Source organism: Callorhinus ursinus, unplaced genomic scaffold (genome assembly GCF_003265705.2).
Source record: "Callorhinus ursinus isolate GAN/ISIS: 27379988/994484 unplaced genomic scaffold, GSC_fseal_2.0 scaffold9, whole genome shotgun sequence".
In the NCBI taxonomy this organism is placed as follows: domain Eukaryota; kingdom Metazoa; phylum Chordata; class Mammalia; order Carnivora; family Otariidae; genus Callorhinus; species Callorhinus ursinus.
This window is the reverse complement of record NW_027397071.1, coordinates 34,921,308-35,065,486: the sequence shown is the minus strand read 5'-3', so window position 1 is coordinate 35,065,486 and position 144,179 is coordinate 34,921,308. Positions and strand designations below refer to the sequence as shown.

The window sequence follows — 144,179 nt, the reverse complement described above, 5'->3', positions numbered from 1 at the left end:
GAACTACCCCCAAAAAAGACAGATGTAAGTTAATTTCAACCTCTTTTCTTTTATATCTAATTCATTTTATGGTTAATGAATAAGAGCTCCTAAGAATGAAATAAACTAAAATTTAAAATGGGATTAAAAAAAAACACACATACACATCAAATCAGAAAATCAAAGTACAATATGTCTTAAATTAAAAACAATGTATCTAATGTTCCCACTAAGTATTATAATAACAATGCCATATTTTAATAAGTATAAAACTAGCAATAAGATGCCAACAGGTATCTTATGTCTTAAAACTGTAATCATGAAGGGTGCCCGGGTGGCTAGTTGGTTAGGCGACTGCCTTCGGCTCAGGTCATGATCCCAGAGTCCTGGGATCGAGTCCCGCATCGGGCTCCCTGCTCAGCGGGGAGTCTGCTTCTCCCTCCGACCTTCCCCCCTCTCCTGCTCTCTCTCTCTTTCTCATTCTCTCTCACAAATAAATAAATAAAATCTTTAAAAAAAACTGTAATCATGAAATGATCTTATATAAATATTTTTTGCTGGGTTTCTATCCTGATAGACAAGTATACGTATGAAGTATAAACATCTAGATTTTGCTTAATTAAGGACAGTCTGTCTTACTTGTACAATTAATGACTTAGTGGATGATATTTATGTGATTCAGATAAAACAGTAGGAAATAAACAATAGTACAAGGGGTGGATTTGTGACACAAATTTATATAGTATCATTCGCTGTTGAATGACCATATTCAAAAAACATACCACATAATGTAATTTACGTCATTGGATAAACTTGGATGGAGATTTCCAGAATCATACCACTGGGCAATGCTCAGTCTATACAACAAGCATTAAGATGAAGACACTGGTTGAAACACTGACCATATTGGTATATAGGCTGAAAGGAATGACTGAGTAAGCTGAATGACAAAATCCAAATTTTGAAGGATTCATTCGGACAGGCATGAAAAATGAGCCAAATTTAACAACATGAAATCTGGAAAACAATGTCAATATATTGACATTCTCCATATATTTTTGGTAGGTATATAATCATATGATCTTCGTAAAACTGAGGTTTTAAAGAAAAGACCAAGAAGAATCCTTTCAGGTATAGTGTCCCCAACATCCCTGGCTCCAAATGCACCTTCTTCCAAGTATCCTTGCTTTTTCTGCCATTACCTTTATAGGTAGGTGGGTAATGCAGTACTCCTGATGTTCTCACTGAAATGAGTATAAATTTCCATTCTCTGAATCCTCTGGAAACAAGTGACCCTTGAAGATTTACAAATAAACTTTATTTAACATTGAGCAAGAGCCATAAAATTAAAATATAAAACGAAGACACAAAATTCAAGTTTCAATCTCTCTGATAGCCAATATTACAGGGAAATTTATTTCCTCCTCACATTTCTAGCCCTCACCTCTGACCACAGGAGCCACTTTACTTTCTGCCGAAAGAGTATCCTGGAAGTCACTGACGCCCACACCACACCTAAGGCTCGCTTTCTCTCCTTCTCCCCCCCACCCCCATCTTTGTGCCCTGTCCTGTATCTCCTCACCCCCCTTTCCCTCGACTACTTGTTTGTTTTTCCATGGTGCATCAACTGCCAGAGAAGTAAAACTCTGCCCAAGTGATCGAATGGCAAGACAGAATGCTTTTTAGGAAGGGAGCTTTCAGGGATGACGTAAGTTAGTCTGCTCCAAGTAGCAAAGTCTAAGGAGTTCAGTCTAGAGTAGCTACCAAGGATATGGGACCATGTGCCGGGTGCGGTAGGAAGCCATCCATTCTTAGTGATGCCCGCCTTCGATGATGTGGAGAACTAACGGGTATACATTTGTAAAATGATAAACTTTGTAAACTTTTTCACAAAATCTCTTAGTAAGGCTACATCATGGTCATTTGAATTCGCCAGCAGTCTTTTCTGCTGTATGATTGAACCTAGCTATACTACTAAATGAATTTAAAATGTAGTTCACTTAACTCACAGATTATTGCTACCAAACTTGAATAAAAATATTCTTTAAATATTTTACCAAGACAATTATGTAAAGAACGTGTATCTCAATTTATCCAAAGGATAATAAAAATGATAGTACATATTTTGCTTGATCCCAAAAATCTTTGCATTACTCTCTGATGTTTTGAAAATTACCATATTTCAGTAAAGTAAAAGTGGTATGCTAAAAATTAATAAGTTTAAGACAAAATCCTCTATGTTAAAAAATAGCAAAGATCTTTAGAATAAGAACATCAAATTGATTTAATCATGAATGCAATTGAACTTTCTAATGGATATATTTAGAAGATTATTAAATTGGAATTGATTTTTAAGTTGGAAATCATTAGTAAAAGATTCTCTTTAAGGCTAAAAAGAAGGCATTTTCATCTGCATTCAAAAATTAACAGAGAAATATATGCAGGGCAATATGGCACTAACTGAAATTTTAAAAAACACAATATGTGTTTTTAACTGAAACTCTGATTTCTTTCATTTAAGAGAAAGAAACTCAATTTGTGTTCTATGGAGAAATCAGTCATTAAAAACTTGTGCTCAGTCTCAACCATCAGAGCAGAACTTCTTACCAGGTAAATAGAGAAATAATTATTTGCTCATTAGACTTAGGGAGTTCTTTACCCAAACTGTGATCCTTTGTCTCCTACTCTGGGGCAGATAGAGATGAAATAACTGGGTATTATTATTTTGGAGTAAATGCTGAGGGATAGCTTTAATTTTTTTTACATTTCATTCAAGCATTTGACTACCTCCTCCCTGATAGAATGTAAGATTTTTAAGGGAATGCATTTAAATGTTGTGCACCTAGACTCTCGAACAGTCCTTGAATAGTAGATGCTCAAAATTTTTCACTGGATAAAGAAATAAATATATGAAGGATAGCTTGCAAAAATATAGAAACAAACTAAAAAAATATGGATTAAATTATATAAGGGTTTTGGAGAAATGAAAGGGGAACCCTCATACTGTTGGGTGGGAATGCAAGTTGGTACTGCCACTTTGGGAAACGGTGTGGAGGTTCCTCAAAAAATTAAAAATAGAGCCACCCTATGATCCAGCAATTACACTCCTGGGTATCCACCCCAAAGACACAGATGTAGTGAAAAGAAGGGCCATATGCACCCCAATGTTCATAGCAGCAATGTCCACAATAGCCAAACTATGGAAAGAGCCGAGATGCCCTTCAACAGATGAATGGATAAAGAAGATGTGGTCCATATATACAATGGAATATTACTCAGCCATCAGAAAGGAGGAATACCCAACTTCTGCACCAACATGGATGGGACTGGAGGAGATTATGCTAAGTGAAATAAGTCAAGCAGAGAAAGTCATTTATCATCTGGTTTCACTTATTTGTGGAACATAAGGAATAACATGGAGGACACTAGGAGAAGGAAGGAAAAAATGAAGGGGGGGAAATCGGAGGGAGAGACAAACCATGAAAGATGATGGACTCCGAGAAACAAACTGAGGGTTCTAGAGGGAAGAGGGGTGAGGGGATGGGTTAGCCCGGTGATGGGTATCAAGGAGGGCACGTACTGCATGGAGACTGGATGTTATACAAAAACAATGAATCATGGATCACTACATCAAAAACTAATGATGTACTGTATGGTGACTAACATAACATAATAAAATAAAATTAAAAAAAAAAACACTAAAAAAGAAAAAAGAAAGTTGTTAGATCCTGGAACTTCTATCTAGGGTTTTGGGAATCTTCATTGTTGTAGAACTTCAAGATAATACAATTACATAACTTGGAAGAAAGAAGTCTGACTCTAGAAAATATAAAATAACAATATTTTACTTTGGAGGACCCAGAATTTCTGCCTTTTTCATACATGTAAACTTTATCCACTTCACAATCTTCCAAACTCAAATCCCACATTAATCTTTGCCCGTGGGTTTCCATTATTCTTCACTCAATTAAATAATATTATGGATAAAAACATACAATATAATCTAGAACTATAACCAAATGCTAAAGACTTCCAAATCTGAACCTCTAGCTCCAACTCCTGAAGGACTACAAACCAAGATTGCCAACTCTCTAGTAAATATAATCACACTGATGACTCCCAAGGAACAAAAATAAACCCAGTAATTATCTATCTTCTTCTCTCCTCCTTATACAGGCTTACTGCCCCTTATTTTTTCTGTAAAACAGATAATAACATCACCAACAGATCATTTGCCCAAGCTAGGAACTTCTGAGGTTTACATGGTTTCTCTCTCTTTTCATCTCTGGAGTCACTCGGAAACTGTGTCAAGTCTAACTCCTCTCCATAGCCATTGTCACAACATTCACTCTCTTTCCATCACTCCACAAAAGAATTACATGACTTCCTAATAGAAGTCCCATCCTCCCATTGTTCCTCACCAAATTATTGCTCACATTGCTTCTTGAGTGATCTTTCCATAACACAAATCTGATTTGTTCCACGCGGGGCGGGTGAGGGGGTGAATATATATATTTATTTACCTACCTACCTACATATGGGAAAAATGTCTAACCTTCAACAAGTCATACACTAGCCTTTAAATATTAGGCATCACCAACCCTTCTTGTCTATCTCATATCACCCACTACTATGAACATCTTTATGCTTTACAAATAACAGGAAAAAAATAATACAAGAATCTCCAAACATGCCATACCCTTTTATTATACCAAGGAAATCTATGTTTTTCTTTTTCTTTCATGACCATTTCCCCAATATTCACCTCTTGCTCTGTTATTATTTATCCTCATAATCTAGGTGAAGTGTATAAATGAGTATTAATAGTAGCAAAGTTAAACATATACCCAGATGTTTCTGCACTAAGCCTTCCTATACTAGTGTATGCACATTTATAAAACTGGTTTCAGATACCATATATAGTCCTGTAAATTCATGACAACCATCATCATTTAACAAGCATTTGCAATGTCACTGATTGAATATTCATTAATATGATTTCAGTAACACATAATAACATATGGTATATTTATTTCTTAAATTTTTAATAATTTTCTTAGTCTGTGACCAATAGCTCATTTCAATTGTAATTAATAATTAGGGAATAAGAAAAAAAATCTCTTCTGTTTTCCATTTATGCACAGAACCATTCTCAATACTTCACTTTTGCTACTTCTGGTCACCAAATATATGGCCTCCCCCCGCCCACCCTGCAACCACCCCAGAGAATTCTGTACAACAACTTGCTGGATGTCTTACAATTCAATTCAGTTCTGACACTACCTACCTAGAGTTGGCTTCAGATCCACAGATTAAGGGCTCAATCCCAAGACTGCCCCTTCTCCCCATTTCAAATGTCAACTACAAGTCCAGGTTGTTATCTGTGCTTCTGAATGACCAGCTATAAATCAGAAATTTCTACTATTCTTTCCTTGAGTCAGCTAAAAATTTGAGGTTCCCACAATTCTTACCTTAGGTCCAATTAATTTGCTAGAACTGCTCACAGAACTCAGGAAAACAGTTTACTTATTAGATTATGGATTTATTACAAAGGATATGAAAAGATACAAATGAACAGCCAGATGAAGAGATATATAAGGTGAGGTCCAGAAGAGTCCTGAGCACAGGAGCTTCTGTCCCCACAGAGTTTGTCATGTGCCATTGTCCAGGCACATGGATGTATTCAGATTCAACCAACCCCAAAGCTCTCCAACCCTCATCCTTTTGGATTTTTATGGAGGCTGTATTACATAGGTATGGTTGATTAAAACACTGGACATTTCGTGATTAATTCAATCATTATTCCCTCTTTCCTCCCTAGAGGTTGAGTGGTAGGGTTGAAAATTCCAACCCTCTAATCCCATGGTTAATTCCCCTAGCAAACCAACCCTATCCTTATCGGCTTTCCAAAACTTACCTTATTAATATGGTTAATATGGTTGAAAGGGGCTTGTTATGAATAATGAAAGACATCTCTATTGCTCTTATCACTTAGGAAATTCCAAGTGTTTTAGGAGTTTTGTCCTAGAAATAAGTATGAAAACAACATATATTTCTTATTATAAATCACAATATCACAATTATATAATAGGTCAATGAATAAAAATATGTGTTGTTACTCAGTATTTTAGTAGGACAAATTTCTAGAAATGCAATGACCAGATTTAAAGATATTAATATATTTCAACCTTTTGATCTATTGTTAAAAGAAATTTTCCACATTTATTAAAAGAAATCTTCCCACAATTTACTGATCTAGCAAGCTTCTATTCAGTGATTCATGAATCTGGCAACATCCAATCTAGTGGATAGTAAGAAACTCCAAAGAGCTATACAAGGTAAGAGATTGTTATACAAGATAGTGAGTAGGAACAGGAAGATAATAATTTCCTTATATGGAACATATTTCCTTAAATGTGGATGGAAGTCTTAGAGCAAAGTTAGGCAATTTGTGCTGATGAGACAGCACTGATTAGCTGACCTAACCTTTCCTTTCTGGGAGAGTCAAACACAGAAATTTAGTCAAGTTTTGGTTTGCTGAGATGGGGCTTAGCATGAGCAACTCCCTTTGGGCTTAATCTGGTTACTTAACAATTTACTATGATATTTCCTTCAGAAAAATTGTACAGATCTACCTTATAAACAAACAATGTGTGTCTTTGCTCCCCAAATCTATTCATATATATTTTTAATCAGAGCATTTTGATTAGCAAAAAATATTTGGATATTTCAATATGCAGTTTTATTACTGTTATTTGTGCATGTTTTCTTATGTGCATGGCTGTTTATATTTCTTGTTTTATAAAATGTTTATTCATGCCTCGGCCCATATGTTTTATTGATCTTTATGTACTTAGGTTATCACTATGTGGTATTTATGTTACAAATATTTCTATAGTTTGTTGTTTGCTTTTCAGATTCAATGGTTTTTGTCTTTTGTCCTTGGATTTTGAGGTCCTTCTTGTTAATGTTTTTGAAACATGAAAAAATAATAAACATATTATTACTTTTCAGAATGAGCAAGTGTGATTAGCAGTATCTAGCCAAAACTTTCCTAGTGTAGTCAGTAAGAAATAACAAAGAGTAAGCATATTGAAAGGCAGAATAATGCACTTCTGGCCATTTTTTAATGTTGGATTCTGAAACACTCGGAGAAAAAAATACTTTCATTCATCCAACAAATATTTATTAAACTTATATTGAATTCTAGTACAGCCAATTCCTTCTTTGTTGAAAGTCATCTAGGGCTTGCCCCTCTTTGAAAATAAATTTATTTGAGAAACACAATGTGCTCATATAGGATAACCAGAAAACAAAAGCAAGTACACAATAATTTAGTTTGAAACGATATATGAACTGAGACTAGTTTCAATATAGGATGGAACTGTTGAAATCCACATTGATGAATGTAAAAGAAACCTACAAATTGCAAGAACGTTAAAAAAAAGAAAAATGATAAAAACCTCACCTTGCTGTTACAGACTTTCAAAATGCCTATAAAGCACTTGGGAATTATAATGAGAATGGTACAAGTATAAAGAACATCCTCAATTCTATAATATGCCTTGTACGTGCAAGACTTGGCAAACCAATATTAAGCCCCCACCTTGTATGTTTGTTGCTAGGTATATAAAACTAAATAAGACAAAACTCCTTTCTCAAAGATAGAACCTAATGGGTCAGAGAGGTGCATAATCAAATATCTACCCAGCATTATTATAAATTTAAAAGATGAGTTGGCTTTATGGTGATAAGAAAGCATAGAAAAGAAAGCCTTTAGTTCTGCCTGGAAGGACAAGCGAAGAGAGAAGAGTTAAATGAAGACCTCTTTCAGGAGGCTGTAGATTAGCAAATCATTAAAATATGAATAGGAGATGATATGCAGGGCCTGGAAGACACTGAAACCTGACGGAGGTGTGTTGTATTCTGGAATTGCAGGTACTAATGGTAATTAAAATGGAAGACAAGACACAGTGTGGATCAAGTCTCTTATAACAGACTAAAGAATTAAAGTTATACTAAAATGTTAGAAATCATTAGAGGGTATTAAATAATCAAGTTTATATTTTAGAAAGCGTATTAACAGAAATGTGGACGAATGAAGTGCCAATAGGTAACCTCAAAGTTCGGAAACTCAAGCTGCTATCCAGGTGGTGGTGATGAGGGCAAGGACCCCCTACAGTGGGAGAGGGAAGCAGGGCAGCTGACCCAATTCAGAAGGGAGCCAGAGGGCCGCTATATTTCTCATCCGCTTGAATGGTAGTGCCATTCTCTAAGAACAGTCTATGGAAGGTCTATGGAAGACCAATGGAGGGAGAATATATACATACCTCATTGTATCATGCCTCACTTTATTGCACTTCCCAGATATTGTGGTGCTTTTTGTTTTTGGTTTTGTTTTTTACCAACTGAAATTTTGCAGAAACCCTGCATGGAGCAAGTCTATCAGTGACATTTTTTTCAACAGCATTTGATCCCTTTGTGTCTCTGTGTTATATTTTGATAATTCTTGTTCTATTTCAAAATTTTTTCAATATTATTAGATTTGGGTGATCTGTGCTCAGTGATCTTTGATGTTACTATTGTAATTGTTTTGGGGACACCATGAACCATGCCAATATAAAATGGGTAATTTACTTGATAAATGTGGTATGTATTCTGACTGTTCTACCAACCCGCTGTTCCCCCATCTCTCTCCCTCCCCTCAGGCGTCCCTACTCTCTGAGTCACAACAATATTGAAATTAGGCCATTTAATAACACTACAATGGCCTCCAAGGGTTCAAGTGAAAGAAGAGTTGCATGTATCTCACTTTAAATCAAAAGCTAGAAATGATTAAGCTTAGTGAGGAAGGCAAGCAAAAAGTCAAGATAGGCTGAAAGGTAGGGCTCTTGTGCTTAATAATATATTGTTAGCCAAGATATAAAAGCAAAAAGTTCTTGAAGGAAATCAGAAGTGCTATTCCTGTGAACACATGAATGATAAGAAAGCAAACAGCCGGGGTGGTAAAAGATGGCGGAGTAGGAGACCTGGATTTCATCTGGTCTCAGGAATTCAGCTGAATAGGGATCAAACCATTCTGAACACCTACGAACTCAACAGGAGATCGAAGAGAAAAAAGCAGCAACTCTCTGAACAGAAAAGCGACCACTTACTGGAAGGTAGGACGTGCAGAGAAGTGAATCCGAGGCGATATTCCGGAGGATAGATGGTGGGGGAGGGGGCCTCCGTCGGTCACTTCTGGCAAGTGATAGAGCCGCGGAGCACAAAATCAGGACTTTTAGAAGTCGGCTCTGATGAGGGATGTTGCTCCGGTGGCTAAGCTGGAGGTGGAACCCTCACAGGACAGTGTGGTCTCAGGACCCTCAGGGTCACAGAAAGACCGGGGGGGCCTGAGTGCAGCAGAGCTCCCGGGTATCAGAGCGGGGAAGCCGGCTGCAGAGACGGAGCTGAGGTGTGGGCTCTCAGCTCGGGGTTGCCATAAACTGTGATCCGCGGCCCAGTCGGGCCACTGCTCCTCCAGCAGGGACCCAACAAGCGGCAGATCCGGGGAGACTCCCCTCCCTCCCCGGGGAGGAGCGGCTCAGGAGCGCACTGCAGGGATCTGCTGGGTTTGGAGACTCCACACGGGGTCAGGTGCCAGAGATAGAAACGCTCGGTCACAGGCCGGGTGAGCACGGAGTGTGGCCGGAGACCGGGGACACGGGAATGAATGACTGTTTTTCTCTGGGGGCGCACTGAGGAGTGGGGCCCCGAGTTCTCAGCTCCTCTGGGCGGAGATTGGGAGGCCACCATTTTCACTCTGGTCCTCCAAAGCTGTACCGAGAGCTTGCAGGGAACAAAAGCTCCTGAGAGCAAACCCGAGCAGATTGCTTAGGCCGGACCGACAAGGGCGGGGCAATTCCACCTCCGGCAAAGACATTTGGGAACCATGGCAACAGGCCCCTCGCCCAGAAGATCAGCACGAACAGCCAGCAAGCCAAGACCAAGTTTACCGATCAAGGAGAACGGGAGAACTCCAGCGCTAGGGGAATACTGCACATAGAATTCATGGCTTTTTCACCATGATTCATTAGTTTTTCAAAGTTAATTTTTTAACTTTTTTTTTGAATTTTTCCCTTTTCAACCAACATCTTATCAATCCCTTTTTTAAAAAAACATTTTTTATTTTTCATTTTTAGAGTCATATTTTATCCCTTCATAGTAGTTACCCTTATTTTTGGCATATATATATAAGTTGTTCTCTCTTTAAAATTTTGAGATACAGTTTCTTCTAACAGATCAAAATATACCCTAAATCACTAGTGTATGGCTTTGTTCTAGTCTCCTGCCTGATCACATTCGCTCCCTTTTTTTTTTCTTTTTTTCTTTTTTTATAATCTTCCTCTTTCTTTATTCAAACAACTTTTTATCAATTCCTTTTATAAAATCTTTTATAATTTTCATCTGTAGAGTCATCTTCCGTCCCTTCATTGTATCAACCCTTATTTTGTACATATATAAGTCTTTCTTCCCTTAAAATTTTAGGAGGCACTTTCTTCTAACAGGCCAAAATACACCCAAAATCTAGTGTGTGGCATTGATCTATGCACTAGCCTGATCATATTTAATCATATTCTGTTTTTGTTTTGTTTTGTTCTGTTTTTGTTTGTTTTTATCTTTATCTTTTTCTTTTTTTCTCTTTCTTTTTTCTTTCTTTCCTTTTCTTTTCCCCTGGTTTCAGGTCTTTTCTGTTTTGTATAGAGTATATTTGCTGGGGATGTTGTTAACCTGTTAGCATTCTGTTCTCTCATTCAACTATTCTCCTCTGGAGAAAATGACAAGATGAAAAAAAATCACCTCAGCAAAAAGAGCAAGAGGTAGTATCGTCTGCCAGGGACCTACTCAATATGGACATTAGTACGATGTCGGACCTAGAGTTCAGTATCACGACTTTAAAGATACTAGCTGGGCCTGAAAAAAGCCTGGAAGTTATTAGAGAAACTCTTTCTGGAGAAATAAAAGAACTAAAATCTAACCAAGTCGAAATCAAAAAGGCTATTAATGAGGTGCAATCAAAAATGGGGCACTAACTGCTAGGATAAATGAGACAGAAGAGAGAATCAGTGATATAGAAGACCAAATGATGGAAAATACAGAGCTGAGAAAAAGAGAGATAAACAACTACAGGATCATGAGGGCAGAATTCGAGAGATAAGCGATTCGATAAGATGAAACAACATTAGAATAATTGGGATCCTAGAAGAAGAAGAAAGAGAGAGAGGGGCAGAAGGTATATTGGAGCAAATTATAGCAGAGAACTTCCCTAATGTGAGGAAGGAAAAAGGCATCAAAATCCAGGAGGCACAGAGAACCCCTCTCAAAATCAATAAAAATAGGTCAACACCCCGACATCTACTAGTAAAACTTACGAGTCTCAGAGACAAAGAGAAAATCCTGAAAGCAGCTCGGGAGAAGAGATATGTAACCTATAATGGTAGAAACATTAGATTGGCAACAGACCTATCCACAGAGACCTGGCAGGCCAGAAAGGACTGGCATGATAGATTCAGAGCACTAAATGAGAAAAATATGCAGCCAAGAATACTATATCCAGCTAGGCTGTCATTGAAAATAGAAGGAGAGATAAAAAGCTTCCAGGACAAACAAAAACTAAAGGAATTTGCAAACAGGAACCAGCCCTCCAAGAAATATTGAAAGGGGTCCTCTAAAAAAGAGAGAGCCTAAAAGCAACATAGATCAGAAAGGAACACAGACAATATACAGTCACAGTCACCTTATAGGCAATACAATGGCACTAAATTCATACCTTTCAATAGTTACCCTGAATGTAAATGGGCTAAATGCCCCAATCAAAAGACACAGGCTATCAGATTGGATTAAAAAACAAGACCCATCCATATGCTGTCTGGAAGAAACTCATTTTAGACCCCAAAACACCCCACATTGAAAGTGAGGGGGTGGAAAACCATTTGCCATGCTAATGGACACCAAAAGAAAGATGGGGTGGCAATCCTTATATCAGACAAATTAGATTTTAAAACAAAGACTGTAATAAGAGATGAAGAAGGACACTATATCCTACTTAAAGGGTCTATCCAACAAGAAGATCTAACAATTTTAAATATCTATGCCCCTAACATGGGAGCAGCCAATTATATAAGGCAATTAATAACAAAAGCAAAGACACATTGACAAAAATACAATAATAGTGGGGGACTTTAACACCCCCCTGACTGAAATGGACAGATCATCTAAGCAAAAGATCAACAAGGAAATAAAGACTTTAAATGAAATCCTGGACCAAATGGACTTCACGGATATTCAGAACATTCCATCCCAAAGCAACGGAATACACATTCTTCTCTAGTGCCCAGGGAACATTCTCCAGAACTGATCACATCCTAGGTCGCAAATCAGGTCTCAACCGGTACCAAAAGATTGGGATTATTCCCTGCATATTTTCAGACCACAATGCTTTGAAACTAGAACTCAATCACAAGAGGAAAGTTGGAAAGAACTCAAATACATGGAGGGTAAAGATCATCCTACTAAAGAATGAATGGGTCAACCAGGAAATTAAAGAAGAATTAAAAGAATTCATGGAAACCAATGAAAATGAAAACACAACTGTCCAAAATCTTTGGGATACAGCAAAGGCAGTCCTAAGAGGAAAGTATTTAGCAATACAAGCCTTTCTCAAGAAATAAGGAAGGTCTCAAGTACACTACCTAACCCTACACCTAAAGGAGCTAAAAAAAAACAGCAAATAAAGCCTAAACCCAGCAGGAGAAGAGAAATAATAAAGATCAGAGCAGAAATCAATGAAATAGAAACCAAAAGAAGAGTAGAACAGATCAATGAAACTAGGAGCTGGTTCTTTGAAAGAATAACAAGATTGATAAACCCCTGGCCAGACTTATCAAAAAGAAAAGAGAAATGACCCAAATCAACAAAATCATGAATGAAAGAGGAGAGATCACAACCAACACCAAAGAAATACAAACAATTCTAAGAACATATTATGAGCAACTCTGTGCCAGCAAATAGGATAACCTGGAAGAAATGGGTGCATTCCTAGAGATGTATCAACTACCAAAATTGAACTAGGAAGAAACAGAAAACCTGAACAGACCTATAACCCCTAAGGAAATTGAAGCAGTCTTCAAAAATCTCCCAACAAACAAAAGCCCAGGGCCAGATGGCTTCCCAGGGGAATTCTACCAAACATTTCAAGAAGAATTAATTCTCCTATTCTCCTGAAACTGTTCCAAAAAATAGAAATGGAAAGAAAACTTCCAAACTCATTTTATGAGGCCACCATTACCTTGATCCCAAAACCAGACAAAGACCCCATCAAAAAGGAGAATTACAGACCAATATCCTTAATGAACACGGATGCAAAAATTCTCACCAAAGTACTAGCCAATAGGATCCAACAGTACATTCAAAGGATTATTCAACACGACCAAGTGGGATTTATCCCTGGGCTGCAAGGTTGGTTCGACATCCACAAATCAATCAACGTGATACAATACATTAACAAAAGAAAGAACAAGAGTCATATGGTCCTCTCCACAGATGCAGAAAAAGCATTTAACAAAGTACAGCATCCTTTCTTGATCAAAACTCTTCAGAGTATAGGGATAGAGGGTACATACCTCAATATCATAAAAGCCATCTACGAAAAACCTACAGCAAATATCATTCTCAATGGGGAAAAGCTGAGAGCTTTCCCCCTAAGGTCAGGAACGCGGCAGGGATGTCCACTACCCTCACTGCTATTCAACATAGTATTAGAAGTCCTAGCCACAGCAATCAGACAACAAAAAGAAATCAAAGGCATCCAAATAGGCAAAGAAGAAGTCAAACTCTCACTCTTTGCAGATGATATGATACTGTATGTGGAAAACCCAAAAGACTCCACCCCAAAACTGCTAGAACTCATACAGGAATTCAGTCAAGTAGCAGGCTATAAAATCAATGCACAGAAATCAGTGGCATTCCTATACAGCAACAACAAGACAGAAGAGAGACAAATCAAGGAGTCGATCCCATTTACAATTGCACCCAAAACCATAAGATTACCTAGGAATAAATTTAACCGAAGAGGCAAAGGATCTGTACTCAGAAAACTATAAAATACTCATGAAAGAAACTGTAGAAGACACAAAGAAATGGAAAAACGTTCCATGCTCATGGATTGGAAGAACAAACATTGTGAAGATGTCAATGCTACCTAGAGCAATCTACACATTCAATACAACCCCCATCAAAATACCATGCACTTTTTTCAAAGAAGTGGAACAAATCATCCTAAAATTTGTATGGAACCAGAAGAGACCCTGAATAGCCAGAGGAATGTTTAAAAAGAAAAGCAAAGCTGGCAGCATCACAATTCTGGACTTCAAGCTCTATTACAAAGCTGTCATCATCAAGACAGTATGGTACTGGCACAAAAACAGACACATAGATCAATGGAACAGAATTGAGAGCCCAGAAATGGACCCTCAACTCTATGGTCAACTCATCTTTGACAAAGCAGGAAAGAATGTCCAATGGAAAAAAGAGAGTCTCTTCAACAAATGGTGTTGGGAAAATTGGACAGCCACATGCAGAAGAATCAAACTGGACCATTTCCTTACACCACACACAAAAATAGACTCCAAATGGTTGAAAGACCTCAATGTGAGACAGGAGTCCATCAAAATCCTAAAGGAGAACACAGGTAGCAACTTCTTCGACCTCAGCCGCAGCAACTTCTTTCTAGAAATATCTCCAAAGGCAAGGGAAGCCAGGGCAAAAATGAACTATGGGATTTCATCAAGATAAAAAGCTTTTGCACAGCAAAAGAAACCATCCACAAAACCAAAAGGCAACCGACAGAATGGCAAAAGATATTTGCAAATGACATATCAAACAAAGGGCTAGTATCCAAAATCTATAAGGAACTTATCAAACTCAACACCCAAAGAACAAATAATCCAATCAAGAAATGGGCAGAAGACATGAACAGATTTTTTTCCAAAGAAGACATCCAAATGGCCAACAGACACATGAAAAACTGCTCAACCTCGCTTGGCATCAGGGAAATCCAAATCAAAACCTCAATGAGATACCACCTCACACCAGTCAGAATGGCTAAAATTAACAAGTCAGGAAACGACAGATGTTGTTGGGGATGCAGAGAAAGGGGAACCCTCCTACACTGTTGGTGGGAATGCAAGCTCGTGCAACCACTCTGGAGAACAGTATGGAGGTTCCTCAAACAGTTGAAATTACAGCTACCATACGATCCAGCAATTGCACTACTGGGTATTTACCCCAAAGATACAAATGCAGGGACCCGAAGGGGTACGTGTACCCCAATGTTTATAGCAGCAATGTCTACAATAGCCAAAGTGTGGAAAGAGCCAAGATGTGCATCGACAGATGAATGGATAAAGAAGAAGTGGTATATATACACAATGGAATATTATGCAGCCATCAAAAGGAATGAGATCTTGCCATTTGCAACGACGTGGATGGAACTGGAGGGTGTTATGCTGAGTGAAATAAGTCAATCAGAGAAAGACATGTATCATATGACCTCACTGATATGTGGAATTCTTAATCTCAGGAAACAAACTGAGGGTTCCTGGCGTGGTGGAGGGTGGGATGGACGGGGTGGCTGGGTGATAGACATTGGGGAGGGTATGTGCTATGTTGAGCGCTGTGAATTGTGCAAGACTGTTGAATCACAGATCTGTACTTCTGAAACAAATAATGCAATGTATGTCAAGAGAAAAACCAAGGAGAAGATAGCAGGAGGGGAAGAATGAAGGGAAGTAAATCAGAGGGGGAGACGAACCATGAGACGATGGGCTCTGAAAAACAAACTGAGGGTTCTAGAGGGGAGGGGGTGAGGGGATGGGTTAGCCTGGTGATGGGTATTAAAGAGGGCACATTCTGCATGGAGCACTGGTGTTATGCACAAACAATGAATCATGGAACACTGCATCAAAAACTAATGATGTATGGTGATTAACATAACAATAAGAAAATTAAAAAAAAAAAAAGAAAGCAAACAGCCTTATTGGTGATGTGGAGAAAGTCTTAGTGCTCTGGATAGAAGATCGAACCAGCCACAGCATTCCCTTAAGCCAAAGCCTACTCCAGAGCAAGGCCAGAGCAAGGCCCTAACTCTCTTCAATTATATGAAGGCTGGAAGAAGTGAGAAAAACTGCAGAAGAAAAGTTTGAAGCTAGCAGACACTGGTTCATGAGATTTAAGGAAAGAGCCAATCTCCATAACATAAAAGTGCAAGGTGAAATGCTCATGTAGAAGATGTAGGAAGTTATCCACACGATCTAGCTATAATAAATGAAGGTGGCTACACTAAACAACAGATTCTCAATGTAGATGGAACAGCCTTCTATTGGAAAAAATGTCATCTAGGACTTTCATAGCTAGAGAGAAGTCAATGCTTGGCTTCAAGGCTTTATAGGACAGGCTGACTTTCTTGTTAGGGCTAATATAGATGGTGACTTTAAGTTGAAGCCAATGCTCATTTACCATTCCAAAAATCCTAGGGCTCTTAAGAACTATATATATGGAGTGGTTTATGGTTTAAAAATTGATAAGAACCCAAAAAAGAGTAATGTGGCAGAAACCAACCAGGCAAATAAACACACAGAAAAAACAAAACACCAGATTTCAAGAAAGAAAGTGTTCACTGTTGTCTAACTCTGAAAATAAAGATGAAAATGTAGGCTTTGTATTAGACTATCTACACATACATCTCAAGCTAATGTCTCAGTCATCTGTTTCCAGAACTTTTTTTTTCAATTCATTTGGAGCTTTGAACCCAGATTAGTTCAATAAAGCACAAAAGACAAAATGAGAAATGATTACAAAGAAAAAGCAGTGTAGTGTTTCTTTATTGTTTTCATATTTAATATTGATCTATGATGTTCCAATAACAGATTTCCCTGGCCCAGGGAGCTCAGTATTGTTTAAGCATTAGGATTGATGTCAACAAACCTTCCCTACTATTATAATAATTTCTTTTATGTATCATCAGAAACATAGATTAATGACATTCCAGGCTTATCAGTGTCATATGTTTATAAATATGGAACACTTTGACATCAGTCAATCATTCATCTTTATTCCCTGCATTCTCCTTACAGTTAAGTAGAAAGATATTGGAAGCAATTTTAATACTGCAAAACCTCTGTAAACATTTTCCTATGACAATCAAGTTGCATATTCTAGTAAATCAAATTTCCCTGCATTAGGTAAGAGTTTAAATGCTGGTTTTATAAAGGGCCATTAAGGACACACATCAGGTATGCATGATTGTGGTATAAAATTGATTTATTAAAAAAAAACTTTGAATTTTAAACAAAAAGAAAAACATAACTTTATATAAATGTTCTTATGATACAAGTCTATTGTACTACAGAAATGCAAATAATAATAACAGATTTTATGAGTTGTCATGAAATATTTATTGTACATATTCCTTATGCATCATAATAAAATGTTTATTTCAAATACAATATGTAAAATTCACACAGTATGAGTCAGGTTACTTATATGCCTCCTATGTTTAACTTTTTAAACATTTCATTAAATTCTTTATTTGTAAGTACCTTCATAAACTAGAATACTTTTTTGGGTACTTAAAAAGTGATAAGATTAACAAGTTTTTGTGATAATATGTATATGCTTGGATTAGTTTGCTGAAGACTGATGATATGCTGCATAAGAAAAATTTTTTAAAATCTATATATTCAAAATATCATTGGAAAGTTTATCACTCTCAAACAATATTCTCTTTTAAGCCTTAGATAAAACAAATGCTATGTTCATTAAACTGTGTAATTTCTTATCAACTACACTGGCACTCCAATATATTACATAGATGTGGATTGAAAAGAAATCATTAAAAGTCATTCATGCTGCCCCTCCTTTGTCCCTTCCTGTTCATTCAAGAATAACAGCTGCAAGGAGCAGACCCATGGTTATGCTAAGGAGTTGTGTTGTCTCTATAACTGTATTTAATTGTTATGTCAAGTAAGAACCATAGAATTGAGATAATAAAAACAAATTTCCATAGCAGCTGCATTTGGGAATTAACTGCACTATATTAACTATTTTGATGTGTGCTCACCAGAGAGTAAATTTCCCATATTGTTTTCAGTATGGTAGAATCAATAGCCAAGTTTAAAAATCATCATATCAAATTTTAGTTGAAATCAATTAAAAGTTCAAATTAAGAAAGTCTGGAAATACAGTCCAAATTTTACATGGAAGTAACAAGGTAGAATTGAATTAAACCACCATTTCTGTTGGAATAAGTTTCTCTAAAGCTCTCTCGCCAAACCGAGCTTCAATCTCAAGCATAAAAACAGATATACAACTTCCTATCAAAACCCCTATTTATGCAGAAGTATGTCTAAAACCTCTTTTATTCTTTCATAACTCAGCTTAAGTTTTATTGAATCCTCTAAAATCTTCTCTAGAACCCAAGCTAATAAGTAAGCATGGGATTAAAAGACAATAATAACTACTCTTTATAACATGCCTACCATCTTTCAGGCACTTTCTCTAAATTATTTAATGTAATGCTTCCAAAGCCTTAAGAAGAAATTATTATCACCTAAATTTTCCATATGAGGAAATGCATGATCAGATAAATTAAATAATTTGGTCCTTTTGTATGGCTTACAAATCATGGGGCTTTACTAGAATCCCAAGAAATCCATTCATCCAACAAATGATGAGTGTTTTGTGTCTGACTCTATCCCAGGTACAAGGTTACAAAGATTCTTAAGACAGTTCCTTGCAACCAACAAGTTGAAAGTATGCTTGATTGTAGAGATCCTGCCCTTTACCTGAGGTCATATCACCAACAGGAGGAATATTTGACCTGACTCTTTTTTTTTTTTTTTATAGATTTTATTTATTTATTTGAGAGAGAGAGAGAGAGAGAGAAACAGCATGAGAGGGGAGAAGGTCAGAGGGAGAAGCAGGCTCCCTGCTGAGCCGGGAGCCCGATGCGGGACTCGATCCCGGGACTCCGGGATCATGACCTGAGCCGAAGGCAGTCGCTTAACCAACTGAGCCACCCAGGCGCCCCCTTGACTCTTTGATACATAATTTGATAAGCCCTTATTCCATTCCAAAAAAATTAATTATTATTCAATAATTTTAAATGCAGCTCAGGAGGTTATATGTGTGCATCACACTACTTACAAAATAAGTCCTTTTATTCATTTCTGTTTACAAAAATGAGCATAACATGAAGAGAACTAAAAGACATATCTCTTTCTATCTATTTAAGAAATTTCACTTGCATAGCATCAGTGCTAAACACAAATACATGAAGAATAAAAGAATGATAAAATCTAAAATTTTAAATGTAAAATCTTAAGTTTTAAATATTCATTCCCATGTATCAAAGAAGACAAAATACAATCTAGAAACATTTTTATAGTCAACTTGACAATCAAAAGTTTAAAATCTTTAGTATATAAAGGAATAACTTTTGGTCTTGTTTGTTCAACAGAATCATTCATTGTAATTTCATATATAGAGAGAGGGGAAAAGAGAAATTAATGAAGATTTCCAGAGATTGGAGCAGAGGTAGAGGCAAGCCATCTCTAAGTTTAAAAGCTGATCTACAACTTGGGTAGAATATTGATATGAGGGATATTTATGTTATCAGGAAGAAAATAAAAGCTTGATACAAACATGGACAAAGCATGTAACCTCGCACTACAAAAGGTTAAACATATTTGTGACTAGAAAGCCTTAAAAGATGCTTAGCTTCATTAGTAAATGAACATCAGGACACACTACTGTGGCTAAAAAAAAAAGTTTCCCCTGATTATATTAGCCTTGAGTCCCAATTCAGATAGCTAGCTAAATCTCTAGACAAATATCCGAATATTACAAAGGTCTTACTCTTTAACTTACATTCTGTAATTGTTCTTATTACCTAATTATTTATATATTATGGGTCAAATTAGAGAAAACTATAGAAGCATTTATTCATTCATATAACCAATCATTCCACCAATATTTATTGAGATCCTAACATATGCCAGGCATTGTATGTGGTGCTGGGGGTAAAATGATACACCACCTGCTTTCAAAAGATTTCAGTCTAATGAGGCACACAAACATTTACTCAATTGTTTCGTAAGTATTCATTTAATACCTTTTATAAGCAAGAATTCTTGTAGGTAAGTTAATAGAGGGAAAATGAGAATATCATATCCAGGAATAGCATGTGAAAATGCCCTGAGGTAGACAGAGTTTGCTGCATTCAAGAAACAAAAGGAAGCTAATGTGTCTGGAATTGAGTGAGGATGGCAAAGATGCAACTTGAAAGAGAGGCAGGGGGCAGGCCATGTAGGGCTCTGGGAGGCTTGCTAATAACTGTAAATTTTATCCTAAATAAAATGGAGAGTCACTGATGGATTTTGAAGTGAGGATCAGTATGATTTGACATGTAATGATAGTAATAAGAATTCTAATAACATTCAAAATCATAATCATAATAATATGTTACCAAAGACTTACAAATGTGCCAGGCATCACGCTCTGTGCTTTTGTACACATTTTTGTCCATTTAATGCTCGCAGGAAAACTATGACGTAGATATGAATATCTCCATTTTACAGCTGAAGAAATTAGATTCAGTGAAGATGTATAATCTGTTCAAGATCACATGGATAGTACAGGAGGGTCTGAATTCAAACAAAGTCTGGCTGATTCTAGACCCTAACCAATGCTTTCCTACTCCAAATTAGAACTCTTTCAAGAATGTTATTGACAGATTATTAAAAGGCCAAGTAAGAAGGAGCTAATTTGCTTTCTTTCAAAACCCCAGGCTCTGGTTCTAGTGAGTGGAGGAAGATTTAAGATGGAGTTTACCCTTCAAACTTCTTACCTGCAGGGACTTTTTCTTAAGGAGGCTCCAATTCTCACCTCATTTGTGCAAGATTCAGGGCATTATAATCTTAATTACACCACCATACGGGAGTCCTTTCTAAGTTAGGAATCAACCTAGGGAAGAAGGGCACTGGAGGACAAAGAAAGCCTTCCAGAGAAGAATCACCAAATTCCCATGAATGACTAAGGATTTGTCACTCATCTGCAAGTAGCAAGGATAATAGGGTTGGGAGAGGCCCATCCTAGGTCCTTGAAAATAAGTGAGCTTTAATGAGCAAACTCTGTGACGCAGGTTAAAACCTCCAGGAACCCAACTAGGGAATGCGCTTCGGATTTAAACCTGTGCAAGGGAGGGAAAGAAGCAGGATCAGGCAGAGAGAGACATCAAGCTGCAATGCATGCCAGACAGGCTCAACAGTCACAGTTCTGGAACTGGGGTGGGAAATCATGGGGGCCATTTTAGGATTCTGCCTACCACACAGGACATAGGGTTTCTGTCACAACTGTTCAAATCTGCAAGCTGTAGTGTGAAAGCAGCCAGCGGAGATACATAAATGAATGGAAATGGCTGTTTTCCAATAAAACTTTATTTATAAAAACAAGTGTTGAGGTTGATTTAGCCCATGGACCACAGTTTGCCAATCTCTGGTCTAGTCAAACAGGAAAAGCAGAGCTGTTGGGAAAAGACTCACCTTAAATGCCTACTGAATGGAATCCAGCTGAACAAACCCCATGTATGAGAATTCCAGGCATAATATGGACCACTATGTTAAATATCTACAATGTCACAAATGATACACTTGAGAGGGAATACTAGAAAATGTGATTGTTTCTGTAATCAGCAAGATGCCCTTCAACGATGAAATGCTAGAATAAGTTTCAGCTCTTTCTAGACAGTAACTTTTACAAAATGTGATACCCAGAGGACATTTATAAGTGCTACCCACAGGTTTCAGACAACTAATGGCCAACAAGAGCCTTTGAAAATTAAAGAGATTCCATAGGATAATATGAAAAGTTAGATTTTAGTTAAGCAACTAGAGAATGAAAAAAGTACAAATAAAGTCCCTGATCCATCAAGAATTACATTTGTATAGTCAAGTGTTAAATAATATGAAAATACTAGTAAATACTACAGACATTTAGTTATTGTTCTGTCATATATTAATGCAAATAGTATATCTACCTACAATTACTAAAAATATCCTGTGGTCTAATTCATGTTTATATTATTTATTAAAATGTAAGTTCCTTTAGGGCAAAGATTGTGCCATCCCCATAAGTTTTGACTTAATAAACTGAATAAAAATAAGAGAAGCAATTAATTAAGAGAAATATAAGATTTTATAGAATTAAAGATTTGTAGATTATACCTTACTTAAAATGAGAAACCATATTTTTAATTTTCATTTTCCCCAAGGTACTTAGAATAATTTCTGGCTATAGCAGGTGCTCAATCAATATGTTTTGAATTGTTCTCTGTTAAGTTATAACAACATCAACAACAACAGAATCCAGATAATTTTATTTGACTTTCATGTTGGTTGTTAGGGATCCCAGATATTCCCAGGCCATCAGTGGGTATTTATATACACAGATCATATGCAAACATTTTTAAAATTGCCAAAGAGATTGTACTATTTAATTGAACTTACCCTATTTTCCTAGTGCAGAGATCACAAACTGTAAGAAAAATAAATAGTGATTTGGTATCATATCTCTGTCCCTCACCTCTCCTTTAACAGTGGAGTTTCTCAATAAGGAGAAGCCAAAAACAAACTGTTCCTCCACTCCTCTAATTTAGAGCTATCTTTTTATTATACGCTGTGAATTTTCTATGGAATGATCAGGATAACTATGCCATTGGCCTAAATTCCCTTATTATGAAAAGCATACATTGTCTGAGTAGCAAGTGGTTCTCTATAGCAAAAATGTCATTAATGTAAACATATCGCAACCAACGTATTGTATATTAGATCTTTCAACAGTTCTGATACAAAGACTCTCCAAGCACTAGTGTTATGGAATTTTTTTGTCTAAGTATATTGTTTATTCACTACATTTACTCAATTTTTCAATATAAAATATAATTTTCCAATCTCATTTTACTTCTTGTGAACTGACTATAACCCCAAATGAATACTTGTTCAAAATGTTCATACTTTACCTGCATTCTGACAGAACATCCTGTACAAAATAAATAATCCTTATTTCATTTTCTTAGTGCTTGAACTTTGAAATAACAACCATATATAGAGAGAGAACGCAGGTTTGTTTGTTTTTTTTTCACAGCCATCTGGCAGAAGCCTCTGTCTCAGGTCACTGTTCTTTGGCAATATATCAGTCGGGTTCAACCAGGAAACAAACAAGCAGGATGACATGTAAAAAATGCACTCCAAGGAACGGTTTATGCAGCTATGGGAGCTGGCTGAACAAATCCAAAATGCACTCCAAGGAACGGTTTATGCAGCTATGGGAGCTGGCTGAACAAATCCAAAGGCCGTCAGGGAGGGAAGATCCTGATTAGACTGAAACCCCAGCGACATGATCTGAACTCTTTTGTCTACAGGCAGCCAGGAAAGAAGATCCAGGCGAGAAAGGAGAATTGCTGACTCACTTGCTCTTGGGAATCTCTGATCTCAGAGAAGGGCTGACTCACTTGGGAATCTCTTTTAAAAGCCTTCCTGCTGATTAATCAGGATCACCCAGGAAAATCTCCCTTTTGATTAACTTAAAGTCAACTGATTAGAGACTCTAATTACTTCTGCAAAATCCCTTCACTGCCGCATCTAGATTAGTGTTTGACTGAGTAACTGTGAGAAGGTGTGTGCCTGATTAAAAATGGCCACTGCCTTCTTCCCTGACCCACTCTCGCAAGAGATTATCTCTTGTAGCACATCATAACACCCTAGAATCATCCCAGAAATATTCTCAAAAGGGAGTTCTGGGGATGATAGTTCAGCCTCACCACATCTACGTATCAAAACACCATCACAGAAATTATTTGCTTTTGGCCTTACAAGACTCTGAATAATTAGCATTTGACCAATGTCCAAGCAAAAACTTAAAACTATCTATTCGGTAGAACCAGAACCACCTCTTACATGGATTTCCTCAGTTTACCTAGGTATCTTAACTTTCTCATTTGAAGACTGGCACAAAAGCACTTAAGACATAAAAATGAGAAGAATATTAAGGTTTGAATAGTTAGATTTCAACAAAAATGGCCTATGTAACAATATATAAATTCTTACAGAAAGATATTTTAAAGGGAAATAGTTTAAATAATGAAATGCTTAAAGAAATATCTGGCTCAATGCTCCGCATTTTTTTAAAGGTTTTGAAAGGTAGGTTAAGCACATTTTCCTGAAATACCATCAACTCGGTCTACTTTGCAGTAGTAGTCAAATTGAAGGACCCCATCAAGTCCTGAAATTAGCTAGTCTACATTAGCAAGTCACTCCATATGAAAATCATAGTTTGGTTGAACTTATGGCAGAGTATTTTTGAGCAATTATGCCAGGCAACCAGAGACAAACGTTTGTCCTAACATGACAGACCTATAATCACCATTTATTTATACACACATTCATTTCAAAGAGTATTCTTTTTTTTTTGAGAGAGAGAACATGAGCGGGTGGGGGGTAGGGGGTAGGGAGGGGTAGAGAAAGAGAGAGAGAATCCTAAGCAGGCTCCATACCCAGCACAGAGTCTGACACAGGGCTCAATCTCATGACCCTAAGATCACGACCTCAGGCAAAATCAAGAGGCAGACACTTAACCGACTGAGCCACCCAGGAACCCCACAAAGTGTATTCTTGATCTAATTCTGCGCAAAGCGCTATTTCTGCTGTTTCATATATTTATATGAAATACAAGACGACAAGAAATGCTGGAAGGACAAAGTGAAGGAGAGAGATAGGGAGGGCAGGAATGAAGGAAGGAGAGTGGACAGGGAAGGGAAGAGAAGGTGGAAGAGAGGAACATTTAAGTCAGCTGTTCTTTCTTCCTCAGCTAGTGGCCTACTGCCCATCACAGAAAAGCATAGCTTCAGAGATCTGCTCAGAATAAGGTGGTGTTCCATGCAAGTAGCAATCTCCAGGCAAGGGCCAGAGCTTCAGATGCCTCTGCAGAAGTTGTCCAGTTGCTTTCCTGCATTTTAGAAAAGGATTAGGTAGCTGAGGTTCCATTATCTCTGTGCACATTTCCATGAGATCGTTTTGAGCCATATATGATGTTACAGGTTAACGATTTCACTCACTGAGGAAATGGTTTCCCTGATAATCATACCCTAATTTTTAGAGGAACTTGGCTTAATGAGGATATTATAAAAACACCAAAGTAACCTGAAAAGTCAAGGTGTAAAGTAGTATTTACTACTGGAGCTATTCTGTACTGTGCTGTATTTCTCTACTTTGGAGGGCAAAGATGAGACCCACTCAGTGGTCGTCTGGAGCTGTTTGCAACTGCTAGTGAGAGTCAACGGTGCTCACCCAGTAATTAGTAAAAGGGAAAACTCCTCACCCGCACCAAAATTATCATCCAAAATTTTCTTTATGTAGGAGATATTCCTGTTAATTTGTTTTGGTATTATCTTTCCTACATTCATCCCCAAAACTAAAGCTCGAAGAGATACTATTTATAAGTTATATTTTTCAAGAATGAAGGATAAGAAGTAACTGGTTTCATAGGAATTCCAGAGCAAAGACTTTATTTGACTAAGTATTTGACTAAGTCTCAAATTTCTTATGAACTTACAGAAATCAAACGAGTGAACTTCATCCTGTGGTAATACTCCCATTCCTTCATTCTCTGGATTGATTTTCTTAAGAGAAGAAGGACGCTGCGGAACGTTTACTTCTATGTGAGGCATTTCTGCTTCTGTACATACCTGAATGAATGGTATGAATGGGCTCTTCGTGTGTGGGGGGAAGTGTGAATGAATGTGAGTAGGGTGATAAATGGTAAAGAGATACTATCTAGAAAATTTGGAATAAAATGATGATTTGGATATGGTCCTTGACTTAAATTCTAATGTCATTTTACCACTGAGGGATAGGTGTAGAAAACTGAATGAGAATTCAAAACTGCCATTTGAATTAATGGCCATAGCATTTTCCACTCAATGACACTGTATATTGAGGGTATTTGTATATGTTTTACATATGTTTTGTATATTAGATATATTGTAAATGTGCAAACGTCTCACAATTTCCCATCACAAGTTCAAAGACCTGAATTCCAAAATAAGGAAGGATGTGGAAAAGACATTTCTTTGTCAATAGTCCTTTGTCTACATAAAAATTATCTGGGGCATTTCTGAAAAATGTAGATTGCTAGGGCTTTACTCTACAGACCTTTCTTTCTTACACCTATGAAACCTGCATACATTAAACAGGCGGGTAAGGGTAAAATTCTAACACAGATATTTCCATTCACATTGTGAAATACACTGATGAGAGAGATTATCAGGACTTCCTGTTAGATGAAATCAAAACCCAAACACCTTGCTAACCACTGAGGGCAAAGTGCCTCTCCTCCATTCAGGACCATGGCTGTCTTTCATTTGTGAACATCTCTTAGCACTGGGTCTTTAGAAAAATGGTTACACAATCAATAGAAGTATTCTCTCTCTCTCTCTCTCTCTCTCTCTCTCTCTCTTTTTTCCCTTAGTCTGGAGTAGAAGTGGAGTGGCAGAAAGGGGTAATCATGCCTGGATATAACTTGGTTCTAGACAGGAATCTTGGTATCAGTCCAGTATGGGATTTTCAATATACCTGAATCCCCCTTTTTCTTATCACTTCTCAGATTCACAGAAGCACATCACTTCTCTGTAAAAAGGCATCTTCTCACTAAAAACCCATATTCTGGGAATCACTGTCATGAATAAATATCATGGCCAAAGTTCAAATAAGATGTAGAAAGGATTTATTTGGTCTCATGACAAAAAGCAAGAGGTCAAATACCAATAGGCATTTATCTTCTCTAAAATATTCCAATAATAGGTCTTCACTCTCACACCTAACACAAACTAATCAATAATCACAACACTTTAAAATCGCAATAAAAACATTTAATCCTTAAAAATTTATTTCTAATCTCTTAATTGAAAAGATTTGACAGTAAAGAGGAACAAATAAATTATAAATTTAAACATCATCATAAAATGAAGTGGGTGGACAAAGAGAGGAAAAGTTCCTGTCTCCCTACTGCAGTTTCTCCTGTAAAGAATATGTTAGTTGTGATTTGTTGCAAAACATTACACGTACACCATCTTCTCAACAAATTTGCTGTGTAAAATAATTAGAGTATAATGGCTATTATACCAGTTAAAGAAAAATATAGTTTCCCATTATTTGCATTTTTTATTTGCCACCAAATAAAATTGTTCTCTGTGGAAGTATGCATGTATAAATCTTGTCGGTATAGCATTTGATAAACCATACACAGAAAAAGAATCTTAAATATTTACTTACTCTTTTCTACAGAAGATGAGGTACAAACTATTGAGAAAGAATGGGTCCAGAATTTTTGTTCTGGTGATTTGTGTGACAAAACTAATGGTGAAAGATAAAAATCCCCTTGCCGGCAGAAAAAGAGACAAACTTTGTGGTGTTTTCTGGGATATACCAGGAGATCTGCACGTGCACACAGTGGAGGGTGATACCCAAACAGCCTCAATTTTCTCATGAATAATTACCGTCTTGGCTACTGACAAATATGTCAGGCATCACCTGATGCTACAGGGAGTTCCCTGAAGCACACGCTTGGGGGGGGGGCAACTACAAGTCAGTTTTGTGATTTCAAAATTATGATAGAAGATATCAAAATATCTGCTACGGAAAGTAAATATCAGTTTATTTTTAACATATGAATAAACTGCTTGAATCATAATTTTTAAAAAATCCACTGGGGTGGCAGCATGAAATACATTTTATAAGTTTAAAGGTTAAATATTCAATCCTGGTAGTTGTGCTTTTGGAGACAGGAGCTCACATATGGCCACAAACCTCAGAACTTCAGGGAGAAAATTTAGAGTGTCTTAGATATTATAAAATTATGGATACACTTAGATAAAATTTCACATGTAGGATTTTACCCTAAGGTAAGAGTCAGCAATCTTTTCTGTAAAGGGCCAGCAAGTAATATTTTAGGCTTTGGGGGCCATATGGTTTCTGTCGCAATTGTTCGACTCTGCTGTTGTAACATGCAGGCTGCCACAGACCAAATATAAACAGATGAGCGTGCCTGGGTTCTGATAAAATGTTATTTACAAAAACAGGAAGCAAGTGATAGTTTGCCAACCTCTGTCCCAAGGAATTAAGCAAAGTTAGCAAGATTTATTATACAGATATTCTGAAAACATGCTATTTATAAAAACCAAGGATTAGACACAACCGAAATGCCTAGTATAATGGAAATTAATAAAGTAATTATTGCAAATCCACGTAATAGTATAATATCTGTTCGCTTAAACTTTGTAACATTAGGTGATTTGAGTAGAATATAAAATCACACATGTAATTGTGATCCCAATGTTATCCTATATAGGAATATTCAATATGAGAATTGTTAAGGAAATATATAAAACATTGATAATATTTTCTGCTTTACCATTTTCCCTTTTATCCAAAATTTCTATAATTAGTCAATATTACCTCTGTGGTCAGAAACATATTCTTAATTAAAGGCAAATCTAGTACAATTTAAATTTAATCAAAATGTAACTAATTAAAATATTCACTTAGCTGATTACTCTATTTCACTAAAAATGAGGGGGGGAACCAAGTGGTGATGTAGATTTAATTGAAATATATGACAGCAAACTTGAGTAAATAGGAAAAACAAATTAATGTATAGAAAGTCCTAATGTGATAAGGTTGTCACCTTTCCAAAACTTAATCTTTAAATTCAGTGTAATACCAGTAAAAGTTATAAGTGGTTTTCTTGCAACTGGACAAAGAAACAAGAAGAACCAAGATGATTTTACAAAGGAAGAACAAGACCATCTTTCCACCTTGTGAGGCATTAGAAATTACCTTGAAGTTATCATAATGAAGAAGGATGATACTGACACATGGCTAGACTAATTGGTAACACAGGCCTATAGAAAATTTGCTACAGGGGCTTTGATCACGAGTGCCAATGTTGCATTTTATCTGAGCCTTGTGCTACCAGAAAGCAGGGATGGTTAACAATTCTCCCATCGGAACTTTTTGTGGAATTCCTCCCACACTTTTGAGTTCTAGCAAATGGCAAACTTTAAAATATGCCCTTCCATATCTTTAAATAAGTCCCTTCTGTGTCCTTCCTCATGATTCCCCAAGACTTGCAGATGACTTGTGTAGCCACCTCGATGATACCCCAAGTGCAACTTCCCTTACTGTGAGATGCTCCTCATTAACTTTCTTCCAACTGCTATATATAGCTTTATAGAATAAAATTATTTCCTTATTTTTTCAGTACATTTTGTCTTTCACAAAAATCAAATGGGAAAATATGTACCATTCAACATAGGAGCTTAGAAAATTGGTTACCCTTTGTAAATTTAAAAAAAAAGTATCTCTTCTTCACAACATAGGCATAAATAAATTTCTAGAGGCATACATTTATAATGTAAAAACTAAACTTTAAAATCTTTAGGAAAAAATATAGGAGGGTATCTTTACTGCTTCGGGGTAGGAAAATATTTCCCTAAACAAAAATGCACACTGAAAAGGAAAAGAGTAATAAATTTGAATATATCAAAACTAAAAACATGTAGTTCAAAAGAGAATTTAAAAAATGAAAAGCAGTGAATAAAATAGAACAGGAAATGCACAACAGAGTTTACTACATGGTTTTCTATAGTTATTTTATGTCAGAATTATTTCACAATAAAAAAATTAAGTTTGAGATTTAATCTTGGGCAATCTTCAGCTCTGGAGTGGAATATTTCAAGCCATTTAGAACTCTTCATCAATTAGTCATCAGCCCTGTCCTAGATCAAACAGTGTCCAGGCTGAAATTACAATCTGTGTGTTTTAGTAGCCTGACTTTAAATCTTTTTTTTACATAATCCTGAGGGAGAGACAATAGTCTGAATTATCATCCCCTTGTACTGGTGATAGGAGGTATTTTCTCAGCCCAGCCCCAACTCCCAGAGCCCCTGGTGTTTTTCCTGGGTCTCGTCCAACCCCTGCCAGTGCAGAGCCGGGACAATTACCCTGGTCATCTCGCCACATGGAGAGTCTGTAACAGCAGGACTCCTTCTCTCTCGGTGGGTAGCCTAGTATTCTCTCCAGAGTACAGCGACAGCTCCAATATCCAGGTTCTTTTAAAGTTTGCTGTTGGCGATAATGACATAATATATGTGAAAGGGGTATAAAAAAGATAAGCTCTGCTTTGGGAAAGAATGTAGAAAAAAGAGGCTGATAGGGAAGGCTTCCCACTGAGAAAATGAATTCAGTGGTGTGGAAAAGAGAATAATAAAACTGCCCTGGATTTGTATATCACTGTTTCTCCCTCAGAACTCTGGGGGATTTCTCATTCTATTACTTCATTTTACCCTTGTAAACAGGTGCCCAGTGGAGACTGGCGCTTAAGATTTTTGAAGTTAGAAATCTGTCAAGTGGGAGGTTATAAACAGTTCCTGCCTTATGGGCTGGAAATTGTTATTTGTTTTGGGGGCAGACCTTTCTCTATTCTGGGAGGGACAGCTTGGATAATCTATTCTTTAACTGATACAGATGTTAGGCAAATAGGTGAGTACTTAAAATTATTCTTGGGGAATCCTGACTCAATGGCATAATCCAAATTAAGATGTTTATGTGATAAATGTGAAGAGGGGTGTTTACTAGTCTGACTTGGGTGTATCTGTCTATAAGGCAGAAGCTTTTTCTGGATACAGATGCTGAGTGTGCGGTTGAATTTCATCCCCCTCCAAAAAAGATTCGGTGAAGTCCCAGCCGCTGTACCTGTGAATGGGACCTTATTCGAAAATAGGGTCTTTTCAGATGTAGTCAAATTAAGATGAGGTCATACTCAATTAGGGTGGGCCTAATCCTTGCTGTATGACTGGTGTCCTCACAAAAACAGGGAAATCTGGACACAAAGGCACACAGGAAAGAACAGAATATTGCCACTGAATGCAGAGATTGGAGCTATGTGACTACAAATCAGGGAACTCCAAGGATTACTGGCAACCACCAGTGGCCGCAAGAGAGACATGAAACACATTCTCCCTCAGAGCTTACCAAAAGAACCAACCTCATGGATACCTCAAGTTCAGACTTCAGAATTTTGGCCTCCAGAATTTTGAGAGAATAAATTCCTGCTGTTTTAAGCCACCTAGTATGTAGTACTTGGCTACAGCCGCCTCAGGAAACTAATAAAAGTCAAATTTAGTGCAGCTTAGTTTAGTTCAGTTTTCCCTGAATCTGGATTTAGAATATTTTATGCTTGAAATTTATATATTCTTTATGATGCGTGAGAGTGAGAGAGAGAGAGAGAGAGAGAGAGACAAAGACCAAGGGGAAAGAGGGAGCAAGTTTTGGTTTAAGCAATTGCTTTTTTTTTAATTAGCAGCCTAGACCAGACTTAGAATAGGTAATCAGATTTGATTTTCCCTTCAATCCCACTAGTTGGAAAGAAATCAAAGGACCTGAAATGAGTTGTCTCACAGAGGTGTTATTTAATACAACATGTCTGACTTGGGGAATGCATGCCAGTTAATGAAGTTGCTACATGCCGTTGGTGTGACCCAGACCACAACATATTCATGTAAGTGGGCATTACACTCCCAAGTAATGGATGTTCTCACTGCCAATCATTCTGAAAATAAGTTAAGTAGCAAGAAATTAACTGTAAATTGGACTCTCAGAGAGTCAGTGGTTTAGGTCTTTGTCTTATCTCTGGGGATGGAATAAAGTTGGGCTCAGTCTTCCATTCATGGAGATAATGTGTATTTCCTGTGATGTGAGGTAAACTGGAAGCCAGAATGTAAAGACCTGTGTATAGGTAAGCAATGGTTTGAGTTTTATTCTGTGGGATCTAAGATTAGCCCCTGCTAGTAGTGGTTTCAAGCTACTTTTGGGGTCACACTTACCTTAACATCGAGCCTTTATGAATTCCTGATCAACGTTATTTCTTGGTATGAGTTGTGTTATGAAAAACGTGGTAAAACGTGAATTATCCATAACTATGGCCAGGGAAGAAAACCATACCTGTAGCAGGTAACCTGGTATAGATGCAGGGGTCTGATGGCAAAATGAGAAGACAGAAACATGGGGCAGATTGTTCTGGGGCATCTATGAAGCTTTCCAGGGGAACCACCAAATACACACACAGGATTGTTAAGAAGTCCAAATTTTCGACATACAGGATGATTAGGTACTCTAATAATTTGGATATTCAAACCATATCATTTTTTGTCATCTTTACCTGGTGAGGCTCACAATTCATTCTCGCATTCATACATTCTCACATTATCCAGTTGCGTCTGGCCCATGGTAGGTGCGCAATAGATAAGCCCCAACGAAGCATTCTCTCTATTTTAAGGGTACAACAAATGAGGAATGGGACAGAGGCAAGGTGACAGAGTTGGTATGAGAGAGGTTGAAACTTTAGTACATGAGTCTGCGGTAGTCTCCAAAGGTGGCCCCCAAATTCCTTCCCTCTCTATGCACAGATGTCCCTCCTCACTTCAAGAAATGTAACTTATTTCTCCTCCCCTTGGATCTGGGCTGGCATATGGCTTTGACCAGGAGAATGTAGTTAAAGTGACAGCCTGGGAATTAACGGATACCAGGACTTAAGAGTATTGGCAGCTTTTGCCTCTTTCCTCTTTCAGGGCTCACTCTTCCATCTCTCTCTCTTGAGACCCAGCCCCCATACTCTGGGATGCCTAAGCCACACAGAGACACAATGTGGAAGAAACAGAAGTGCTTTGATCAACAACTCCAGAACAGACCCCACCCAGGAGCGGCACTGACTGCCAAGCCATGTGAGTGAGCTCGTTTGGACATTCCCGACCAAGACCCCAGATGACTGCAGCCTCATGAAACATAAAATGGAGCACAAGAACCGCTCATTTGGGTTCAGTATTCCACAGAATCATAAAAAAATAATGATTTTTTAAGCCACTCAGTTGGGAAGAAGGGAGGAGGTGTGATTTGTTACACAATGAATGAATAAAACAAACCCTAGTAGTCTTGGAATTAAGCTGCTAAAGCCATCCAATGCAAAAAAAAAAAAGAGTCTTTTCTTCCATGTTAAATGTAAACTGATGTGCTTTTTTCACCTTTTTGCCATTTCACAGATACAAAGAAAATCATCAAATTACACTCTGAACTTGATGGAATGCTGATGATCAGATGATGAAAATGCTTCTGAGTATCAGCCAGACCAAGACACTTCAGACAAAAACTCACTTGTCGACATTCTTTATATACGCACGGGAATTGAGAGGCATAATGATGCCAAAGAAAGTCATCTGTACATTTCTCCTTCTAATATGTTTATAAGACGCTAGTTTTTCATTGTTTAAACTGCAATTGACTTTAAAATCCATGCAATCCAGTGCAATAAAGAATCCAGAAAATGAGAGCCCTGGCCTCATTATTTACATGACATTAATATGAACCCAGGAAAAGTGAGCCGGACACTATTTATTACTTTTACTTTATTTGTCCCTGCTTCAAACCCCCAGCCCTCTGTCTTTGATTAGGGCTGGGAGTTGTTGGGAGTTTGTTGTCTATAAAATGCTTGGGAAAACAAAGGTCAGATACATTACAGCAGGGGTGGGAGAGAAGCATTATGTGAACATTGTAACTTCGTATGCAAACGTGAGTGTCATTCTTCATAGCCAAGTTATTCTCAAAGTGGCAAATTTTCTTCTGCTTATATGAAAAATATAGACTGGCAATCACTTAATTGTAACAACTGGATGATTTTTCAGAGACTTCAGCTATGATTACTTCTCCCTCAAAAATTTACTTTGAATGAAAATGACACCATAATGCCTGAAAGTATAATAAGTAATAGACTCAAGACAAATTATGACTCTCTTGAGACTATTAAAAATCTATAAACATTTTTGTACAGCAAATGAACCATTTTAAAATCAGCTTTTATAAAACATTTTCATGAGATCTTCTAAATCTTCATATGATTTAAATTAAACTGCCTTGGTAAAAATCAGGGATTATCTCTGGCACATTTTTTTTTTTTTTTTTTGGTATGATGTAAAAGTAGAAGATCCTCTGATTTCTAGTGTGATGCTCAGCAAGGTTGATTAAATCTAGTGATAATCCTTGATTAAACCATTTAACTCTTCTCTCTTTACTCACAAAGAGAAAGCCAAAATAGCTAAGTGAAACATGAAATGATCAATGGTCAGATACAGTAGCATGAAACAAATGCAATAAAAAAAAAAGTCTCATTTGAAAGTCTTTCCTCTACTTATTCTGAACTATTTTTTTTGGAAGTATAGTTCATCTTTCAATCTTCAGAGACTAAAATCTATTATGTAGCCTTTCACATGACTGAGGAAAGAGTAAGACACGCTTACACATTGTTATTTGCCTTAATTTGAAAAAAATTTGTTTCCTATTTCTTATACTGATGAGACAAATCACATTAGTGAGCTAAATTAAAGTAGCTGGGGTATTTGTTTTTATGGTTAAATATAACATTTCCACCTTTTAAAAAATAGTTTTTGCTTTAATACTAAAAATTCATGACCTCTGAATGCCATTTATCATGCCACTTAAAATTGGGTAACAGAAAATCAATATGTAAGAAAATCTAACTTTAAATTATGCAATTATGTTTCTTAATTTAATGCTATCTACATGAATGTCTATTTCATTATTTTTATTCTAATGTTACTTATATATTTTATTTGATATGTTATTATATATGACATATTTTAGAAATATGAATTATGTTTTATTTAAACAAAATAAAATTATTTAGTTCTCTTCTATATGTATTACAATCTTGTAAGACTAGATATACTTTGACTCTTAACATTAAGAGATACACTATTTTGCACACATATTACACAAGATATGTTTTCATTAAATTTTAGGTTTATTTATTTATTTATTTATTTATTTATTTTAAAGATTTTATTTATTTATTTGCTAGAGAGAGACACAGCGAGAGAGGGAACACAAGCAGGGGGAGTAGGAGAGGGAGAAGCAGGCTTCCCCGCTGAGCAGAGAGCCTGATCTGAGGCTCGATCCCAGGACCCTGGGATCATGACCTGAGCCAAAGGCAGACACTTAATGACTGAGCCACCCAGCCACCTCTCAAATTTTAGTTTTTTTTAAAGTAGAGGTTTCAGAACATCCATAATCAACTACTACAGCCAGTGTGCCTCTACTGCACGGATTTCTGGGGTGTACATAAAACTCTTACAACCATTGAGGTACTGTGCTGGTTACTTACTGCTTCATAACAAACCAAAACACAACTTAATAGCTTAAAATAGCACTCTTGCTCTGTTATTTGGGTCCAGCATTTAGGCAGGACTCACTGGGCTCAGCTCATCTCTGCTCCATAGCTGTATTACCAGGGCTGACCTCGGCTAAGCCTGGATGATGCAAGAAGACTTCACCCATGTGTCTGACAGCTGAGCTGTGTTGTCCCAAAATGTCTGGGACTGGCTATCATAGCTAGGGTGCTCCTTTCCTTGGTGTTGCCTGGGCTCATATGTCTAGAACTTTTGTTTTCCTTCACAGGACCTCCCTTTCTACTTGGTTTCTTATTCCACAAGACCTCTCTTTCCACCTGGCTTGTCTCTACAGCATGATAGCCTGGACTTTTGTACATGGTGACTGTAATTCTTCTCAGTTAAGAGCAGAAGCAAAAAGCCTCTTAAATTTCGGTCCCCGAAGTCCCAGAACATCACTCCTTGCACTGTGTCAGTCGAAAAAAGTCATGAGGCTGGCATAAATCAAAAATAGGGGAAAATACACTCTACCTCCTGATGGCAGGAGCCGCAGAGCCTTAGCAAAGGGCCACAGTCACAGGCGGGCACAATATATGGGGGGACCATTTTTAACAATCTACCAACAGGTACACAGAACTTTTCCTTTTTTCTTTTTAATTGGAGTAAACTATGTTTCTCTTTGGGAGAGTGTTGTATGAATTAGCTAAATGTGTGCTATTTTGCTGTTTTTGTGATCTGCTTTTAGACTGTAAATTTGGTAGAGAAGTTTTCCTTGCATTACCATTTTTAAGCTCCTACTTAAAGCCTGTGGAACAAAAGTAAATGTTTTTGTTTTTGTTTTTGTTTTTTTAATTAAAATGGAACTGTTAAAATGTTATTGGAATCTACTTTTTAAATATACAGTTGAAAATTCTGAAACATTCAGAAACACTTTCTGATTTCATTTTTCTTTCTCTCTCCTGTTCCTAGTGAGTAGCAAGTTTCGATTTAGGGGATTTTTCCCTGTAACCTTACTATAACCTCCACACATTTCCTTCTCAACTTTAGTCAAAGCATCTCTTTTCTTAGGCTTCTTCCTTTTTAGTTTGACTATGATAATTATTCTAAGATTGTATTAGAACTCAAAGAGCAAAAAGGATACAGAAATTATTTATTCGTTATTCATTTCATTTAAAAAATTGCTCATATGCTATGTATCAGGTACTGGAATTAATTTAATAAGGCACACTCCTTTACCCCAAAGGGCTTCCACTGGAAAAAGCAAACAAGTGAACATTTAATTATGATGCAACTTGATAACTGCAAACATTATTGTTAAAACAAGTGTACTGTACAAAAAAGTGAAGGGACTCTGGTACAAAAGATTGGGCAAACACCAGCGTCATCACTTGATACAGATGGGACCTCTCAGTGGGACAGTCCAAGATTTACCTCTGAACTGACTGTGCTGTTGCTAAACCATGAAGAACATGTGTAAGTCAGCACTGAGGAAGCTCCAGGGGCTATGGGTCTGGTGAGATATGCCGGCAACAACTTGATTTGGATTGAAGTAATAAATAAAAGAAAATTGATATGTAATAGATGTTCATAAAACTTGTTTAATATATATTATTTATATTTATATATATATATAAAAATTCTTAAATATTATTTATATTTTAACTAACCCTTTAGGTTGGTAATATAGACTGACTCTTCTCTTTTTACCCCCAGGTTTGGGGTTGGTTTTGGCAACCTGGGGTAGTTGGAGTTGGGGTTTACATAAAACCAAGTCATTAAGGGCAAAGGATAGGTTTAAGGGCCTCACTGGCCAAGAAGTACATTTTCTTCCTGTGCCTTATTTTCTTCCAGGTTCAGCTGTGGATATCCTCCCCTATGCCTTCTTTGAGCTGCCAAAGCTACTCTATGCTGGACTCAGATGGAGGTGGGGGTAAGGAGTGATGGTCTCCAGTGTTCCTGCACTTACCTTCACTGAAATTTGTTGATATAGTCTCTATATTCTGCCACAGCACAATCCAATCAGACAGCAGCGGGCTACTCTCGTGACACTGAAAGGCTTCCTAGGCAGTGCTCTCTTTTAGCTAATTCCGTGATGTTCTCAGAAAAGTAGGAAATTCTGCATGTTCACCTAGGCTCTTGTCTATATAGGCTTGCCATGACTGCCCCTTCTATTGTACTCTTTGACCACCAAGATGGTCTGGGGCAAACTTCAAAGGTTGGTGGCACCCTAGTTCAACAAGCTAAAGATGCAGGAGGTCACTGTGCTGTTGGCTCCCCAAATCCCTCCGGGGTATAGCACCCTATGAGGATTTGACTCCAGAAGGAGTATTTGAATGCACTTTCAAAGACATGACAGTGGTGAATGTTATTGCTCTTCTTTCTGCTCTTTCTCCTCCTGTCTCTATGTTAAATAACTTTTATAGTTACAAATAATCACCATTCATCTGTACCAATTGCTTAGGTCGGGACCTGCAAGGCACTTGATGCTCCAGAGAACAGGTGTTTTACATCCTGGTATTATCACTTCCACCTATGATTTGAAACCTTAAAGCTAGACATTGACTACTTAATTCCTGAAATTTCTATAGTAATAGCCCTACCTTAAAGGTAATAAAGATAGAATTTCTTTGCTTCCTAACAGAGACAGGAGAAGATTCCTGTTAAGACTGAAAAGAACTGAGGCTAAGGTGGTAAAAGAATGGCAGAAATTATGTGGAAAACCTTTTACAACATCAGTCTGACCCATAGAGATTGAAGGGAAGAATGAGTCTGTTCAACAGTATTTGTCTGTGTTGGATGAAAGAATAAGAAAGAAAACCTGACCCCAGGTAGCTTGGTGGTGCCATTCATCAAAATGGACAGCAGAAACAAAAGCAGGTTTGGGGAAAGAGGATGAGCTAGATCAGATCTCAAAGTGTAATGTTTAAGAATAATAACTCAGTCTGGGCTTGAGATTGTTGTCATTTAGTATATTACTGACCCCCAAAACAAGGAGTGCAAAGGTCATGTATGAGAAGAAAATGTAAATCAATCCATATGGTTCCATGGGCTCCAATAGTACGTGTTACTTGTGGTATAGTTTTTGCTACTTCTGAGGCAAAATCTGATCACATAGCAAAGAATCCCCAGAAATCTTGGTAGATATTAGAAACAGTAGCAAGTTCCCTAGTCTCTGTGCATGGAAGATACTACTAGGAAGAAATGAGTTTTAAGTCAATTTTTAAAAATAAGCATAAAAAACGTTTTCATTTTCTAAATAACTACCAACTGTGGCAGAGACTACAAGTAATCCTTCAATATCTACTCTTCCCTTCTTCCACTGTCATATTTAGGAAACTGCCTATTTCTAGCTGACTACCGTGAAGAACAAATACCTTTCCTAACAGCCCAACACCCTGGGTTAGGCGACTAACTTCTAGCCAATGAGATGTAAAGGAAGGTATTTTGTGTTTCCCCTGCTTACTTTCCTTAAGATAATGCTGCAATTTATACTTTATTCCTTCTTCAACATCTCTTCCTTCTTCTTATTAGCATGACAGTTTTTTGGAATTAGGAATTGACTTTGGGAATGAAGGATGAACATGACAGAATAAGATAGAGGGACCCTGATGTGTATTCTAAAGACACTATGGAACGAAGTTGTCATATCAGGGCTAGAAAATCTACTCTGGACTTCCGTGTGAGAGAGAAATAACATTTTTTTCCTTGATTAAGCTGCTGCTTTTTGGGTCTGTTTCTCACAGCCAAAACTAATTCTTTAGAGGGGGGAGGGTTGGAAGGAGAAGCAGACTCCCTGCTGAGCAGGGAGCCTGATGCAGGACTAATCCCAGGACTCCAGGATCATGACCTGAGCCGAAGGCATTCGCTTAGCCAACTGAGCCACATAGGCCCCCCGCCAAGACTAATTCTAAGTGATATATGAATTAGTTATCTTTACTAAAGATAAGTTGAGCTTTGTATGGAAAAACTAACCTGAAAAGCAGGTAAAAATGAGTTAAGCATTAGCAAAAGCTCTGACAACTGCATTTCCATTTCTTTCTGGAGACAGATTCTTAGTTCTTACATTAAGTCAACTTCTTTGGCAAATTATTTTAATCCTCTTTTGTTCATTTTGTAGAGTCACGTTCTCATACCACGATACCTTTCTCTTTGTTGCTGATATAATATAGATCAGAACTTGGATCTTCAGACCTTCCTATGTTTTGATGCCTTTGCTTACCCATCTCAAACCAAATCATATTCATTATTTAGCTACTTCAGTGCTTGACCCTTTAATATTTCCCTCAAGCTGTGAAATTTTTGCCATCAAAGATTTCCACCTTCCATACATGAAATTATGTGAAACAATTACTGCTATAGAAGTTTAGTTGTGTCCTTAAATCTTATGGGCAATACGGGGCGGGGTAGGCTCTGAGGTCTTACTACCTTAGTTTCACCACTTACTGGCTAATGACCTTAGGCAAATTACTTATCAACTCTAAACCTTCCTTTATTTTTTTCTTAAATCTAACATGGAGTATTAATGAAAGTAAAATTAAATAATCCACATAAAGCAATTAACTGAGGCGCTGTTAGAATAAGTGTACTCTATATACTAATTGAAAGTAGTAATGGATTTTATTTCCACTTTGCAGTCTTAAAAAAAAAATCTGTTATTTTCCTTTTTAAGATGGTACTGTGTACATTAATTCATTTATTCAACAACTATTTCTGATTTGTTTTAATGCCAGGTGTTGAAAATACTGTGTAACAGAAAAACCTGACCCCCTACCATCACATGACTTCTTATTTGCTTATTTGCATATAAAATTTAGTAGCCAAACAATTGATGTGCCTTACTGGGTTGATACACTTTCAGGAATTTTATACTTTTCTTATGTCTCTTTTTATATTTTTACATTGTCTCTTGGCAATTTTCTAGGTAAATGATGCATCACAATTTAATTTGTTTTAATTTATTTTTCTAGGTATGGGTATGTGACTACATAGTGCCTCAAAGATATTTCTCTAATTAAAGATCATTAATTATTTGGGCGATAACACATAAAAGAGAGGAAAAGAAAGTTGGAATAATAGTCTGAAAATAGCATTTTTTTAAAGATTTTATTTATTTATTTGAGTGAGAGAGAGAGAGAGAGAGAATGAGAGAGATCACAAGCAGGGGGGAAGAGTAGAGGGAGAAGCAGGCTCCCCGCTGAGCAGGGAGCCTGATGTGGGACTCAATCCCAGGACCCCGGGATCATGACCTGAGCTGAAGGCAGATGCTTAAATGACTGCCCCAGAAAATAGTATTTTTTATATTTATTTTTCAAAAAGTCCAGTTCCAGTGAAATACTAGATTGACTATTTATGTTTCTTCTTCAAATTAAAAAACTAGACTTTGAAAGTTTATATTTTTTCTTAAAAACACAGTTTGGATATTATAGATGAAAGGTATTCAGAAATCCCTTAGCAGCTTCTTTCTGTGATTCAGCATAAGAAGGGACTATGGACTATGGCCCATTGGGTAAAGGACTCAGTGGTACACACTCAGTACATATGGTGTTCAGATCAGACCTCTCTGACATGGCAATGCTTCTGTTTTCTTTTTCCCTTACACAGGTTCTCATACCCTTTCTTACAGTTCCCCCAACCATCAAAAAATTGATCATTTCTCATCGTCAAATTGTTGCTCCTGACCTAAATAAACTTTAATTCCCTTGAGTGATGCAAAAAAAATGAAAACGAAACATTCTTTCTGCTACAACTTCATTTTTGTCATATCTGCTTGCTTTCTCACCCAATGGAAGAAGTAAATAGAATATGAAAAATCTCTGTCAGAAACTTGAAAATGGTATTAGTGTAGAGCTACTAAAGAATCCCAAAGGGCATCACCAGATTTGCACCCCAACAATCTTTCCTGGTTGAGATGAAAAAGCAAGCCCATTTATTAAAAATGTGCAACATATCACATTATACAGTATAAACCAACATAATGTGATATGATCTGACATCAAGTTAAAAAACTGCCTTTTCTGCTTCTGCTCAGACCATATGTTCAAATTATTAAAAATACCCACAAATGTTTATTTTTTTAAAACAAACTCAAGATTCTCTCAAATAAACAAGCTTGACTTTTGTATTACTTGGGCAGAAAACTATTTTCTTCTCTTGAGCACTTTGTTTTATAGATAATGTTTTAATTTTTTGCCAGGAGAGCATTTATAAAAGAAACATGTATGTATACATACATATATACTCAAAACGTAAACTACTGTCAAAAAGAAAGTGCTCCTGTATAGTGAAGAAATATAACTTATTTGGGAAATAGTAAAGTTTACTTGTGATATCAGACGCACCTTATAGTAAAAGCTGCTGAGTATTTTACCTTATTTTGGACTTTTAATATTCTATATTAATATGAGTCATCGAGTATATAAATATGATTGCTGTTCATTGTTGCTAATTTTAACCTGAATTCTGTTTACTGAGCAATCTCTAAAAACCTGCTCACCCATGGGTAAATAGAAGCTAACCTTTTAAAAAATACATATTATTCCATGCAATTGATGGGAAAACAGTCAACTTGGCAAATTTAAACACACACACACACACACACACACACACACAAATGCGGGAACATCTTGACTGGGTTGATGACATGACAGCATTGTAGTAGCCTACCAGCTGGGCGCTGGCTGGGGTTCAGAAATGGACTCAAGACAGTGGAGCAGAATTCAAGAGAAGGCAGCTCTCCACTAGTGTGACTGCTTTGTTAAAACCAGCAAGTCCATTTGCTACACCAGCTTTCCCTCATTCTGCCCTGAGCTGATTTCTTGTGGGCAACAGAAAAATGTGACATAAGGGGATACAATAGCATGTGAAATGATACAGCACAATCTGCTCAAGCTTCCATTGCAGTCTCCAGGCTTGTTTCTCATCTACCTCTGGATCCCCCCTGAGCTGATGCAAGCATGGAGTTCCGTGGACTTTCAAAGGGGCTCCCGGCCTCTGGCAGGCTAAAGAATGGAAGGTAGAAGGGGAGAAGAGGGGAAGGAGACGTGAGCCCCTACAAGAGTTATTTGGTTCACTATCATTTGCTTAAAGTAAAGATCAATGAAATGTCAGGTGAAACTCAAAAAAAAAAAAAAAGAACCTCATTTATAAAGGTTTTGAAAGCTCACTTTTGCCTTTTCAATGTCTCTGCACTTCTGTTTTTTTTTTTTTTTCATCTCTTTTTAAGCTGACCCAGAGAATGCTGAAAAAGCAGGGAACAGCCATGCATGTATTATTTTCAGTCCAAACAGCAACATGATGCTTTCAGAATCTTGCAAGATAGCCCTTTCCTCCCCCCCCCCAGACTCACAGTTCAATTTTGCAAACACCAGAATTTCCATAGTTTTGATAAAGTTAAAGTAAGCATCCTCAAAATTTTGGTACTTATCTGGACGGGTGTGAATGTTGCATTTTTTTCTTTAATTCACCCAGCACTAATTACCTTAATATTTTGAGATAACAAATACTGATCTGTAATTTTTCCTGGGGAAAAAACAATCTGAGGTTCCCATAAGAAATAGCTTTTTATTAATATCCTTGAGGATCTTGAAACATCAGGTATTGTTATGTCAGCACATCTGTGGATCCTGTTTGGGCAGAGAAATTAACTATCTGGCATTACTGATACAGAAGGGGAATTTCTGAGGTCCTTTGATGGGAGGAAAGTATAACTGGTAATGAAAATTTAAGTTTGTTTTTTTTTTCTTATCCTTCTCAATTTATATTGCAGTATCTCTGGCCATTAGGAAAGTGAAGGAAATAGTGTAAATTTCTTAACAGCTAAATGAGGCCTGAAATAGACCTACAAATTTAAAAGTCTGTAACCCTAAGCATAAAGAGAAATTAACTACCTTCCAGCATTTCTTTAGAAATGACAACTCTAGCAATAATAATAAAGATCAGAAAAGTTTATGCTTCAATTTAATAGCTAACATTCTTTTAAAAATTTACTTCTACTAATCCTTCATGAGAAATAAAATGCTGAAAATCTCACATGCACTTATAGGAATTTGTTTTGGCATAGAGCATCCCACTATATTTGTAAAAGAAAATGTTAATTAGGGCTGATGAATTAAAATATGTAAGGTAAAATAAATTCTAGTTGCCTTAGCTTGAAATAAAGGACTGCCCTTTATGGGAATGTTGATAACTCCTCAAGAGAGCAGCCCTGGGTATCTGAAGGAACTATCAACTCAGTCAACTTATACTCCATTCTCTTCTCACAATTTATGTCTTTTTTTTAAGTGATTTTCCTGATAGAAATTCCATGCCTTAATTTACTTCTTCTTTCTCTCTGCTTTATGAACTTTCTTCTTCTTATTTGTACTTATGTATTTCTCCTTTGCAATCTTAGCTCCTGGCTAGATTTCACTAATCTGGTTTTAATTTCTTATAATTTCAGAATTCAAAGGAGATATTTAGGATGATAATAGAGTAATAATAATAATAAAAGCAAGCTAGGATTTATTGATTTCTTATTATCTGTGGCACCCTGTGCTTGATGTACCACACATGCGATCTCATTTAATTCTCATAATAACCTCATAAAGCCATCACTGTTATCTCCATTTAAGAATGAGAAAATTAAGGCTCAAAGAATTTAAATAAATTCAGCATCATCACAGAGTTAGTGAATAATAAAACTGGAAATGAAACCTTGGTCTCTCTGACTCTGACACCTAGACCCATCAACACTAAGATACTCTTGCCCTTATTCACCTTGTCTTAAGAAATGTCATTATGGAAAAAAAAGAAAGAAAGAAATGTCATTATGAAATGTCTGTGCAGATTATAAACAAATTGAAAATATATCATGTTTAGCCTAAACATGACACACAGTTTTAATATCTTGTGTTAATTTTCTTTTTTTTTTTCAAGCTTTTATTTATTTTGAGAGAGAGAGAGTGCGTGCACGTGAGCAGGGGGAGGAGCAGAAGGAGAGAGAGAAAGAGAATCTCAGGCAGACTCCACACTGAGCACAAGCCCAATTTGGGGCTCAATCCCATGACCCCAAGATCATGATGTAAGCCAAAATCAAAAGTCAGATGCTCAACTGACTAAGCCACCCAGGACCCCTCCTGTATTAATTTTCTTATCATCCAGCCATCTCTGGGTGGACAGACTTCATGTTTGTATCCTGTGATGATACTGATGATTTGTATGAGCGGTGCAATTCTGACAGTGACAGCAGCACATAAAATGGAGATGTTAATATATATATTATATATTATGTATATACCTTTGTTTTTATATGATTCAACTTAATTTCTAGCATGGACACATTCCCATTATTGGAACAGAAAATTTGATCTACTTGACTCTGATTTCTCAGGGCCCAATCCAGTGATTTCTCAGTCATTATCAGCTTACACCATGGTGGCAGTTAGTATTAAAATTCTACCTCTAAAGTGTCTCTCTCTCCCTAAACAGATTTTGAGATGATGCCATTTCGGAACTTGGATTGAATATATAGGAGTATCATCTTTGTCTTCCTGTCTCATTTCTCTTTTGACCTTTACTTCCATTTTAATCAGGCCTTTTGTAGAATAATGAAGTGGTACCCAGGATTTTTGTGGGCTTCATTGCAGCTTTCACTTGGCTAACTCTATCATAGTTAATGGATTCACTGATATTTCAGCTACGTCCTTACTCCATCACCAGGAGGGGAATGTATAAGATATAACCTAGGACATATTTCCTCCTAACTTTTAAGAAGCTTCCATGAAGTCTTGCTGGCATGCTTTCTCTACCAAACTCAACAGTATCTTACTTGAGACCAAAGGGACTTTGGAATGCCTCATAAAACACTCAAAATACCAACTTGGGTCTTCTTGTTTTCAAAGTGAAATATGCTCAGAAAAGAGAACTACAGGTCAATCTCTCTGATGAACATAGATGCAAAAATCCTCAATAAAATACTAGCAAACCAAATCCAACAATACATTGAAAAAAAATCACTCAGCATGATCAAGTGGGATTTATTCCGAGAATGCAAGCGTTGTTCAATATTTGCAAATTAATCAATGTGATACATCACATCAATAAGAGAAAAAATAAAAACCATATGGCCATTTCAATAGATGCAGAAAAAGCATTTGACAAAGTATAACATCCATGTATGATAAAAACCCTCAACAAAGTAAGTTTACAGGGAATATACCTCAACATAATAAAGATTATGTATGAAAAACCCACAGCTAACATCATATTTAATGAGGGGAAAAATGAGATCTTTGGCCCTAAGGTCCTAAGACAAGGATGTCCACTCTCATTGCTTTTATTCAACATAGTACTAGAAGTCCTAGCCACAGCAATCAGACAATTAAAAGAAATAAAAGGCATCCAAATCAGTAAGGAGGAAATTAAAACTTCCACTACTTGCAGATGATGTGACACTATACATAGAGAGAAAATCCTAAAGACAACCAAAAATCTACTAGACCTGATAAATGAATTCAGTAAAGTTTCAGGTACAAAATCAGTGTACAAAAAAATTGCATTTCTATATGCTAATAATGAAACAGCAGAAAGAGATATTAAGAAAACAATCCCATTTACAACTGTACCAAATATAATAAAATACCTAGGAATAAACTAAACCAAAGAGGTGAAACACCTGCACTCTGAAGACTATGAAACACTGATGAAAGAAATTGCAGATGGCACAAAGAAATGGGAAGACATTCCATGTCTTGGAAGAATGAATTGGAAGAATAAGTATTATTAAAATATCTATATTACCCAAAGCAATCTACACATTTAATGCAATCCCTATCAAAACACCATCAGCATGTTTTTCACAGAACTAGAACAAGCAATTCTAAAATTTGTATGAAACCACAAAAGACCTCAAATAGCCAATCTTGAAAAAGAAGAACAAAACTGGAGGCATCATAATTCCAGACTTCAAGTTATACTACAAAGCTGTAGTAATCAAAACAGTATGGTACTAGCACAAAAATAGGCACAAAAATAGAACAGAAGAGAAAACCCAGAAATAAACCCACAGTTATATGGTCAATTAATCTTCAACAAACAGGCAAGAATATGCAATGTTGTCTCTTCAACAAATGGTGTTGGGAACACTGGACAGCTACATGCAAAAGAATGAAACTGACCACTTTCCTACACTATACACAAAGATAAACTCAAAATGGGCTAAGGACCTAAATGTGAGACCTGAAACTATAAAAATCCTAGAAGAGAGCATACACAGTAATTTTTCTGACATCAGCTGTAGCAACATTTTTCTAGATATGTCTCCTGAGGCAAGGGAAACAAAAGCAAAAATAAACTACTGGTACTATATCAAAATAAAAAAAAAAAAAACATAAGTACAGTGAAGGAAATAATCAACAAAACTAAAAGGCAACCTACTGAATGGGAGAAGATATTAGCAAATAACATACATGATAAAGGGTTAGCATCTAAAGTATATAAACTGATACAGCTCAACACCCAAAAAACAAATAATCCAATTAAAACACAGGAAGAAAACATGAACAGACATTTCTCCAAAGACATACAGATGACCAATAGACACATAAAAAGATGTTCAATATCACTCATTATCAGGAAAATGCAAGTCAAAACCACAATGAAATATCACCTCATGCCTGTCAGAATGGCTAAAATCAAAATCACAAAAAACAAGCGTTGGTGAGGATATGGAGAAAAAGGAACTCTCATGCACTGTTGGTGGGAATGAAAACTGGTACAGCTACTGTGGAAAACAGTAAAAAAATAAACATAAAAAAAGTTTAAAATAAAACTACTCTGTGATCCAGTAATTGTGTTACTGAGTATTTATCCAAAAAATACAAAAACACAAGTTGAAAGGGAATATACACCCCAATGTTTATTGCAGCATTATTTACAATAACCAAATTATGGAAGCAGCCCAAGTGTCCATTGATAAAGGAAAGGATAAAGAAGATGTTATATATTAGAATATATTAGAATATTAGTCATAAAAAAGAATACAGTTTTACCATTTACAACAACATGGATGGAGCTAGAGAGTATAATGCTAAATGAAATAAGTCAGAGAAAGACGAATACCATATGATTTTATTCATATGTGGAATTTAAGAAACAAAACAAACAAGCAAAGGAAAAAGAGAGAGGGAGAGAGAAACAAACCCAGAAACAGACTCTTAACTATAGAGAACAAACTGGTGGTTACCAGAGGGGAGTTGGGTGGGGGGTATGGGTGAAATAGGTAAAGGGGATTAAAAGCACATTTATCATGATGAGTACTGAATAATGTATAGAATTGTGAATCACTACATTGTACACCTGTAACACTGTATGTTAATAATACCAGAATTAAAATTAAAAAAACTTAATTAAAAAAAATGAAGTATGTTTGACTCCCTGTGTATAAACTGGACTTTCTGGCTACCTTCCAAAAATAAAGGGGAAAAAAAACAATTTTATAGTAAAGAAACATCTTAAGTACCCCCCCCAGGTGATTGATGGAGACGAACAACCAAGGATAAGTCATGTTGATATTACACATAATGATGTGATGAGACGGGCAACTCTTCTCCACGGTATTCTTCTCAAAACCCACGAGAAAGCATCAGACAAACCCAAATTGAGCAACATTCTACAAAATACCAGATTGTTAGTCTTCAAAACTGTCAAGGTCATAAAAAAAGGCAAACCTGACAAACTGTCATAGACCAGTTTGTCTGATGCCACATGACAACTAAGAGCAATGTGGTTTCATGGACTGGATCCCGAAACAGGAAAAGGACATTTATTAGTGAAAACAATGCGTGAAATCCATGTAAAATCTGTAGTTAGTCAATAGCATTGTACCAATGTTACTTACTTAGTTTTGACAGATGTATCATGATTTTGTAAGTTTTTTACATTGGGGGAATTGGGTGAAGGGTATATGGAAACTGTGTACTGTCTGCAACTTTACTGTAAATCAAAAATTATTCCAAAATAAAAAAGGTCAAAAGACAGGCACTTGGGTGGCTCAGTTGGTTAAGTGACTGCCTTCGGCTCAGGTCATGATCCCGGAGTCCCGGGATCGAGTCCCTCATCGGGCTCCCTGCTCAGCAGGGAGTCTGCTTCTCCCTCTGACCCTCCCCCCTCTCATGTGCTCTCTCTCTCTCTCTCTCTCTCTCTCAAATAAATAAATAAAACCTTTAAAAAAAAAGTTCAAAAGAACTCAGCAAAAAAATTGTACACACCAAGTGCATAAGATTATTTAATTGAGGTACAGGAAGGAAAAAAAATATAAGCCATCCTTAGTCACAGCACATGAATTGTCACACATTAGGGAAAGAATGGGAGTTCTCCCTGGGTGGGCAGGGACATTCTTACTCCTTTGTTATGTATTAGTATATTATGAGGCATTGCAATATTTGAATGTGAACATATAGACTATATTATCTAAACAGAAGCATCTAAATATTTTGAAAAATAGCAGATCTTTTGAAGGAAAATCTTGCATATTGCAGAGATACTTCACATATCATAAGAATGCACTTAAGGAATTGTCAAAGTTAAAGATGACTTACATATTTTTCCTTTACAAAAATAAGTATTCCAAAATTGCCACATTTTAAAAATGAGTAAGAATGTAGTTGCTTTTCAAAGAACCTCCTGCTATAAAGACAACATTTTGAAAGGGACATTTTAAAGTATATCCATCTTCAGATAAATTTTTGCTGAAAACAAAGTGTCACCTATACAAATTCTCATATCATCATGCTTTAAAAACTTAGAATTCTCGTTCTCCATTCTGATTAGAAAACTTCCAAATGAATTTCTGTGATTGTCTTTGAGCATATTTTATAAAAATATAGCACTTTCTAACTCAAAAGAACAAAGGATGAATTATCATGGAAGCTCAAAACCTAATATCTGATTTCAACAAAATATTTGCATTATTAGTGGGTAGGATTAAAACATGAGTTGAAAGATTTAGTAAATGCAGGCAACATGCATTTCTTCTATTTGGATCTATGAAGTTTTACCACTTGACTTTTCCAAAATGACACTCATTAAGCCAATAGGCAGTATTTCATAAAAGAGATCTGCTACTCATTTTCTTGCATTAAGTTGTAAATCAAGATATTTATGATGATGATGCATATTTAATCACATTGAAAGTACTAAATAATTTTGATAAAATTTTAAAAGTTTTTAGCACCACTATAAATAGAACAGAACATTTTCTAAAAATGTTTTCATCTTATCTTTATCTTTATCTCATCCATCTTAATGTCATGGATTTTTGTGTATAGTTTTTAATACAAATATATAACTATAGTAATATATGTATACCTTGTAAAGATTTTTATAAGCACATGACTATTCATATATCAAAAAATGATTGCCTTTTTTTTAAAGACTTTATTTATTTGTCAGAGAGAGAGAAAGAGAGCACAAGTAGGGGGAGCATCAGGCAGAAGGAGAAGGAGGCTCCCCACTGTCCACTGAGCAAGGAGCCTGATGCGGGACTCGATCCCAGGACCCCGGGATCATGACTTGAGCCGAAGGCCGACACTTTACTGACTGAACCACCCAGACATCCCAGTAATTGACTTTTTTTTAACTGCAGAGATTATTTCTTAAAAAAAAAAAAGCTGGAAATAACTTCTTCTCATTCCCTGTTCTGGACTATGTCTAGATCTTTCTACTCTGCTTCCAAAATTTAAGGAGATTGCCAATACAGAGTGGAACATGGGCAGTGACGGATGCATCGAACTCTTCCTCTTCAGCTCTTCGTCTTGTTTCTTGATAGAGAACAGGGAAAGAACAATTTTAGCCAGGTTATATATACCTTCAAACTTTTCTGTCTTGCGTCAACTCTTGAATTTACAGGTTAAAAATTAGGGATTATTATTTACTGTCTTTTAACCTTATATCTTTTTTTTCTGGGAAAAATGGCAGCCCTTTGTCTCCACTTTGAAAAGAGTGGTCATTGGGGCACCTGGGTGGCTCAGCTGGTGAAACTTAAACGCCTGCCTTTGGATCAGATCAGGATCCCAGGGTCCTGGAATTGAGCCCTGTGTCGGGCTCCCTGCTCAATGGGGAGCCTGCTTCTCCCTTCCCTGCCTTCTCCCCACTGGTGCTCCCCCTCACTCTCTCACGCTCTCTCTCTCAAGTAAATGAAATCTTTAAAAAAAAAAAAGTTTTAGAAAGGGTGGTCCTCAGAAATAATGTCATTTAACAATTCATGTAGGTGTTATTGTTTCAAATCATTTTATATACAGTTCAGATAGAAAATAACTACTCTAAGACTATTCAAGGAATATAACCTGTCACAAAGGAGGCCCATCTTGGATGATTCACAAAGAAATGTGAACCTGCATTTACAAGGCAGCCTCAGCTAAGCCCAGGACATGGAGCCAAAGGGCAGCGAGGCATCAGGGTATTACAGCCTGGAGTGAGTGTGCTTTGATACAAAAGAAAATCATCATGCTAACTGCACGTGCCAATGTGGCACAGATTTTAAAGAATGAACCCTCAGGCCCTGAAAAAAATTAATGAGTTCTGCCTCTCCTTTCCATGACCTTTTAGTTAGGTTTTTATGGGAATTTGTTTTCTTTGTTTTAGTCTGAGCTGTTCTGGGAAGAGTCACAGTGGGAGAGTGAATCTGCAAAAGGGCTCTCATGGCACGGATTTCACAATCTACCACCAAGCTACTGGCTTCTGAGCACTTGAAGGTCCCGACCTAGGCAAATCTGTGCAGAAGTCAAATATTGTCTTACAAACTCCAACCTGGGGTTCCTGTTTCTAGGTGTTTTCCTCCTTGAAAGTGTTGGTTTTGCTTTTGTTTTTGTTTTTTTTTCCTGAAAAGAGAAAGTATTTTCATCTCCTTGTTGCTCCTTTTTCCATCTTTCAAACCCAGCTTTCATCAACTGTTCAGATTAATTCACTCCCCATGTCACAAGAGAGTATAATATAGGGACAAGAGCAACAGACCTGAGGTCAGAAAATCTGGCCGAAAAATCTGACATCACCACTTATTAGGAGTTTGAGGCCACATTCATCACATTTTTGCCCTCAGTTTCTTATCCTGTTCTTTGGGGCTAATAACCTCTGCTTTGGTTCAAGTAGCAGTCATGTAGATTGTGTTAGAGCATTCCTTCAACTCTGCCCCCTGCCCCCCTCAGCAGCCAGTGAGTTGAGTGGGATTGATCCCTCCCCAGATCCAGAGTGGGTCTCTGCTTGGTCTAAATTTAACAGCTAATTTCATCTTACTTGCGATCAAGACTGGCTCCTGGATAGACAATAATTTAGGACTATGTGAATAGGCCTGACTTCTTCCCACAGCTGTTGGTCTAGTGGTGGGCTTGGAAACTGAATTTTCCCAATCAGCATGGAAAGAGCATCTCTTCTTCAAGTTACATGTTGTGTGGGTATGAACCTTGCTCAGAGCCAAAGGTTACTCAGAGATAACAAAGTAACCATGGCAATATTAAAAGTATCTAATATTCTCCAAACGGTTGCCTTCAGAGTATTCTATAACCTACAAAGTTATTAGGAACTGCAATTAATCCAGTCTAATGAGCCCAACCCTAGAGCCAATCACAGTCTTTGCTGTATATGGAGTCATGGGAAGGCTACAAAAAATATTTTCTGCGTGGCAAACTCTTATCAAATTATTCTGTTTAGTTGACTTTGTCTAAGAACAATTCTTCAATTTTTTTTAGGGATTCAGAAAATATAAAACTGTGATATGAATTAGAAATAGTGAGGAAAGAAAGAAAAAAAAGCAAAGTTAAGAACATAAACATAAGAATAAGGCTAATTAAAAATGATATACATTGATATATGCATGTAAAGTGTAGATTATATAGTTTTCAGCCAGGATAGTAAATTTGTTTTATATAAAATTTGAAATCTGATAGTTTGGAGATGTCTCCCCACAGTACTATGTTATAAATATTCTTCACGCATCTTAACACTTCAGGAATTCATGCTTTATTATGAGTGCTAACTGCTACCATTCAATAAGGAACATGTAAGTATAAGATACTGGGAGACAATTTTCCTGTGTCTGCTCATCACTGATAGATTTTGTATAGGAAAAAGCCTTAGAAGATAGAGATAGTGCCTTCCTTGGGAGCAAAGGCCAGGTTTATATACTACCCAGTTTAATAAAGATAATGTCTCACGCTGGGCAAAGATCAAGCAGGCTGACTGCCCATTATAAAAGATTTTTGTTTCCTGTGCTGGGAGTTCCATTCCTGTAACAGAACCCAGTGCATGTGCAGAGAGCCCCAATCATCTGGCCCTCTCTGCATTACCCTGCAGGAATTGGGGTTCAAGTAATCAGCACAAATCCTGACACTTCTGGCCCTGCCATTATTGCCAGTACTAAGGCCATCTGTCCGTGGTCGAGGAGTCTCCTGTCTCCTACCCACATGCAGGGAACGGTGTGGCAAGTTACATTTTAGTTGCAAGCAGAGTAAAATTTCAGACCCTTCACAGTTCTGGAGATAACAGTCTGCATTTGCTTCCTATTGCTGCATAAGAAATTATCAACAACTTAGTGACTTAAAACAAGACTCGTTCATTAGCTCACACTTCTTTAGGTCAGAGTCCAGGCAGAGTGTGGCTAGGTTTCTGCTCAGGTTTTACAAGGTAAAATCAAAGTGGTGGCCAGGATTTGTTGAATTCTGGAGTCTCCAGGGGGAAGGATGATCTTCCAAACACTTACTTTTTGGACAAATTCAGATCCTTGCAATTGTCAAACTGAGGTCCCCATTTCCCTCCTGGAGACAACTCTCAGCTCTTACAGCCTACCCCTATCCCTGGCCACACAGCCCCGTCCATCTTCAAAGCCAGAACAGAGAATACACTACAAGTTGAATCCCTCTCCATTTTGGATCTTTGACTTTCTCTGCCTCCAACCTCTAGATCCATATTTAAAAAGCTCATATGAGTAGGCCAGGCCCACCCAGATATCATCTCCCAAACTTAAGATCAATTAATATGGGACGTTAGTGACATCTGCAAAATCTCATCTCTCCAGTTTCCCCTCACATTCAAGTGGGAGAGAACATACAACGGTGAGGGTCCAGGGCGGTCATGTGAGAATGCTGCCTACCACAGAGTTCCAACATCTGTTATCCTGACCATCTTGGGAAAACTTCCACGTGTCTCCTTGACTCTCACATGATTACCACCCTGCATCACTTCTGAAACCACATGTGTGGGTTTTCACACATTAAGCCAGGCTTTGAAACGCCAGCTGGGTGTCCTACAATTCAATTCAGTGTGACAATAACCAAAGTTAGTGCAGACCCCAGAGATTAACAGGCTCAGCCTGATAAGACTACTCCCTCCACCACCTCAGATGTTAGTCACAAGCTATAAACTGGAGGTTTTCATGACCCCTTCCTTGGGTTTCATCATTTGCTAGAACAGCTCACAGAACTCAGAGAAATACTTACTTACATTTACTGGTTTATTAATGTAATAAATCAATAGAGACCAGGCACTTCAGTCACCATAGAGTTGGAGTGCACCACCTTCTTGGCACATGAATGTGTTCATCTACTTGGAAGCTCTATGAACCTTGTACTCATAGGATTTTTATAGAGCCTTTATCACATAGGCACGAACAATCACTAACTCAATTTCTAGCCCCCCTCCCCTTCCCAGGGGATGGGAGGTGGGGTTGAAAGCTCCAAACTTCTAATTATGGTTTGATCTTTCTGGTAACAATCCCCCATTCTGAATCTACTTACCAGCCCGCCAAGAATTACTTTATCTGAACAAAAAACATTCTTATCATTTGGGAAATTTCAAGGGATTTAGGAGTTATGTGTCAGAAGCCATGGTTGGAGACCAAATATTAGAATGAAAGACTCTTTTAGTGTTCTTATCACTGAGTACATTATCAGAGATTTAGGAGCTCTGTGCCAGGAACTGGGGACCGAGACCAATATATATATTTTCTACTACTTCACATTGACCTAAGTTTTCAAACAACCAGTGGAAACTGCACATTGAAATCAGTTCTTAAAATAACACTACCATGGGATAAAAATGAGCCAACTAATTAGAGCAATAACTTAATCCAATAATATTAGAAATTAAGTTTTTGATTATCATTTCATAAAAGGAATGCTGGTATGCTGTGATATGTAACATCCTCAACAATATTCTTACAATGAACACCATGTTAGGATCCATAGGTGTATTTCTTATAACATGTTTTCACGATGGACTGATGGGAAACACACCAAAGCATAATTCAACAAAAGCAACTGTATAAGGGCTCTGAAAGAATCAACGTCTACAGTGCTTTGCCAGTGAGTCTTAACATAAAGACAGACAGATGTTCAAAGTATCTGTAACAGGTTAACAATGTGAAATCATGTCAAAAACCAAGCAAACTGGGATGCCTGGGTGTCTCAGTCAGTTAAGCATCTGCCTTTGGCTCAGGTCATAATCCCAGGACCCTGGGATCCAGCCCCACATGGGGCTCCTTGCTCAGCAGGGAGTCTGCTTCTCCCTCTGCCTGCTACGCCCCCTGCTTCTGCTCTCTCTCTCTGACAAATAAATAAATAAAATCTTAAAAAAAAAAATAACCAAGCAAACAGCATAATGGTCAAGACAGTAGGAGGTGGTGGCATCTAAAACCAACCTGAAAGAGTATACCCCATCTAATGACATCCAAAGCATCATGTTTAAACACTGCACCTGACAAACAAAACACATCTTCAGATTTCAAAGAGACAGTTCTAAGTTGTAACCTTTAATATATCTTCCTGTCATTTAAACAATCTTCTGTATGTCATCTTACTTGAACTTTAAATTTTACTTGTTAGTGAGTTCAAGATGGTATAATGTCTTGGAAAACATATGAAGCATAGTAATCAAGTAAAAGCTAGATAGGACTTAATGAAATTTATTACTCATTTTCAATTTTGCTGGTTTTTTTGTGGTATTTTTATTCAAATTCTGTTGATGGTTATATTGTTATTTGGATTAAAAATTTCGGAGCTACTGATAAAATCACCTATTTCGTGAATCTATTTAAGACTAGAACAGATTATTTGCTTGTAAGTAATTTAATTTAACAATCCTTAGAATTTCACATGCAGGTTTTACCTATAGTTATGTATCATATTTCTAAACTTGTGCTGAGTGGAGTTGTCAGAGTGGAGAGCCTATGAATTCAATTACATATCATTTTGAGGCTGATGAAATAGAAATTTATATGTCAGACCCCTGCTGTCTACTCGAAATTTCCTCTTAAAATTTTACAGACATCTCAGATATAATAGGGATGCAGAGAACACTTCGTTACTTCCTCTATCTTCCCTAATTCAGTAGGCCCCCTACTTATGAGTGAAAACTCAGTAGTTATATTTTCTCTCATTGTAACTAATCATAAAGTATGTTTTGTTTATTCTACCTCCAAAACATAACATATTACTCCAGCTCCAATGCCACCATTCTTGTTCAAATAATAATCATTTTTTCACCTCAAATTATGCAAAACTGTCTTAATTATACTCCCATTCCATTCTTGAGTTCTCCATTCCATTCTCCAAATCCCACAAAAGTTATCTTCCTAAAATAAATACTAATCAGATACTGCCACAGACTTACTTAAAACCCTCTACTGGCTTCTTTATCACACCAAGTATACTTCTACCTCAGGGCCTTTGCATTTGCTGTTCCCTCTGTCTGGGACGTCTTCTCCTAGAGATCTGTTTGACTTTGTACCTCATTGTTTGTCCATCCTATTCATGTCCCTTTCCCAGTGAGACTTTCTATAACATCCTACCTAAAACAATGACTCTCCTACATCTCTCTGCTCTGGGTTCCTCAGTACTGCTCTCTATACATATACTATATCTTTCACTTATTTACTTCGTTTCTTGTTTATCTCCTCCTCCACAATATAAACTTAATGATGATGATTTTTGTCTATGTTTGTCCCTTGTCCCTGAGGTAATATTTTTCTCTCCCTCTCTTTTGTTTAAAAAAAGATTTTATTTATTTATTTGACATAGAGAGCCAGAGGTCACAAGCAGGGGCAGGGAGAGGTGGGTGGAGGATGACAGAGGGAGAGGGAGAAGCAGGCTTCCCCGCTGAGCAAGGAGCCCGATGCCAGACTGGATCCCAGGACCCTGGGATCATGACCTGAACCGAAGGCAGACGCTTAATGACTGAGCCACCCAGGTGCCTCTCTCTCACTCTTGATACAGTAGTTCCAGCTCTTCCTTTAACACCCAGTTAATATAATATAATATAATAGTAGGAAGGGGAAAATGAAGGGGGGAAATTGGAAGGGGAGACAAACCATGAGAGACTATGGACTCTGAGAAACAAACTGAGGGTTCTGGGGGGGGGGTGGGGGGATGGGTTAGCCTGGTGATGGGTATTAAAGAGGGCACGTATTGAATGGAGCACTGGGTGTTATACACAAACAGTGAACCATGGAACACTACATCAAAAACTAATGATGTTATGTATGGTGATTAACATAACATGATAAAATTAAATTAAAAAAAGAAAAAACATATAATATAATATTTTTGACCACTCCATCTACAGTCAATTCACTTTATTTTAGCCATTTTTATGAGACTGACACACTGCCTACTGTGCTAAGGAGGCACCTTATTTTAGCATATTTAAAAACTATAATACCACAACCTAAAATTATTTTTCTTGGCTTTATGCCCCCAACAATTAGCTTAGTATTTGTCAAGTGGCTATCTGAATAAATGAAGGAAGGAATGAATAAAGTGTAGAATGTAAATAATGACTAAAGGTGCATGGGCCTAGGGAAAAGTTTTATATATTGAAGAACTTTGATACAATCTATACATTTTCAAATCCTTTTATTGATTTGGTCTTTCCAGTAGTGTCACATTATTTCTTTTAAGAATCAACTTTATACACAAAGATCATGTGTTTTGATACGTCAAATAAGTCTCAGGATTAAATTCCCATTCTAATTCTTATTAGCTATGCAGCCGTGGACAAGCCATCGAACATTAATTTCTTTATTAATACAGTTGGGATAATTATACCTTCATTATAAGTTTAAATGTGGTAACATTCAATTAATGGTTTTGTTTTTGTTGTTAATAGTGTAAAAGGAAAGTGCTCATAGAAGTGCGTGAAAGCTCTTTTGAATACGAAAAAAAAAAATACATACTCACACAGCACCAAGCACCCTAGGGGTAGATAAGTTACAAAGATTAGGGTTTGCATAATTGGTGTAACTCATAGTTTGCATTAACCTTATGAAGGGCAGCCATTTTTCATAGGTGTCAAGAACAATGTTAAAGAATACCAAAGCCTAAACCCTAACAATCATGAAAGTTAGCATGGATTATTAAGCTAATTAAAACACTGGGGCTCTGGAGACCTGAATTTTAATACACATTTTGCCACTAACTTATAATGTAACCCTAGGCAAGAGAGCAGGTCTCTTTATTCTTTGCTTTCTTCATTTGTGAAGTGAACATTACCTTCCAGAGGTGGTTGTGCTGCATAGCAATGAACTGATATAAAGTACACTGTAAGAATGTCATCCTTATGATAATTATAAAAGAGTAAAATAAAAAGGATGTGAAATGGTTAAAAGAAACCTGCAGACAGACAGATTAGCCTTCTCTCTTCAATTGGTTTATTGTTCACAAAGGGAAGGGGATCTTTTTTGCTATTGGTTTACTTCTCCCTAACCCCACTCCCAGTGACTCCCTACACCTGACCCCACAGAGACCCCTTCAAATAGTATCTAAAATTAAGCGATAAAACTTTTCAGAATATTCCAACAACCTAAAAACCAGAACAACTTATGGCTAGCAAATGTTAATTAAGATCATATCTGTACCAAATTTACCTTAAAATGTGAGGTACACGAGAGCACTCATATCTATTGCTCTTTAATTAAAGCTCTGATGTCTATGGCCACTGTTACTCTTGAATGACCCCCCTCCAGAAGCATAATTAGGAAGTAAGTTAGGGTACCAGATGATGAACGAGCGTAGCACTCCCTGTACTAAGTGCTGTACCAGAATATAAAATGGATGGATGTCATCACGGTGTAAAATATGGGCTTGGGTTTAAGATAAATTAGCCTACCTGTAGCACATTGCAATTTTCTGTGCAAAATTAACTTATTTTACCTGCCAAATTACTGTACATTTATTTAATTTATACAGTTTATACATTTTATTAACAAACTTTTGGTATGGTAGTAAGGTAACTCTTGATTGTTAGGTGTTTATTTTGCTACATTGTAACTTTCAAAATTCTTTTTCTGAAGTCTGGCAAATTTGCCATCAACATGAAGAAATAAGAGTAGGAATTCAGAGAGTTCTTACTCTTTCATGTAAAATATTACTAGTTGCTCAAGGAAGCTTTATTTTTCATTTGAATACCTTTAACAAACATTGATCTTCTACTCTTTAGAGAAGCATCTAAGTTAATATACAGAAAGCCCACACTACGCAAGATAATCTAGATTCAATATCCCTCACTCAAGAATCACTCATAACTCTCAAGAGATCCAAATTTCCTTTTCCTATTTATGCACACTTAGATGGTTTTTTGTAATGGAGTCATAGGTTACTGATTTGGGTGTATTTTTTCCTTCCTACCTTTCTTCCTTCCTTTCATTTTAGAGAAAGAGAGAGCACAAGTGGGAGGGGCAGAGGGAGAGGGAAAGAGGATCTCAAGCAGATTCCATGCTAAGAATGGAGGCCGACTCGGGGCTTGATCTCATGACCCTGAGACCATAACCTGAGCCGAATCAAGAGTTGGACACTTAACCAACTACACCACCCAGGTGTCCCATGATTTGGGAGTATTCTTTACATAGTGTATGACCTCCTTTTAAATCTATATGATGGAGAACATGAAGACAGAGAAAAGAAAACTTACAGAATATTACATGACACTATTCGTGAGACTACCCAAAACTTCCATCACACCAACTGGTTGCAAAAAGAAAATTAAGAAGTATTGTTTATATCAAGCTAGGAACTTCCCAACATTAAAAACAAAACAAAACAAAACAAACAATAAAAACGTTAGAAAGTAGATCAACTTGTTCTACTGAAACATACTGTTTTTCTGTATATCAACCATGGAAACAAATTCAGTAAATAATAAGTGATAATGAATGAATCGTGTTTATTTTGAAGTAAATTGTGACATTGTTAATATTATCACATACTTTCTAAAGTCATAATATCAACCAACACTGTTCTGAATACTCCCTGTGCTTCATCAGAAAAGACAACCTCGAGTACTTATATATCCCCCTAACATTATTTGCTTTACATTTCTAGCAGAGCTCCTACAACTATTAGGAATTCTAGAGTGAAGCATGAATATATTAAATCTCTTATTAAGGTATTCCCAAAATTGTTGGTTTCATTTGCTTTTTCAATAAACTAATCCATAAGTTGATGTCGACTTTATTTGACCTTCATGCAAGTGTTGTACTCTGAGTCTGGAATGTGGGATGACTGTCTTTGTAAATGTTTTGTTTGGAAATATAGTCCAATAACATTGATTTACAGTGATGTCTAGTCACAAAACCCTTATGAATACAACATTCAAAATGAATAGGACAGTGACAGTACATCATTCTGGGGAAGGGGAACAGCTCGGCCATATGAATCATAGACATCCATAACTGATGTCACTTAAAACACATTAATATTAAGGGATGTAGTTTACATTTCAGAATTACTCAGTATGCAAACACTGCATTTCAACTTTACAGTGCATACTTAGTTAACACAGAAAGGTACATAGCAAAGACTTTAAGCATAATAAAAATAGTTACTGACTTTTAACTCTATATAACAGAATATCAGTAGCAATATTCTCTGCACTAACAATAAAAATAAAACTTGTAATAATAGCAAAAATATAATTGATGACTGAGTAATTTCAGAGACCTCATCACCTTTCAAAACTAGTGATTTATTATATTATATGATAGGAAGATTATATTGGCAACATTCAAAATAGATTCTGACTGAGATTTATGGTTTTTTACATATTTCACAAAGGAATATGAAATATATGTATAATGACATACAAAGTAAGTAACAGATTTTGCTGCTAAAATCTTCTAGTTTACATTTTTTCTGTTCCTCTGGAGAATAAAAAAAAAAATTTTGATAATTGATGAATAGCTCTCTACAATATGCCCCACGAGTGGACAGGAAAAAAAAAATGATTTTACAGACATTAGGAGGCAGTTTAAAGCAGCTCGTTAGTTGAATTGAGCAATAGGGAAACTTACAGTTTAACAGCTTTGCTAGCAGGTGTTCCTGTTGTCGTGGTAAAGTGTTGCATGTTTTACTCAATAATGGTGATAATACGATCAAGTTATCCCCAAACTGTAAAAACTCAAGTAATAAAAGCACATTATGGTTTCTTTATTACTCTAGTGTTGCTTTAAACTATGTGCCCCAAATATGTCTGCTTTTGAAAATGTCTCTTATTTAGACAAGAAGAAAAATGATAATTTTGAAAATGGAATTCGATTTAGCCTTATATGCTTTGTTCAAGCCACTATACACAGGCATTTTTTTTTTCTGAGCTGTTCCACAGGTCATTAACGATGTAAAAAACCTACCAGTAAATATATGGTCACCTACATTCACAGTAACGAATTATAATAAAAAGAAATATTGTTTTTCCTGATCATGTTTAAAAAAAAAATCAGGATCACCTCTGGTTATACACTTTAAACCTTAGAACTTTTATAGACTTGAATAAGCTTAGCCTCAGGGCAAGTCAAATCAACTCACTACATTAAAAAAATAAAAATGACACTAGTTAGTTAAGCATGATTATTTTAGTTTGACCATAGAGGTTTTTATTTGTTTCAGTTTTGGTTTTGTTTTCCATGTAGGAAAAACAATAAAAGGGAAAATTATAAGTGCAAATATACAAAGAAAATAATTTAAAACAAGTAAAAAGATGGAGACCAATGACATCATAGCTACAGCTCTCTTACTGATCTCTTACAAAGTTTTTCTTTAGGCTCAGGCACATGAATAGGCTTTCAACCAAAGCTGTTCTTAATTAAAGGAACTTTTGTATGTGTCATCTCAGTAGTCAGTCCTTCATTCAATGTGTATTCATTTTCCAATGAGGTATCATGCCAGGTACTGAGGTTACACAAATGAACAGACTGGACCTGATCTCCAGGGACTCAGAGTTCAGTGGAAGATACGCACATGAAGCAAAAAAATCGCAGTGTTATGACAGAGCTATGAACAAGGTGATAGGAGAACACAGAGGAAGAAACACAAAACTCTGCCTGGAGGTATTGAACAATAGCCTAAGGATTGCACTCGAGTAAGATTAGTAAATGCTGATCTCCTTGGAGACTGGGGGCATACAGACCAGAGTTTGAAGGACAGCATTTATTTAAATCATTATTCAGAATTCAACATACCCACTGATGGCTGTTTTCTACTGTGAACATGTAGGTGCAGTTGTGATATCTTTTTGGGTTTCATCTCACGAACGTATCAACTGACTTAAGGTCAAGTCTATGAATATATGCATTGAATAATGAAGCCTTATAAGCCTTATCAACAGGACTGCGATTAGTCATAACAAATTGCTAGAAATAGGATAATGGCTTAATTTTCTGCAACTATTTCCATAACCAATGCATGTTTTAACATGAATAGGTTGCAAATGATGAATTAAAATGTGGACTAAAAACAATCCTACTGTAAATTTAACCATTGTATATTAAAATGTACTCAGTTCATTTCTATTGCCTGATTTGACCTCAAACTGCAATCACTTCTGTCAGCAGCTATGGAAGAATAGAATGCAATAAAAAATAACTGTTAAAATATTTGTCAGCACACAATGATATAAATGAGAATAACTGAAGACACAATCAAATTCTCCAAAAAACAGTAATATAAAAATTTTTCTTTCTTTTAAAAGATTTTATTTATTTATTTATTTGAGAGAGAGAGAGCGAGCATGAGCAGGGGGAGGGGCAGAGGGAGAGAGACAAGCAGACTCCTCCCTGAGCTGGGAGCCCAATGTGGGGCTCAATCCCAGGACCCTGAGATCATGACCTGAGCCGAAGGCAGATGCTTGTCCAACTAAGCCACCCAGGTGCCCCATAATAATGTAAAAAATTTTCAATGCCTTATGAAGTTTTAACAAATACAAAAAATAAAAAAAAAAATATATTAAAACACCAACATTTCTTGAATTTCATACTGCAACTACTATTACTAATATAAGCACTGATAAAATCTATCCTGCTTTTATCATGTGTCAGTCACTCTCATTGCTTTACAGAGATGATACCACTTGATGAAGACAGAACCTCACTGTATTAGTTATTTTATTACTGGGGTCTTATAGATAAGAAAACTGAGACTCAGAGCTGAAATTACTCATCCTACGTGGTAAAACTAGCAAGTAGAGCAACCAATATACAAACCAAACTATCTGGGTCTCAAGAGTTTATACTCGAAACTCCAGTGGCATAATGCATAGTAATATTAAATACAGAGAAGTTATTTTCCAAAGTTATGCATTACAATACCAAGCTTAAACATAGGTTAGGTCCACATTCACAAAATTAAAATAAAGCCCTATGCCTTAGGATTCCAGAGCCAGATTTTTAATCTATTAACAACTGATCTTTTGCCAACAGTGTATAATACATTTGTTTGTCAAGGTTTTGCAAATATTCTTATAACTTAGGTATAAGGTTACACATAGAGGCCTCACATCTGGAAGGCCAGTTCTTCAGCTTTGGGTTTCTAAAATCATACAGGCTTTATTTTGATTTTCCCTAATTAATTCTTTCAGAAAGAGTTATGACTGATAGTGTTATTCTAAGTTATTTTATTTTTTTAAAGATGTTATTTATTTATTTGACAGAGCGAGCACAAGCAGGGGGAGCAGCAGAGGGAGAGAGAGAAGCGGACTCCCCGCTGAGCAGAGAGCCCATGCCAGGCTCAATCCCAGGACCCTGGGATCATGACCTGAGCCAAAGGCAGACGCTTAACTGACTGAGCCACCCAGATGCCCCTCTAAGATTTTTAAACATCTGTTCAATCTATAAAGAGTTGTATACTTATATAATCTTTATAAAAGTTAGTATGTGTTAATAAACACACATACATGTATCTATACATGTGTGCTTATGTATGTGACTAAGGTATTTATACTTAAAATAATATGGACTACTATACTTCAATGTTTCTCCAACTATTTTGTTTAATATCATTAAGTGCTTATCTGGGATACCTGCTCCTGGATTTTTATCAACTACCTAGGCATAGTTTATATTTGATGCTGAAGTGAGATGACTTGGTAAAAACATTAGCAACTACATGGAATCAACAGAGGAAACAAATGGAAATTCATGTATGTTCCAAATAAGGTATTAGGTTGTACAATACTTTGCTCACTAATAAAACATTCTGTAAAGGAATAAGAAGTAGCAAAAGTAAGATTAAGGATAACATTAAAGGCTTCTATTATTAGTTTCTTATTTCTATGCTGCTTATCTAACTACAATGTATTTGAGGATTCAAATCATCTTTACCTTTCATTACACGCAGTCAGAACATCATTCAAAGCTTGTTCTCGGGGCGCCTGGGTGACTCAGTGGGTCCTGGAATCAAGCCCTGCATCTGGCTCCCTGCTCAGCAGGGAGCCTGATTCTCCCTTACCCTGCTTTTGCACTCTTGCTCGATCGCTCTCTCTCTCTCTCTCTCTCCCCACCTCTCAAATAAATAAGTACATAAGCTTGTTCTCCTAACCTTTTTAAAGCCATGGCCAAAATAATCCTAACAAACCAACTTGTTCAATGTTGATATACCCTCCATAATTCGCCACACTTAACATATATGCTTTGAGAATAAAGGAGGAAAAAATAAGGATTATGGTGCTTCCTTCACAAATATTTATTCTAAAGGAAGTATCTCAAATACATTACATATATATAGTAATATGTGTATTATTTCATATCATATATTAAACATTTTCAGTTATGAATCCCCTACTTGCTCATTATTTTAAAGAAGATAAGGTCTCGGGGCGCCTGGGTGGCTCAGTCGTTAAGCGTCTGCCTTCGGCTCAGGTCATGGTCCCGGGGTCCTGGGATCGAGTCCCACATCGGGCTCCCTGCTCCACGGGAAGCCTGCTTCTCCCTCTCCCACTCCCCCTGCTTGTGTTCCCTCTCTCACTATGTCTCTCTCTGTCAAATAAATAAATAAAATCTTAAAAAACAAAAAAGAAAGAAGATAAGGTCTCAGAGGTACAGTTCTGTGATTTATCAGTCTTACATAATTCACAATGCTCTCCATAGCACATACCCTCTCCAGTGTACCTCTGAAACAAATAATAAATTATATGTTAAAAAAAAAAAAAGAAGAAAACAGTAGGAAGAGAAAAATGAACGGGGGGAAATTGGAGGGGGAGACGAACCATGAGAGACTATGGACTCTGAGAAACAAACTGAGGGTTCTAGAGGGGCGGGGGTGGGGGGATGGGTTAGCCTGGTGATGGGTATTAAAGAGGGCACGTACTGCATGGAGCACTAGGTGTTATACGCAAACAATGACTCATGGAACACTACATCAAAAACTAATGATGTAACGCATGGTGACTAATATAACATAATAAAATAAAATTAAAAAAATAAAGAAGATAAGGTCATACTATCGTAAATTTTGTATGTCTTCAAACTTTGAAGTTAGCTCCCTTTCTTTCCATTTATTGGTTATATCTGGTCAGACTGTATTAAGCACTCCTTGGAGAGTATATGGCTCCTTGAGGACAAGTCTACCATACACTGTGATGAACACTCGTTTACAGTGTTTATTTAGCATAGAGGTATATCGTAAATACTCATTGATAACTGACTATGTTCTGTTAAAACATTTCCCATAACTACATCATCAGCATATTGAAATGTAAGCAGAAATGCAACATGTACTTAAAAATCTTAAAATCTGTTGACAGTATACCAATACATGTCTCTCCTCTCTCAATATTGGTAGCAAATACTTTTGAGGATGTTCAAAAGTTATGTCAGGTTTCTTTCTTGTTTTGTTTGTTTCACATTTCCATTTGGGAATCTGGTCAATTACAGCCTCCTCTGTGGAGGATTGGGGAAATAGCTATGTTTTAATAAAAGGCAGAAGGTCTTAGGAGAGTTTAGAAGGTTGGAGCTTCTTGAATCCCTGACAAACCCTGATTAGTTAAAGTGAATTTCCAAACTCCACCACCTTGGGAACAATTAGATAAATAAATCCAGGGGCTGAGGGGAAAAAGATAATATGAAAATTAATATAGTATTTGTCTTTCTATTCTCCTTATTTTCCTTGTATCTAATTTATACAGTTTGGCATCATTGCAGTTTCAGATGTAGGTCTTTATGCTGGATAAATATAACCCAAAGAGTTTATAAAATATCAAAAATCATACTTTCAGAAAATCTATTTTCCAAAGTATTTGATCAATAAGGCAGTGGATAAATAAAGAGACTGAGTGAAGAATTAAAGTGATTATACAGATCATCTCCAAAGCAGGGGAAACTATGACAGGACTAGGAATTTAGAGTTCTGAATTAGCCTATGTGGCTGTTAAATCGTTCTGATTTTCCAGTTAAATTCTAAAACCTACATTCCACATTGAGTTTGTAGACACTATCAAACTACCACTTCAGTTATTGGTTATTTTTGTTGTTATTATTGTTGTTGTAAATGGAAAAGAGTTTACTGAATTTCCTTGCCAATTATTTGTAGAAGTATAAGATCAATGTTACTAGGAAAATATTTATAATAAAATATTAAGTCCATATTTAGAGTTTTTAAATAATGACAATAATAAAAGGAATATGGACAAAGAATACAGAAAAGTACTATAAATCCCTAAGGCAAATAATTTTATTGCAAATTGTCTTCCAGTTCTGCCCATCAAAACATATACCTAACATTATTATAATTGTTAGATATGTTAAGTTTTAGTCTCCATATTTTTTAATTATCTTAAAACTGGTTTCCATGATTTTCATTATCTCAATAATGATTTTTAATGGTTTAAAATTTTCTGTCCCACACATTTAAAAATGAGATTCTGAGCATAAGGAACTGGAAACCAAAGCTGATTATTTTTACAGCATGTTAGTCGAATCAATATAAATACACCATCAAGCCTCTTACTCTATATATTTATACAATCAATGAATATTTACTAATGTGCATTATGCTATCAAACTTTGGAAGCCAGTAATAGGTGTATGTACATATGTAGATGTATGCTTACATATCTCTACTGCAGGTAGGTACACAAAAATTATTTATATAACAATATAAGTGAATAATAGATTAAAATCCATTAGTGCACATTAGACACATTTACATATTTTATTAATGTATCAGTACTGAATTATATATTAGATATCTCCTTTTTTGTTTTTTGTTTTGTTTTGTTTTACATTAGGTAGCTCCTTGAGACTCACTTTTGTCATCTGTAAAACTGGAATGAAAATACCAAAAGAACACCAAAAGACAAAAAACTTCACACAGTAGACCAAAGTAACAATAGGACACAACATACTCTGTTTGAATACTGGTGTAATCTGGATTTTGATGGATAGTGATAGACAAAAGTAGGTACTATGTAGCCAGGCTAATTGTTGTATAAAAAAATGGATTATAGTGTTGATCTACTTGTTTAAAATATTTGTGATCTTCTAGGAGAATTGTTTTAAATTTTAGAGTAAACCCAAGAATAAATGATAGTGACAGTTTTGATATCTGGGTAACATATTTATTCTAAAGAGAAAGAAATGGCAGAAGCAGCCATTGAAGCTCAGGTCTTTACATCAAATAGGATACTCTTGATGGCAAACAATAGAACATCAACTCAAACTGACTTAAGCCATAAGGAATATTTATTATTTCACATAATGAGAAAGATAAAGATAGTTCCTTTGGTTCATCAGAGACATTATGAGGGATCTAGATTCCTTCTATCTTTTCAGTCTGATATTAGCACAGCAGCATGGTCCTCAGGATAGCTGTCTGCAACAGTCCTAGGCGGCTATAGCATTTCCAGTTATCATGTCCAAATAGGACAGAATCCAGTAAAAATTCAAGTCTATCTTTTCCTGTGTCTCAACTAACGAGAATATTTTATATAATGGATCTAATTTGATCTTCGACTAATTTGTCACACTTTTGTGTTGTGCCTACTCCTAAATTGACATTAGCAGAGGAAGTGAGATAACCATAACTGACTTAGGATAATGAACGATCTGTTTAAAAGGAAGTATAGGAATTAATTAGTTATTGTATGGGCAACCTACACTGTTCCTTCCAAACAGAAAGCAGTATTTAAAACTGATTCATGGGCGCCTGGGTGGCTCAGTTGTTAAGGGTCTGCCTTCAGCTCAGGTCAAGATCCTGGCGCCCTGGGATGGAGCCCCGCATCGGGCTCCCTGCTCCGCGGGAAGCCTGCTTCTCCCTCTGCCACTCCCCCTGCTTGTGTTCCCTCTCTCGCTGTGTCTCTCTCTGTCAAATAAATAAATAAAAAATCTTTAAAAATAAAATAAACTGATTCATTCATAAGTATAGCCAATTCCAAATTGCAACAGAAACCAGAGATTAATTGCTAGAGGAGTATGCTAACTCTATGCTAAAGAATCCAAATGTAAAAGTGAGAAAAAACAAAACAAAAAACCTTTCACGTTCTTTAAATAATGAAAGTATCATACTAAAATTGACTGATTAGAAGACCTTATTTACAGCATACTCCAATTTCATAGGTAAAAATACTCCTACCATAGTCCATTTCAAAATACTAACAGAAAATCTACTCCCTAGTGAACTGGCTCCAGGACCCTATGCCTCCATCAAGGGCTTCTCAACCTCTGCCCTTGCTTGTCCATCATATACCCTCAACATAACAGCAAGAGTGGTTCTTTTAAAGCTTGTCGGATCATTTCAACAATTAGCTCAAAATGTTCCACTGGCTCTCTGTATCATCAGAGACTAGAATCCTTACAAAGTTCTACCTGATCTCGCTCGCCCTTGTTATCTCCCTGAGTACCTCTCCATTATTCTCCCCTGTGCTCTCTCCATTCTAGCTACCCAACCTCTTTGCTATGCCTTGATTATTCCTAGCTAGCTTCTCCTGTAGGGCCTCTGTCGGAACTTAGCCTACATTTTCACCTTCCTTAAGTATCTGTTAAAATGATATCTTCCTTATGAGGCCCACATAATCTGAGGGTCCTATTTATAATTTATTTAAAATTGCAAATTTCTGGAGCGCCTGGCTGGCTCAGCCAGTAGAGCATGCAATTCTGGATCTCCAGGTTGTGACTTTGAGCCCCACATTGGGTATAGAGATTACTTAAAAATAAATAAATTTTTAAAAATAAAATAAAATTGCAACTTTCTCCCTGTAACTTCATTCTTTTCCTGCTCTCTTTCCCATTCCTCCATGTAATATCACTTTCTATACAATAAAGATTTAATTATGTGTTATGTTTATGCTTAGTTTTGGGATTTTTTTAATCCCTCTGCTATAATTTAAGCATTAAGAAAATAATTTTGTGCCTGTTTTTTTTACATATCTCAAGTTACATGTTTAACAAACATCTTTTCATTGAATGAACAACAATTTATTTCTAATAATGCAAATAATTTTTAATATTTATCTTTGGCTCTCAAAAGCTGCTGTGCTTTCTAATAGTCTTTTCTATGTAAGTACAGTATATTTTCTCATTTGTGTATCCTAGAAACCATTTGGTTCTCTGAATTACATTTTCAAATATTCTACCATACCCATTTTAGATGTGAAATTAAACAAGTAAACAAATACTATAATTTCCCTCATAGTAGCCAACCATACAATAGTTGTTTTGATACAAATAAGCAAACTTCATATACTTCTTCTATATGTGACTGAATTCATATGGGGGGGAAGGGTTGTCTTTCAGTGAGAATCAAAAAAAAATTACAAAAGTTTCCTTCTCTCAAGATATATAATAAGTAATGGGAAATAAACATACAAAATGATTTCATTCTTACAAAAGTTTTTCTAAATTCAATAGTTTCTCCTTTGGAGTGTATCTTTTGAGTATATGCTATTAATAAGTTGTATAGTATCTTTCAAAAACAATTAGCAAATTCTTTTGGTACTGTTGTTATTTAAATTTTACATATGCACAAGCTTCTAGACTCTTGTAGATGTCATGTATACTACCAATAAAAGTAAGAAGAAAACATTTTCTAGATTTAAAGTTAGTTTTCAAGGATGTTTTTCCTTTTGAATTCAGATTTCAGGGATGAAAATCTAAAATAGTATCTCACATATCTGTATACTGACATTACAATCTAGGTGGGTGAGGAAAATCTATGGCACATTCATAGAGAAAGAACTGGTTATGAATAGACGCCATTAATATAACTTGATGATATTTGTCCTTATTCTTAAGATTTCTTATTGAATCCCTCAACTATTTATCCCTGTCTGAATATGTTGATTTACTCCAGAGGCAAGTAAATTAATTATTTGGTTGAGTAGAAAGAAAATTGCATTATCCTCTAAATATGTTTCATCATCATTTTTCTCAGTCAGGTATCTAAATGCACAAAGTAGCTCAAAATGTATTCTCCACTAACTTGTCTCCAAAACACTTTCAGTTTTGTTTTTTTGTTTTGTTTTGTTTTTTGTTTTACCTAGGGTTTAATTAACACTTTGGACTTCCAGTTTTTGGTTCTACATGTTAGAAGCTTAGAAGTTGCCACTCCATTCTAAGTAAAAAGCTCAAGAGACTGAAAATTTAAGAACTCCTCTTGGACCCATAAGAGAGGTGAAGATTCAAGGCAAACCACTGTCCCCAAGTTTATAAAGTCAGAAAAATAAATATAGGAAGTCAGAGCTTCCCCTAAACAGAGATTCACTGAAACTACCCCAGGAACCTGTGCCAGGTGGGGTAGGAAAACCTGAACTATACCCAATTGCTGGGACCTCAGCTGGGACCACTCTGGGAGTTAAAAACACCCAAGATACCCAGTCATAAGGGGGCTCCCTCTAATACTGTGAAATTTACTTCCAGAAGCTTGACCAGATTCCCACAGTAAATATCAGAAGTAAATATTTTGTTTTTCCAGCAGGGGCGGGGGGAAAAAGGACAATTTTGAAATGCATTTCTGACCTCAGGGTAATTGGTTAATCAGAGCCTAAACTGCTGGGGTATTAACAGAGCCTGACTCACCTGGGGGGAAGGGAAATTTCTACTCCAGCCCACTCTAGCCACACTGTCCCAACTAAGCAGTGAGAAAAGAAAATCAGAGAAACACTTAAGCAGTTCACAGTCCAGGGGCATAGGCTCACTAAAAGACTGAAACCTAATCAGAGGATTGTAAACAGCTTCTGCTCCCTTCACCCCTTATCACCACATTACTAAAGCCCTATTTATAGCAGTTCCTTTTACCTAGCACATCAAGTCCAGGTACCAATAAAAAATTTCAAGGCATACCAAAATGCAAAAAAAACATAATTTGAAGAGACAGAACAAGCATCAGACACAACCAGACATGACAAGGATGTTAACAACTATCAGACTGAGAATTTACAACTATGGTTAATATGCCAAAGACACTAATGGATAATTCTGAGTTATTGTCTCAGGCTTTCCCTATGGGATTGGTTTAAGGGTGCATATATATATGGCATTGATTACATATATGTATATGTGGTGATTTCAAAAATCATTCGGTGATGGGCGCCTGGGTGGCTCAGTTGTTAAGCGACTGCCTTCGGCTCAGGTCATGATCTCAGGGTCCTGGGATGGAGGCCCGCATGGGGCTCCCTGCTCAGCGGGAAGCCTGCTTCTCCCTCTCCCACTCCCCCTGCTTGTATTCCCTCTCTCACTGTCTCTCTCTACGTCAAATAAATAAATAAAATCTTTAAAAAAATAAAATAAAAAATAAAAACAAAAATCATTTGGTGAAACATCACATTACATCATAAATTTTTAGTTCATGGAAATTCATGTAATTACCTCAGAACAATTATTAATTATTTATAATAGTCACACTTCATGGATAAATTTGGTTTTTATGTTTAAGAATAATAAAAAAATAATTACTACAGTGGATAGAAATACATTATTATGCTATCTGACATTTCTTTAAATGAATGGTCATATCCATCAGCTTTATTTCCTTCAGCTTTTTCACTTATTATTAGAATTGGTCTTCTACTTAGAAGATGTTTGTTTTCCAAATGGTTTACCATTTCTTCATCCTCCCTCAAACTTAGGGGTAGTGATTTGCTGGATATAAGGAAGGCATTTTTTTATAAATTTTATTTGTTTATATATTTGAGAGAGAGAGAGAGCAGGCACACATCTGTGAGCTGGAAGAGGGGCAGAGGGAGACAGACAAGCAGACTCTGTTCTGAGCGCAGAACCCGATGCAGGGCTCCATTTCACCACCCTGAGATCATGACCAGAGCCGAAATCAAGACTTGGACGCTTAACCGACTGAACTACCCAGGCACCCCAAGGAAGGTTATTTTTAAAAGAAAAAGAAAAAGTTTGTGCTGATACCGCGGATTGACCCGTAATATGAATTTTAAACAATATGTTTTTAAACTCAATTGCAATTCTGATTTCACCCATTTCGTAATGATAGTCTACACTGGTACTCTTAGAACAAAATACTCCATAGTGTGATGTTTTAATTTTTATCCTATTATAACCGCATTTAAGTTGCCAGTCTACTGACACTTAACCTAATTGTTTTTTATTCAAATGGGAAGTTCCCTAACTGACTGTGTTGCTATCCTAGAGAATGACATTGGAATGTAACTCTAAGCTCTGGCTACGTTTGGGACCACCTGACTTGACACTGGTGGATGAGTCTGAATTAGAAAAGAAAATGCAATGTGGTTGGAAATCTTGATTTTAGATTTTATTTTTGTCATATTTTAGCTAGATATACTTGGCTATTCTGTTTCCTTATCAGTCAAATCATGATATTTTTTCCTTCCTGCTACAGTTATACATAGAATCCTATACACAAAGCAGAAAGTAATAAAAAGAGAAAGATATAAAGAAATGAACTAATTGGGAGCCTGGGTGACTCAGATGGTTGAGCGTCTGCCTTCGGCTCAGGTCATGATCCCAGGGTCCTGGGATCGAGTTCCGCATCGGGCTCCCTGCTCCTTGGGAGCCTGCTTCTCCCTCTGCCTCTCTCTCTCTGTCTCTCATGAATAAATAAATAAAATCTTAAAAAAAAAAAAGAAATGAACTAATCAAAAGAAAATATGATTCTCCAAAGTGGTTTAAAAAGGGGGGGAAACCTGAAGAAACTGTATCCAGAGTTAATCTTCCTACATTAAAAAAAGTGGGGGGAGGTCAGATGATTTCATACAAAAGTAGTACTAAACATTTGAAAACCAGATATTTCTCATTTTTCTCAAACTATTCATGAATACTTCAAAAAAGAAAGTGCTCAACTCATTTAATAAGGTAAACATAATCTTTAAAATCAAAACCTGACAGAAAATACAAGGAAAAAAATTAGGCTCATTCATCCATGAATATAGATGCAATATTCCAAAAGCAAATTGAATCCAGCTAAAGTATAAAAAATAGCCAGAACAAACAAACAAACAACAACAACAACAAAAAAAAAAACAGTATATTTTAACAAGGTTGGGTTTATGCCAGGAATACAAGAATTTCCATTCGTAGATAGATAAAAGAATGGAAAGTAATACTAATGGCAGATCAGGAATCCTGCACAAAACAGCTATACTTGCTGGATGAAATACAGAAATAATCTCACTGAAAGCAGTGGAGAGGCGCTAAGACAATAAGAAATGAAGGGACTAAGCCTCTCAAAATAAAAGAACTTCAAGAAGTGAGCTGACTTTTGTAGTTACTTTTACTCTGGGCACATTCGATGATTCTCGGCATAGTCAGGAAGCTGAGAATCTGAGCTTTGCATCTGAGAGGATCATTGCTGAGGAAAGAAAGAACAAGCCAATATTTTGGAAGAGATTTTGGAAGCTTCAAACCATTGCCAATTTCAACCTAAAGACATTTGCAAAATTCTGGAGCTGCATGCAATAGGAGAATTAAAACCTAAGCAGAAAGCCTCTAAAATGCAGAGATGATCTTTCCTCAGGCTATTGTGAAAAACATTAGTTTGGGGCCTAGCAAGGGTAAGAGGCCCAAAAAAACACATTAAGGTATCAGCTGAAAAGGCCTAAGACCAAGAAGAAACCATAGGTAGACTGAACCTTACAAGGACTGCAAACTTAGCATGGGGCAGTCCTTGAAGACACTAGGTAATCACCCATTATTTTTTTCAGATTGGAGAAGGTAGAGCAAACCATCTCTAGAGGAATAATACATGCAACTTTTCTAATTTTCAATGGATAATTTCTAAAATTTAGCCAAAGATAATTGAACATATGAAGGAAAAGATATATGACTAAAATACAAGAGAAACATATATTTTAAATATGAGAGATGATCCAGATTTTGGCATCAGTTGTCAAGTTGTTTAATTAATAACTACAGTTAACATATATATATTTTTTAAAGGGGAAAAATCTGGAGAAAGCAGATGAAAAGATGGGGAATTTTACTAGAAATTTTTGAATTAATAAAAATAATCATATGGTAACTTTATTAATAAGAAAAAATGGCTATAAATTTTTCAAAACTGACAGAAGACATCAACCCACAGTTTAAAGAAGCACTGAGAAGCCCCAGTAAAATACAAATAAAACCACATCTAGAAATATCATAGTAAAATTACTCAAAACAAAAGCCAAAGTGAAATCTTAAACCCAGTCAAAAGGGAAAAGATATACATACATATATATATCAAATATATATATCAACGTCAAGGAGAAATATTAAAACTGAAAACTAACTTCTCAAAAATGAACAAAAACAACAAAAATAATGGAAGCCAAATTAATTAATTAATTAACAAATTTAAATTATTGAAAGAACAAACTGCCAACTAGAAAATTCTATATTGAGGAAAAAATCTTTCAAAATTAGATTTAAAGACATCTTCAAATGAACAAAAGCAAGAATTGTTTTTACCAAAATCACACTAAACATGTATTAAAATCAATTACTTAAACAGAAAATGAAAATACTGGAAGGAATGAAGAGCAACCAAAAATAAAAATACTTGAGTAATTACAAATGAGTATCAACTGCATATCAATTATCCAATATAACAATAGTAGTATCTTGCAGGGATAAACATATATGTAGGATTAAAATATTTATTAAAATAATGCTCAAGTAGGGTGCCTGGGTGGCTCAGTCGTTAAGCATCTGCCTTTGGCTCAGGTCAGGATCCCAGGGTCCTGGGATGGAGTCCAACATCGGGCTCCTTGCTCAGCGGGGAGTCCGATTCTCCCTCTTCCTCTGCCCCTGCTTGTGTACCCTCTCGCTGTGTCTCTCTCTGTTGAATAAATAAATTAAATGTTTAAAAATAAATAAATTAAAAAAATAAAATAAAATATGTTCAAGTAGGCATATAGGAGTTAAATTCTTCTAAAATTCTGTATTTATAGGTAGAGTTAAAAAAAATAAGTTATGTGTAACTTTGATACCAAAGCATGACAAGACCACCACAAGAAAGGAAAGTTATAGATCAATTTCTCTCATTAATATAATCATCAAAATCCTAAACAAAAGATTGCTAACTTGTATACAAAACATACCAATTTCTTTTTTTTTAAGATTTTTTTATTCATTTATTTGACAGAGAGCATAAGTACACGCAGGGGGAGGGGCAAGCAGAGGGAAAGGGCAAAGCAGACTCCCCACTGAGCAAGGAGCCTGATGTGGGCTAGATCTCAGGACCCCGGGATCATGACCTGAGCCGAAGGCAGAGGCTTAACTGACCAAACCATGCAGGCGCCCCCAATTTCTTTTTTTTTAAGATTTATTTATTTATTTTAGAGAGAGAGAGAACGGGGGAAGGGGCAGAGGGAGACAGAGAATCCTGAAGCAGACTCCCCACTGAGCAGGGAGCCCAACATGGGGCTTGATCCCAGGAGGACCCTGAGATCATGACCTGAGCCAAAATCAAAAGTCGGCCACTTAACCGAAGTAGCCACCCAAGTGCCCTCAAATATATACCAATTTATTATCAGAGGTTTATACCACTAATGTAGGCTTATTTTATCATTGAAAAATTAATTAATGTGGGCACCTGGGTGGCTCAGTAGGTTAACCATCTCATTCTTGATTTCAGCTCAGGTCATGATCTCAGGGTCTGGGATCAAGCCCCACATCCAGTTCCTTGCTCATCAGGGAGTCTGTTGGTCTCCCTCTCCCTCTGCTCTTCCCCTTGCATGTGCTCTCTCTAACTCTCTCTCTCTCTCAAATAAGTAAATAAATCTTCAAAAAAAATTAATTGATGGACTTAAACTGTTTCTGTTCTAACCTGTAAAGATCTTAAAGGTCACCATTCTGTCCTAACAATAAGCAAAAAATTAAACAATGTGAAAAGTCAACAACTGCTGCCCTCCAAATTGGAGACATAGGCAGATACAGAGAATCACAACTTAGTAGAGCAAAAATCTCCACAGGAACTAGTACCTGGATAGGACAATCTGAGAACTGTACTTAATGAATTATTGGAGATTGAATATGGAAAAGCCTGAGGAATTAATGTGCTAGAGGAACCCAGTTGTCCGGGCACAGAGAGATGGGGTTGGGAGCATATTTTTTTGAGAATTTTGCCTCTAAATGTTCTACCAGGTTCTCACATGTAGATCAGAAAAAAATCTCCTCTGGCTTTCAGCAAGGGTGGGGGGAGGGAGAAAGCAATTATTTTGGAACATGTAAAAGCATTCTGTTCCAATTCATAAGGCTTGCCTTCAAGAGATATTATTTTGTCAGAGTCTAAACTATGAGGTTTTATCAGAGTCCAACTGACCTGTGGTGAAGGAAATACTCTAGTATTTCTAGTCAACTCTACTCCCCTCTAGCCATTCATACCACCAAGGGGGTGAAAATAGAACAAAACACAAAAGAGAGAGCAAGTTGTGAAGTTCACAGTCCAGGAGCAAGGACTTACCAAAAGACTGAGACCTAATCATAGGGCTACTGAGTGTTCCTCCTCCCTTACACCTTATCACTACATTACTGAAGGCCTACTTGCCACAATTCCTTTTTCCCAGCATGTCATGTCGGTCTTGCAACAAAACATTTCAAGGCATACTAACAGGCAAAAAACAAACAAACTAAAACAGTTTGAAAACAAAAAGCAAGCACCAGAATCAGACTCAGATATGGCAAAGAATTTAAAAACAATTATGAATAATATGTTAGAACGCAAATGGATAAGGTAGGCAACATGCAAAAAACTGGGGGGGGGGCTACGTTATTTAAGAAGAGTGATAAAAATTCTAAGGAACAATCAAAAAGAAATGCTAAAGATCAAAAACACTGTAACAGAAATAAAAAATGCTTCTTATGGGCTCATTAGTAGTTTGGAGACAGCTGAGGAAAGAATATTTGAGTTTGAGGATTTGTCAGTTAAAACTTCCAAAACTAAAAAACAAGAAGTAAAAAGTTTGAAAAAGTGAAACGGAATATCCAGGAATGTGGCAAAACCAGAGAAGATGTAATGTACATATAATGGCAATACCAGAAGAAGAAGGAAGAGGAACAGAAGAAACATTTAAGCAATAATGACCGAATTTTACTAAATTAATGTTGGACACCAAAACACAGTTCGGGAAGTTCAGAGAACAATGTGTACAATAAAAGCCAAAACAAAACAAACAAAACAAACAAAACAAAAACCAAAAAGAACCCTATTCCTATACACATCATATTCAAACTGAAGAAAATCAAAAATAAAGAAAAATATGATGCAAGAAGTCAGAGGTCCTGGTGGGGGTGGTAGAAATCACCTTACTTGTAGAGGAACAAAGACAAAAATCACCTGACTTGTCAGAAACCATGCAAGCAAGAGGAGAATAGAGTGGGATATTTATTTTTTTTAACTTTTTAAAAGATTTATTTATGTATTTGAGAGAGAGTGTGTGTGTGTGAGTAGGGGGAGGAGCAGAGGGGGAGGGAAAGAGAGAATCCTCAAGCAGATACCCTGCTGAGCGCAGAGCCCGACGTGGGGCTCCATCCCATGACCCTGAGATCATGATCTGAACCAAGATCAACAGTTGGCCGCTTAACTGACTAAGCCACCCAGGTGCCCCGAGTGAGATGCTTAAAGTGTTGAGAGAAGAATACCCACCAGCTCACAATCTGTGTCTTGCCAAGTTATGTTCTAAAGGAGAAATAAAAAAGAAGGAGAAATAAAAAAGAAGGAGAAATAAAAACTTTCTAAAAAAATTTTTTGAAGAAATTCATTGCCAGTAGACCTGTCTTGTAAGAAATGTTAAAAAGAAGTTCTTTAAAGACAAAGAAAATATATGGGTCAGAAATTTGGATCTACATAAGAAAAAAAGGAAGAACATTTCAATGACACTTTAAATGGTGCTATGGTCTTAAAGTTTGTGTCCCCCTAAATTTGTATGTTGAAATTCTAAGCCACAAAGATGATGCTATTAGAAGGTGGAGTCTTTGGGAGGTCATGAGGGTGGAGGTTTATGAATGGGATTAGGGTTCTTTATTTTTTTAAGATTTTATTTATTTATTTGTCAGAGAGAGAGAGAGCACAAGTAGGGGGAGCAGCAGAAGGAGAGGGAGAAGCAGGCTTCCCCCTGAGCAGAGTCCAATGCGGGGCTCGATCTCAGGACCCTGAGATCATGACCTGAGCTGAAAGCAGACGCTTAACTGACTGAGCCACCCAGGCACCCTGAGATTAGGGTTCTTATAAAAGAGGCCTCACAGAGATCCTTTGTCCCTTCCGCCATGTAAGGATATGATGATAAGTCTGTGACCTGGAAGCAGGGGTCTTGCTCAACCATGCTGGTACCCTGATCTCACAATTCAAGCCTCCAGAACTATGAGACATAAATTTCTGTTTAAAAGCCACAGTCTGTGATATTTTGTTATAACAGCCTGAATCAACTAAGACAAACATCAGTGGTCTAAATACATCAATTAAAAGACAGATTGTCAGAATGGATCAAAGAACAGACTCAAACATAAATTGTCTAAAGAAACCTATTTTAAATATATAGACACATATATAAATTAAAAGTAAAGACATGGAGAGAGATATGCCATCTTAACAATAATTTTTTATTTTTTTTTATTTTTTTTAAAGATTTTATTTATTTGTTTGAGAGATAGAATGAGAGAGAGAGAGAGAGAGCATGGGGGGGGTCAGAGGGAGAAGCAGACTCCCTGCTGAGCAGGGAGCCCGATGCAGGACTCGATCCTGGGACTCGAGGATCATGACCTGAGCCGAAGGCAGTCGCTTAACCAACTGAGCCACCCAGGAGCCCAACAATAATTTTTTAAAAGGTGGAGTAAGGTATATTAATTTCAGACAGGACCAACTTAAGGACAAATAGTTATCAAAGATAAAGAGGGACATTACATAATGATAAAGTGTTCAATTCTTCAGGAAGACATAAGCAATCTTAATGTGAACAAGCCTAACAACAGAGCAGTTAGTTTGCTGAGAGTTTTCTTTTTTATCCTTAAAGGGTATTAGATTTTGTCAAATACATTCTCTGCATCTATTAATATGATCATGTGATTTTTTTCTTAAAAAAATTAAATGAGAGATTAATCATGCAGCAATGAATTAAAAAAAGAAATTATATCAAATTGGTTAACTGTTATTAAATTGGATATGCAGAAATATTCAGATACATAGAAATCTCTGGTAAGCTTAAAATTTAGAAGAACGTGTACAGGGGCGCCTGGGTGGCTCAGTCGGTTAAGCGTCTGCCTTCGGCTCAGGGCCATGTTCCCAGGGTCCTGGGATCGAGCCCCACATCGGGCTCCCTGCTCAGCGGGGAGCCTGCTTCTCCCTCTGCCTCTGCCTGCCTGCCTGCCTACTTGTGCTCTCTCTCTCTCTCTCTCTCTCTCTGTCAAATAAATAAATAAAATCTTAAAAAAAAAAAGAAGAACATGTACAAAATATAAAAGAAAAGATATATATTGAAGGGCAGCCAAGGAGTAACAAAACTTTATAAGAAAAGATGAGAGGAAAATATATCCTAGTATAAGCTAACACCTGAGTAGAAAACATATTTAAGAAAACAAAGAAACAAACAAAAGACTTTGGCTTATGTTGGCAGTAAAAACAAAAAGAAAATAAAGGGAAAGTTATATCTAAGTGAAATAGTGTAATATTAACAGATGACAGTGAGAAAACAGAACTGTTCAACTTCTTTCTTCTCTGTCAAAGAAAATGATTTTAAAATTGAGAAGAGTTGAACAAAAATTGTTTGAGTGGACTGGAAAAACCCAAGATAATGACTCATACCTGTATTCTGTGCATTTTCAGTTTCTTCCTTCTTGCAAAAGTGATGAATTACCAATAGCCATCCATCTTCTCCCGTCCTCTCCCCATTTTGACCAATGACACTCAGTTTTTGAGACAGTTGTCTAGCAAATTTATTGGAAGGTTTAAATTTGTTGAGGGAACAAGGAGGAAACATTTTTATTTTCCTGAAGCCCTGGCTTTCAAACATGTTTGATTTGCTCTCTTCCCTGTCCTAAGACAACATCTCAGAAAAATTCCCCAGCTTTCAAGTAATTCTCAGGAATTAAAACAGTTTGCCATGTCCACATTAAAAGTCCATTATAATGTGCAACTGAAGTTCCCACTTCTCTCCCCACCCCACTCCCAGCTAGTGTCTGAGTCATGGCTTAGGGACCTCTTGTAAATAATGCATAATCCATCTTCTGCTATTTCTGATTCTTTTAGGATAGAATCAAGAGTCAGGAGAGGAAGCGTAGAGAGAAAAGGGCAGAAGACATGTGATGGGTGTTCTGTGGGACAAGTATTCACCTTTTATATCTTTCACAGAGTACAGTTGTGGAACTCTTTTAGAAACCCCCAAGGAATTTTCATCGTTCATGATTCCATAATGAAGCCATGGACCTTTACGATCTGATGATCCCCTCGGCTCCTGCTTCCTGCATACACACTCTACAAGGCTTACTACTAGAATGCCACAGTCCAATAATACATTTTCTCAGGTACAATACCATTCAAGACGGCTTTGAACCACCTATCTTCTTCAGTAACCCCCTGACACAAGGGAAAACCATCGCATCCATGTCATACCAAACAAAGGAAGAGTAGTGTGCTCTCCTACTGCCTTATTATACCTCATAACCAAACCCTGTAAGCTGTAGCTTCAGCCTCCCACCTCTTCCAAGTTATGTAGTTGAGAGGCAGGCATCAGACTCTTCACATGCCTTCCAAACTCCAGGAACCACATGACAATTTCCCCTAAGAATTCTCATAGAATCCTACTCAAGCGCACTGCCCTAAGCTGGTCAGTTGCTATAGTTTGGCAAACATCCATTGTGGGATGCATAATGCATCCCTTCCTATAGAAAACATCCCCCAGTATTTATGAATGGTTTTCTTGAATTCTACTCATTTATCTTAAGGCGCCCACTCTACCTCACTCCACAGAGAGAAAATTATAAATCACAGAGCATTTTTTCCATGGGCCTACAACTACACTATCTCTATCACCCCTTCTATTTCTCCATTATTATCCTACATGGGCATGTAGTGGGCAGTGAGTTTGAGGGACACAGGACAGTATTTTAGTATCTTTTAAGATACTCTGGAGGAGAAAAAAGAAAGCCTGCCAGTTAAGTGCCGCTTTCTTCAGAATTTGAGGGTTCTTATTACTTGTTATCCTTAAAAAGAAGACAAATTCCATTCATCTTTGCATTGCTGTCTACATATCTAGTTTTGCATATACATATTTACATCTCTTTCAATAACAAGATGGGGATTGAATTTGTGGTACAAATTAAATAAACACAAAATTCACTTGAATACCCAATTATAGATTAAAATATGGAGAAATAGAGAGTCACTATAATTTGTTGGCAATTGGGTGGCTATTCTTGTTTATAAAAGTAGCTTCATTTTGGTGTAAGGTCCCTAATTTATAAGAATTTATTCAAAGGTATAAACATTAGAGTTAGGCTTACCTTCAAACATTCATAAAAATTCCTGGATTCCAATGGCTCATAACTTTAAACAAAATCCCTTTGGCTATTTTTAAGGCAGAGGCAAAGAACAGGAGCAATTTTCTAATTTTAAGTTCAACTTAAACTTACTGTGCTTCAATAATTCAGAAATCAATGAACTATAAAAACTGAAGATTTGCATGAGTTCAATTCCTTCCCAGCTAAGATTAGTTCAGAAATTTAGGCAAGATATATTTTTTTTAATTATTTGAAAGCAACATATTATGAAAATATTTATTTGGGATTTGTTTAGTATAAAATGGGTGATTAATTCCAAATATAGAATATAATATCAAATAAAGCTTAGTTATTTTGTGTTATTGCATGATCGGAAAAATTTAGCATGTATATATTTAAGATATTATGATATAGAAAAGTTAGGATCTTTATCTTGAGCTATACAAAATCTTCTAAAAATGGACTAAATTATTAGCATAAAATGAGAGCATACTGATAGGTTTATTATATTGTAAACAAATATTTATGCTGAATTTATATTATACATTACATGTAAATATTTGAGTTCTCAGAATATTTTACATTCAACAAAGTATAAAATTTACATTTTGAAGAATATAACTTTAGAACATCACTCTCCAATAGAACCTTCCGCAATGAAGGGTGTCTGATATCTGCACCGTCCAATGCAACAGCTACTAGCCAGATATGGGTATTGACAATTCAAAGGAGGCCAGTACAAATGAATAACAGAATGTTTAGTTTTATTTACTTTTAATTAATTAAAAGATGATATAGACACGTGTCTAGTGGATCTCCTGTTGGACAGCTCAGATCCAGAATGAAATCAATCCTTCATATTCTCCTAACTTTTGAATCCTTAAAAATTATATTAACTACAATATTTGCAATCTCCATATAACAGGATATTAGGAAACTTCAAAGACTACTAATTCATTATTTTCAATATGGAATTTTGTGAAAACAGATTAATGCTATATATGAAAGTACAGCATATATCGTTAATATCCCTAAAAATCCATCAATGCATATAGATTATTGGTATCAATCACTACTATGAAATAAGACTCTCTCACTCCACACAATACATGGTCTTCAGATTTGTATAATTTTTATTTTTTTATTTGTTTTAACATTTTATTTATTTATTTGACAGACAGAGAGAGACAGAGAGAGAGGGAACACAAGCAGGGGGAGTGGGAGAGGGAGAAGCAGGCTTCCTGCAGAGCAGGGAGCCCAATGCAGGGCTTGATCCCAGGACCCTGGGATCATGGCCTGAGCCAAAGGCAGACATGTAACCGATTGAGCCACCCAGGTGCCCTGGATTTGTATAATTTTTAAATAGAATTTACAAATCAGAAGACTATCATACAAATCTATTATTTCAAACTGCAAAAGTACAATCTTTTTTAGATATTTTTCATTTCCCCACTTCTACCTCCCACCTCTATATAAATTTCTTTGTGGTGTTTTTATATGTCTATAGCTTATTAAATTAGGAAGATAGTAAGGTAGAACTTTTCTAAAATTTGGAACTGTAAACAGCTTGTTTCTTCCATGACACATGTGCTCTCTACAGGGGAACTTGTAATGCTGACTTGCAAAAGATTCCATAACCAATCTGTCCTTGGGACTCTCTACCTTGTTCTTATTTCCAAAGATGAATGTTTTCTGTACTTTGCCAAATACCAGGAAGACCGGATTCATTCAAGGCCAAATTATTTAAAAGAATATTTTGCACACTTCCTTTTAGGGACAAGATTTTTTGGTTTTCTTTTGTTTCTGTTTGATTGTGTTATATTCTATAGTGATTGCCAGAATAAAAATGATATAAACTATTCTATAGTGATTTCCAGAATAGAAACTATAAAACTATAAAAGCAAATACGAATAGTATTTTAATTTTTTTCTAATTTAACGGTGACATCAGGGAAGTGTGAAACAAAATGCAATCCATTCATTTTTCATTAGAGTTTATAGGATTATGGTCAGCATTAAATAAACTAAAATAAATTAAGCACTGGTAATAGTACATGACAGATACAATTACTACTAATCTTTTCATTTAGGGTAAAATTCTTATATAGCCACTAATAAATTTTATTCTGAGGGAAATATCAAAAATACAGCAGATCTTCTCCACAATGTTGTACAGATAGTGCTTCAAAGAAGTAGTACTTTCCAGAAATACAAAATTTTGTTACAAAAAAATCTAAATAACAAAAATTAGCATTCTGTCTGTCATATCCTTGAATAATCTCAGTGAGCCTCCATCACTGGAGTCAGTACTTTAAGCTATTTTTTCTAATAATGGAAATAGATTTGTCCCAGTCCACCCACATTCCCCTGCCCAGTCAATGTCATGCTTCTGTTAAGAGTGCTGACTAGTGTTCCAAGAGCACTCCCACCCCCAGTAATAATTAACTACAGCGCCATGGTCAGTTGGCTAAAACATTTCAGTCCCTTTCTATCATTCAGTCCAGGTAAATCAGGAAATCATGACAGGTTTTTAAAATTCTGGTTATTTCTTTCAGTTTACAAGCTATGGATTGTTTTTTCATCTCCTTCATGAAACTCTTAATTATAGTAAAGAAATATATTGGCAGAGTAATATTTCTACTATATAAAATAAAATAATCTTGTAGTAATATTTTACACTACTTATTATCCAAACAAATTTTAAGAAAATACTAATTAAATGGGTAGGTTACAGTTTTAGAATGAACATATAAACATTCTTATACTATTTTCTATAGTATCTGAAAGTAGAGCATTAGTTCTTGAAAATAACACATTAACTAACAGTGAACTAATATTTTCAGAAAATCAACTGTTCAAGGACATCATGGTGAGATAAAATAATTTTTAAAAATTTTTATTTGCTTCAAGGACCTTAAAATCAAGGTGCTATTCAAAACAAACTCATAGAAAGCATTAACAATATTATGTCGTATGCAATAAGTATCAACTCTTTACTTCAGAGAGTAAGTACAGAAAGAGGTGGGACTTTATCTGGGTGATAAAAGAATCTGGCAACATGCATGGAAGGATAAAGTCATGGAAAATAATAGAAATACTATTTTGTAACAGGGAGGGTAACAAAGATGGCAAATTGGGCATACAATGCATACACAGGCATTTTGCCAGGAAAGAGCATGTGTAAGAGAAGCACACTGGAGTTTTATTATGGGGAATCTTAAATATCAGTTCTAGCAATTATTGTAAGAAATGGGGAGACACTGAAATTTGAAGCTGGCATTATTCTGTATTGTTACTATCTTCAGGAAATTAATTAGGTGATTACATACAGGACATATTTGAATAGGGAGAGGTAAAGCATGGTGGCAGTGGTGGTGGTAGTAGTCATAGTAACCACTGGATTTCACTATAAAGTTGTTATTTGACAAAGTTACTTTTACATATTTTATCTCATGTGATTGAAGCAAGACTGATAAAAGACTTCTTTAGAGTTGAGGCAATAGGAGCCTGAACGACAAGATAAATCGGCATTGTTTTAAAAGTAACTAACATAAACAAGGCATGGTAGTTAGGTGATGTGGGAGTAGGTGAGACACCAGTGATTGTGCTGGGGTGCTAAGAGAAATAGCAGAAAGTGAATCAGGAATTAGTTCGACAAAAAATCCTGTTAATTGTTTTCTAGGGTGTTGAGTTTGAAGTGACAGTAAAACATTAAAGTTCAAATACTCAGTAAGTAATGAAGACCTTGCAACCCCTTACATAACAGACCTCAAGGCCAGAGGTCAAAATAAGTAATTCTCTAAGAATATCTTTGAGGGGGGTGTAGAAAATTACTTTCAGGAAAGAAAGAATGAGAGAATTTGGAAAACCAGGAAAATGTAGTGTCACAGATATAATGAAACAAAAGACTCTTAAGCAAAGAGACATGATCAACTGGTCAAAATTTCCAAGATTGAAGAAGGCTTTTAGGTTGGGAAGAAGATTACTGACGATCTTCACGTGTAGACTTTCAGGTATCAGGATGCAGTAGAGATTAGGAAATGAAGGGTGGTGAGAATATTGTGCCAGACAATAGCAGAACAAAGGCAAGAAATGAGAAAGGAAAAATACAACCACTTTATGGAGCGAGAAGGTTCAAAGAGAAAGAGATAAGAGGAGAGATTCAATGTGCTAGAAATTTGGGAACAGACAGAGAAGCACAAGGTTCTAAGTGGGCAGAGAACACAAATTCAAAACCAGAGGGAGGAAATGCCTTTTTGTAACCCACACATTCTTAATATAATCTCCTAATTAAAGCACATTAAAAGTAGAATACCAACCAAAATATTTTTATGGTAATTATTGTATACAATAATCATTAAGTCATTTTACTGATAGAACATGAACAATACGAAAAAAAGGAAAAAGTTGAGCTTCAACACTCCTGGAAAAGATTTTCTTTAATCATGAGTTGTACAGTCATTCCTATTTCCACATAGCATTATAGATCCCAAAAGTGGGCTCAGAGGGCAAGTACTCAAACCAGTGATAAAGAAAATCCAGTTCAAAGCATTCTCATATTACCAAGTCATATTTTTATACTTATATCCTGATTTTTACAGCTTATAAAATTGCCTTTTTCAGATAACACACATGAATGGAATTTATAGTGTTTTGTTCTTAATACAAACCATGCTTTCTGCTTTTACTAGTTCTATCCCACATTTGTTGCAATAGTCACTTCATTTCCTTCTTACCACATAAAGCAAAAAGGCCTTCTTGTGAGGAAGGATGGAAAGTACTTAAGACTAGTAGAACAATAAAGTCCTATATATCTCAGAAAATAGAAGAATAGTGTTCCAGATAGCTTCTTTCACCTGCAGTAGTTTTGTGACTGTTAACTGCATAGTATCCATTTTACACTGTGTTCACACTAGTTTTGTGTCTGAGAAAACAGCACTGAGAATATTAATAACCCATTAAGATGGAAAACTCTGTTTAGAAACAATGAGGTGAGTTTTACAAGTCAGTAAAATCAAGTTCACTGTTCCACGAGAAGGCTCAAATAATAGTCAAGGTTAAATTTACCCTCTAAACTTCCCTAGTATCAAAGTCCTTGGAGGATCATTTTTCTTAGTATCTTAGAGCAAACTGTCTATAAGCTACTCTTCTATCTTATTGAGAAATAGCTTAGATATTGTTCTGGTATGAAAATATAGTTTTCAACTGGCCTTAATTTCAAGACAGTAAATATTTACACAAAAATGATATGTATTTTTCCTAACAAGGTGTAAATCACATAATATTGACTAGAAAATGCTGTTTACCTTTACCAACCAATGATCTGTCTACCTACCCATCCAAGAAACAAAAAGTCATTATGTCAATTCATCATCATCAGAAACAAAATTTTCCTATAGTATTGATATTACCGGTCACTTTTAGCTCTGGTCCCCAGCACAGCTTAAACAACAATTTTTTTCCCAGATTTAACTGAATATAAATACTGTGCTTTGAACTGGTGGCATCAGCAAAATATTGGCGCTGCAGGCCAACCTGTATTTCAGAGCTAAAAGCAATTCTGTATATTTCACTTACAGTATGATTGATGCAATAACTTTCAAGAATTACTTGGAAAATAAAGAGAAGTAATTATATTAAAGGCATTCTCAGTTATAAGACTTTACTTTTCAGCCTGAAAGTATTTTGTCTATACTAATGTCCTGTGGCTAAATCCCAGTTTCAATTCAATTAAGAGACCATTAGTGTTCATCAAAATGATTTAAAAGTATTGGATGGACAGTACTTGTGCATACCATAGGTGCTAAATAAACATTAAATAGTGGAAAAGAAATTTCAAAATGTGGTCACTTTCCTAGCCTAATCAAATCAAATTTCCCTTTCATTTAATGCAACAGATAGTGGTCCTTGCAGAGTAGGAACAATTAATAGTATCTAATAAAATTATACACAGCACACGTTTTAGATACAACTTTAGATAAAATAGGTAAGTTTAGATAAAACATATTTTCTAAAAAATAGAATACAATTTTATTCAGTTAATTTTGACGAGGCATTTTTTGTTCATTTAGTGTGAAATTACTGGTGAGGAAACAAACAACATAAGAATGTAAACTCCTATGAAATAAGCCTGTATAAAACATACTTGCATCCCATTATAAATTACAACTGACTACATAGTTAAGAGACACCCTTCGACATACAGATTTTCTGTTAATATAGTTTGAACGATATTCATTAAACACAAAAATGTCAAATGAATATACCTGGGGTAATATAATATATCATCTTTGTGCTAAGGCATATAGCCCAAGAAATAAAAATCAATAAATGCAAGTAAAATCAAATCTCTACTCATAAGGCATAGTGATAGATACCATAGATCCTCTATTCTTATTTCTTAGCCTTTCCATATATTGGTAGTACCTACTTTTCCCCAAAACTTTAATTTTAATTTTATTTCTCATTCTCAGCAACCAATCCAAAGCTTTGTAAAAAAAAAAAACGAATTTTTGAGGACTTCTCTTTCTCTTCCTGCCCTCCTCCTTCCTTTTATGTCTATCTTGTCCTTTTTCCAAAGTCCATTTCACCCTTGAAGTACAGATCAACCATTCCTCCCTCTCCAGTTGTCCCTCTCTGTTCTCTGTTCTTCTCTTCTTTTTCTTCCCCATCCCTCTTTCTCCCTTTCAATATCTCTTCTCATGAATCAGACTCTCAGAAACAGATCTGTCAGTTGCACAATTCTTCACTGAGAGCAAGAGAGAAGAAGATCATTTCTTCAGGCAAAGACAGATTTGCCTTAAGAGGGTAAGGAATGTTGGTGGTGGGGTTGGAATGTCTGTGGATATTCTCTTGTTAAATGTTTTTGTCCTTGTTATTAAAAAACAAACAAACAAAAAACAAACGCAAGTTGTCAAAGATCTTATATGGACATGTCTCAGTCCACCTTCAAGTTTCAAAATTTAGGCTAGAAAAAAGAATGATACTGATATTCAGAGTTTAACACCATGCTTTACATCTCAAACAATTTCCCAATTCAAATATAAGTAAAAGCCCATTAGACATTGTGAAGTCAATAACCTCTCTCTCCATGGACGTTCTATTTAAAGACTGAAACGGATCCATTTAAGTCATGAAGATTACTGTACCCATCTCCAGTCTAGGCACCTAATGACAATGCCTTCCATGGACAAACTCTATCTTGACTTATGAAAAGAAGGCATAGAAAAAAAAAAAAATCCAGTTCTACTTACCTGTTGTGCCAGAAAAGAGAAACTATGGTCAGTTATAATACTTTAAACTGTAGTATACTTTTCAGTTTCCAAAACCTATTCATTTACAGTATTGCGTTTGACCCACAGCACTCTGTGAGTTAGCTATTATTATTTCAATTTCATAGACGTAGTAACTCGAGCCCCGAGAGGTTAAATGACTTGCCCAAGTTCAGATAGTAAGTGACAACAGAACTTGGAACCTGTGACTTCTAAAATTGGCTCCAAAGATATCTTTTCATTTTCACAGACAAAAACTAAGTCTAAAATTTATTATGTGGATAATGGGTTATTCATTGCCTTTTGTGTTTTCTCACAAGGAAGAGACACCAGGACAGAGACACTCGACATGTCGAAAGTGATGTAGGGTAGAGATCAAGCAAGCTGGTTGGACTCTTGCGCCTCTATATTTCCCTATATGGTGCCTTATGAATACTATATGCCTTCTGCCACAATAGCCCTTACACCTTGAATCCTTTTAACAAATCATAAAAGATACAATGATTGAGTCTCTATAACCATAGCAAATTGAATGCAAAGCAAAACCTTTTTTTTTTTTCTTTTCATCCAATTTGCCAGGAGTCATCCTATGATCACACACGCAATGGGAATCGCGGTTGTGTCTCTGATTGAGGTTACAGCCACATGGATGAGTGGCAGTAGGGCCAAAACCCGCATGGCCGCATTAACAGTTACTCTATTGCTGCGCTCTGAACACAGAGGCTGCCTAGTAAGTGGCTGCCTGACTGAAGCATGAAATGAACACAAGAAAGTAGCTTCTGAAGCCTGCCTACTTTGGCCTCTGGGCCTACTGAGGGAAGTTCCTTGAGATATTTATTTCCTTGAATGCATGCTAATAAGTGCTTGCAAGTTCCAGACTAAGACTCCACCTCACTCAGTCACAGTTTTGCCTGACAGAAATTTTCAGGCTCTCTTTTTGAGAATTAATAGTTAAGTGAGTCACAGTATTGTCTCAGCTTTCCGATCTGACTGCAGCCTATGTTCCCATAAACCCTTCCTCGGTTTCTCCATTGGCTTTGCAATTTTAACTTTGGGAATCATCTTTGTCTGTCTTTTTTTTTTTCAAGATTTGTTTTTTGTCTTCTCTCGTTCAAGTGCATTAATGCCTTATCCCATCAATCCTCCACACAAACATATGAAGAAGAGATATGATAGGAAAACATTTCCATGTTTGTCTCTGGAGCAAAACTTTGCATTTAATTTGAATGATTTGACAATGCACCTGACAAAATAACTGACTTTAAAGTTTGGACCTTCCTTGTTCATCAGGTTTTTTTTTTTCCTCCTATAACTCTTTAAAGAAAGACTTTGCTTTAAGACCTAGTGACCCATGTGAGTAGGATGCCACAAACTAATAAACGAAGAATTCTACCATTTACAAAGCAATGTGATCGGCCAACATCCCACCCAGAATCTCTCCGTGTAAACAAAAATAATTAAGAACATCATTTGGATGGATGTTTATGCTTTTTTTCTGATTAGTTGAAATTTTATAACTCTGGATAAAAGTTGGAAACCAAACTAATGAATACATTATATTAGAGGCAAACCATCATGGACTCATTTCCACAATGAATTCAAAAACACATAGATTTTTGTAAACATAACAATTCAGAATGCTTTAATTATTGTGTTAGTATGAGGTAAAATGAAAACATTTTGTGCTATGATTAGGGTAGTTTACGTTGCCAAATACAAAGATGTTTGCTGTTTTGCTTAAACAGATATTTTTGCATTCTGACTTGGCCCCTCATTACTTGAAGGAAAGTAATATTTTTTCTTACTTAACAACACTTCCATAGGACTTTGTTACTCCTTAAATAAGAGCTATAAATTTGGAATAGAAGCCACTTAAAAGAAAATTTTAGTCTTTAAATATATACTATGCGTATAAATTTTAATTCACACTTTCATAATTTACAATGTATAAACAAAGTGTAATATATTGTATGCCATCATTTGTGTTCATTTTTATCATTTGTAGTTGGGAAATATTTACTCATAGATTCGGAATGCATTCTAAAATAGAATGAAATCTATATCTCTGTATGTCACATGTCAAAAATCTATCCAGAAATTTATTTTTTTATTGTGATGAATATGTTCCTTAATGCTGCCTACATACCAGCTGATTATTTTCTGTTTTCTGGTTAAATTCTGTGACTCATTCCCAATTTTTAAAACTACTTTTATATTATAAGATTATCTAGAATGCAATCAAATATAAACTTCCAGATTTTCATTTTTACAGTTGAAATAATAATAATAATAATAATGATAATGATAATACAAAATAAGATTAGTAATAATGGAGGACAATTATTTAATTTTAAAAATGACATATGCATATGATCTTCTAATGATTACCTTAATTATGATTCAAATTTAAATGAGACATCAGAGGTATTCAGCAATACCTGGCTATCCCTCTACTTCCCCTAAAACCAATGCCAAACCTTCCCCAATTTTCTCTACATTCTAATTCCAACCTCTCTCTGTTCCTCTTCCAATCTGTTCCCTCCTCAGTTCCCTCTCTTTCTCTCTCCTGTAGGCTGTGCGGGGAGTGCAAATTGGCCCTACCTCAGCCTTAGCTCTAACCTGGACCCTAACTCTAGCCTTAGGACTAGCCCTAGCTCTAGCTCCCCTCTGCTGATGACCTGTGTCATGTTACCTGGAGAAATTGTGCCTATTGGACATTAATCCCTTTTACATCTTACCTCATCATCTATATTTATCTCTATCTGCATTCATCTTTACTTTCTTCTTTTATAAAGGAAGCAAGGGATTTGCCCTTGTATCTTGGGTTCCTATCTAAAGCTTCCTCCTGAGCATTATCATTTCATCCCATCTCATCTCTTCAGGAAAATCTTGCCCACAATTAATTCCTTTTTTTCTCTATCTTCACTAAGACTTCCCTAATTGTTCTCTATATCATAGAAAGCTGATGAGCTGTCTTTCATCCCCACACAACAAACACAACTCCTTCCGTAATACTTTTATACTCTAGCGCTCATCTATTTTACTATATTTCTTCATATCCATGATTCTCAAACAGTTTCCATTTGTTTTTGCCCTACCATTCCTTCATCTTGCTGTTAGATCCACATTTTCCACATCAAATATGGTCTCATCGAAGTCACTACTGGGACTGCTAAACATGGGTCACTTCTCATTTCTAATTTCAGCTGAACTCTGTGTATGTGTGAAGTTAGGGTATTAATTGCCCTAATGATCTCTTCCAACTTACTGTGGTTCTTCTCATTCTTGGACTATTAAGTACCAGTTTCATTCCCTGACTCTTCTGTCTCATTTTGCTTCTTAAGTGTCTTTGTGTTTTAGAACTCTATATTTTATTCCTTTTTTATTCTATTCCATAGTCGATCTCCTTCACCTTAAGATTTACATAAACCAACATACCTATATCTTTAACTCCATCCTTAGTTCCAGACCTGCATATCCACTGGCATCTCTAGTTATTTGCTCTTTAAGAACTTCTTATTCAGCTGTCCAAAAATTGATCTTACAATTCACTTTTTCAAATTTTATTTATACCTAATAATGAGGCATTCATGTTTAAAAATGAACTACAGTGATTTAAATCTACTAGTTGGGATATATTGAATAATGGTTTTTGTAATCAATCTTACTCTTGGTGTTATTTAACATATTTGCTAATTAATTTTCTAGTGTATTACATATAATTTTTGGATGATATTAAAATTAGTTGGTATTGGTGCTGGAACAAAAATCCATAAGTAATGAGATAACAAAAATAAATAAAAATGCTCTGTAAACTCTAAGTTACTCTCTCTTTATATGGATGTATTTCTATTTCTTGAGAAAATCCAATTATAGTTGGAGATGCACTAACTTATTATTATTGTACTATATGTATGCAATTTTATGTATTTCTAAATGATTAGCTTGCTAACTCTGAAAATAAAGGGTAGGCAGTTTATCATGTTCACTCAGTCAACACTTAAATTCATACTGAAGTCCAGTGAGGAAATATCTGAACACAATCTAGCAAATAAACCCAAGAATATCACTGTCCAAGCTAAAACTTGCTTCTTTCATTGAGATATTTAGGTTATATTTTATTTGAGAAGGAAACCTCAGGTTTTCTACTTTCCTGTGTAGGGGAAAAAATCCTACTATGTCTTTCTTCTCTGAGTGTCTCCTTTACCTTCACAGAGAACACTTCACTTCTGGTCACCAAATGTGTTAAAACTTGTTGTTACTGTATCCCCCCGCCCCCCGACCAAGCAATTCTCTGCCACGCCAGCTGTATGTCCTACACTTTAACTCAATTCTGATACTACCTACCGGGAGATACTCTCAGATCCCACAGGTTGAGGGCTCAGTCCCACAAGACTGCCTCTATCCCTCACTTCACTTGCCAGTTACAAACCCAGTTTCTTCTGACCAACCAGCTATAGATGGGCAGTTACAATGACCCCCTCCTCAAGTTTGGTTAATTTGCTGGAGCAGCTCACAAAACTCAGAAAAACACTTACTGATGTTTACCAGTTTATTAAAGGATATGATAAATGATGAAGATGAGTAGCCAGATGAAAGAGATGCATAGGGCAAGATATGTGGGAAGGGGCTTGGAGCTTCCATGCCCTCTCCAGGTGCCCCACTCTCCTAATACCGCCGTGTGTTTGCCAACCCAGAAGCTCTCTGAACTGTGTACTTTTGGGGTTTTATGGTGTCATGTAGGCAAGACTGACCATTAACTCTATTTTTAGCCCTTCTCTCTTCTCAAGAGAATGGAAGGCTGAAAATTTCAAGCTTCTAATCATGACTTGGTCTCTCCAGTGACAAGCTGTCATCCAGGAGACCACCCAGAGTCACCTCATTAGAACAAGACACCCCTATCACACAATTACAAGTTTCAGGGACACTGTGTCAGGAACTGGGGTGAAAGACCAATGTGAAAACAAGAGATACCACAAATGTCCTTATCACTTAGGAAATTCCAAGGGTTTTTAGGAGCTCTGCCACAAATGGAGACAAAGATCAAGTATGTATTTATTATTATATATACTTGGTCTTTCTTATTTCTCAGTCTATTCTTATTATAAATAGCAATATCACACTATCATAATGACAAACATCATAATTCTGTTTCCCAGAAAAAGTAGACAGGACCAACAACCAAAACAAACAAACCCCAAACAACTCAACGATACACAATGAGTACTTACTGCTCATGTGTGTAGAATTAGCAAGGTGTCAAATAGGTAGCTCTGCAGATCTTGGCTGAGCTTGCTCACATGTCTAAAAGCTGTCTGGCTATTGTTAAATTAATTAAATAAGGAGGCCATTAGTAGTCTGAAGTGTCTATAATGCTGTGACTGCCTACGTAAGCAAACCAAAACCTAAGCCTGTAAATGCCTCAAGGTTAAGAAATCAAAACCTAAGGACAACTGATCACAAACAGCCAACTAGGCTTTAAATATAACCAATCAATAATTTCTTTACTTGGCTTCTGCCTTTTCTCTATGACAGTATCTCCTGAAGCTCCTGTCCTTGGAGCACTCTTAACCATTCTGGTTTGGTGCTATCCAGTTCAAATTGATAAATGCTCAGAGAAATTCTTAATTTTTTTTATTATGCCTCAGTTTATCTTTTAACACTATAAGCTCAGCTACAATGAAGCAGTGGGAGCAGTTTGGCTCTGTTCTATGTGTCTTTTCTCCTCCATAAAGCTAGCCCAGGTATAACCACATGGCAAAGGCAGAGGCATAAGAAAGTAAAACCAAGACTTCTTAAGTATGGAATCACTCTTGCCAGCATCTAAATGGCCAAAGTCGGTCACATGGCCAAAGTCAGAATGAAAAGGTATTATAGTCACATGGGAAAGACAGGTGTACAGGAAAGAAAGACTGTTTAAAGCCATTTAAAACCATTGTTTGCAATCTACCACAACTGTTTAATTTTCTCTTCAGAGCTTTCAGGAGTTTTGCTTTTTTTTTGGTTTGGGTTTTGGTTTTCTTTATGTAAAATTAAGTTCTGGTCATTTTGGTAAGTGCTTTTATGTACATTAGCTCACTGAAATTTTACAGCAACACTGTGAAATCAGCATTATTATTCCTATTAATAACTCCTAATATCTCTTATTTTACAAATATGAAGCTAAGGTCTAAAGGAGATAATTAGCCCAAGGTCACAGTGATTGCAGATAGAAAACCTAAGATGTGAACGCAGATGGTCTGACTCCAAAGACTTCTTAACCACCATGTTATGGTGTCACAAATGCCCAAATTAAAAAATAAAATAAAATAAAAAATCCTGTGGGGCGCCTGGGTGGCTCAGTCATTAAGTGTCTGCCTTCGGCTAAGGTCATGATCCCAGGGTCCTAGGATCAAGCCCCGCATCAGGCTCCCTGCTCAGCCGGAAGCCTGCTTCTCCCTCCCCCACTCCCCCTGCTTGTGCTCCCTCTCTCACTGTGTATCTCTCTGTCAAATAAATAAATAAAATCTTTAAAAAAAATCCTGTGATGATGTTATCTTCTGCTTAATGACATTTTTTATTACATATAAAGAAAAATGTAAAACATTAATATACTTTTATAGTTACATGTTGTATCTCTTAATTCTTTTTTATTAGTGAAATAATTAGAATCATTTTTATCACATTTACAAGAGTATTATACTTTTTGTTTTTGTTTTTGTTTTTTTTAACTCAGTTCTGACAATAAGAAAGTCTATAGCAATACTTGAGATTTGTAAATGAACCTCAATTATAAATGTTGTATTATAATGTCAGGTCTGGTGTTAAACTCACCCTAACAAACAGGAACTGCCACAGGCTTCAACTGCTAGTATAAAATACAAAGGAAAAAAAAAAAAGTAAATTCATTAAATCCTTACCACAGGCTTCTCATGCTTTAAAGTTAAAAATTGGCTTAAGCTTGAATGCTTCCAGCATTTTATAATTTGGCTTGTAATCAGTTAGGAGAAAGGAAAAGTAATCACCAAAACAGAGTAGTAGTTTACCATACTGCAACTGGGACAGCAATTTGATTTCATGATAACATCAAAACAAAGGAATGTCTAACAAATACAGTGAAACATTCTTTGTAACCAAAAGCTTGTGCCACGCAAAATTGTAATCAAAAAATTTAAACTCATGAACTCATATGCATTATATAATGATGAGTTTACATGTTGAAAATTAGATTTTATTGCTCAAAAACAACCAAAAAGAAAACAAAAACCTTTCAATCACATTACCACATCTTCTTTTTTCTCTAAATTTTTTTTAAAGTAACAAACATGTAATTGACCAATTTGAAGTACTTCTTAAAAACTAAAGAATGACAGACACAATTAATTAAGCAGTTTGAAGAACAGGACTAGAACAGGCTTTGTCATGCTGCGATAGAGCAATTGTTAGAATTTACACTGGTCATAAACTGGAAAAGGATACTGGTGTAAGAGAATACTTTGGCTGGTACTTCATCTCAAGCATTTGAAAAGTACAGAGGAAATAGTAATTTTAGGAAGTATAAAATTGAATGTCTGTTGCTAAGTGCTATTGATACATTGTGGGGGTAGGAGAACAATTCAAGGCTGAGATGATCAATAATCTATTTAAATGATGTGTGAAAGCCGGAAGTCTTTCTTAGCAGCATACAGAGACTCTCACCTTCCAAAGCTGGAGGGCAGAAATTTTTTTTTTTTTTTAAAGATTTTATTTATTTATTTGAGAGAGAGAGAGAATGAGAGATAGAAATCACGAGAGGGAAGAGGGTCAGAGGGAGAAGCAGACTCCCCGCTGAGCAGGGAGCCCGATGTGGGACTCGATCCCAGGACTCCAGGATCATGACCTGAGCCGAAGGCAGTCGCTTAACCAACTGAGCCACCCAGGCGCCCTGGAGGGCAGAAATTACTGAGAAGGTCATTACTCTGATTTTTTTTATCACCATAAATTAGTTCTGCCAATTCTTGAATTTCATACAAATAGAATCATAAAGTTCTTGGCTCTTTTTTCTCTGGTTTCTTTACTCATCATAGATCTGTGAGATTTGTGCATGTTGCTGAGTTTAGAAATAGTTTACTCTTTCATATTTCTGTGTTATATTGAAGTGTAGAGAAAATATGTTAGTGTTTCCATAGAGTAGGAGCTGTTTGAATAAATTTTACAGGAAACTTGTAATCCTGAGCTGGGAAAAGTCCTGGGAATTAAATTTACAAATATAGAGAGAGAGAGAAAATTCCAGAGAGATTTACCTAACTTCAGAGGTATGTGTTTACTCAAGAGAAAAAGAGGTCCAAGACTTTGGAGACATCTCTAGGTTGTAAAATCTGAAGACTTTAGGGACTCTCTGGCCATTGGAGAGATTTTATTTATATTCCAAATGGCTGTAGTGAGAACTTGGAATCCTTTCCTTTCCATCTCTCTGGAAAGAACAAAGGTTTTGCTCCCTCCTTTTGGAGAAGAGAGGGAGTCATCTCCCATTTTCTCCTGTATAAAAGCAGAGAAAATCAATTTTTCTCCATCTCTTGCTTATAATATAGACTTCAAAGTTTTTTGTGTATGACATTTGACCTGGCTTTCATTATACTACTACCCCAGGAGTAAGAAGGGGGATATGAGGAACCACAGAGCTATTATTTGCTCTTTAAGTAAATAATGATATTTCATGTATAGTTCAGATAATCTTTGTGGGAATTCAGGATAAAATCAGGATAAAATTAGTAAATATGAATATTAAAACCTCAACACTAATACTCCATTGTATAAGCAATAGAATATATCTACCCATCCTTTTGATACTCAGTTTGCTTTTTCTTTTTAAAGATTTTATTTATTATTTATTTGAGAGAGAGAATGAGATAGAGAGAGCATGAGAGGGGGTTGGGTCAGAGGGAGAAGCAGACCCCCTGCTGAGCAGGGAGCCAGATGTGGGACTCGATCCCAGGACCCCAGGATCATGACCTGAGCTGAAGGCAGTCGCTTAACCAGCTGAGCCACCCAGGCGCCCTCTCAGTTTGCTTCTAATAAGCAACTATTAAGGAAGAAAGCTGCTATGAACATTCTGTATATGTACATACAGTTTAGGGATCATATGCCCTCATTTTTGGAGGGATATTATAATTAGGAGTGAAACTGCTGGGTTACAGGAAAGTTACATGTTAGCTTTTGAAGGTATTGCCAAATGCCTTTCCAAAGTGATTTTACCAAGATGCACTTCCACCAAATATGCCAAGTGTTCTACTTGCTCCATATCATTAGCAAAATTTATTCTACTTCTGATAGATTCTTGTTTGTCAATATTATAAAGATACTACTGAATTATTTCCTGCCTTTCACAATATTTGTTCAGAAGTTAGCCAATATCTTACTATTGTTTCTTTGGAGGAACCTGTTGTTACTTCTCTGGCTACTTTCAAGATTACAGCTTTATCTTTATTTTTCAACATTTTAATGTGTTCTTAGATGTTTGTTCTGGTTTCTTTAATTAACTTTAAAATTTATTCTCCTTTGAGGTTTTCTGGTCTTTTTAAATCTAGGAGTTGAGGTCTAATTTTAATAGTTTTGGAAATTTCTAAGATATTAACTCATTAAATATTGCATTTGATTCAACCCATCTGTCCTTCCCTTCTGAGATTTCAATTTCAGATCATAGTAAATTGTAAAAATGGCCTCATTTTTTTTTTCCCTCATCCATGTAGGCATATCCTTTTTCAAAGGGAATTTATTGCTCTTCCCATCAAGAGGTTGAGCCTACTTCTCTGTTCCTTAAATCTTGTCTTGGATAATTGAATGGTTTGAGACATTGGGCAATTGTGGTAGAAACAAATGCTTAAAAAGCAGTTGAGCATTAGAACTTGTCCTCTCTCATATTCTTAGAACCTTGAAACCATCACATGAATTAATCAGAGCTAACCTCCTTCAGAAGGAAAAGCCAGGAGGAGGAGTGAGATGCCCTAGTCAGCAATCAGTCATCCAAAACCCTACAGCCTGACAAATAGCAGACATGAAAACTGTTCTAGATTATCTACCTACTTGCTGACCCTCCAGGTAACTCCAGATGCAGGCACTCTAGCCCAGGACAGATCAGTTAAGACTTTCCAGACCCAAGGAACAATTTAGTCAACCACAGAATTATGAAAAATTAACCTATAAACTGTAAAGAAATAATAAATGGTCATTGTTTCAAGACACTGCATTTTTTTTAAAGATTTTATTTATTTGACAGAGAGAGAGATAGCGAGAGCAGGAACACAAGCAGGGGGGGTGGGAGAGGGAGAAGCAGGCTTCCCGTGGAGCAGGGAACTCGATCCCAGGACCCTGGGATCATGACCTGAGCCGAAGGCAGACGCTTAACAACTGAGCCATCCAGGTGCCCTCAAGACACTGCATTTTGTTGTAATAAGTTACCTAGCAAAATCAAAATTTTCTCTGACATATACATTTTTATACCCTATGTCTTCCTTTCCATTTTTTTTTTCCATCTTGTAATTCACTTTATTTTTAAGATTTTTATTTATTTATTTGAGAGAGAGAGACAGAGACAGAGATAGTGACAGAGATAGCACGAGAGAAGGAGAAGCAGGTTCCCCACTGAGCAAGGGAGCCCAACACGGGGCTCAATCCCAGGACCCTGGGATCATGACCTGACCCAAGGCAGATGCTTCACCAACTGAGCCACCCAGGCATCCCTCACTAATTGTTTTTGTATCAGTTGTTAAATCTGTCCAATGAGTTCTTAAATTCAGACACTTTAATTCTAGAATGTGTATTTGATTGATTTTTTTGTAGATTTGTTATGTTGAAATTCCCCATAGGTTTCACCCATCTTGTCCATCTTTTTCTATCTTTAACATGTTAATGATAATATTTTAGTTATTGCTGCTAATTCATTGCGGCACTATGTTAGGGTCTACTTTGTTTATTGTTTCTTTTAATTATTAGTTGCATTTTCTTGCATCTTGGCATGTGTATTATTTTTTTTAACTTTAAGCCAGACTTTATCATAAAAGCCTTACAAAAATCCAGATAATATTTTCCACCCATGAGGAAGCTCCCATTTCCTCTCCTAGTAAAACAGAATTAGAGGATGATCATCTCTGTCAAATCAGGAATTGGTCTGGTTTAGGACTGAGTTCCACTGTTAAAAATTTAGTAAAACATATATTTTTAAAATTTTAATGAAAATGTAGAAAGCATTTTGTCCTTTAGCTTTCCACTTCATTTGCCTCCCAGCTTATGAAGGTCAAAAGGTAGCAAACGTCATAAAGGGAGACCAATTGCATGTTTGACACAGGCTATTCCTCAGCCACCCCATCAGTGTGGCTCTGGCTGCTGGACTAGCCCCTACCCTGTCCACTACCCCAAATTCAAAACAGTTTTCTAAGGAAAATCAGTCTTTGTTAGGGACCCCCTTCATTTCCAACCCATGTACCACTTATGTGAGACCACCAAAAGCGATCATTGTTTTAATGGATATATAATGTTTTTGAGGAAGAAAATTTTTTCCTGACTGCCAGGACTAAATACTCTATTAAACAGAAATTAATCGGTTTCCCCTATTGGCATATCCAGCACTTCCCTATTGGCATGTATACATTAGACTGATAAGTAGGTAGGTAGGTAGGAAGATACAGTGTTTTCTCTACTATATTTTAATTATCTCATTTTTCCTCTTCCTGTTCTTTAAATATATTTGATCTTAGAATTTCTCTGGTCTCCTCATTATTTTTTTTCTGTTCCTATTGAATTGTCTATATGTTATTCCCCAGAGATCTTATATACTTGCCCATTTTCAGCAATCATCTTCACATATAACTCTTCAAAGTTTTTATTTCTAATTTAATCTCTTTCTTCAGTTCCACTCTGGCAAAATTTGTGTACTAAATGCCCCGCCTGACTGTTTTGCTGGCTTCTGAAATTTGTGCTACCAGAGAATACTGTATACTTGTTAAAGAGTCAATGGATGTATTTAGGTAAACTTTTTGTTGCCTATTCTAAAATTTCCAAGAAGAATAAATTTAGAGGTAGCAATCTGGTTTTAAGTTCATTGAAGAGAACAGTAAACAAATTATCATAAAACTCAATGTTTTTATCAAGCACCTCATCCATTCACTGAAAAATATTTATTAGCATCTATTATCTTATAAATATTATTCTAAACAATGGTGATACATCAGTGAACAAAACAGACATAAATCCTTTTCTTGTGAAGTTTACATCGAACCTGGGGAGATAGACAATAAACAACAGGCAGAATAAATAGCCAACAAATATGCAACAGAAAGATACTATATAATGTTACAACATGAAATGTGCTATAAGAAATAAATAAGGAGACTAAGGAGGGCGGGAAGAAAAACAGTGGTCAGAATGAGCCTCGGAAGTTGAAATTTGAGCAAAGACTTAGAGTAGATAAATGAGGAATATATCATAGGTTTCCACCACAAAAACAGAACCAGTAGAACATATATAGTCTCCTCAAGAGAGAGAGACAGAGACAATGAAAGAGAGACAAAGGGACAGGTGCATATGTGTGTTTGATCCTCTTTGTTCATGGATTTCTATGTGTATATGTATCGGGGGTATATTTAAATTTACGTATACATTATTCACGTATGTGTATGTATAGTATATTTGATGTGTATGTGTGGGGGGGGTGTATGATCTTCATTATTTATGGACTCCATATTTGCAAGTTTATCTACTCACTAACATTTATTTGTAACCTACAAATCAAAGCAAGCCAATAATCATGTACTGTTGTGGTCATTCACGAACATGCACAGAGCAGCAAAAAATTTGAGTCACCCAACATACACGTTTCTAGCGGCAGGCAAACAAGGCAATACCATGCCTTCCTGTTTTAGCTCTTATACTGTAACAAGTCTACTTTTTGTGATGTACTCAGCATTTTTCCCCTTCGTTTTTGTTTATTTTTCAGTGATTTCACTGTTTAAAAGGCCCAGAAGCATAATATCAAGGTGCTATCTAGTTTCCCCTAGTATAGAAAGTCTGTGCTGCGCTTTATTGAGAAAATATATGTGTTAGATAAGGTTTGTTCAAGTGTGAGTAATAGTGCTATTGGCTGTGAATTCAATATTAATGAACCAACTATATATTAAATAAAGTACCTTTACACAAAAACACGCATAAAATAAGGTTATATGTTCATCAGTTGTTGAAAATGTTGTGACTTGAACTTAACCTTGTACTTCTCCTAGGAGCAATGGTCCAATATTTGCTGATTCAGTGTTACTGGTGATTTTACAGAACATAGCTACTATATGGTGTGTGTGTGTGTGTGTGTGTGTGTGTGTGTGTGCGCGCTTATATATTTGGTTCTTATTATTCATGGCTGTGATGTTCATATATAGAGATAGACAGAGAGAGACAGAGAAAGAGAGAGAGAGACAGAGATTTATTGCAAGGAATTAGCTTATACACTCAGCCAAGAGCTGATGCTGCAGTCCACAGGCAGAATTTTTTCTTTAGGGAAACCCCAGTTCTGCTCTTAAAGTCTTTCAATTGATTGGATCAGGCACACTCAGATTATCAGGGATAATCACCTTTACTTAAAAGTCTACTGACTTGAGACGCTAAATGCATCTACAAAAGACCATCACAGAAACACTTAGTGTTTGATTGAATAACTGGTTACTATAGCCTAGCCAAGTTGACACATAAAGCTGATCATCACAACAAGTAAATCTGGAGATATCTGATTAATATTTTATTTCTTTTTAAGATTTTATTTATTTGACAGACAGAGACACAGTGAGAGAGGGAACACAAGCAGGGGGAGTGGGAGAGGGAGAAGCAGGCTCCCCGCTGAGTGGGGAGCCCAATGCGGGGCTCGATCCCAGGACCCCGGGATCATGACCTGAGCCAAAGGCAGACACTTAACGACTGAGCCACCCAGGCGCCCCTCTGATTAATATTTTAACAGGATTAATTTGAATGTGGTATTGACAGTAGATCGAAGGATAACAAGGGTAGAAACAAGGAATACATTTAGATAAGAGACTTTGATCAGGGTGGTAGCAGTAGTGGTGATAAGAAATGATCAGATTCTGGATATATTTTGTACTTAGCATCAACAGGATCTGGACAAAAGTGAGTGAAAGAAAGTAGTCAAAAATGGCTCAATGAGTTTTCATATGAGTAACTACAAGAATGGAGTTGCCTTTAACTAAAATGGGGAAGGCTCTGAGTAAAGATGGTTCAGATTAGAGAATAAACCGGAGGCACTGCTTTGAAATGTTTTATAGATATAGCTAAAATGGAGACGCTGAGAGGGCAGCTGGAAAAGTGAGTCTAGAATTAAGGATCCTTAATTTGGTGTAAATTCTGTAGTCTTCAATGTATATTTGGGGTTTTAATCCATGAAACTGGATTACATCACAAAGAGGAAATAGGCAAAAAGAGAAGCCACCCACAGACTAAACCCTGGAATATCTCAATGTTAAGAGTTTGAAGAGAATTACAATCATTATCATCATTATCATCATGAGAAAGAGTGGGCACTGACGTTGGAGAAAAAACAAGGATGTGGCCTTATCTAGAAGCCAGATGAAGAAAGTTTCTAGGAAGAGAGAATGATCAAGTGTTAAAATGCTGCTGATAGTGAACTTTGCACAAATAATTGCTTACTGGATTTTACAATGTGGATGTTACTGGTGACCTAGTGAAAAGAAAAAGACTAAACCCTGATTGGAATGGTTTTAAGAGATAATGGGAAGAGAGGAAATATATACAGGGAGTGAAAACAACCCCATTAGTTTCGCTGTAACCCAAAGATAATATATTTATTTGAAATCTAAAAAGAAGATCTGATTATTGGTTGAGGGATAAAGCTCCTTCCTAGCCAGACTCTAGTTGCCCTCACTGGACGCTGGCCTTTGAATATGTTCTGTATTTCAGCATGAATTCTTACTAACTATTCTCTCATAAATGTCCTTATTTAATGATTTCCTTTTTCCTTCATCTAAATTTCCTATTATTTTAAATGTATACTTCTCTTAACTGAAATGTAAAACATACATTTTAAATGTATACTTCTCTTAACATTCTCTTAACAAAATATACTTCTCTTAACAGTCATATTTTCATCTCTATAGTACTTTTTGTTACTTTTATCTCTGATAGGTTGAAAGCTACTTGAAGATAAGAAAATTTTCTCCCTCATCCTTGTATTCTTCCTAGTCCCCAAAATGATGCCTTGCACACAGTTTGCAAGATGAATGAGTAAACATGATAGTTACTATTTATTTAATGAATACTCATTCCTGAAATAAAAGGGGGTAAAAAATTGGCATAAACTTTAGAATGCATTTTAACTAAACTTTATAAGAATAACAACAAAACAGAGTTTATGAAACCACCAGCCACTGTTTTTGAGATTTTCATTGTTCAATTAATTTGCTATATTTCACTTTCTATGAATACATTCAATTCAGTTTTTTTTTGGCCTTTTTGCATTTATACAGTCATATTTAACTCAGACTCCCATTCAATTTGTCATTACAAGAAGTGGCTTTATGGCATAATGAACAACCTCATTTCCTGCAATTTTTAAAATAAGTTAAAACTATTAAACTAAAATTCACTGGTATGATTCATTAATAACCATGCTTCTTTTAATATTTTATTACAGCATCCTTACAGATGGTATAAAATGAATGTCCAACAATTACAGTAATTCTTTTCTCACATTACATAAGATATATAAGTATATGAAAAAAAGCATGAAAGATCTGAAAACCTTAGACATGGCAATATAGATAATTTTGTTTGTTTAAAAAAAAACATAAAATTAGTACAGTGGAACATTGTCAAAATAAGTTTTAACATACATTATTATATGAATCTTTTGGTTTCTAGCACAATGGCTAACTAACTATGGCTAGCTTAAGCTGAAAGGGGCATTGTTTAGAAGGAAACAGAGAAGCTAGAACTCAAAAGACAGAAAGGAAATGCGACTTTTAACACATGTTAGCAAGCTTTCTCACTAGAATTCAGTCAAATATGACTCACCTCTAGCAATGTTCAAAATTTCAAATTCTGAGGAGGAAACATCTCATTAGCTTAGTTTGCATGAATTAACTATAGCCAAATTTGCTAAAGATAGCAAATTTTGACCACAAACACTTAGTTTTATGTGTCAGGAGGAGTGTCCAGAAAAGCATAAATCAATGATATCTAAGGAAGTCACTCTGAGATACATTTAAAGATGTCTTTTAGAGATTTTTTTGATTGCAAAAATGGACTTATTATATGTTGACTGTATTTCTCTATTGATATTTTTAATAGATTCTTTTAATTTATCCATTTTTTCCATTCATTCAATTATACACCAAACAACTTGCACCAACTTGACTAGACACTAAGGATAGAGGTCAGTGACAAAGTTTTATTTTCTAGGGGCTTTTAGTTGCATACAGTGTGTGAAAATAGGTACACAAATAGTTACAAAATAGTATGTTAAAATTTGTGCAAATTGCTGGACAAACACAGAAGAGGGAGTAAACATATTTGAGGGGTACTTTTCATTGTCGAAAAATATAAAATCTCTAATTTGTCCAATGCTGGACATTGAGTAGCCTCAAGATACTAATCATTTTCAATCATTTTCAGATATTTTCTAAAACTTGGAAGAGTGATCTGAAGTGAAAAGTTTGAAATCCCATTACCATTCCTTAAGCTTCTCAGTGTCTGAAAAAAAAAATTTTTTGATGGCATTCTTCAGTTCTACAAAATGATAAATAGCAGAATATTACTGGAGTTTAAATATTTCTGAGAGAGCAATTCTTCACTCCCTGCTGTTTACAAGTAAAACACTGTCTACAAATAATACATTACATTAGCTGTCCTCTTTATCATAAAAGCCATGTTGAATACTTGTAACATTTATAAAAAGACACCAACTGATTGCAAGATGAGCATTACCCTTGAGCAAATTATGAACACATTTATTTCAGTCTTATGCATTTGAAACTAATTTTCTGGTAATATCAAAAGTGTTCATAGAATTAATTTCCTGTCAGTTCAGCAGTATTCAAGTGAATATTTTATGATTTTGCATTAGCTGTATTTGTCTAGAGTTGTGACATGATCGAGTCATTCTCTGAGGGAAACACATTAATAATTAAACTCTGTCCAATGTGGAGTGCTAAAGATGACAGCATAATTGTATATTTCCAGAGACCGTTTTGCAAGGCAGAGGAGAATTGCCCTGCCACCATTTAAATGTCAATTTAGAATTTCTTTCTAAACTAAAACAGAGCTTCAATGAAAAAGAGGAGGGGGGAGTTGATGTCAAATTTGGAAACTGTTCTCTTTACTTTCTCTTTATTTTAAAATGTGAGCTAAATGCAAATAGCCTCCTTCATTCTTTCCTTCTCTTGCTGAATAAACTGTCAGAAGTTCTTTCTTTTGGTAATATAACATCATCAATGGTCTTTGAACCAGGACTGTTTAAATGATAAATACTACTTGCATAGATTATCTCTGTAGGAACTAGTGCAGCTGACAGGAGAAACTTTGATTGGTTTCAGCTCTTATATTCGAGTCTTTTTTAACTTAGATAACTTCAGCAATAATTTAAGATTTTAATCTACTTCCCAGTCAAATAGTTGTGGATGGATCACTATATGTATCCTTATTTATATTTCCTATTCTGATTCTTAAAATAAAGTTATTGGATTTTTAGAAGTGAGATTTTAAAAAATTTCCAAAGCATATATATTATACACATTAAAACTCACATTTGTGTTTCCTACCTAGACAAACCGTGGTTCAAAATTGTTATTGGAGAAAACTGATAAATTGAATTCAACAGAAATCATGACTAGAGGCATGGAAATGTTCCCAGAAGAGTTTGAGTTGAAGTCTGCTGTTGAACAGGGAGCCTAGCAGCTAACCCCTCAATGAACTCGTTTATTTCACATAGACATTCCTTAGCAATAACAGATATTTTCTCATTATCTAGTATTGACTGATTACAAGTCTTTGAAAAATCCCACTTTCTGGAATTTTACCTAAAGAAATAATAGCAGGTGATTTAACCATAAAAATGCAGTTCCTGGCAGCATTGTTTATAAAGAGAAAAAAAAGAAAATTAATTTAGCTTAATGGCTAAAATCAGAAAATTCATTAAATAAATTACGATGTATTTATATCATTAAATACTCTAATACAAATAAAAACCTTCGGTGACTAGAAAACTGTTTATTCAACTATTATTTATTTATTTATTCATTAATTCCACAAATATTCATTAAATGTTAATTAACTGCCAGACAGTGTTCTTGATATTGGAGGTACAACAGTGAAGAGAACAATATCTCTAGTTGCATGGAGCTAGCCTTCTAGAAGTCAAAGTCCTACAATAACCACAAGAGGGTATAAAGTACTGCCAAGTATTAAAAGCCATGAATAAGTGAACTGCAGAATGCATTGGAGGATAGGGTTATTCAGCTGGGTGTTCAATGATGACCTCCAAGAGTTGAAAATAATAGGTTAGACCCAAAGGTGTTTGGAGGTAGAGGATCCTAGGACGAATGATTAGGAAATACAACATGTTAGATGGAAGCTGGCTTAATGTCCTTGAGAAGCAGCAAGGGAGCCAATGTGAGCGGGTAAAGAAGAGACAGCAATCAAAAAAGAGTCATGGAGTAACCACTAGCTTTAAGTGATTCTGAATCAGATGGGAAGTCAGGGGAAGTTCTAGGCAGAGAGCTGGAATGACCTGACTTTTGAAAATAATTATTTCATGATACAGTAAGTGAAAAATAAGCAGTTAAGAAAGAAGTATGCCCAATGTATAATGTATACGGAGGTTTGTGTTGATTCTTATTCTGTAATGTCTATTTCCCTCTGTGAATTCTAAGCTCCAAGGGGGCAGAAACACAGGCTTATTTTCTCATTGCTATGTAACCAGCACTTAGCTTACTGCCTAGGTTACATTAGGCATGTATTAAAATTTGCTGGATGAATCAATGAATGAGTGAGTAAATGGACAAATGTTTTTAAAATATTTTAAGAGGTTACATATAAGTAAAATCACTTATTTTCTTTTTATCATCTGGCTGTAATTCGCTGTCGCATTACTGGGTTCTCTTGCCCTATTAGACTAGTCAGTGTTGGAGTTCTACAATCAAAGTTCCTGAGGAGTATCCAGGAAATGTACTTATTATTAATTCCTTCATAATATTAAAAAAAGAAAGAAAGTCTTTGAGGTCCATAGTGGAGTGTGTGGCACATGAGAAAAAAACATACATATTATATCATTTTCATATTGACAAAACAGGAATAAATAATAAAAATATATGTTTTTAAAGAGAGCCTAGGCAATTTAATATGCTCAAAATTCTAAATTCACTTTAGCAAAGAAATATTAGAAAACCATTTCCCCAAATTCACTTATTTAGAGATTGGACTGATACTTCTTTGCAGTAAACAGAAAAAGAGGTTTGCAAAAGAGGTAAACCAAGCAACAACAACAAAAAAAACCAAGGGAAGCATCTATGTATTTCTTTTTAGACAAACCAGTTCCAACTACTGTAAAACCACAATTAACAAAACCTCAATCTCTCAGAATACGCAAGTGTTAAGAATTGCGATTGCTATTTTTATTTTGCATTTTCAGCATCAACTTCTAGAAGAAAGAGGCAAATGACAAAAATACCTCTGGGCAATTTTTGGAATTTATTCAGAAAAATATCTTCCAGACTATATTATGCTGTCAAAATACATTCTTACTTTTCTCCACTTTCTACGTCTACATTTACACAACTGTGCAGTGATCACCAATATTTCAAAAAACCTTAAGTCCTAGAATTTATTATGATCATTGGGCAGGACTGTCTTAGGAGGAAATGTGAAACACTGAATTATAGAGTTATCCTCTCAGTATTTGGAAATTAAACTACATTTTCCAAAAGATTACACTGTTAGTATATATTCTATTTTGAAATCTCCTATTAAATGTTTTATGGTTTATGAGTTTCCCTTTCAAGATAAGAAATACTCAATAATCACAAAATGAACTGCCATACTTGGAGGACTAATCATCTAATTATTTAATAAAAAGATTTGTCCAAAAAGTAGCATTTATGGCAAGCATAACCTAACAGTCATCAGAAAATTCATATAGAAAACAATAACAATAGAATAACACTTAATATTTGATAATTCAGAAGACCCCTAGGAATTAGAAGTTTCATTTTGAAAATGTATTATGATAGAACCATATTTAAGGAGGCTCTAACAAATGCAAAAAGAGAACAGACCAAATGCATTTACTAGAATTTCTAATAGGCAACATTTTATTAACTTACTATCAGCTAGCTGGCATGTGTTTGACGTCATTGTAAAACTAGGACTTCCCTGAATAGAATAATATACTGTATATATCAATCCAAGTTCAAATTAATGAAGTTTTGCTATGTATGACCTTTGTATTAGGCTTTGTCTGCTTAAGATCATAGCTCTGAAAGATTCTTTTCCGACAGTTATGGAAAAATATTCAATAGATTTCCTTGACTTTTTGAATCCCTCAGGAGCTCGTTTTCTTACCTTAAAATGATCTTTGTAGGTCATGAAAGTGTGTAATTTTCTACTGTAATACTAGTAGTGCATTATTAAAATGTCGTCACCTTTCTTTTAGGAATAGGCTAAGAATGCTCTGGGGCTACAGAACTACCGTAGCTCTAGCGAGCGTTCAAATGCTGGTCAATTTAGAAAACTACTATCAGGGTGCCTGGGTGGCTCAGATGGTTAAGCGTCTGCCTTCGGCTCAGGTTATGATCCCAGGGTCTTGGGATCGAGTCCCACATCTGGCTCCCTGCTCCCTGGGAGCCTGCTTCTCCCTCTGCCTCTCTCTCTCTCTATGTCTCTCATGAATAAATAAATAAAAAAGTTAAAAAAAAATACTACTACCCGTATCTTTCTCAATCTTTTTTATTTCCTATGGTTTACTTGAATATCCTTCATTTCAGGGACATTCTGGAGACTTTCTTTGTACTCCCACCACATTTGGGCAAATAACTCAGATAATTATATACATACGTATATACATACATACATATATTTTTTAATTAAAAAAAAGAACATGCCAACATGGCTGGAAAAATCAGAAAAACATTGTTAAAAATTAAATATATTTCTCTACTCCCTGTGCCCAAACCCCAGGTGAACTCCCCAGAGCTAAACAATGTTACTGGTCTCTTATATAGCTTTACAGAAATTTTCCTATGTGTACATATCCGTATACATATCTGTATACATTTATGAATCTCCTTTATGTACATTAACAGGACTGTTACATGTACTGTTCTGTGCCTTCTTTTTTTCACCTACCAAATACAGCTTGGTTATCTTTTCACATCAGTGCATATCAACTAACCTTATTATTTTTCAAATAATGCCACACTATGCCACTGTATGGCTATCCTGTATTTAACCATTCATTTGCAGATGGGATCTTAGAATATTTCTAATCATTGTGATTGAAAACATTATTGTAATAAATATTATCTAAAAAATGTGTACATGTGTGACATTAAGTCTTCCCATCCAAGAATAAAAGGTTTTTCCATTTATTCAAGTTTGCCGCCCCTCCCTCTACAGTGTTTCTCAGGAAAGAGTTGAAGTGTTCTTCATGGAGGTCTCCATATATGGTGTGCTCTGTGCCCAGCCTATCTAAAAGATGATCTCTATTACATATATGAGCTCTGAAGTCTGATCACTTTGGTTTGTATCCAGCTTTACCAGTTCCTGGGTCATCCATCTTGGAAAGATTATTTGACATCTGTGTGCCATGTCTTCATTATTTGTATAATAGGGATAATCATAGTACCTACTTCGTGTGCTTGTATATATGTAAAGGAATGCCAGGCACAATAATAAGCATTTAGTAAAATTAGTTATCAGTATTATAACCATTCCAAATGTTATCACTTTATGTGTGCTTACACAATGGTAAAGAATTCCTGTCCACTTGTACTTCATTTAGAGGTCTCAATATACATATAAATGTATAAAATAATATAAATATATTAAAATTTTAAAAATTTATTTTCAGCAACTATTGAAATAAACTTGTTTTATTTCCCTTCTTAGGGATATGTTTGTCTGCAGGTATTTTTTTCTTTCTTGTTTCTTTATTGTTTAAACTACCTTTCTCGGTGCTCCTGGGTGGCTCAGTAAAGTAAATGTCTGCCTTCAGCTCAGGTCATGATCTCAGGGTCCTGGGATTAAGCCCCCCATCAGGCTCCCTGCTCAGTGGGGAGCCTGCTTCTCCCTCTGCCTCTGCCTGCCACTCCCCCTGCTTTTGCTCGTGTTTTCTCTCTCTCTGTCAAACGAATAAATAAAATCTTTAAAAAATAAAAAATAAATAACCTACCTTTCTCAGGTGTTCATATTAATGTCATATTTGTGTGTGTGTGTGTGTCATATTTTGTGTGTGTGTGTGTGTGTGTGTGTGTGTGTGTGTGTGTGTGTGTGTGTGTGTAACTAAAAAGGAGTAGGTGTTTTCCTTATCTGTGCTGTAGAAAACATTGAAAAGCTTTAGGAGGGCACCTGGGTGGCTCAGTCAGTTAAGCGACTGCCTTCGGCTCAGGTCATGATCCTGGAGTCCCGGGATCGAGTCCCGCATCAGGCTCCCCGCTCAGTGGGGAGTCTGCTTCTCCCTCTGACCCTCTTCCCTCTCATGCTCTCTGTCTCTCATTCTCTCTCTCTGAAATAAATAAATAAAATCTTTAAAAAAATAATATCTGAAAAGCTTTAGGAAAACCTGTTTATGAGCATTTAACATTCCCTCTGGATTGTTTTGGGAATATTTTGTGGCTGGCATCTCTGATAATTTTTGCATTTTTTTTTTCATATTACCTGGGTCAGTGTAAGTGTTCTAGTGCTTTGGTGAACAATTTTGGTAATGTATATTTTCTTACACAAATATCCATTTCTTACAGTTTATGAAGTGAGTTTCATTTATTTAGGGTTTAAATCGTTATTCTTTTACCTTTCATTTTCTCCACCTCTTTAGTAATTTTCTATATTTATGTTTCTTGTCTGCTTGTTTAAGAACATTTTCTCAACAGATTTGCTGAGTTCTCTGCAATTAGTGATTTCCTCTTTGGGGAAAGTAGAGATGTGCATGGCTGTCAGTGAACTCTCTGCCCATCCCCCTCACTAGAAAATATTTCTGTCTAATTTACAATTTTGTGACTCATCTATGACCCGCCAAGGACACTTCTGATCTAGACAAGGGATTAGGCTGGCCCCCTTTATGTCTCTAATTCCAGAAAACACCGGTTTCAGATTTGTAGACGTCTGTATCTGCTACAAGAAACTGCTCTTGGTTTTGTCTAACTTTTACAGTATTTGACAGCTTTTTTTTATAGGTCGAGGTTTAGGGTTTGACTAGCTCCTGCTCCCCTTGGTGATGCTGATTTTTTTCTTTTCTTTTTGTTAATTTTCATATCAATATTTTTAATTGGCTATAAAGAAGAAATATCAAACACCTTTCTTGCATCATCTCCAACTGTAAGTATTGCTTATTTTTTACTTATCAAACTTAATTACATTGGTTGATCCATTTCTTTAGGGAAGTTTTCTAAATGTCCTGGGAAAAGTATTCTTTAAATTCTTATATTTTCCCATACCTCTCTTTTTATCTCTCATTCTTTATAAATTTGTGTTTGCTTGTATTTCCCCAAAAGTTTTTAAACTGAGAGAACAGGAACAATGTTAATCTTCACCATTATGTCGCTAAAATAGTACCTAGTATAGAGTAGGCTCTCAACAAATATTTAGTAAATGAATACTTTCTCCCATGGTTGTTTGTTGTTTCTGTTGTTATTTAGCAAATTATTTTTAGTATATGGACAACACTTGATTTCACTCTTTGATAATGAAATATTTGCAGTTATTGGTCAATGAATGTCTTTAGGTATTAGAGCACAGTCTATTTCAAGTATAAAAGAATGGTGTAAGATTTGGGATGACCAGGGCACCATCTCATCCTCTCTTATACCAGCTATACTGGCCACTATCCCCAAACACCATCATGAGTCACGTGACTACTACAGTTATTTTTCCTCCGAATCACCAACACTTTCTTCCTCAATAATCATGTGCCCACACACACACACACATCCCTGATATCTCATGAATAAGTCCTTTTATAGTTACCAATATCAGATAAGATAATATTTTGGTTGTTGGAAGCTGGCTGACCAGTTTTTCAATATTACATTGCCTCTAACTAGCTTGATGACCTTAGGCAATTTACTTAACTTCTCTAAATCTCAATTCTCCATTTGCAATACAATAGTTTTACCTACTTCTTGAAATTGTGTGTAAAATGTTAAATGCAATGCTCAGCAGATTATAAATACAAAATAAGTGTTTTTTTATCAGCACATTGTATATTTAAAGAATAGCACACTGAAGTTGAAAAGGCATTAGATCACAGCTAAGCATTTCCGGTTTGGGAAGAAAAGGTGATTTGATCAGAAAAGTGAAGGAACCTGCACACCTCCTTCTTGATTTTGCCATAGGGCTGACCCTGTTAGAACAAAGTAAGTAGGACAAAAGTAATGGCCTTCAGCAATCCTGAATTCCCATTCTCTTCTCACACTTCTAAAGTTCTAGTGTTTTTTAAACAATCATAATCTTAACCTTCCTTAATATTGCATCAGAATCATTTGCTATGCTATGATTTTTTAATGTAAGCTTCAAAATGTGCAGAAGAGAAATATATGGCTATAGAAGGTTAAATTGTAAGAAAAGATGTTGCAGGACATCAAAATAGTGTCTGCAGTGGCCAGGCAAATTCCTCTGCCACAGGCTTCTCAGAGCTACCCCTCAGGCTGGTTTCAACTTTACTCCTACGAATTTCATGTTTTCATTCAAACAATTATCACTGAATCCCTCAGAGGTTGGTTAACCAGATTTTGTATCTTCCTTCTTCCATCCATATCTGAAACCCTATAGGTCAGATTTAGGTGGTCTTCCTATCAGAACAAGGGAGAACAGGACAGGTAGAATTTGAATTGGCCCAAATCATTATTTTATCTCCGTAGATTAAAAAAAAAAAAAAGTAGAAGCAGAGATTAACTTTATAGTTTAAATCAATGTCTAGATTTTTTTTTTTTTTTAAGTGGGCGTCACGCCCAGCACCAGGCTTGAACTCACCACTTTGAGATCGAGACCGGAGTCGAGATCAAAAGTCAGATGCTGGGTGTTGTACACAGACAATGAATCATGGAACACTACAGCAAGCTGGTGCAACCACTCTGGAAAACAGTATGGAGGTTCCTCAAACAGTTGAAATTAGAGCTACCATTCGATCCAGCAATTGCACTACTGGGTATTTACCCCAAAGATACAAATGTAGGGACCCGAAGGGGTACGTGCACCCCAATGTTTATAGCAGCAATGTCCACAATAGGCAAACTGTGGAAAGAGCCAAGATGTCCATCGACAGATGAATGGATAAAGAAGATGTGGTATATAGACACAATGGAATATTATGCAGCCATCAAAAGGAATGAAATCTTGCCATTTGCAACGACGTGGATGGAACTGGAGGGTGTTATGCTGAGTGAAATAAGTCAATCAGAGAAAGACATGTATCATATGACCTCACTGATATGAGGAATTCTTAATCTCAGGAACAAACTGAGGGTTGCTGGAGTGGTGGGGGGTGGGAGGGATGGGGTGGCTGGGTGATAGACATTGGGGAAGATATGTGCTACGGTGAGCACTGTGAATTGTGTAAGACTGTTGAATCACAGATCTGTACTTCTGAAACAAATAATGCAACATATTAAAAAAAAAAGAAAAAGAAGATAGCAGGAGAGGAAGAATGAAGGGGAGTAAGTCAGAGGGGGAGACGAACCAGGAGAGATGATGGACTCTGAAAAACAAACTGAGGGTTCTAGAGGGGAGGAGGGTAGGGGGATGGGTTAGCCTGGTGATGGGTATTAAAGAGGGCACATTCTGCATGGAGCACTGGGTGTTATACACAAACAATGAATCATGGAACACTACACCAAAACAAAATTTGTAATGTGTGGTGATTAACATAACAATAAAAAAATTAAAAAAAACTAATTATGTAATGTATGGCGATTAACATATTAAAATTAAAAAAAAAAGTCAGATGTTTAACTGACTGAGTCACCCAGGCGCCCCAGTGACTAGAAATTTATTTATCCATTCATTTCCCCACTGCCCAGATAATCACATGTCAGTGTTTTGGCAGTTTGTTATGGCACTGAAAGCACAGCCTCTAAACCCTGTAGAACTCAGAGTTTTTAAAATGTCTTTTTTTATTAGATACAAATACACAGAAAACTTATAATGTCAGAGTCTTAGCAAGGGATTGACTGCTATGTTGCTCATTTTGTAAGTATCTAACAAGCACACACTGAGAGTAGAAAGATTTAACAATATTATAGCTGGTCTACTAAGCAGGAATAGAGATCAAGAGTCTAGTATTGGAGAGAGGAGAGAATTGAGAAGGAAGAGAGAAAAGAAACAGACACAGAGAGAAAGGCCTTCACTCCTTCCAACAAATGACAAGAGAGTGAAGCTGGAAGATTATACTGTCCAGGTGGTAGAATAGCTGAAGGGTATTCAGAACATGAGTGTCCAACATCCACTTCTAAGCTTCTTATACCATTCCCATCAAAAATCTCTTCATGCTTCAAAACTCAGCAGAGTATTATATCACATGCCTAGTGAATGTCCTTGGGAGAGTCAGGGAAGTAGGCAGAGAACACAAATATATGGATCTAATCTTTCTCTGCATCTGTGATGAACAAAAAGAGATAGTAATAACTGAAGATGAGATGCTCGTGAAATCTAGAGTTCACTGGAGCAAAACCTTGAAGTAAGAAATAGGAATTAGATAAATAAGTGGGGATGGAAATCATTGGATATCCCACAGAATATTGGCAAGGGGGATTGTTTAAAACTTGTGTAATAGGGTAGCGCACCACACATCTGATATATAACACAGTCAGTGTTTCTTTTCTTTAAAATAAGAATTTAACTATATAGCTAGACAGTTAAAAAAAAATACTATTAACAAAAAGAGAACAACTCCCCCTTCATTTGCTTTTCGTCTCACCTAATCTCATTTCATTCCATATATCTATTATGTCAGAATCAATATTTAGAGCAATTCCAGTTGCGAAGGATATTATAAGTACATGAAAACATAATATAAATCTCTAGAAGGATATTGTTAATAATTTGTGAAAGGAACACACTAAAGTAGATTTAGGAAATGAAGGTATGGAGAAAGAGGTTGGCTATAATTTTTGATGTACAGATATTTATTAAAGGCCTTCTCTGCTCCCAACATAATAATCTGTCTAAATGACTTATTTTCTCCTATAGCTCTGCTTGTCCAATGAATAAATGTGAAAAGGTACACATTAGAAACAAAAACATGACATCTAATCAGACACTATAAATTTGGAAAAAACACAAAGGCATGATAATAGTAGTAGTAACTACTAATAATTATTCTATGCCACATTTTATTTATCCTTTCCCTTTGGGTGGGTATATTTATTTGTTTCCAAATATAACTCCAAATGGAGTTATAAATAATGTTCCTGTAAGCACTGTTGTACATATCTCTGGAAAACATACATACCGATAGCCTTTGGAAATAGACCTAAGAGCGTGTTGTTGGGTCATAGGGTAGGCATATATTTAACTTCAGAAAATATGATCAAACAGTTTCCCAAATCAATTTACCATCTCATCAATAGTGTATGAGAGTTCCAGTTACTCTACTTCCTCTTCAATAGATGGTATGGAGAGTCTTTCTAAAATTTTGTCTCTTCTGATGAGTATGTAATGGTGCATCATTATGGTTTTATACCACATTTCCTTTGTTGAGTAATGATGTCAGGCCCTTTTCATGTGAGTTTAGGCTATTTGAATATTCTGAGAATTGCCTGCTCCAGTATTCTGCCAATTTTGTAACTGGGTCATCCATCTCTTTCTTATTGATTATAAGAGTTATTTATATATTGTGAGCTGTTTTTCGGTTGTATGTATTGTGAAACTCTTCTTTCAGACTGTGACTTGTTTATTCATTTTTTTAATGATGTATATTTGGTAAACAGATCTTAATTTTAATGAAATCCAAGTTAATTATTTTAAATAATCAATACGTTCTTCTGTCCTTTTAAAGATATACTTTCCTACTCTAAAGTCACAATGACATCTCCTTTTTCTTCTAGAAAGTTTTTGGTTTCTTTTTTTCATATTTATTATGAGATTATTAATATTTCTCATATTTCTTTTTCTCACATGCAAGTGAATAGACATTGTGGTTTATTCATACAATGGGATATTATACAGTAATAAAAAATAACATATATACAACATGGATGAATCTCATAGACTTCATGTTGAGCAAAGCAGCTCAGAAGAGTGTAAACTGGGGCACCTGGGTGGCTCAGATGGTTCAGCGTCTGCCTTCAGCTCAGGTCATGATCCAGGGTCCTGGGATCAGGTTCCTCATCGGGTTCCCTGCTCAGAGGGGATCCTGCTTCTCCCTCTGCCTCTCTCTCTCTCTCTCTGTCTGTCTCTCATGAATAAATAAATAAAATCTTTAAAAAAAAAGAAGAGTGTAAACTGTGTGGTTTCATTTGCATAAAAGTCAAGAATGGGCAAAACTAACCTATGATTTAAAAAGTCAAGGGGGACCTGACTGGCTCAGTCAGTAGAGCATCCAACACTAGATCTTGGGGTTGTAGGTTTGAGCCCCACTTTGGGTGTAGAGATTACTTAAAAAATAAATAAATTTAAACTAACTAAGAAGTCAAAATAGTGCTATTGAATAGGAAGAGACATAAAGGACCTTCTGGAATGACAGAAATGTTCTATGTTTTTATCTGGAACTAGGTACACTTAGGTAAATATTTGTCAAGCTGGGCACTTAAGATTTACACACTTTATATATAAATTATGCCTCAAAAATTGAGTGCGTCAATTTAAAAATTCAGGTGCTTTCTTAGATTATCTGATTTACTTCTTAGAATCTTCTTTCAAGTTAAACATTTTTATGTTCATTTTTTTTCACTTTAGCCTTAAGGATATTAAGAGGTTTGCCTAATACTATAACACAATAAACATCATAGCCATCACCCTAAAGAACTCTGACTATAAAGTTCCACTTTTTAAAACATTTTATAAAAGATCACAGGAAGAAATTGAAGCTTTTCTATTTGCAAGCATATCTCAAATGTAGCTTTTGATAGTTCATAGTTGATTCTTTCTTGCATGAATTATTTACATCTTCAATATCATTCATTTAACTTGTTTTGTCATTAGAAACATCATTTTAATTAATAACTACTTTTAAAGCTGAACATTTATTTAAGAAGTATTCACGTTTCAATGTTGTGACATATTAGCAAGACCCCTTCACAAGCATAAAGAAACTTGGCAAAAGACTGTAACATTGGAATGTCTTCACACTAAATGTTCTTCAATTAAAAATAAAATTGGAAGGTTGCAGATGCCTGGGTGGCTCATTTAGTTAGTTGTCTGACTCTTGGTTTCGGCTCAGGTCATGATCCCAGGGTTGTGGGACTGAGCCCCGTGTCAGGCTTTGCACTCGGTGCACAGTCGGCTGAGATTCTCTCTCCTTCGCCCTCTGCACCCCCATCCCCTCTTTCTCTCTGTCTCTCTCACAAATAAATAAATATCTTAAAAAAATAAAATAAAATTGCAAGGCTAGAGATATGGTGTATTAGATTGCAAAGGCTGCTGTAACAAAGTACCAGAAACTGGGTGGCTTTATGCAATAGAAATTTATCTCACAGTAATGGTGGCTTAAATTCCAAAAACAAGGTGTTGGCAGGCTTGGTTATTTCTGAAGACTGTGAGTGAAACCTTTGTTCTAAGCTTCTTTCCTTGGCTTGTAGATGGCCATTTTTATGATCACATTGTGCTCGCCCTGTATATGTACCTATGTCCAAACTTCAAATACATATATTTGAGTTAGGGAACTACCCAGTACTCCAGTATGGCCATATTTTAAAGTAACAAATTCTACCTGCAACAATCCTGTTTCCAAAGACATCACACCCCAAAGGTCTTGGGTATTAGGACTTCAACATATGAGTTTTGGGAGGGGCATAATTCAACCTATAACACATGACCATAGTAATATAAAATCCAGTTCAGAAAAACTATGCAGTTGAGAGAGATTTTACATTAATGTAACATTAACCTTAATTCACTTAATTCACTTAATTTTCATGAAAAATAAATTGCTTAGAATATCTTTTAAAACTTCTCCAAAGATGCATTTTAAAATAGGTAAAAGCATAATCATCAGACTTCTAATTATGAATCATTATCTATAGAGTTTAAATGTTCTTGTCTTGCATTTTACAAATAGCTACACTGAATTGACCTTTGATTAAAATGATATATGGAAAAAATTAAAAATGCAAATAACTCACATATGAAATTAAGTAGAGATATTTGATTTACCCAGTCAACTAAAGAGTTCTTATATCTCTAATGATTTAATCCCATGAATAAACACCTAATAATATTCTAAATTTGATTTTGGCATAGGAGTTTACAAAACTCATACTCCCTTTATATCCCATCTCTTCCTCTATTTGTTTGCAATGAAAATTCTTACTCAATACTTTTAGTGTTTACTTTAAATTATATTTCAAAGAGTTGAAACTTATTCATAGTCATAGACATACCATAGTGTTTTATATAGTGAAAATCACTTCCTTCAGCAGAATAAATTTCCCACTTTATTTCCTCATTATTTATATATTCAAGAACAAAAACTCTACAATGTAGCACTATAGCACTCATGTTATCATTCATTTGTACAAAGTTATAAATGCATGACTAGAGATAATTCAATTCAGTGATGAATGTAAACAGAAAGGCTGTATTTGACCAATTCAGTGTTAAAACAAATACATTTTGGCGGGTTTTTTTTTTCCATCTATGATCATGCAAAATATAACCACCTATTATTTTCTCAAGTTATTCTCATCTCATATTCATGTGTGTCAAACAACTAAGACACATCCACAGTTCTCATTTTCAACATTAACCAAAATTCCATATTTTCTTATTGTAAAAATGTGTATTGATCTGCCAGAATTTCCTTTAGGAATATTTTCAATCTTCTGTATGCACTGGCCCCTCATTTTCTTTTCATGTGAGAAACATATCAAGTATTTTACTTACTTCTATTATCATGGAGCAAAAGGGATTGACAGAATAAAACTATATGATGGCCAAATATAAATATAAGCTAGTAACAAATGGCTGAATTGATATAAAGAAGTAAAAGTCCTAGAATAGGCTGTCTACTCTGATTGACCCAACTGCCCTTCTTTATAGTACACCCCACCCCCTCAACACATTCTCTCCTTTTGGTTGCTTAGGAGATTGTCCCCAGTGTTATCAGCCTTAGGATTTTGTGGAAAACCATTTGCTATGGGCTGAACTGTTACTCCCCAAAATTCATTTGTTGAACTTGTAAACCTCAGTATCTTACAATGTGACTGTATTGAGAGATAGGATATTTAGAAAGATAACTAATGTAAAATGAAGTCATGTGTGGAGCCCTACTCCAATATGACTAATGTTCTTATAAGAAGAGACAGGACACAGACAACACAGTGACAGAGGGACAACTATGTAGGGACAGAGAGAACAAGCCAAGGGGAAAGGCTTTGGAAGAAACCAGAACTGCTGAAACCTTGACCTTGGACTTCTAGCCTCCAGAACTGTGAGAACATAAATTTCTGTTATTTAAGTCACATAGCCTGTGGTATTTTGTTAGAAAACTAATATACCAAATATTATTATTATTATTATTATTATTATTATTATTATTAACAGAAGCAGCTCTTGGATCCCTGTTAATTTGCATTGATGGCAAAAACATTAGTAAAACCATCCTTTGTTTTTCAGAAAGCACATGCTTACTGTTAAATTTAATTGAACCTTAACAGTGTTGTCCCTTACCATTCTCCATGCAATAACTGGATTTATGTAGCACTTTCTTTTCTGCAGACTTTAGTTCCTTCAAAGGAACTCAGCATTTTACTGACAGAAAAATAGAGTGGATGGATGATTTCCCCTGTCACAGATCATGTGGCACATGCATATATATGATGAAGGCAAAAAAATTTAATCCTCTTCAGAATTGTTCATTAATGACACTAGCTTTCATTTATTCCATGGAAACTGATGTTTATAGAGATTACATAATTCACCAGAGCCAGATAGTTAGTAAGAATGCTAAACTTAGGTCTACAGATTCCAAAGCCAGTTTTCACTATGATGCTCTACTTCACACTGACTAACACTCATACATGGCCATTTGTGTTTTTAGGTCATTACTACCTCCAAAGCAGGAACCAGGATAATTCCCACTTTATAAGTCCTCAGAAGAATTCCTCAGTAAATATTTGTTGTTTCTTTTGGGGCTCTCTGTATGTTGTTCTATTTCCTTGCTTCTCAGTTCTAAACATCTAACAAAGACACCAACACATGGTAAAACTATAGTAAAACAAATGTCTGAAAACAGTCTACATCAAGCCTTCCTTATAAAGGATCAGGAAGAGCAACATAACTAGCAGAGAACCAAAATGTTGAAAGAATTCCAATTCACATCAAACAAACAGAGACTGGCACATGAAAAAGTAAGAGCAAAATATTTTCCTTTTTTACTTTAGGAGCATTGTTAATATCAAAAGAAATCGTTAATCTCGGATGAATATTATTCATTTGAGGCCATTAAAGGTCAATGCTAGAGCAGTTTAAATTGCACACAACATTCAGAATTGAGAGAAACAAAAGTACCTGGGTTAAGTGAGGCTTTTTCTAATTAGTGACTATAAAGTTCCTTAGAACACACTGCACTATACAAAGACCATACAAAAATTAAAACATCTGGTTTGTAAGAGTTCACCCTCCAAAATGTAGAACTATTTTATAGATCTGATCGCTTCCTCCCTTAATAATATGTCTGGATTGGAATGCTGCTTTATTTATTGGTTCTGTACTACTTAATGGTATTTTGGTTAAGCTAGTATTTTATAAAAATGGTACAATATTTATGCAAGCATTCAATCTATGTTTAAATCTATGAAATAAAAAAGACGTCTTGTAAATCCTTGATTTGATTTATGGGGTACTTCACCAAGTAAAACTCTTGTTGTAAATAGGGGTGATGGTGGGGATAACTTGGGTGGGTGGCAACAATGGAATGAGAATGTCATTCCTGATTTTTGTTTTTCTACTCATCTAATTTAGTGTAGGCTTTCACACACAGCTGGACTCCCCACTCTATAAAATAAAGTGGAGGGGAGTAAATAAAGTTGTCTAGCTGCAAACTAGACAAAGAGGGAGACTAATTTCCCATGACTCACAATGAGAACAGCTTTTCATAATAGCAACATAGAAACAACTACTAACAATTAAATAGGATTTTATAATTTAACAAATCTCTTCAAAATATTACTAATTTCATTTACACAAATATATTACAGTATACATATAATATTCTTACATTGCAAATACAAAAGTATGATTTACCAAAATTACGTTACTTAAACAAGATTACCTGAGTTATAGAAGTTTTCTCTGGTGGCAGAGCCTGGGAAGGTATTGACTTCACTATGCTGGTCAAATCCACCAGTCATGGGTAGGATGAAGTCTATATCAAACCTACTTTTTCTGGTTAGTTACTGACACCTGTTCAACAGCTAAGAGCAGACCCTTTCTTCATTACAAAACTGGATGAAGTAGAAATAAGAGAGAAAACCAAAACATTTTTCAAATGTAAACAGAAAACTACATTTTTAACTCCATTTCCTATCATATAACTTGTTTTTCCCTAGACTTAAACTGTGTCATGGTTAGAGTAAAAATATAAAGAAAAATACAACCTAATATCATTAAAAAAATCTAATTCTTAAAAATAAAAAAAATTTCTCAAGAACAAATTAACAAAGAAATTATTCTGTCATATTTTGTATAACTAAAATGGTAAAAGTAAGTGGAATTTGATCATGGGACAAATGTAGACTTCTAGGAATGACAGAATTTGTCCTTTTTACTTTAGCAGTTTTCTTAGTTGTACTGAGTTATTAAATAACTGGTTACCCAAATTCTCCTTGTCTTTATGTTACATGCAGAATGCTTATAAGCATATCACAGGTAACACAGATTATCAACTTTAATGACCTCCCAATTGTCACCACCATGATTCTTAATATGACTGTGGCGAGCCTGCACTGACTTTGCTAGACATTTTTATAGACTCAAACTTTGTGATGATACTATGCTCTGAAATAAAAACAACATATTTCCATTTTAAATGCTTAACTTCAACCAATTGTTTATGCACTAAAAAATGGAACACTATTTCAATGAGAAGTTGGCTTCTTTGGAAATTCTCAACATTTGTATGCCATATGCTTTCAAATAATAAAATATTCAATATTTAATAAAATAATCCCAAACTGAAACCCATCCACTGCAGCTGGAGTTGTTTCCTTATTTAGAATGGTTTACTAAAATTTTAGTTGAGGGGAAGATAATTCAGGAAGAAGCCAAGCTTCTCCCAGTAAGACCACTTTTCTCATGCATGTTGAAGGTAATTTTATAGCATCTATTAATGGAAAGATCTAAGCAAGTTTAAAAGGCCTCTCCAGGTCCCTCCCACAGCCCAGCATGCACTGAAGTACTTTAAAGGAACTGTTTGCATTGGAATTCTCCCATGCATTAGCACTTAAATCTTTAAAATATCTTTGAAGCCCATCTGCTACAGAGCTTCAGTTTTAATAAAAATGGAAAGGGGCAGTCAAAACTGTCTCTGATACACTAGTTGTTTGGTTTTTTTTTTTCCTACAATTTTACTTTGTTGTACCTCACAGGAGATCTTTAGATCAGTATTATTTTCACTCATTAGATATGAATTCATTATAACCAATCTGTAATAATACAAATCATAGAAAAAGGAAATATACCATAAATAGGCCCTTTTCCATCTTTAGAGTTTATTCTATAATATAGAACATATTAATTTATTGCTCATTCACAAATTGATAGAAAAATCTTTGCATATGGTGTCCAACAACAGTTTTATACTCTCATGTACCAAGTACGTTGTATTTTTGAAAGAGACTTTTAATAATGCAAAACATGAAAAAGATGGGGCGCCTGGGTGTCTCAGTTGGTTAAGTGTCTGCCTTCAGCTCAGGTCATGATCCCGGGGTCCTGGGATCGAGTCCCGCATCGGGCTCCCTGCTCAGTGGAGTCTCTGCTTCTCCCTCTCCCTCTGCTCCCTCCTACCGCTTGTGCTCTCTCTCTTACTCCTCTCTCTCTCTCAAATAAATAAAATCTTTAAAAAAATGAAAAAGATTAAACATTAGTGAATCATTTGTCCATATAAATTTCTAGATATAAAGATTTTTATAATAATAATACTATTAATAATGAAATTATTATTAGTTTCCTTAGTTTTATTATAGTCAGGGACTATATATATCCTTTTCCACAGAATTTAGGAACTGCTTAAATTAGATAAAGTCTTGATAACATTTATATTTAATCCAAATTATGTCTTTTTTAAAAATAAATTTAATGCATAATGCTGGGTAAGTTTAAGGTATAACCCTATTGCTTTATACATTTATATATTGTAATATGACTGCCCATGTAGTGATATTTATCACATTACAAAATAATAGTAGAATATCATTGTCTGTATTTATTATGCTGTGCATTAGGTCTCTATGCCTTACTTACTACTTGTTACAAGTTTGTACCCTTACACATCCTGAGTCTTATCATCCCCCACCCAATCTCCTAATAAGCACTATTTTACTCTTTGTTTTTTATAGGTTCAACTGTTTTAGCCTCCACATATAAGTGAGATAACATTTTTAAATTTAGTCACTGCAAGAGTCCAACAAAAATTTGTTTCCTTGGTTCTCTTCTCTCACTTGGGGTGTTTTTGCTTCCCAAACAAGAAAAAGAGAATGGCTTCTTACTTTGGGGGCAGTATATGCATTGGAAAATGTATGTTCTTTGAAGTTAAACCATTCACCCTACTATCTTATGAGGCTTAGCTAAGTTACTACCTTCTCTGAGGCTTAGTTGCAACCTTAGCAGAATAAGAATAAAAAGGGATTCAGGCCATCAGATTACTGGGAGCTTTAAATATTTTAATACATGTAGAGAGCTTGGCACATAAATAATCCTCAATCCGTGTTCTCTGTAATACTATTATGGTGATTTATTTTCCATTTTCCCCCTACGGTTGGTTCCAACTACTCCAGTACATTTACTTAAAGATTAGAAAGAGTGGCATCACAGAACCAGTCCATGGGGCATGTGCAAACTTCTTAAAGAGTCACAAACTTCCTTGACTTCAGGCTTCTGAAGGTGCTTTACTTTCCCTTCCCTTTCTTCAGCATCAAGAAATGCAATAAGTAGGAAAAGCACAGGGCTTCTCTTCATAAACAGGGAGATGATTTCAAAACCTGCTTTGTGGAGACTATGTAGATTGGGAAGTAATTTCAATTCATATACTAAAAATGGAAACAGTTATATATAGTCCTAAAATTTATTGTCATCATTGTCAACATATCTAAGAAATTCAGTAAACTTCCAACAAATAATCATATATATATATATATATATATATATAAGCTGGTTCAAAGAATTTTACTTCCAGAAAGGTTAAAGGAGCATGTGGTGGACAAACAAGCCAACAGAGGCAACTAAAAACAAGCCAGACAGAATGCAGAAAGCATTGCTGCTGAAAACAATAAGGATTACACAGCCGAGATCCTAAGGAGAGGAGAACTGAAAGAATTGAGCTGAGTTTCTGTAGCTGCATTTTTCTCTGGGGAATTGCCAAATCTGAGTGCAGGAAATAAATCTGAGAATATGTATTTTGCTTGGGCAAATGGCCACTGCTGGGAGACAGAAAAACAGCAGTTTATGATGATCTTTGGCGGCTGAACGTACAAAATAGGCCAAGTTGCCAGCAGAATGGTGGGCAGAAAACTGGGCTTGACACACAGGCAGACTTTTTCCAAGACATTTGTCAAAGTCTAAAACTGGAGCGACAAAAGGCCAAGCAGCTAATCAGAAAAAACACTTTCCCTTCTAAAGAAATTCAGATTTGAATTTAGGAACAGCCAGGTAAGAAACTCCAGCAAACACAAAAGGTTCTCAGTTGAAAGCTCAGAATGTCTGTGACCTGGGAGTGCATGTTAACTGAGGATAGGTGGAGTCTGGGCAAAACCCAAATCACAACCTAGTCTCGCCTCAGCTTTGTCTTTGAATGGATTCAGGTGATCAGCCTCATTTTACCTAACAACAGAAAGAACAGAAACTCACTAGAGAACAATTATATCATCTCAATCCTCGGTAGTTTTTATATACAATATTCAATATTTAATTTAAAAAATTACTAGAAGGGCAAAGACACAGAGCCATAGAAATATGGTGTGTGTGTGTGTGTATGTGTGTGTGTGTGTGAGAGAGAGAGACAGAGAGAGAGAGAGAGAAGAAAGTAGGGGAAAATAAAGAAATTTAACATGAGAAAAGCAACTAGAAAAAATGGGAATTCTAGACTAAGAAGTACAATAAAATAAGAACTCAAAAAAAGGTTTAACAGCATACTGGCAGAGCAGAACACAAGATCAGTAAACTGGAAGATATATCAATAGAGAATACACAAACTGAAGTTAAAAGGATAAAAATGAATTTTAAAAGAGAGTAAGTTTAAAATAGTAAAAGTATAAGTGACAAGTGAGACATTCTCCAATATGCTAACCAATGGACAACTGGAATCCATCTGTGAATGGAACTGAAAGAATATTTGAAGAAATAATGCCCCTGAGTTTCAAAAAACCAATTAAAGACAATGAACACAGTTTGTAGAAGTTCTATAAAATCCTAAAGTATAAATACAAAAGAAAACAATACCTAGATATATAATAATAAAACTGTTTAAAACTGAAAAAAAATTAGAAGCGGCCAAAGGACGGAAAATCACCAATTACCTTCAAAGGAGCAACAGTATGATTAGCCGGTGACTTCTCAACAACAAAACGTCAAAAAATAATGGAATGAGTTCTGCATATATTTAAAGGAAATAATTACCAACTGAGATTTCTATACGCAACAAAAATACCCTTTAAGATAAAGGCAGAATAAAAACTTTCATATCTACAAAAACTGAGAAAAGGTAGCACTGGTTGACTCACACTAAAAGAAAAATAAAAGGTCATTCTTTGGGCAGAAGGAAAATAACAGATATTGTCTATGGAATTCAAGATGTATGCAGAATTTCACCTTGATTTCTATTTTGCCTGATATTAATAATCTTTTGTTTGCTTCTATTTGTTATTATTTATTATTTTTCCATCTCTTCAAATACAATATTTTGTGTATTTTTAAGTGTGTTTCTTATAAGTAGTATGTAACTGGTTCTGATCTTTGGTTCTGTTTGTTATTAATTATCTCCCCTTCCATGCACCATACATTCCAGGAGTCTCTGTCATTTCAAGTAGTATTTGCACTCCTCAAAGTTTTGGCCATTAATGATATAATTAATCAGGACTTGTCTCTTCTATTTTTCTTAGTATCTATTCATTTATTTTTTATTCCAGGTATTTGAGATATGTGTGTGTGTATATATAATATTCACACAATTTCTTCTGATGATCATCATCCTTTAATATTTAACACACCTATTTAATCATATTTTTGTCACTATTTAGCATTTTTCATATCACTGGATATATTTATCACAGAAACAGCTTTCAATTTCCTTCTTTTTCATGTCCCAATATCTCCATGCTGATATTATCTGGTATTTCAGTTTTATACCGTTTCAATATTTTAATATTATGCCCTAACAAGTGTTTGGCTTTAACTCTAAATTTTATTGGTCTCTTTACACCCCAGTATTTCTTTATCTTATTCATTGTTCTCTCTCAGATTCCTTTTTTTTTTTTCATTTTCCTGGGTTAAGATCTATAACATTTGTTTTAGTAATTCATGCTAGTATGTTTCGTTTGGATGACGTTTTACAGCGATTTGGGGGAAAAGCATGAAGTGCTACTAGGTTGGGAGCAATGATATCTTGATTTCTGTAGGAATCTCCTACTCTTTAAGAAATGCCATTATCTTGGGCACCTGGGTGGCTCAGTCGGTTAAGTGTCCAGCTCTTGATTTTGGCTGAGTTCATTAGTTCAGGGTCATGATCTCAGGGTCATGAGATCGAGCCGCTGGTCAATTAGGATTCTCTCTCTCCCCCTCTTCCTCTGACCCTTCCTCCACCCCCCCAATAAAAAAAGTAAATAAGTAAGTAAGTAAATAAACAAATAGAAATGCTGTTATCTTTGGGGGGTGGGGCACACCTTTTCTTTGTTAGCTCAAATGCCTACACTTTCAAATTCAGTCTCTGAAATAAACCTCTTTCTGACTGCTGTTGCAGACCAGCTATGCAAGTTAGGAGGACAGATTCATATCAAAATTTGGGTGTAATTCCCCTAAAAGCACCAGTCTCATCCTTCTATCTGAAATGACTCCTTCCTCTACATCAGCATATGTTTTTAACTATCCATCTGTTCCAATTTGCTTCTTGTCTTTCATTAATTCCTAAAATCAGTGGTCTGTAGAACCTATTCATTATTGTTGCACACATAATTATGAAGCTACTCTTTAAAATTCACATTTTATATGTCATTTCTAGAGTTCTAGGGTTTAAGTAGTCAGCCATTTGATACAATCTCCTAATTACTGAGTTTTAGTCATTGATAAAGAACAAAAATATACAATGTTTTAATGGGATAATAATGTAGCAAATGACCATGTTAGTTGAATGCTAATGGATGTATTCCTATTTTACATTTACATGTGGGTAAAGGTTCAAGTTATGTGCTGATAGTGAGCTATTTGTCTTGTTTTAGAGCTGAGATACTATGTAGGTATTCCCAAAGCATGAAAGATAAAAGAAATCAATTAAATTAGTATTAAAACAATATGGTATTATATGATTTGTCAGGAAAAAGTAGTATCTAGCAGGACACAAAATTGCATTCACATCTTTCTACTTGACAGAAAACATGATTTCAGACTAAATAAAATGGTGTCAGGGGCCTTACTTCAGTCCACATTTTTTAAAAAGATTTTATTTATTTATTTGAGAGAGAGAGAGAGCACAGAGGGAGAGGGAGAGGGAGAAGCAGACTACCTGCTGAGCAGGGAGCCCAATGCAGGGCTCAATCCCAGGACCTTAGGTCACGACCTGAACTGAAGGCAGACGCTTAACCGACTGAGCAACCGGTGCCCCAATTCACAATTTTTTAAAATCTTCTATGACCTCTCAGAATACTACTCCATTAAGATGTTTAATTTATAAAATATTTCTTGCAAACATATCTTTATACTCTGAAATTATCTATACTAGACCCTATCATAAATTTGGTATTGCTTCATTACCCAATCAATACTGGCTAAACTGATTTAATATCAATTACATAAAGTTAGATTAAAGATATCTTCAAACAGGTAAATTTTTCCTCCCTGTTAGGTGGGTCAGCATGTTTAGTTTCTTAGAACTTATTTTTAGTTGCCAGCCATAAAACATCAATATTTTTTTCTTCTCTTAACTCTCATGTTTTCTCTGCCTATTCCAAATGTAATTCCCTTAACTCTCTGAGACTTCTGCAATTTCCCACCTATTCCTTTCACTTGACACACCTCTCCGGTCATCTCAGGAGGAGCCTCGCCCATAAACCAATATCCTTCAATATTTGTAAGAGCCTCGTGTTGAATTTGTAGATTTCTAGGAGCTGCATCCCCTAGACTGAGTGGCAGGGAGTCAAAGGATAACTCAGCCAGGCTAAAGTAAAATAAACTAAACCTTTCCAGATATGGGTGAACCCACAATAGATTTAATTTGTTAATATTGATCTACATTTCCTAAGATGTACAGATATGGTCCAAAGAAAATACTAAGTTTTGACATAGTTTAAGGTTTTTGTTTTGTTTTTTGTTTTTTGTTTTTTGTTTTTTGTTTTTTTCCGGCAGGGTGGGCCTGGATTTCCTAAGTGTTTTCTTTCCATAAAACTTTCATCTACTTCAACTAAGACTTCATAGAGCAAAGCAGATAGATGGGAAATCTGACTGGTTAACAGGTAGTAGGGAGAAGTTGGAAGCAGGCAACAAAAGAGCTAAGCAGGGGGCCAAAGCCCCAGGAGATAATATGGCAGAGGAAAGACCCTATTTATGCATAGCTGTTATTTAGAATGTAATAGTAGTTTGCCTGTGAATTGATAATGAAGATCTCTAGCTCTCAAGTCGGAAAGACTGAGTTAAAAATCCTGGCTCCCCAATTTAAAAGCTGTATCCTTGAAAGCTTTTTTTTCTTATCTGTAAAATGAGAACAGTAATAAAATCTCGTTCAGAGAGTTATTATGAGGATTAAATGTGATAATGCAGTTAAATAATGTTACTTATTAGCTGTTATCATTATAACCTATATAAGACAGACGAGATAAGAATACAATGTGAACAAGTAAGCTTAGATAGTGACAGATTAGGGCGACAGATGATTCTAATGGGGAATAAAAACAAGAAAATTAGTAAATAAACTCAGAGTAGAAACCCAAGTTACCATACTTCAGACCTCTAGAGGGCATCATTAACATCAGAGTTTATGGCAAGGGCCCCTTCTAGATTAATAACAGTGAACAATTTGCATAGTTGTACTTAGTGGCCCAAGTACAATATGCTCATGTTAACGTGTTATACATTCATGTTATAAAAGTAAAGGCGCTTACACAAAACATTTACTTGGTCATCCATGTGCATGTTCAGTATGAACTGAGACTAATGATTCCTGGGTTAATCTCAAATATATTGAAAATGCATTATTTCATAATGAGAAATACGGTCTCTGGAAATTCACCATGCATTGAGAACAACTTTAATTGTCCCAAGAGAAGAAAGAACCTCTTAAATATGAGAGAGAGGACTGTCTCAGAGTGGTGCCTGTTGGTGCCTGAGACAGCCCTTGTAGAACTTGTTACATTACAAGACAACCACAACTGGGAAACTTGGCCCTGAGAATTAATACTACAGAGCAGTAACGTCTCAATTCTTTCCTCAGACCTTAACTTCTTGTAGCTATAAATTGTCTTCCTTAAAACAATGCTGGCTGATCACATGTCTTTCACTAATTCACCACTCAAACTTCAGCCCTCTTAAGAATCCCTCTCCTGGAAAGACCAGGCTTACATGATGACTTGACACTGAACACAGGGTTGACTGGAAGTTTGATTGTTTGGCTCAACTTCCAAATGTGAGAGGAAGCTCGCTATGAAAGGCAGTTCCAGTCTTTCTACTTTTCTTAATATAGGTGAAAGGAAACTGTGTCTGTTAGGCAACCATGAGGAATGTTTGCCATAAATTAGCTAAAAGCTCAATATGTAATGTATTCCTGGTTGGAATTTTCTCCCAAGTAAGTTATGCTATATACTACACAGACATACATACAAGGAGAAGACAGAAAAAAGTCAAGTGTTATAATTACATTCACATGTTGGCTAATTGGGCCCTTCGGGGCCTTCTTCCTAATTATAAGAGGGCATACAAAGAAGAAATATCACTAAAAGCAAGTACGTATAGAATGAATATGAGTTTAAATGGGTTGTTCTGGCTATATAAAAGCTGTAAAACTTGATAGGAAAGGAATGCTATTACTTGCCAAATATCTCCTACACATTAAAAAAAAAAAAATCAAGCCCACAGCAGTGTCACTGACAGAATATAAGATGAGAAAAAATTATGTTAGCTTTAAAGAGGACACATTGAAAAAAGAAGGCTCCTAATCTACATTCTAGATGTATATATTTTTTAATATCTCTTTTAGAAATGCCAGGAAATTATGGACTTATGATACCACTTGAAATAAAAAACATATATTTTTGTGGCAAACTCAATGTATGTAAGATTTCTGTAAGACTTATGAAAAGAAAATTCCATAGACACATTACCTAAATGTAAGCTTGAAAAGCTTCAGAGAATTTATTCATCGGTAATATGTAAACATTGATGATATTATCTTGTAATAAAAGCAAAGGTAGATTTTGATCCCTGACATTGGAAAACTATACATTATTGCTCTGATAACTCTTAAAGTAAAATTTACAGTTGTTTCTCTTCAGTTTCTCCTGGGGATTTAAGATGGCAGAAAGGGTGGAGAAAGAGTGTACCTATGTTAGAGTAAATCATGGAACTTTTTACAAGGTTGTAATTTATTTTATTTTACCTCAAGTGGTACCCTTTTGACATGTCTATAAAAGTCTGAATGTTTATAGTAGATGTGTATATAATATTACATTACACCTCATAACCAAGATAAACTGGCATGAACCCTAAAGCTCAATAGGAATAAGATTGCCTTTATCTCTTAAAACTGTCATTTTAATTTTCCACACTAGACAATGCTATAGATGCAGGATGACTTCAGTTTCTAGTGGCTGTTAGACCACAATCTTGTAATGTTTTGAATTTAGTACCTAATCAAATTGCTTTGCTTTTAGTATTCTTATCTTGATTTATGTGAATTGGTAGAGGGTACCCTCCTTCATATACCCGAAGGAACAGTGTATTTTATAGCATTCTAAATGCAAATCCTGCCCCCCAATTTATGCCATGGACAATGGAACCACATGATTAAAAAATAATTTAAAATGAAACCCAGAAAAACTGAAATGACAATTTTCGAGTCAAACAGTCTTCAGTGGCAGGCCCTGATGTTCTGTGGGCCACCATGACCTAGGCAGAGTGCCTGAGCAGGGCACAGTCCACAGCCTGCAATTTCAAAGTTACCTTCTGTGGAGTTAGAATTAAATGTCCAGTTAATACAAAGGAGAATTTCCCTTGTGCAAAATCTAACCAAATGTAATAGGTCTATATTATAACTACCATTTCTATGACATTATAATTCAAGTTCCTAATTATGAGTTCAGTTCATAAAAAGAAAATTGGTTTTCATTTGAGCAGCATTTTCAGTCAGAAATGGAAAACACACATTTAAGTACATAGGTTTTTAATTCATCATTCTTTTTATTTCAATACCCATTATGGACCCAATTCTACACTCAAATACCGATATCCAGCTCCCTGTGCAGTCACATTTATACACAAATCTGAGGATCAGTGGAAGTAGGGAAAACATTCCTGAGGAAGGGGAAAAGTTTAATGATTCGGATGGCAGATCCGAAGAAAAAAAAAGACCTCTTGGAAGCAAGACTAAGTATACCAGATTAAATCATCTCAAACCAGGTATGTTTGAGAAAATAATCAAATCCTTGGTTTCTATCGCTTTCCATTCAATGTTCTAGTACAGTTTTTTACACAGACATACAACTGCTCTATCTCCACTTATCTCAGGGTAGCTTAATATGAGATAGTTTTACTTGGGACCATGGACTATACAAATAGGTCGGCTACTTAACTGCATAAAATGCAGAGAATTATTATTTTAGGTAAACTTGCAATACAAATCCCCCCCCAAAATTCCCTTGTAAATATTTTGGGGAGTATTTTTGTTTTGTTTTGTTCTTTTTAAATTTCAAAACACGCTTCCACATTAAAGGCAAAAAACGTTATTGGTCCTGAGGCCAGGCCACAAAAGTCGACTTAACTTTTGGAAATGTGAAATATCTCAGAGTGGGCCTGAACTCTAAATACCCCATCTTGCCTGTACAATAAACCCTGAGTCCCAACTACTGAGGAACCTAGATTCTCTCTGACCCTAGACCAAAGCACTGATTTTAACTGCAGGTTGAGTAGAATTATGCCTTTGTTGAAGGCAAGGTGAAAAAAGCCTGCCCACTGGGAAGCTTGCAAGACAAGTGCTGTTGCTGTGGGAAGACAGGAGATAGGGAAGAAGAATGAATACAAGTTCTTTGGCTCCCAAAGAAAAATCAGAATAGGAAACCCATGAAAACATTATCAGGAAATCTGAGGACGCATCATCAATAGTGCTGAATGATATGTATAACTAGAGAAGGCAAGGAGAGATCATGAAAATGTGTAAAGTCATCTTTACATTCGTGAAATAAGAAATTGTAGATGTGGGGCTGTCCAGAAGGAAATGTTTCTAGCCCACAGCTGCCAGGGTGATGGTGACTGGCTCTATCTACAATAGGAAAGACAGCCATCACTGATTCAGTAACTGAGCACACATACAAACAGGGGCCCATCTGGGTATTCTTATTAAAATCAAACAAAGTTCATTAGATTTTCCAGTTCATGAGAAATGTAATCCTGTTCAGAAAGAAAAAAAACCTGTCCCTAATTCATTTATTTCCATTTCTGTGGTGTGCATTTTCCACTGAAATGCAATATATGAAGACCTGAACTGTATCTATTTTGCTAATCATCATGTTCACAATTTTCAGAACATAATAGACCTTCAATAAATATATGTTAAATGAATTTACACATGAAAAGGTGTTGTTCTTGAATTTATCTTCTCTGATCAAACATACTAAAAATATACTCTCATTATTTTTTTAATGATTTGTAATAGGGGTGCTTGTGAAAGGAAATTAAGTGAAATTAAGTTTTTTAAAGTCCTCACATTTAATGAAGTGCCAAGAACTATGGTTTGGACCCTATACACAGTTTACAAATTGATAATTCAGGGCTCAGTGAAAACAAGGAAAATGAGGCATTTCAAGAATTTAACGGTTTATTGGAGCAATGGTAAGACTAGAAAAGGAAAAATCAGGGACTCTGCCACTAGCATTTAAGTCATTTCTCTTTAAATCCTATCCTGAGGTCAGAAAGTTGCTACTGCTACTTAGAAATCATAAAAATGTCAGGAACCTACTTCCAATGTCACAGCTGCCCCATGGCTCTGAGGCTGGTGACTAGGGAGTAGAACTCTTATAGACAAATACAAGCACTTTTAGAAAAAGACTAAGCATCATGGGATGGGTCTCAGAATAGGCCACATTAAAAACAGTTGAAGAAATCAAAGACATTTATCTTAGAAAGTAGAAAATAAAACAAGGAATAGACATATTTTGCATGAACAACCTAAGAAAGTCATGAGGCTACCCATTTGGCCCTAAGCAAAGGACAGTATTGTTTGGAATAAGGACTTGATGAGATAGCTTTGAGTCACTGGGACAATTCCAAGTTTTAAGATGTAAAAACTTAAAGTGCTAGAGGCTGAGTTAGATGATCTCACCCATTTATGTTACTTACAAGAAAAAAACAATGATGAAATGAATATACTTCCACGATTATAAAGTATTTACTATACTGAATATGTAGTCATTAAACATAAAATTCACCTTAATATTAGAAACCTAAATAGAAATTAACAAATTCTGCACTTCAACAACTGAAATATTCCAGTGGTAGCAATAATTGTAGCTTGTAATCTCTACTTTGTACCAAACACTCTGAAGTCTGATGAGAACAGTGACTCTGTCTCATTCTTTAGGTATCCCCAGTACACAAATGAGCCCCCCAGTACACAAATGAGCCAGCACTCAAAACCAAGTCTGTGAGGAGCCAGTAGAAGACTCTCCAAAATTTGTCAAGGCAACAAAATACAACTTGAATAAATTGGACATCACTACCTAAGATAATTTATCATTTTTTTACAGGATTTTGAATAAGATGAACTTTCAAAGAAGTTAAATTAGAATTTTTATGTTACAAGATTGTTTTGCAATATAGATATTTTCTGAAATATGATTTTGAAAATAACTTAATGCGTTTGTCCCCAGCATGGTTCTTAAAATCATAAACAATGGGTTCAAGTTACAGTTCTATCTACTAATTATGTGATTGTAAAACTGATTTGGCTTTTTGAACCTCAATATACTACACTGTAAAATAAATAAAAGATTTGTGCTACCTAACTTGCTAAAAGAATTCAATGATGTAAACTATATATAACTGATAAACTACAAATATATATGTAAATCATCATAATTACAAGAAATTATTGAGTAATTATTGACCAACTGTTAGCTACTCTGCTTAGTAATTTATATGCAGTATTTCATTTAATATTCACAGTTTTCTTAATACTATTAGAATTTTAGAAAAATCCTATGAAGGAAATACTCTTATTATTTTCACTTAACAGATAAGAAAAACAAGGATTAGAGATCCATATATTTTGTTAAAAGTTACCAATTAGTTATGGGGTACTTAACCACATACTCATAAATTATAGGCTATGTAGATTTTACTCATTATTACTTTATGGCTTGTACTAATCTATAATAGGTTTGGTACTAAATTTTTATTAGATAGTCTCAAAGCTATAGAAAAGTTTAAAGAACAAACACACATACCATTGACCTTGTCTGTTTATCCTCTGCAATTTTGAGTAGAATATAATGAAAACTATTATATAGTGTATTGGATTTAATTGAATTTAAAAACGGACTCGGGTTATGTGGAAAGGCATTACATTTACTATTTCTGAAAGAACATCTCGACTAGGTCCTTTGGTTTCTAAGGAATCTGACCAGCTACTATTATTTAGATGCATGGCTTCCTAAATTACTCATTTTTTTTTAATCTGTGGAGAATTATCACATGTCCCCAACTCATGCCATAACAATTCTCTTAAATGTCTTTGAAGAGAGTGTCCACTGAATCAAAGTAAGTGAACTTCTGGTATTTATGTTTAATTCACACAATTTCCACAAAGGTAAGTGTTTATAACATTCTGGGGGTCCAATAATCATGGTATTTTTAAACACCATGAGAAATTCTACATGAAGAAATTCCAAGAATGTCATCATAATAGAAATTGAGTTTTCAGGAAGTGACAGATACAGGAATACCTTGTTTAAAGGAAATAAGAACACAGGAGTCATAAGGAAAAAAACATGGTGTAAACGAGACTGTAACCTATCCTTACATTACCAAACAGTAGCACTGCAATCCCATAACTGTCAAATTTAAAACTATTCTTCTTCACTGGCTAATCTAGGAGGAGCCTGCAAAACACTTGGAAAATGTACAATGACCCAGAAATGCATGTCATTCAGTGATTGTGGAAAATAATATTAGGAATTTAAGGGCTTATGCTATCCCACGGTGCTAAAAAGTCTCTCTGGAAAAGCCTAGGGTCTATAATTCTTAGGAAAAGAAGATGTAGTTTGGCTCCTACTTGTAAGTTTTTGAATATGTAATTCAAAGTGAAATCTAAAAATGGTAGTTTAATGGTACCGTGAGGCTCAATCTTTGTACCACAAATGCAAATGCATACACACAAAAAAACAAGACAAAATTGAAAATTTTAGGGAAAAAGTCCATAAGTCTAAAATACAAGCTCGAAATAATACAGAGATTGGAGGGAAAAGAGAGAAAGAAAGAGAATTATTTGAAGCTAGCCAGTGTCGGGGAAAGGCTGAGGAATAATGCCCCACATCTGAATAAATAGATCATTTTAATTTTATATTTATTGGTATATCTATGTTTACCTATAATTTTAAATAAAATAAGGCAATTTAATATAAGTTGGCAATTTCAGCCAAATTCTAAAACAAAGCAAAAACCTTGTTAAAATTAGGAATCAGCTTCAAGTATCTTTATCCTTAGGAAACTCAGATTATTGCACACAAAAATTTAAGTTTCAGTGGGAGAATAATTCTAACTTCAAGATGAATACTCTTGCAATAATTCCCAAAACCAGATTCAAAGGCTGATTTTTTTTTCCTTAGAATTCTATGCAGAGAGCTCATTTATGCAGTAAACCATTTTTTAACCAGAATGCATTATTTACTCGGAACATGTACATGCCAGATTAGCATACTTTATCTCAAACTCAATTTTTAGGTATGTCTATAAGCTTTGTTCCATTTTTCTGTTAAAGTATATTGAGGTGTATTACAAATTTTAAGGTAACATATTTTAAACTAAATTTTGTAAATGTTTCCTAACATAATTGGGCATTGTATTTCAAGGCCTTATGAAAATAAAAGGTTTTAAAGTGAATTACAAAATGTATCACAGTCTACTATTACATAGATCTTTTATTTAATTATCAAGAATATATGGATAATTTCCCGATGTGTTTTTATCCTAAGTCTCATTTCATTAGTATGAGAGCTTAACACACTATTCATTAATGAGAAAATTTTGATGATGCATATCTTTATACTCTTGTAGTATTTTATTATCATGGTAATATTAATTTAGATACCACCCAAAAAATTATAATAGTCCAACATTAAGTCTTTTCATCACTTCTAATTATGCACTGGGCCTTTTAATTTCAGATATAAAACATAAAATGGTTTCATTTTATTCATAAACTTCTCTGGAAAAACGATATACAGCTTTGGTTCATGGCAAATGTGCAGGAATGCAAATTATAACTTTCCCTTTACCTCTCATACACCCTATAAGAACATATATTTATACTTAGTGTCAGTCTTTTGTGTAAGTATAAATATTTCTTCCTCTTATATGTGAAAATGTTTCATTAGCAAGTCCTTTCCTTCTGCAGAAGCTTTTCCGACAGTAATGTTAAGGGGACGGACTTGGGAGGCCGACTGACCAGGTTTGGCTCATGGCACCATCACTTCCTGGCTGTGTGCCATTTGGAAATTTACTCACCATTTCTTGCATCAGTTACTCATCGGTAAAATGGAGAAAATAATAGCCCTACCTACTAAAGTGGTTTTGAGGGTCACACGAGTTAATATGTCAGAACTACGCCTATCATCAAAGAAGTGTTACACATTAGGTGTTGTTATTTCTCTAAAGATTTAGTTATTTTTTTGAGAGAGAGTGTGTGTGGGTGAGCAGACGGGAGGAGCGGCGGGAGAAGGGCAGGCAGGCAGACACCCCACCGAGTGAGGAGCCTAAGCAGGGCTCCCGCAACCCATGAGATCATGACCTGAGCCAAAATCACGAGTCAGACACTGAACTGACGGAGCCACCCAGGTGCCCCCACTAGGTGTTGTTATTAAGAATCTTATTTGAGAAATATTTATTGAGAAATTACTATGTGCTAGGCACTCTTCATTGTGCAGAAACTATCTTGGCTCCTAAGGCTGATGTGAAATGCCATTATTAATGAAGAACCAATCACTTTCTTAGTAACTGAGCTTATCAAGATAAATGCTCTCTAATCTCAGAAAATTTACAGTCAAGGTAGTGAAAGGATGATTATACAACATTGTGATAAGTATTCTGATAGAAATATGCTCAGGGCACCCTTAAATGCATAAAGGCAAAATACAACGCAGAACATTTTAGATCAGATAAGCCAAAATGTGACCATCTATGGAAGAGGTAATATGTGTACTGATTGACATAGGCTAAAAGGATATTTCTTGAAAAGTGTGAGCAACCTTAAAGCACAGATGTCAAAAGTAATTTTCCCATAAGAAGTAATGAGAAAAGATTACATTGCCTCATTTCTAGGACACCAGCTACAGTTATAGGTTAATTGCTGATTCTGGTACTGATTAAAAGAGTAGCAAAGGTCTCTTTCACCAGCCCCTAAGGGCAAAAATTGCAAATGCTACAAGGCCCCTTAGGAAAGGCTGGTCAATAAAACAGCTTCTACTCTGCCCTGTGGAATAGCACACAGCAAAGGCTTTATATGACTTATTAGGAGTAGAGATTCCTATTGACCTTGATTACTAAAAGGCTGCTCTCCTGATATAATTCACAGTCAATCTGAATGGTTAAAAAAAAAAAAAAATACGTCCAAAGCAAAACCACATAGGTAAAAAACTGAAGCAGCAGTAAGCAGTCATTTATCAATGACTAACTTAAGATGAAGAATACAGCACTGGCGAATAGTGGTGTATGTATATTAAAGAGTCAGATAGAGGCATGCAAATATTTCAACAAAACTAAGTTTCTACCAAGAAAGTTCAAATAAATTCATTGCCTTCTTTTTACCTGGTCTGGAGGAATCTTGCAACATGAAAGTAAGAGGCTCCTAAGAGAAGCCAGGAAACCTATTAAAAAAAAAGAAAGAGAAAAAAGAAAAACTTAAAAAAGTAAAAATAAAAGCTCAAAAAAATATTAGGTATCAGGTTTTTAAATATGCCAACACATATTTGACATATTACTATCTTTAATGAAACAATGTATACCTCAACACTCATTTTATTTGCTTTAAGAAGTATATAATTTTATTTCATTATATTTCTGAGAGAAAAAAAAAAACTTTGATCTTAATACTTGAAATTGGAGAGAATGATTGAGCACATAAAACCCCCCTACTTGAACAGTTTAGATAATAAAGACTATAGGACCAAATGCATATTTAATTGTATGATATTCCTTCTGTGGGACATCTAAATGGAACACGCTTTATTCTTTCCATAAGGCAAGAAATGTGGTTCCCAGAGTAAGGAGGCATAAGAAACCATGCATGTCTCTAACAGGAAGGCTAAAATATAGTATTTGTGGCCACATCACAGCTGACATATCTTGGCATAATCATAACCTATATTTTACTAATTTTAAACTTTTTAGAGGAGAGTTTTAATGTTCCAGCTTAGAAATGCCTCACATCCCCACCCCTCAAGTAGATATGAGACACCTAATGACAAAGAATATGTATTTGCCTTTGTCACAGAACCTTCTCTGTTGAGCGAATCTTCATAAATTCACCATGTGGACTGATTAACTTACTTACACAAGCTAAGCACTCAAGAGTTTAATGATACTAAATGTCATGGTTTCCACTATAAATTTGTTGATCATTTTATGCAAACCTCCTTTATTTTTTTATGCATTAACACATAGTTATTGCATGTTCACAATTTGCCAGACACTAAGGAACTAGTAATATCATGAGTGGGGGAGGGGCGAAGGGCTGGGGGAGAGATGAGCTCTTCCTTTACAGTGCTTGTTTTAGTGGAGGACTTAGAGACTGAGGAAACAATTGCACAGCCATTAAAACAATTACAATTTTATAAGTGCTAAGAAGGAGTGAAGGATTTATTAGGTTGTTTTTATGAAGCCAGGCCCTCACTTAATCTGGAAAAGCTTTCCTAGATTATGATTGGGTAACAAAGCACAAAAGAGTGTCAATCAGAGAGGGTAAGGGAGGGAAAATGCCCAGGCACAGGGAATATCATACACAAAAGCACCTGTCACAGAAATGAGTATCTGTACATCAACGCTGAGAGTTTTTCCCACTGTAACCTGCAATCCTCATTAGATATAGCCCTGACTGGGAAGGGAGTGTTTCTTAGGCTTCTTTTGCCTCCACAGGTGGTTATGTGACTAACTCCCATCCAAGAAGTTTGATGAAAGTGGTGTGTGTCATTTCTATTCCCTGGTTGACCCCTGGGATGGAAGAAGCACGGATACCTGAAATACCACATGAAGGAAAGTCACCTGACACCAAGAAATGCCCATATTAGGTTATTAGATGAGTAAACAAAAAGCATCTATTCTTTTTAAGGCACTGAAATTTGGGAGTTAATTTTTACAGCTGGAGTATGCTTAATCTTACCCTAACCCAAACAGTATGAGCTGGAAAGTAACTAAAGATTTTAGAGTGACTGAAAGATGTAAAGTATGACTAGAGTACAGAAAGAAAAGAGAACATGAATTGGACCATATGCTTACATTTCAAATAACACTATAGCAAGATAAATATCCTGAACAATGTCTCGCTTTAATACAGCCAGAAATTCTGGAAAAAATACAATAAACATTATTTTAAATCTACAGTTAAGCCCAACCCCACCCCAAGTAACAAAACCACCAAAGGACCCAAATCAAAGAGAAAAGTAAAAGCCAGAATGGTAGGCTAAAAGCTATTATCTCTACCAACATCAGAAATCAAATTTTACCGGAGAATATAGGTAATGAACTTTGGCCCATGCAATCAGAGTTGGGTGGGGGGGTAGATGGGGCTGGTTGAATTAGACTTCTCTGTAACTCCCCTTTCCAGACCAGGGAGAAACTCTAAAAGAAAATAAGCCAATAAATAAACATGACAAGTGTACTTATGGGGCGTGGCCTGTGCTGTGATGAAAACAAGTCTGCAAATTTACAAATACAAACTTGCTCTCACATCACAGTTTCGATAATCAGATTTATACTATGTACCTTGCAAAAAAATCATACAGGTATATTAACATAAAATAATCATGAGTTAAGGACATTTCTAAGGCACCTATATTTTTAAAATATTGTCTTTGAAATTATGGCCCAAATGTGGCCCCATATGATTCTCACAGAAAAAAAGCTGCCAAAACCAAACTCACAGTCCAAAATTATAAAAGTTTAATAAAAACGGCACCACAAGTGCTATTCCACAAGACAGGAGAATTAAATCTCTATTTCTCCGATAGTTGAAGTAATAGATGTAGAATAAAAACGGACTTTTAAAGCGTTGAAAGAAATAAAGGACGGAAACAAATATCTGCAAAATTAAAGATAATATGAGGTAGTGCAGAGATCTTAAGATTAATTAAACAGGTAATCTATAAATAAAAATTACATAATGCACTCTTCTCGCATAGCACGCCCTGCGCGCGGCTCTGCGCTCCTGGTCCACCTTCTCTGCGCGCCCACCCGCCTGCAGGGAGCCCATGAGCCTGGGTTGCCTGCGGGGCAAGGTGCTGCTCATCCAGATTGTGGCGTCGCTCTGAGGCCCAAAGGTCCGGGATTACACCCAGATGAACCAGCTGCAGCGGCACCTCAGACCCCAGGGCCTGGTCGTGCTCGGCTTCCGCCGCCACCATTTCAGGCATCAGGAAAACGCCAAAAGCGAAGAGATCCTGAATTTCCTCAAGCACGTCCCAGCCCGCGGCTGGCTCCAGCCAAACCTTACGCCTTCCGAAAAGGGCGAGCTGAATGGCGCACAGGCACACCCCCTCTTCCTCTTAGGACGCCATTGCGCTCATGACCGACCCCAAGTTCATCACCCGGTCTCTGGTGGGCCGCAACGACGTCGTCTGGAACTTTGAGAAGTTCCTGGTGGGCCCTCATGGTGTGCCTGTGCGCAGCTACAGCCGCTGCTTTCCAGCCATGGAATATGGAGCCTGACATCGAAGCCCTGCTGTCCAGCGGGCCCAGCTGTGCCCAGGCAACCCGCCTATCTCTGCTGCTTGGCAGTCACAGCATCGCCGTCTAGGGATTTCATCCACAATGGTGTTTCCTCGAAATCTGCATGGAGGAACGCTTGATTTCCGGGAAAATTCTCTGAGATGGGTGCTTCTTCTGCATCCCAACACCCCCTCCCCAAACCAAGGCCCTTCACTAATAAAGTGCCCAGTGTCAGCAAAAAATAAAAAAATAAAACATAATCATTGAAACAGAAGAATAAATGGAGTGGTGAATAAAAAAAAAAAAAAAAGAATTGTGAAGAGAATTGTCAAATCTGAAGAAATGTATCACAGAAATTTAAAAAATTGAAGTTCAAAAGAAAACACAAGCTAAAAGATGTGAAGGATAGAATAGAAATGTCTCAGTTTTTCTAATCTCATTCATAGAGGACAATATATGAAATATGATGGGGCAATACTGGCAAATACAGTGAATAAGAATTTCACAGAATTGAGGAAAAATAAGAATATTTAGGCTCAGCAAACACATGTCCTTCCATGCAAAGTAAACAAAAGAAAACCCACACCAAGACACTTTATAAACATATTTAAAAATATCAAGTGCAGGAAGAAAAACTTAAAAGTAGCCAAAGGGAAAGGAAAGATTACTTACAAAATGTGCAATATCACAATGTACATAAACAGCTTGTAGAATAATATCCTCAAAATTCTGAGAAAGAGTTGGGAGGAGGAGAAAACTTCAATTTAGGATTAGATACCAAACTAAACTATCACTAAGGATTTTAGAAGAAATAAAGACATTTGAGACAAAGAACTTGCCACTAACCTACCCTCACTAAAGGAAATGAAAGGATTATTTCAGAAGGATGAATAGTATCACAAAAAGAAGGTCTGAGATGAAAAAAATAAGGCAATGAAAGTGAGAATTGTATAAGTATAAACAAATGTTAACTACATGAAACGGTTCAAATAATAGTAATGTGGGGATTAAAAAAACAAGGTAGACTAAAATTATATTCAATACCTGATGGCAATTCTATAAGGAGAAAGAACAGATTGCAACTAAAGTATTCAGTCAGTCCCATTGAAACTACATTCCATGATCAGTACCAATCCACAAACTGTCTTGTACTGATCTGCGACAAGAAATACATTGAAATTGAGAGTAAGGGTTTAGAAACTTTAAAAGTATTTTGACAGAA

General features: G+C 35.9%; 1 pseudogene; it reads left to right on the top strand.

The window, feature by feature from the left end:
• The first annotated feature begins 89,411 nt into the window (after nt 1–89,411).
• On the top strand, nt 89,412–143,045 carry LOC112824128 (glutathione peroxidase 1-like; annotated as a pseudogene).
• The last annotated feature ends 1,134 nt before the right edge of the window (nt 143,046–144,179 follow it).